Here is a 126,613-nt window from a genome sequence, read left to right as displayed (position 1 = left end):
ATGTAAAAAGAAATGACACAGAGATAATTAATTAAACTTTTTTCCCCCCTTAATGTGACCCATAACCTGCACAACACAATGGAAAAACAAATTGAAACCTTTAAAGGGGAAAAATTTTAAATAAAAAACTTAAAATAACCTGGTTGCATAAATATACAACCCTTAAACTAATACTGTGTTGCAGCACCTTTGGCTTGTATTAAGCAGCCAGTCTTGTTGCGTAGGAGTCTATCAGTGTGGCACATCTTGATAGAATAATCTGCTCCAAAGCTCACAGATTACTAGGGCATCTCCAGTGCACAGCCCTCTTCAGATCACCCCACAGATGATCGGTCGGATTCAGGTCTGGACTCTGGCTGGGCCATTCCAAAACCTCCATCTTATTCTGGTGAAGCCATTCTTTTGTTGGTTTGGTTGTGTGCTTTGGGTCATTGTCATGCTGAAAGATGAAGTTCCTCTTCATCTTCAGCTTTCTAACAGAAGCCCCAAGGTTTTGTGCCAACACTGACTGGTATCTGGAAATGTTCATAATTCCCTCCACCCTGACTAAGGCCCCAGTTCCAGGTGAAGAAAAACAGCCCCAAAGCATGATGCTGCCACCACCATGCTTCACTGTAGGTATGGTGTTCTTTTGGAATTATGGCCAAAAAGTTCAACCTTGGTTTCATCGGACCGTAACACTTTTCCCTACATGCGTTTGGGAGACTTCAAATGTCTTTCTGCACAGTTAGGCCGGGCTTGGATGTTTTTCTTTGTAAGACAAGGCTTCCGTCTTGCCACCCGACCCCATAGCCCCGACACATGAAGAAGACAGGAGATTGTGGTCACATGTGCTACACAGCCAGAAATTCCTGCAGCTCCTTCAGTGTTGCCGTCGGCCTCTTGGCAGCCTCCCTGACCAGTTTTCTTCTCGTCTCATCATCAATTTTGGACGGACGTCCTGTTCTTGGTAATGGCACTGTTGCGCCATATTTTCTCCACGTGATGATGACTGTCTTCACTGTGCTCCACGTTGTATTTAATTCCTCGGAAATTCTTTTGTACCCTTCACCTGACTGATATGTTTGAACGACGAGATCCCTCTGATGCTCTGGAAGCTCTCTGTGGACCGGGGCTTGTGCTGGAAGATGTGGCTGCAAAAATGTCAGGAAAAGCCGACTGGAACCGCTGAACTTAATTTGGGGTTAATCAGAGGCACTTTAAATGGTGGCAGGTGTGTGCTGACTCCAATTTAACACGAGTTTGAATGTAATTGGTTAAATGCGACATCACAGCCACATTCCTCGTCATAAGAGGGTGTGCACACTGGTACAACCTCATTATCTCAGTTGTTTATTTGTACTTCACCTCCCTGAAAGGTTTGTTTGTGTTTCAGTTGCATAGTACAGGTTATAGGTCACATTAAAGGTGGAAAAAGTTGTCCACTGTATATACGTATGTATATATGTGTGTGTGTGTGTGTGTGTGTGTGTGTGTGTACTTCATTGAAATACAGTCCGTTTATAAACCACATTACAAGGATTTTGCCATTATTAGATTGAGAGGCTCTCAGTGATGAAAATGATTGTACTTTTAAACAGCGAGTGAATAGAGCACTTATTAAGATGACTCTTTTAATAACATACTTATAAACACATGTTTCTGTAAAACGGATAAAAAATTTGCTGAATTTTCTCTGTTTGACATAAATTGAAGGAAAAATGGAATTTCCCATGTATTCAGATTTTTGTTTGATGCACCTGTAGATTAACTATAATTATTCAAAAGTTATAGATTATTTCCATGAGGATGTGACTTCACCTTCCTCCAAGGTACACACCATAGAGGAAGGCAGGGTAAAATTTTATATATTTAGTTAACCAAAAATATAAATGGATAAGAGCATAATTACTGTGAGGCAGAGCTTAAATGTTCAGGGAAAAGTTCACATTTATTATTTATTGCTCACTACAGTGATAGAAAAGTGTTGTGCTTCAGTCAGTAACACTACCATCACTTTCTTTCAATGAAGTATATTAAGAATCAGTCAAAATAGTCGAGAATGATAATAAGGGAAACATATTTGAGGCATGTGAAAGCAAAGGACTGACGAAGCAAGATGTTTGGATGACAATCTGCAGACTTCCTGTCGGGTTTATTTGCTCTGTTAGCACTTTGCGACACAGCTGAGGAGAAAAGTTCTGCATAAAACAGACGAATTATCACTGATGCTCGGCTTGATGTTTTCGGTTCTGTTTGATAGTTTAGTTAGGTTGTCCACAAAGGTTCCCACAGGTAAATGTTAACTCGAGAGGATTCACAGGGTCGAGATAAAATTATTCATCATTAGAAATAATTTAATGGGTCAGAAAATAATGCCTAACATTGTAAACAGACATAAAATCTATGATAAGCAGCCTCATAAATGCAGTGTCAGCAAAAAGTGAGCAAGAACTGACAAGAACTTAACGAGGTTTAGATTTAAATGCTAAATTATTTTTCTCTAAGATCAAAAGTAAATTATACCAGCGCTTCAATAATTTATCAACTATATGTAGTTTCTTTCAGACTATTTTCACACCTGCAGAATACTATATTTGAAACACAAACGGGTATATTTTGTTTTACAATTTTGGTTTTTACAGTTTTTCCTGGTCTCACGCAGCACCTATGAAAGCGCCATTTAAACAAACCTCACTGGAATAAATGCAGCACTCTATGAATTTACTTAAATTACTCATCCAGTGTAACCAGCACAACTAAAACACTGAGAACACCTCAAGTTAAGATTTTTTATTTACTTCACCAGCATTACAGACTATAACAAGAGGGAGAAGTAACTCATGAAATTCAAAAAAAATCATTTGAATTATATAAGAGAGGGTGTTGTGCAGCAAGCTCGTCGAAACTTGTCATGGTCATCGTGGAAATATATTTACATTCAGTACAGTCAAGCAGCACAAACGCAGCAGATTAGCCACAGCACGTGAGAAATCTAAAGCACATCACAGATATTCTGTAACGAAAACTGGACACTTAAAAACATTAGATCACACTGTGTGAAAGTGAAATATATCAATGAAAACTGCTGGATCAATCAAGGAGAGGCAGATCCAGCCTTTTATATTGAAAAACACACAATAATGTTTAAAAGTCAAGGCTAATCTGACTGGTTGTGCACATGGCAGAATTAAAGAGACACAAAGCTGCGTGGACATTAAATAATAAATCATCCATCAGACACCTGCGTCCAGCTCTTCTTCATACGGTCTCCATGACAGCTGCCATCTCCTTGAACTGCTTATGAAAGTTCTGCAGAGAAAAAGCATCAGTGATGAATACAACGATCTCGTCAACAATATGGTCACAGACACAAATACCAACCTGGAACTGAGGAATGGTCAACTCAAGAGACCTCTGGATAATCTGTCCGGAGGGCTTGGCGATCTTCAACAGGAGGGTTACGTACGGGGAGTTTAGAGAGCGACAAGTGTCTGAGCTCACGGCCATGCCCAGCTTCCACTGCATGTCCACCAACTGCAGCCGAAACAAAGAAAACAACCCATTGTCCGTGTTGAAGGAGCAGCGACTGTTGCATTGGAGGTAAACGTACCTGGCCGACGCTGAGCATAACCCGAGCTTCCTGCTGAGCATGAACTGAAGCACCATGTTCACTCCAGGACTTGTGCAACACCTGAAGGGAAGACTTGGACCACTTGGGATTTCCTTCTTCCAGCTTTGACACGAGTTCATCTGCGGAGACGTTGCTCTTTCCAGCCGACCTGTCAGAATGAGAAAAAAGAGGTAGAGTCTTCCTGTCGCTGACGAAAGAAAAAACTCTTTGACTTTTAAATGTCTGCTGTAATGTAACACCGCGTAACATCCCCGCCACAGCAGCTACAGAGCGGCTCACTGTCAGTGGAACAATAAATATCCGCAATACCGACCTTTCAGGAGTCGGAAGCATCAGAGCGTCATTCCACTAAAACCAGTTTGATATGACATTTAATAAGTGAACATGCAGCAGAGGTTCAGGTCCGAGTGCCGCGTGACAGCAAACCTAAACAAACCAGCTGCTGATGGAGCAGACTGAAGACGGGATCCAACAGCGGCTGGAGTTCGTCCAATCGTGACGACGGAATGCAGTGTGACGCCATGCAGACCAACCTGCTCATGTCACGAGGTCACGCCGTCATCCGATGATCAATGCAGAGTTTATTAACGCACAGCGAAATGCTGTGTTCAGTGAACGCCACGTGGTCAGGGCCTTTCGTTTTGAGATCAGGCGGTTTTAGGGCGGTATGGCTGTTATTGTTTTTGTTTGTTTTTTACTATTTCAGGTGCAGATGACAGGGGATAAATATACAGTCAGACGGGAGAGGTGGATTTATTTTTGGGTTGATATAGTGATGTACAAACCTGTTATTATAATCATTTAGTTTGTCTTTATTTCTATTATGTATTCATTTGTATCTATTATGATTGCTTTTATTGTAAGTTCAGATATTTGTGTACAGGATAGACAATTTTTTGGTGCTTTTCTTTTGTACTTTTTGTTTATTCATTTATTGACGTCAATTTACATATTTCACCTTTCGGTACTATTTCATTCAGTGTAAAGGACTGGTGGCAACACGTATAATCTGTGTTCTGGTTTTTCAAATAAAAAGTTAAATAACAGAAAAAGGGCCCACTATTGGTTTTTCTACAGACATCTGGAGCTTTGCATAAAGTTTCTGTTATAATTCATGTCATTTTGTATACCATGAAACCACTTTGCAGTTGAATACACAAAGAAAATGGACATTTCTGATTGTGAAATCCCTGTTTAGTTGAGTTTTTCTGCAGAATGCCTCCGGCTTTGAGTTCCTTTTAAATCAAGACTGATGAGATCATCATTTTAACTAAAACTGCACACTTAACTGTGGTATTTTTTTTTTTGCCAATATGTTTTGTTTTATCTCAGCTTTATTCAATAACACTGTGACAAATGCTGTATAGGAAACATGATTTAGAATAGCAAAGCGTTTATTGTTGTTGTGAAGCTCTTTGTTGCCTCATTGTGTTCCACAAATAAACTCGTCTTGTTTTTTTTCTCTCGCCTTGATTAACACATCTGATAGATTCAAAAAAAATAAATAAATAAATAAATGGAATAAGATGTGTGCAAAAAAAACGAGAACTCATGCCCAATAAATACATTTGGATAGGACACGCGAGTGTAAAACATACCTGAATGTTAACAACAGAAATCTGATCATGTCCTGGAGAGAATCATGACCAAGCCTGACTCCAGCTCTCAGAAATCTCTGCACATTAAAAACAACAAAAAAAACAAAGAAGTCACGAAAGAGGAACTCACGAAGATGGGTTCCGATAAGTTAAAAATGAAGTTCTAGGGAAAACACTGACTCACGTCAGAAATTTCTGCAGAATCTACTCCGCTGGTCTGGCCCTGAAGAGAACTCAGGATGTGCTGACACTGTGGAGATGAGAAGATCAGTTACCAGAATTGAATTCAAAACCTCTAAAGCAACTGCACGCTGCATCCTGTGGGGTTTGTGCACAAAGATAATTGTTTCGTGAATATAACCCACAGTCAGTACATGAAAACCTAAATATTTCAAGCATTCAGAAAATTCTTCATGTGAGAAATTAAATCAAGTTAAAAAAAAAAAGAAAGAAAAAAAAGAAGTGAAAACTAACTAAAAATTTGTGAAATATAATGTTTTAAGATACTGTACTGTTGATTTCCATACCTTATAATGAAAAAAAGCTTGACAAATTCAATGATATAAGTTATCAGTAATATATTGGGGAAGAAAATTGGACGTTTGATGATTGAATTCAAATATGGGGAGAAAACTTCTAACATTTTGAGGTAAACCTTGTTACTGTTTCAAATACAAAATGATTCCTGGAGTGGAAAATATAAAATAGGTCATTTAAAGAAAAAAAAAAAAAGAAGCTATAAATGACTTTGAAATAATAAATTCATTATAGTACTGTGAGTAAAAGAGGGTATTAATAGCCAACATTGTGATCCATGTCACAAACCTTAATATTATTGAAGGTGTACGCTGTACATTGATGCGTCTTTTTCTAATGATCTGAGTTACAAACACAGATGAGTAATGTTAAGATTTTATATAAATGCATTTCTAAAGGTGTACAAACATTTGAAATTGGCCTTTTACTCACCGCTTCAGCGAGCAGATCTGAGGACAGCCGACAGATGTTGTCCACAACATTGATGTCTGAAATACAAAAGACAGGAAAAGGTTTTAAATATATTTCATGATGCGAAATAGTGGTGTCATCATGCAAGCATGGTTGTGGCAATTATATTATTATTTCTCAAAGTTTGGGGAATCACAACAGGTCATTTTAATTCTGTACATAATGCAACATGACTCCAGATGTGAGCAAATAAGTAACAAGCAGTGGTTCAATTAATATCTGAAACATGTAAAGAAACATGCTTTACAAATAACTGTTTTTTTCAGTCCTTCTTCTATGGAGCCTTTAAGGTTTCTTTCAGAAAATCAGCAGATCCCCATGTTTATCTGTGATTGAACTAATAGATTTCAGTGAATTTACCACTGGTGCACACACTCAGCCTCACTAACATACAAAGCATAAGTCTTAGAAATAAAACCAATGATTCATTTCAGGTCTACAGTAATTCTGGAAATATCCTATTGTGATTTTGGATCCGACGCCCCCTCCAAGGGGGGGACCAAAACATAGGCTGATAAAAGGAGCACAAATAAATGCCCAAACAACAAAAAAAGAAAAGGTTTTGTTGCTTTGTGGTTTCACGTGTTCAAAAGTAGGAAGAACTTTAAACTTATCAAGTCATAACCCTTAACTCTTAAAAATATTAACTAATATTCATACTGGTATATTATATATTCTTATTTTGTCCCAAACTGTAATAGTATTAATAAAAATTAAATGTAACAATTTATTACAAGTATAATATCACAAGTATTGACGAGCAGTTTTATATTAAGAAATCATATCAGTTTCTAGGAAATGATTGGTACATTGACTATGAGCCAATAATAGGTACTATATACAATAACATGGATAGATATAGGCTGAATATAAACCTATAGACACATACATGCATACAGTAGGTCACAAAAGTGAGTACACCCCTCACATATTCACTTCTGTTGCCAACAGTTTAGACATTAATGGCTGTGTATTGAGTTATTATACAAGCTGTACATTGACTACTTTACAGTGCAGCAAAGTCTCATTTCTTCAGTGTTGTCCAATGAAAAGATATAATAAAATATTTGCAGAAATGTGAGGCCTGTACTAACTTTTATGACATACATGCATACATACATACATGTTGAGAGACAATAATGACTAATTTAACGATATTGATCATTTTCTATGGGGGTTAAAATGAGACGAGGTCTTCTGGGGGCTTTTCACAAAGCTGTCAGGTTAGTTTGATACGACAATAAATTAAAGAAAATGTTGCTATGGACATATGCTACAACAGCTAAACTCCCTCAATGACTGACGGAAGCTTTTTCAGTGACCAAATGTTTTCTTCAGTGTATCCTAACGTGAAAACAGTTTCATAAAACAAACCACATGACTCCTCCGGAGCGGGCATCTTCCTCCTCAGACAGGCTGCTCCGCCGCAGCTGCGTGCCTGTGGGATCCAGTAAAACCGTGTTTCTTTCAGAGAGCAGTTTAACCTGAAAAAGGTCTGTTTTGTTGTGAAAACAGACAGATTTTCCTAAAAATTAAGTCAACGTTTCTCTTTTAAAAAGAGAGTTCCTGGTATTTCTTCTTCGTGTATAGTGACGTACAATACACACAGCGCCGCACACTGCACCGGAGAGTCTGCTCTTTTTCTTCCTCTTCTTCTTCTTCTTCTTTTGATTGGGCAGACCAGGCACAACACCGGCGTATTGCTGCCATCTGCTGGTTATTAGACAAATTCCATTGCGAGTCCTCTATATTTTACCGTCCACCTAGAGTGCGTACTGCGGGGGGAACGGGGGGATTTGTGAAATGTTTTTGTTTTTATTCACAATATTGGTGAAATGCTGTTGTGCATTTCCTTTTTGTTTTTTGTTTGTTTTCAGTTTTATCATGATCATGTGTCAAATTAGGCTTTATGTTTATTTATTTATATTTGTGCATGAGGGTGATTCTTCACTCTTTCACTTTAATAAAGTTGCATGCAGTTCTTGTCCTCACCATTGAAGTGTGGGGGCGCTAGTCTTAAACGTCAGTTTAAATGGCCTCAGACAAAGGACTGGTCTCTGTTCTGGTCCTGTTAGATCTCAGTGCTGCATTTGATACTATTGATCACAACATCCTATTACAGAAACGAGAACGCATCATCGGGCTTAAAGGTACAGCACTAAACTGGTTCCGATCATATTTATCAGACAGGTTCCACTTCATCCATGTTCACAATGACTCTTCAATCCAGACTGAAGTTAAACATGGAGTTCCACAGGGTTCTGTCTTAGGTCCTATACTTTTTACTTTATACATGCTTCCTGTAGGGAATATTATTAAAAAACACTCCATTAACTTCCATTGTTATGCAGACGACACACAAATCTATTTATCTATGAAACCAGACGATAATAACCAAATTTCTAAACTAGAAGCTTCTCTTGAAGACATAAAGGCTTCGATGAGCCGTAATTTCCTGCTTCAGAACTAGGATAAAACTGAAATTATTATATTTGGCCCAAAACATCTGAGAGAGAAATTATCCAAAGATATAGTAACACTAAATGGTATTACTTTGATCACCAGTACCGCTGTGAGGAACCTGGGACTTATTTTTATTATTTATTTAATTTTTTACCGGGATATATCCTTCAACTCCCACATTAAATAAATCTGCAGGACTGCCTTTTTTCACCTACGTAATATTTCCAAAATCAGGAACATGCTGACTCAGAGTGATGCGGAAAAACTAATCCATGCATTTGTTACTTCAAGAGTAGACTATTATAACTCCTTATTATCAGGGTGAAACAATAACTGCTTAAAAAGTCCTCAGTTGATTCAAAATGCTGCAGCGAGAGTCCTGACAAGAACCAGCATCAGAGATCACGTCACTCCAATATTAGCTTCTCTTCATTGGCTTCCTGTTAAATCTAGAATAGAATTTAAAATCCTCCTTCTAACTTATAAAGCTCTTAACAACCAGGCCCCATCATATCTTAAAGAACTGTTAGTCCCATATCTCCCCAGAAGAACACTTGGTTCTCAGAGCGCTGGCTTACTGGAGGTCCCGAGGTTTTCTAAAAGTAGAAGGGAGGCAGAGCTTTCAGGCTCCCCTCATGTTGAACCAGATCCCAGTTTCAGTTTGTGAAGCCGACACAGTCTCTACTTTTAAGGCTAAACTCAAGACTTTTCTATTGACTAAAGCTTACAGTTAGGGCTGTTTCAAACACCGCAGCCCTATGTTCTCCTAATTATTTTTCATATGCTATGATTTATTTATAATATAATCATGTATATATATGGACTATATGGATATTGGTTTAAGTATGTGATTGTACACATGAAAAGTGTCATGTCTGAAATGAATTAATAAAAAATAGAAAAACTACTAGATTGATTGATTCTGATTGATAACTTGTCTATTGTTGTATCTTATACGTATATGGGTTTATAATGTATTCATATCATTTTTCAACTTCCATGTGCGCGTGTGTGTGTGTGTGTGTGTGTGTGTGTGTGTGTGTGTGTGTGTGTGTGTGTGTGTGTGTGTGTGTGTGTGTGTGTGTGTGTGTGTGTGTGTGTGTGTTTTACATGTCATATATAACAAATCAGAACATTCTATTATTGTTTACTAAACAATAATAATAAAAAGCACCTACTAATGACAGTTTGGTGCCATATATATAAAGTTGAATTAACCTCTTAAGGCCCAAGCAGTTTTTTTACATGCATATGTTATTTCTCTTTGCTAATTGGGCTTGTTTGAACCCAATTAGAATAAAAATAAAGCATCATATTTTGAAGTTATGCACTTTTAGAGAAAAATGACGTCCTCATATGTGGACGCATGGTCCGAATTTCCATAAAACACATTTAAGACAACTTAAGAAATCGCTGAGAAAAAACTCTTTATTTCCACTTTGAACACAGCAGTTTTTTCCTGACTGCTTTAGCATGTATTAATAACACATATACAAATACTTTGACAAGTTATGATTATCAAAGAGTAAAAACAACATAAGAAATATTGCATTTTTGCCCGTTTTGAACAGTTACAACAACCAGGCCTTTTGCAGGATGACACTGTATGCCTGTAACAAAATTTAACACAAAACTTAGAAGCATTTTTAACTGTCACTGTTGAATCAGCCTACTACTGTAACGATCTTAGTGAATATAAGTAAACAAAAAGAAAAACGTTCTTCCACTTTTGGATATTCAGTTTCAGCGCTTGAAACAATGCGTGAGTAATGTAACAAAAATGATAAGTGAAAGGCTACAATCACTGTCGGAAGAAGTACACACCTGGAAATCACTGTCATCACCTATGAGTGAAAGGCTGAGTAACAGTTGCGCTCAGTTTGCATGCACAAGAACACTTTGCAGGTCACACAACGCACTCGGGTTCTTCCAGTACATCCTGGCTGTCTGCAGCGCATTGCGTTCTTCAGGCCGATCATCTCTGGGAGGTGGGCATTGGCTCTTCTGCGGACCGACACATGGGACAACTCCATTACATGACGTTTGACCCCATCTTCATCCTCTGAAGATTCTGAAAGGTCTGCATCTGCACCGTGATGCTGGGCCAAGAGGATCTTGCCCACTTCCATACGGAACTGAAGGAACTGGATGGGTTTTGTCTTTGGTCCAGCAGATATTGCATGGTCTTTGCGGTACAGTAGCCAGCTGTTGGCTAAAGCCAGATCTGTGAAGTGCATTACCATCCGTAATGTCCACTTCTTTGTACGTGTGCTCATGCGATAGTAACTTATCATTCTATCCATCAAATCCACTCCACCCATATTCATGTTGTACTGGCGTACAATGCTTGGTCGTGAGACAGTGATATGTTGTTTCAGTTTCTTGTCCCAGCGCTGGCAGGTGTCTTCTGGCTGTACACCATGAACAACAGACATCATCAGGACTGGTTTGTTGTCATACCACTTTACTACACACAACTTTCCATCATCAGCAGAAACTTCTGAAGAGGTTCCTCTTCCAGCATTTTTCATGGCTTTGTCAGTTGGTAACTTGTGGTTTGCTCCAGCTACTCTGTTCTTCATTACTGTACCAGTCATGTAGAACCCCTTCTCCATCATTCGTTGCGCACCCTTGATGGTGGTGAAGAACCGGTCACAGTACACTTTAGTGCCATGATGCAGAGTTTGACACAGGCGCTCAATGACTAAGCTTGCCAAACCCATGCCCTCTGGTTCCTCTACCTTCTCGATCAGCACATTTGTACCTTGATTAAGCTCAAAGTCAAGCACGATGCCATCTGCTGTAGCACAGACGAAGTTCTTTATGCCGACTGGATTTGGTTTCATTGGCAGATATTGTCTCCATGGACATGCTCCCGTGAAAGGAATCATCTGCTCATCTATGGATGCGCAATCAGGTCGACTCAGAGACTGGCAGCCTCGCAGAATATGATCCAGAAAAGGCCTCACCTTCCAGAATTTGTCCAGCCTTCTCAGTTCTTCTGGCACATCATCATCAATCACCACTTTTATCGCTCCCCTCAGTTTGAAGAATCTGGCACGCGTGAATTTGTCAGTGATGGCAGTGATTTTCAAGGCTTTGGACCAGTACATCCTAATGGTTGGGTATCGGATGCAGGACATCAAAATACAGGCTCCAAAAAAGTGGTAAACTTCATCAATTGTCATGTTAAGTGGGTCCCCACTCCTTGACAGAGACATAACATTAGAGCATTCTGAAATCATAGTCATCAAATCTCTATCTATATACTGCTTAAAAAACTCAAGTGGTGTCCAGCCATGTCTGTCTAGATCAGTTTCGTCTTGATGATGATACTCTGCTAGGTGATGGTTGGTAGTTTTCATTCAGGATTGGATCATCGTTTTCGGACAAGTCCAAATCTGACTTTTCTCCATCCATTGACCAAAATAGCTCCAATGCTTTTTGCACAGACAAACGCTCTGGAAATAAAAGATGGAAACAAAATAAAATAAAAATCACTGAAATGTTTCTATGGAGTTAGAATGCATCTGTGTATTATTTATTTATAATCTAATTCAATAGGACAATGTAGCCAACAGCCTTTTAGCTACATCAGAGTTAGCTGTAAGCTAACACACATACATGAATTTACTAGCATATTACATTTTTAATAACATGTTTAGTCCAACTAATATATGTATAAATTTGGCTATTTATTTAATATTTATCTGATTGGGTCAATGTTGAGACCAGAAATAGAGTTTTTCTTATTCTACATGTGTGTATACTTTCTAGAATATTAGCTGTTTCGAGGAGCTTCAGTCCCCATGTACACGTACGTGTACTTCATGTTTAGCATCATAATAACTTATTTTACTCACATTTTTTTCATCAAATTTGCATTTCGTAACAAAGGTACAACACTTTTATTACTCTCTAAATCAAAATCAACCAAAAAAAATTTCAGGACTTCTTACCTGGACGATGTTTGTGCTTGGAGCTGCCAGCAGCCTCTTGTGGTGTACTGGCTGCCATTTTCAAATTTGTTGATGGGGTGTAATACTCTTCTACCACCACCAAATGGCAGTGACGGTACTGACAAACAAATTTATAACACCCCCAGTTAAGCTGTCGACACGATTGTGGACATAGGAGTTAAAAAGTGCTGTCCACATATGTGGACACTAAGCCCCAAGAGTTTAAACACGTCATCGCTCGAGCGGGCGACCGGACCAAGATGGCGGCCCACCGCTCACCAGCGTCAATAGGGCGTAGTAGTCGATGCGGCGTCTATTCTTTATAATGTCTGTGGTGAGTTTCCCCATTTTCTAAAATGCTATGTACGTTTGTAACGAATCAGAGCTGGTTCCCGTCTTATTCTTCTTTATTTATTTATTTTTTATTTATTCACACATAATGCAAACTAAAAAGCCTGATCACATGTAGTCCTGCTTTAACAATGGAAGAAAGGCCGAGAAGGTTTTGTGTTTGTCTGCATGTATTTATTTATTTATTTATCGGTTTGCATGTATTTTACAAAAGTTGCGCAAAAACTACCCAAAGGACCGATCGATTCGATTTTGGGGCGTTAATGTTTGCATGTTTCGTCATCTCCTTTCATCTCGTCACAAAAACTCTCCTTGGACCTTCTAGCAATAACAGTACTACATCTCTCAGAAAGCTTCGCAGCCTGTTCGAAACCTGTTACCTCAGCAGTTTCCATAGAGAGTACCCCTTGTAGTTTTAAAATAGTCAGCACTTCTTCATTCATTTCATTTGTCTTTATTTACACAGGAGAGCCTTGTCGACATTAACAATCTCTTCTTGAATTGCTCTTTGCCAAAACATTACTTAGTTAAACCACTTCTTTACTTCACAAAAATAGATCAGCCCGGTGAGTAGTATACAAGAGTTAAATGAAGGATCGTTGTACATATAACACAGTGTAGTGGAACATTTTAATATAGTTGATGACGTGAATTATGGCGATACATCATCACATCCTGCAGAATCCTGATTCCTCGGTTGTGTATTGAAGCAGGAGGTGCACTGACATTTATTTGACACAAAAACATGCCAGTGTATTAAGGTTGACAATATTGTGTATTTTTTAGCTCCTTTGATTTGGCAAACAGAGGATTTGTTGGAGCATAATAATCAGCTTGATTTATGAGTCTAATAGCCTTACAATAGGATCAATGTTTATTTTCTTATTATTTCCCCATATTTCCACACCATAACTCAGATATGGAAGAATGAGGGAGCTATATTTTTGATCTAATAATAATCTGATTTTACACATTATGCCAATATTGTTTTTGCTCATTTTGACTTCAGGATATTTGTATGCAGCTTCCAACTGAGCTTTTAATCACAAGTAATTCCTAAAAATGTATTTAGATGTACTTGTTCAATTTGTTTACCATTATGAAAATGGTAAACAAAAGCTATATGATACTATACTAAATATATATGGACATATACTAGATATGTGGAAAATCTATACAATATTAATTAGAAATAACAATATGTAAAAGTACATTGTACAGGATACTCACTCACACACACACACACGCACACACCACCAACCCCAACTCCCAGTAACAAAATATAAAAAAACTGTCCCCGAAGAATGACCGGGCACTGATGAGCCAGTAGAGAAAACACCATTAAAGACAGAAAGACATTGAAGACAGTGCAACTAACAGTCCAGTTCATCCGTGGCCTTGTAACACTGCAGGAAACAAAACAGCCCATGTTCACGCTGTGCTTCTCTCCCCACAGGCAGCGTGATCAGAGTGGGAGAAGAAAACCAGGCTCAGCTCCCAGAGTTCAAGCCAGGTAAGCTGCGAGCCTGACAGCCTGGCACTGCAGATGACAATAAGATAACAATAAAGATTTTGATCACTAATGGGTGAACGCCTTCAGCATTCACACAATAAGAAGTATGAAAGAGAGAAATGATGGCCGACTATCATCTCAGTGTAGTGATGCACAGTTTAAAAACATAAAGATATTTGGGTTTCTCAGCGTTGACCGTTGTTTTCTCTCCCAGATGGCGCAGCCGGCCACACTGAGGAGGACCAGAGGAGCATGTTGGTGTGGCGTCCCAACCCTCAGCTCTCTGATGCCACATGGAATAATGTCTTTATATCACTATCTTACTGATCATCTTCTTTTCTGATCACCTTATATTGCCTACTTTTCCCCCCCTCGTCCTGACGGTTTGTGAATTTCTTTCTTACAGTGGACGAGTACATCCTTATAGCGAGAGAGAAGCATGGATACAACATGGAGCAGGTACGATGAGCCGCTAATTATTATTTAACCCACAGAGTGTTATCAGGGCGTATCGACAAACTTTTATTGTCTTTTTAACTTTTGATCTACAACAATATAAACTATTTAATATTATTTATTTAAATTGTTTGCTGCAAGATATCTATATATGGAATATATTTCTAACTACCTTTATAAAGGCTTTACAACACAACGTCTTTAACACTGCGGTGTCCTGTTGTTTTTACAATACTGTATATGTGTGTTGCACTTTAAAAGCACCTGACATACATTGAAATGCAAACGTCTCAGTCGAATATTTGCCAAAACAAAGAAGCAAAAAGCATGTGTGTGTTTTAATAATCTTATTGCCGTGACACACCGTACGATTTTCAGCTGTCCCAGTCGAATTCTGAAAATCGCGGCGATATCTTTGGCGACCGTTGTCATGACAACCTGCGATTAAAAATTTTAAATTTCTCCGTCCCCCGCCGTCTTCTGACCTGTGGCTGCCTCAGGTTCCCGACTCTCGTGCTCTTCAGGCTCTGGGCATGTTGCTGTGTCACAAACACGACGTGGAGCGCTCGCTGGCCGACCTCGCCAACTTCACCCCGGTGCAGGACGTGGCGTGGACGGTGGAGGACAAGGTACAGTTCGAGCAGGCCTTCATCTGCCACGGCAAGAGATTCCATCTCATCCACAAGATGGTACGCCGTCGTCGGAAACACGCACGGAAATGTTTCAGTGATGAGTGAAGCAGCAGCGTGTCACGTTGTTGTGTTGTGTTGTGTTGTGTTGTGTTGTGTTGTGTTGTGTTGTGTTGTGTTGTGTTGTGTTGTGTTGTGTTGTGTTGTGCTGTGCTGTGTTGTGCTGTGTTGTGTTGTGCTGTTTGTAGCTCCCAGACAAGCCAATCTCCAGTCTGGTGAAGTTTTACTACAGCTGGAAGAAGACCCGGAGCAAGACCCCCGTCATGACCCAACATGGCCGGAGGTGGGTGTGCCAACCTTCTGAGGTAATGGAACCTTTCATTTCTTTTCCTTCTTCACTCGACTCCCTCCAGTTATTCCCCTCTGTTGGGATTGAGATGAATCCTCATCCACTCATTGCTCTGCTGCTGTGGCCTGCTTCCCCCGCTGATCTCTCTGTCTCCCTCCCAGCCGGCCACAAAGAAGAACTCTCGCCGGACCATGGAGGAGCAGCTCCTGGGTGTGCAGGTTGAGGGAAAGGTTCCTCACATTGACTCCTCTTCCTCCTGCCACACGTTCATATTCCTGTTCTCTGCCTGTACAACATGTGTTATCCAAGTCATGCTTGCTGGTGTGGTTGGTTTGGATCTTCCACAAGAGAAAAAATGACTTTCCAACCAGTATTGATATGAATATATGGGAAAGTCTTAAGCACATTTCAAGTAAATGTGTTATTTTTAGAGAATGATCATTGTTTTCCGAGCGATTCATTGAAAAAAACAACAGATCAATCCGACGAGGAAACGCATCAGCAGTTCAGGAGTGACCGTCCACGTGTGCCTTTGAGAAACGAGACGGATTCCCTGAGTTCAGCTGCGTCTGCAGCGGCAGAGAGAGCACTTTGAATGTTTGCAGGATGATGGCATGAAGCAGGTCAACAGAGCAGCAAGTGCTCTGAGCAGAAACCTGCAGCAACAAGCACATCCTCCTGTAGCGTCATTAAACCTGCTGTTTCTTTTCCAGAGATTCGCCGCCACGGTAAAGACTTCACCGCCATCGCTGAAGTGATCGGGAGCAAAACACCTTCTCAGGTGTTTTGTCATCTTCATCATCACCTCAAGTTTAAATCTTCTTCATTAGTTTGTTTGTTTTTTGACATGAATCACAAGTCTGTGGTGGTTACATTTGCAACGAGTAATCCATTAGGAGTCGATTCCACACCTGAGGGACTACTTTCAGCTGCGGATGTGTTGCTGCTGACCTGGTGACGTTTTGGGACATCATGACGACTCTCGTAACGTCTGACTCTTCCTTCTCCTTCATATCAAAATGCAGTCATCACAATTCCCAGAATTTTCACACATTAGAAATGCGTACTTGCATACTGAACTTTGTAATATGCTCTTTAACAAAAACAGACATACGGTATGGCATATTAATGAATGAATAAATCAATAAATTTACATCTTAATTAAGAAACTGTAAGGCTCCTCAGCCAGGCTCAGCCAGCACCCTGAAGCCCACCATCCTTCCAGAGATAATTGAGACGAAGTTGGAGGAGGTTCATCGGGTGCTGAGTATAACCACGAGTTTGACAGATACGCTGTGCTGAAATCCAGCCAGGCGAAAGAAGATGTTGAGAAGTTCCTCAGTGAGCAGCACTCCTGAGTAGAACTCATGACTGAGGTGGAACGCTACCAGCAGCTTGCCAAACAGATTGAGTGCACATCACTCAAGGTATGAATACACCCAGATTATACAGGAAATCCAGGAAAGTCACATATTTGTCCAGTCCTCCAGCCTAAAACTTGGAACTTTTACACACATTTGTTCTGCTGAGTGAAACTGTGCAATGAGGTCAAACGTCTTGGGATGTTTGAGGTCCATTTCTCAAATCTCTGCTGGGGTGTGCTGAGGAGCTACAGCAAGAACTGATCACACAGATGCTACATGACCATCAGGAAATCAACAAGTCAGTTGGTTGATTTATATGTTTCACTCTCTCTAAATGTCATGTCAGATACACACAGCTGAAATGTGCACAAGGAGGATTCCAAGTTCAGGTCTCTGTCAGCTACTAAAGCCAGAAGAATGAATGTTACGCAGGTCTCAAGAAATTTACATGAATGCTATCGCTGTTTTTTCAGTTTGCATGTTCTCCCTGTGTGTGTGTGTGTGTGTGTGGGGGGGGGGGGGGGGGGGGGGGGGGGGGGGGGTACCTGAGCAAGACCCTCAAAGACTCCTAACAAAATATAGTACAAAATATAATCTAAACGCTTAACTAACCTTAAATAAATATGTGGTCCCTGAAGTAAATTAAATCTTATTTAATAATAATTTTCTATGCATCTTATATACATGTGTATATATGTATTTATATTGTATGCAACTTTATAATAGTTCCATTATTTGCTTTTAAATAATCATAACATATTTGGTGTTTGGTTCATTCAACATCAACTGGTCCTACAACTTGTCCTCGTGATCCATCCCTCGGAAGAGATGACACCTGTCTTCAGGGGACACTTGTCCTTGGATTTTAGGGTGTCTCGACAGCTGAGGTTTTACTGTATATCACTTTTTAGATTCTCTTTTGTATGTGTTTTAATACTCTCCAAATTTAATTGTTCCACCCTCATCTTTATTGCTCGATCCAATGGATATTAATCAACTACCAATTTTAATCCATATATTAAATCTTTTTAATCTCTAAATTGATTTTTTTTTGTTATTTTAATCAAATATATTTTTTTTTTCTTGTTGGTTTTTTGATTATCTATTGACGAACTTTGTATAAAAATTTTAGATGGTTACGTTTTAAAAAAAAATACACGTATGATGTTTATTTAACTTTTTTGGGGTTGGGTAATGCTATAAAATTGTGCTAAGGTGAGGGTTAGGGTTAGGGTCAAAGGTTAGGGTTAGGATTAGAAATAGGATTAGGATCAGGGTTAGGGTGAGGAAAGTAAACCGACCCCCAAAACCACGGAGTCTGGAGGTGCACGGTCCATCCCAAAGGTAGGGGTCCCTCCTCCAGCACCCGGAAAACCCACGATGATGTCTGTCGTCTGGGTATTGTGGTCGATTAAAATCAGTACGCGAGGGGACTCGACCACGGCGTCTCCCACAGCGTACAGTAGTCCAGTCTTCGTACGAAGACATTCTGAGGTTTTTTCTATTATCTGCGTGTAAATGTATATGTGTTTGTATTTTTTAAAAAATAAAAGGAAAGAACAAAAGAAAAAAATTTGTTTTGTTAAAAGTTTAAAAAAATATAAAAATGTGCCCTCGAGCAACGTTTCGACCTAAATAGGTCGTCTTCAGGCAAAACGGCACGCAAAAACATTGAAAAGCAACAAAAATAGCACTAAGCTGTGGCTTTCTGGCTGTCTGAGGTGTTCACTCTTGAGCAGTCAACCCAGAAATGAAACTGCAGGCTCAGAGCAGCTGGTACTGAACTAGAGAGAGACAGCCTGAGTAGGGGAGGGGCTGTCCACGTGAGGGTTTTTTTTTTTCTTTTCTGAAAGTTAAGAGAGCAAGTGTGTACAGAAGAGTATTAGGGCCACTAAAGATAAAACTAAATTTGGAAGATTCATTTTTTTTACCTCCGAAAAAAAAAAAATCTCGACTTTGATTTTTGACTTTTTCTGAAGTGCATGAAGGTTTGTTTGTTTTCTAGCCTACAAATTTTTATATTTCTTCAGTGGCCCTAACACTCTCCGATAAGCGTGTAAGGGAGGGGCTGACTTCTGGTAGTTTTTTTTCTTTTTTTGGAAGTTGAGAGTGTACGGAAGAATTTTAGGGCCACTGACGAAAAAAAAAAATTTGGAGGCTGAAAAAAAACCTTCATGCGCTTCAGAAAAAGTCGATAATCAAAGTTGAGATTTTTATTTCACGGTGGAAAAAAAGTCCGTCCAGCCACATGCGAGCGCGTGTGACTGCTTCCTCAAAATGCATATCAGGCGTTTTAATGAAGTGGAGAAAAGATGCTTCAGGACAGAATCTAGCTCATAAACACGGTGCAGTTATCATCAGTATCAGGACTAGAAGAGACAGAGCAGCCTGCTGCCTTGTTCTGTTGCGGAAGTTCGTCAAATACAAAGGACAAAGGCACGGGTCCGGGGCTGCTTATTTAAATGTGTTCTTATTAATCAAGGAAATCCTGTGTAAAATCACATGGCCATAAGCAGTAAGCAACCCTATATAGTCACAATTAAGTGATTTAATGTGATTTCACATCTATGGGCAAATGATGAGGGATGGATAGACGTCTCTCCGTGAAAAAAAAAAAATCTCGACTTTGATTTTCGACTTTTTCTGAAGGACACAAAGGTTTTGTTTTTTTAGCCTCCGAATTTTTTTTTTTCTTCAGTGACCCTAAACCTCTTCCGTAAGAGTGAGTGGGTAGATAGAGCTGCTCAGGCTGGTTAATCTAAGAAATCATTTTACTGTCTAGATAGAGCTGCTCAGGCTGGTTTAATCAAAAAACAGTTGGAAAGTATTTGGATCAGTGTGATAACTGCAACTAATATATGTAGCACAACAAGGATATTGTATGTTATCCCCCTCCCCCCTCCCCCCTCAAACTTTCTTCTCTCTTTCTCTTCTCTCTCTCTTTGAGCGTTCCCCCCCGGTCGTGTACGGCAGCCATGCCAACTTCTGACGGAGAAGGCAACAGGAGGAGACTCCAGGTCTCTCCCTGTTGCAAGACCAAAAACTGTTCTGACTCCAAAGGCTCTCAATCACATCATATTGTTGGCCCAAGCTGCCGAACAGGACAAGGGCGAAAAAAGAAAAAAAAAAAAAAATGAGTGAGTGGGTAGGCGAGGGGGCAGTTTAAAAATTGTATACCAGTTTTGTCAACTGGTTTTACATTAATATTAGATTAAACTTCCCTTAAATTTAACTTGAAAAACAATTTTTATTAAAATTACAAGACCTGTCTATTTCTACATCCCTTGCATATAAATTGAATCCATTGTTTACCCAACAATTTTCAGTGTATACTTTTTCGGCATCTTTGCCTTCATAAGTGAATGTTGTTGATGGAAATGTCATTCATTACGCATTATAAGACAGTTTAGAAAATGCCTGGGACTTCAAAATATATTCATTCACTCGCCTATTGTAAACAATCATAATTTCCAACCATCTTTACTTGATAAAGGCTTTCAAATTTGTTATGACATGGGTATACATAGTATTGAAGACCTATATATCGATAACACTTTTGCTAGCCTTGAACAACTATCCAGGGAATTTGTACTTACGAACAACAACGTTTTCTGCGACGTACAAATCAGAGATTTTGCACGGAAGAAAAATGTGAACTTCCCATCTATTTCCCCATTATCTTGCTTAGATTCTCTGTTGAAGGTCAACACACTAAATAAGGGTAGGATTTCAATGATATTTACACATGTCACAGATGAATATATTCCCCTGATATCTCATATCAAGCCTCGTTTCCACAGTGCCCCTTGGTGCCGGTGCAGGTCGGGTGGGAAATGGTTGTTGTGCGTTTCCACTAACTCAGAACAGTTACCAACCGGTACCATTGGTAACCATTTCTTTCTACCCCTCGCTACCCCTCCGCTTGGGATACCAGGCGCAACCTGCCGGATATGAGCGGGAGGAGCTTCAACACTCCCGTCTGCTCATTGGTCCATGACAACCACTATTCTCCCACATATTTCTATGGATCCATGGTCCACTCAGGAGGTACAGACGCTCCTCTCCATAATCGGAGAGGAAAACATTCAGAAAGAACTGGACGGGGCGGTGAGGAACGTAAAAACTTTCCGTGTGGTGTCGGAGCGGATGGTGTCCCACGGCTTCAGCAGGACCCCCGCTCAATGCCGTGCCAAACTGAAGAAACTGCGGAGTGACTACCGTAACGTGAAAGATCACAACTGCCGCAGTGGGGTCCAGAGGCGTTTGGAAAAAAAAAATTAAAATCAATAATAACTTTTTTGAAACAACACAACACCAAACAGGTTCTTGAAATACATGCAGCTCTATTTACAAACATTTCATGCATTTAGGTATTGCAGGAGTCCCTCTCTCACATCCCTGCCTTCCTCATCTGCACCCTGTCCCTGTGCCACCACAGGTTCAGATTCAGCTTCATCACTTGTCTGCACAGTGAGGCTCCATCCGTTGCTGCACTCCTCTCCATGTGTCTCACAAAGATTGTGCAGAGCACAACACGCCAGCACCATGGATTTTGCCAAGCTGATGAAGCCGGTGGAAGTCCTGTGGTGCCAAAATGGGAATATGTGACCCATCTATTGCACCAACACACACACCGACACACAGTGGTCTTACTGACACCAAATAGATGGCCAATGCTGCGATAGTCAGCATTAGTTGCAAGTTTCCATACAGCAATGGCAACTCTTTTGGTTAGAGGGACACATGCACGGAAGCTTGTGTCACGCCTCTCCATCGCTTGACACACTCTCACACAGGTAGCAAAAGGTCTCTTCAGACATCCGGAAGTTCAGACCCACTGTGTGCTTGTGAAGCCAGGCACAATCTTCTCCCACCAGTCGTTGCTTCAGGTGAAAGAACAACTTGTAGTCCTGTGGCGGTGTTGTTGCAGCACTGCCTGGATGACCTGGGAGATATAACAGCACATTTATACACATTTAAACATAATTAAAAGCCAGTGGGAAATTACGCTAAGAAAATTAGAAACACTTTTAAATTAATGAAAAAGCCTAGTATGAGGCTTCCCCTTTTTGGTAACACATAATCTGAAGAATTATGAATTACAAGTGAAATTTATCTCTTCACAATAACTCTTTATCTCTTCACAATAACTTCACAATAATAAACTAAAGTAAGTACAAATGGCTTCTGCAGCGGTAAAACAACTACTAGTAGTAACGATTGAAATAACTGAAGTAAAGTACTGTTACCCGGTTGTGTCGGCTCTTTCTTCTCCTCTCCCACAGTCGTCTCTCCTCTTCCCCATCTCTCCTCCTCGCGTCTCTCCTGCTCGCATCTGTCCTGCTCACGGCTGTCCTCCTCGGAGCTCTCCTCATCTAATGCCTGGAGCCTTCTCTGCAAAAGGTCAAAAGAAAGAACACAACAATCGCATAGTCCTCCATGTTTGTTCCTCGATTTCTCCCCCGCGTTGACCGCTGCGTAATGGCGTCTCATCCTGCGTGATTACGCAACTGTTCATAACCCCGCCTACATTTCAAACCGTTCCCCATGTAATGGAAACGCGGCACTGATATGGGTCTGGTTACGGATAGCCGACCCCCACCCGACCGGCACCGGCACCAAGGGGCACTGTGGAAACGAGGCTTTAGGGAGCAGTGGGAAACAGATTTTGGGGTCCCTCTGTCGGATGAAGAATGGAATTTGGCACTCGCACTCGGAGCTAGATCGCCTCGGGGCCACGCGCATAAAGGTGCGACGTCATCACGTCACAGCGAATATTCCAGCGCAAAAACAGTCAGACAAGAAGAAAACAGCAGGGCTCGACATTAAGGACTTTCCGAACGTCCGGGGCAAGTAAGAGCTTTTCTCGGGCAAGTGAATCATCTACCCACCTTGCCCGAAGGGGAAATTTCCGATCCAACCTGCAGAGATTTCTGATCCATGAAGCCTTATCTGTGCTTTATTAAATGACTCCACAAGTGTTTCCCTGCGGCTGCTCTGCTCGCTGGCTGCAAACTGTGGACTGGATTTCCTGAAGGGAGGCAGGTCTCAATGAGACGACAAGTAATGAGTCAGGAATTCCATTCCACAGTTTGCAGCCAGCGAGCAGGCTTGGGAAGTAGAACTGTGGCTATCCAACTTTTCATGACAACATGTCGCTGTTTGAACGTGTTTTACGCTCAGAATCCCGCAAAGCATCGACGTGGATGTTTGTACAGGTGGTCGCTCTGCCACCAGATGTCACCACCAGCTCCCCGAGGAGAACAGCACAGACCGTGGCATCAAAACAATGAACAGTAGCTCCTCCGCCTGAGCAGGCGATTCACACCTCCGTGAAACGGCATCCTACTCCGTGCAAAACTCCCTGAAAATAGTCCCAATGGTTGGAGCTACATTAGAGCTGGAAACATTCTGTTTGTGCTGCGTTGCTAAAGAATTTCTCCAGGGTTTAATAAAGTGATTCTGAGGTTTTAAAGCTAGAACTAGTTTATTATGAGATGATGACGTCACACAGACCCCCACATTGTCCAAATGGAACAAAAATAGTTTGTACTGCTTCCTTTTCTGTCCTTATACTAACCTCAAGTTGCCTTTTGAGGGAATACATGCATACATTAGTACATTTCATACTTACCTGTAGAGATGAGTTTATTACAGCCTCATATAAAGTCAACAATAATAATGATAATAATAATATTAACGCAAACAGAGCTCTGGCATCTGAATCGTATCGTAATCACAACTATTCTAAGGTAATTGAAATGACTGTTAATGTGTAAATAAATTAAATATGTAAATGAACTCTGATAGGCTAAATGTCTAAATATTTCAGTACTATGTCAGAATCTGCATGGATACTCTCAAGGAAAGAAGTGTAAATTGTAAAAATAATTTGGGAAATCCTATTATGTTTGTCTAGTCATTTTTAATTGGAGTCAAATATACCTCAAGTTAATTCAAAAAACAATTACAGAAACATATTACAATGTATTTATTGTTTGAATTCATACATTACCCAACCTTATAGATTTCCCCTTAAACTTTGGTCAAGTAAAAAGTTGAAAGCACTTGCCCGAAGTCCCATATGCAAGGTACTAGCCACAAGACTGCTGTTGGCAGCATCTTTCTGTGGTCCACCAGCAACATGACCACCTGGTAACGTGACAGGTGAGCTCGCCAACACAGCTACGACCGCGACCTCTTCATCGTCTGCTGACATCAGGGTGACTATGGGCGGCACACCAAATCTACATGCAGAGGTTACCTGGTGTCTCAACACAGCAGCAAATCACCACTCATTGAACTTAAACGAAGGTATTGCGGATGTTTTTAAGTCAATGTTTCCAGATTCGGACATTGCTAAGACGTTCAAAAGTGGCAAGGACAAAACTGGATACATCATAAGATTAGGGTTAGCACTGTACTTTAAGCAGCAGCTTGTTGACAGCGTCAACAAAGCTGGCCCCTTTGTGTTGATGTCAGACGAGTCTTGTAATAAGTTCTTGTTTTCCGCAAGTTGGCGTTGAATAACTGTTATTACTTGTGACTGAGGGGAATGTCAAACCCGCCTTTAGTTTAATTCATTGTTTTGAGTTTTATTGTCATGATTCCGGGGGGGCAGACCCAAGATGCAGAACACACGAGACAACGCTGGACAGATTTGAAGGCTAAAAAAATCTAAAGTTTATTGAAAACTGGGATCCTTCAGCTCCCAGTCAACCACCGCTGAGAAGCTTCTCCACGGCGCAGGGTGGGAGAAGATTGCGCGGACTGGGAGTCCGCAGGGGAACAGGAAATGCTGTGAAAGCAGAGGGGGGGGTTAACGAAGATTAACAAAAATCCAAAGGTACAAAAACCAGCATTGATTAGTCTTGGCTAAATACTACAACTTGCGAGCTCCGGGATCACCACTAGAGGAAAACTCTGAAGAGCGCTGGACCAAACAATTACCATAGCAGGAGTACGGACTGGCGACCACCAACTGGCAGCTCCAGGCTTTTAAGGGCGGAGCCGCTGATGAGCCACAGGTGAAACGAGTTGTCCTCTCGCACGGCTGCGCCTGCTTTGTTGTCAAAATGCAAGGGGGAGGAAGGAACACAACACACAGAACAGAAACACCACACCCACCAAAACAAACAACACAAAACATAAAACTGCCGGGACCGGACCCACCGAATCCTGACATTTATTCCTTCTCAGCTTACCTCATTTCTTTTAAATTGTAAACTACAACTACAACAACAACTTAAAGTGGCGATGAGATCTTAATTTCTTTTGAAAGGTCTTTTAAAAAGTCTTAAAAAGGAGTTGAAATTAACCTCAGGATTCCTGCATATCCCCTGAAAAAGTTATGTTTTTGGTCACAGATTTCTGCACCAATTACCTTTTAGAAAATTACACTAATTTGTAAACTTCTTTTGCCTATAAATGCCTTATTTGTTAGGATATCTGAATAATTTTGGTGTCATCTTTTTTGTTTTTTCTTACTCTTTCCAGTGGTAGTTGCATTCTATTTGGTTGACTTTTTATTTTTTCTTTACATAACTCTCCTATGGCGGCGGGGCCGCCTCTGTAACCGGCCTCCTGAGTGGTGCTGCCTCCCAACGTCCCACCCCACCCCTGGGGCAACAGGGTCCTCCTCCTCCTCCTCCTCCTCCTCCTCCTCCTCACTCTTCTCACCCGGTTCTGCATCCTCCTCCTCCTCCTCCTCGCTCCTCTCGCCCGGTTCAATGCTCATGAATCTGGTCAAATTGTCCCATTAGTAACGCTGTGTGAAAACTCCCTGATATGTTTTGGCAAAGTTTCTAGCCTTTCCCCATTTCTCACTTATCTCTCTGTCTATTCATTAAGCCGAGCTGTTTTCAGGCAGTTTGAGCCAATTATATTTACAACCTCCTCAAACATCGTCAAACATCTCCGTCCTACACAACCGAGACCTTGACAAATACCATTGTTTCTTTTCCCCTCATAAATTATGTCTTGTTTTTCCTTTTGGATTGTAAAGTCCTTGTTCAACCTTGGCTGTTTTTAAAATGTGCTATTTAAATAAAGTTGATTTGACTTGACATCCACACCCCCTGGAACTTCTCAGGAAGGCAGCGCATCTGCCTAAAACATTCTCCATCTGAGGGGTGACCAGGCGGCCCATACCGGGCGAGCAGTAGCGGAAAAGGCTGCGGAAAAGGCGGCGGCCCAGACTGGGCGGGTGACGGCAGCGAAGCCGGTGGCCCAGACCAGGGGGGCGGCGAAGGCGGCGGGGGCGAAGACCGCAGCAGGGGTGTGGAGAGGAGGAGCGGGCTTGGTGCATACAGCTTGGTCCATCCCCTCCCCCAGGGGATCCTATGGCGGTGGAGCCACTCCTGTAACCGGCCTCCTGAGTGGTGCTGCCTCCCAAAGTCCCACCCCACCCCTGGGGCAACAGGGTCCTCCTCCTCCTCCTCCTCCTCACTCTTCTCGCCCGGTTCTGCCTCCTCCTCCTCCTCCTCCTCCTCCTCCTCCTCCTCCTCCTCCTCCTCCTCCTCAGCTTCAGGGTCCATCATCTGGCCATAACAGCCATGACTGGTGTTCTAATTCTCCATTAACGTCGATGCGTTCTTGCGTACTTGCATTTCCGCACTTCCGAGGACGCCCTGCAAGTTGTTACTCATGATGTATGCGAGTACGCACTGGCGTTCTAAGACTTGAAAAACGGCCACGGTGTGACAGGCGGGAGACACAGACTGAAAAGCCTGTGTGCAGACAGTGCTGGGTGAGGTTTAAGTTTCTCAAAAGAATCATGGAGAACTGCAGTCCTGACTCCGTGCCTCTGTGGGGGAACCCGGCGGTGGCGTGCTCTACTGCCACAGTGAATAAAGGAGGAATAAAATCTTCTTCTTTTTTTATCTCTTAGAAGCTTGTTTCGCCTGACTATTTTGACTTTTTTTTTTGTGTGTTTTTGCTGTAAAGCACTTTGTGCAACAACTGTTATGAAAAGTGTTATATAAATAAAGTTATTATTATTATTATTATTATTATTATTATTATTATTATTATTATTATTAAATGTTATTAACTCCCTTGTCAATGCTCATGAATCTGGTCAAATTGTCCCATCAGTAACGCTGTGGGAAAACTCCCTGAAATGTTTTGACAAAGTTTCTAGCCTTTCCCCATTTTTCACTTACCTCTCTGTCTATTCATTAAGCCAAGCTTTTTTCTAGCAGTTTGAGCCAATTACATTTACAACCTCCTCAAACACAGTCAACCATCTCCGTCCTACACAACCGAAATGGTTTTTTTCCCCTCATAAATTATGTCTTGTTTTTCCTTTTGAATTGTAAAGGCCTTGTTCAACCTTGGCTGTTTTTAAAATGTGCTATTTAAATAAAGTTGATTTGACTTGACATCCACACCCCCTGGAACTCCTCAGGAAGGCAGCCCACTTCCCTAAAACCTTCTCCATCTGAGGGGTCCTCAGTTGCCTCTCCACAGCGCCGCGAAGAACCTGCTCAAGGCGTTCTTCTTCTTTTTTGGCTTTTTTAAGCAGGACACAATGTCTTGTACGACGGAGGTCTTCTGAACTGTCAGAGCTCCAAGGAGGCCCTCCACACCACCAAACTTTTGACAAAGTTCCTTGATGATGTCCTTGACATGGTGTTTGACTGACTTGACGGTGAAACCAAGATCCAGGTGCTCCACCTCCTTCCAGATTCCTTCTAGAAGCCAGACAATTACAATCTCCTGCCTGGTTCTGCAGTGAGACAGGCTCAAACCAGCTTTCTCAAACAACCTGGACACCAAAGCATGGACCATCAAGACAACACAAACTTTGTCTACTGCTGCTCGTTGGGCTGGTTGTTCTGCAGGCTCTTCTGGTTCTTCTGGTTCTGCAGGTTCTGCAGGTTCTACACATTCAATATCTTGGACCTCACTTCTAGGCAATGCTGCCTGTGGTCTGGCCTCAGTGTCTGTTAAGACCCGCAGCACCATGTCCTTGTGGGGGTCGCTCTGAATCTTGAACCACCATTTCATCAGTGTCAGGAAGCGATTCACTTTGTGCTGGACCTCCATTTGGATGTCAGTATGCGGTACAGGTGTGCCAGATGCTGTCATCCCGTCCTGCTTTCCAGACTGCACAATGACGTCTTCATTGTTCAGATAATCCAAGAATAACTTCCTCAGGCCGACAACAAAACGCAGATTTTTGCCTGTGGTGTTGTTCTTCAGCCTCCTGAACTCACTGACTTGTGTGCCATCTTCGTCCTCTTCTTCCAGCAGCTTGTCAATGCGATGAATCAGTTTTGGTGCCGACAGCCTGTTCTTGGAGGTCACCTCATGTTTGGCCTGCAGTTGTGCCACAGCCCGATGTATGGCCACTTTGGCAAACTGTTTAGCGAAGAAAGTCTTGGTCATCCTCCCTACATTATTACGTTGGCCCATTCTGCACTCAGGGCCCCTTGAGGAACGTCTAACAAGGTCCATTACTTTGCAGATTTCCTCCCCCATCACTTCAGTCTGCTCATCAAAGACAGCTTTGACACAATTATAGTCTGACTTTGTCAACTCCTTTGACAAAGGCTTTGTAAATTGATCAACTTCCGTTATCATGACATTCTGAATACGACTAGATGAAACAATGATAACATCTTGGCCCTGTTCTGAATCCTCTCTGTCTTCATATGTCCTCGCAGACACCATCCCACTCTCTTCCCCTGCTTTATCCCTTGCGAGTGGGGTATAGATTTCCTGGGACGAGATTGTGCTGTCTCCGTCCTTCCTCCATTGTTGACATGTGATCATCCCAATGAATGCTTTGATCATCTTGGTGGCATGACACATCATTGTGTGGAGTCTTTTAGGAGGGGGAGTTCGCGAACTGACGTCCTCTGCATCACTAGAGTGGGCAGAGTTCACTACTTCCATGACCTCCTTTGAAATTGAACTAACGATGTCAATGTAGCTGATGCTGGAAACAGTCTCCTCCACATCCAGCACTTCAACAAAAGCCTGGGGAACTGTAGCTTCTACAATGGAGCTAACCTCAGCCTCTGACATTTTGCCATCATTCAAAAGACCCACCAAAGCATTAGATAGCTTGGCAATGATGTCCACCAACAACTCTACTAACAAACTAGCTGTAGGAATGTCTGTTTTCCCTTGTTGCATCTCTTCCCACTGACCAGGATTCATCCTTTCAAAAAAGGCTTTGACCAATGGCTGCAAAGCAGCAACGAGCTTCTCAATTTTTACGTCCTGCATCTTCACTATGACTCCTTCAAAACCAAAAACTGAAAATATGAATTCTTTCCTCTACACCTCTTCGACACTGCTTGTAGAAACTTGAAGAAACTGTTCACTGTTTAGGAATCACGTAATGTGTGAATTACACCCTCATGCTATCAACACTTTCAATGATGAAATCAAAGCTTTGAAAACTTCAAAGTGATTCAGGACTTGAAAGAAATCAAACATCAAAGCAAAGTTTGCTCTCATGTGATTTGTTGCTTCTCCTCCCAACATCCTTTGATCTCAATCTCCATGGCAACTAGGAATGGGTACTTTTAACATTTGAACCGATACGATACTGATCCTCAATAATTTGGAATTGATACCAGTACTCAACAATATCAATTTGTAGTACTTTTGTATGTTCATGCCATATTATGCTGACTCAGAGAGATGCTGAAAAACTAATCCATGCATGTGTTACTTCAAGAGTAGACTATTGTAACTCCCTATTATCAGGGTGTCCAAATAACTGCTTAAAAGTCAATTGATTCAAAATGCTGCAGCGACAGTCCCGAGTAGAACCAGCATAAGAGATCACATCACCCCAATACTAGCCTCACTTCATTGGCTCCTATTAAATCCAGAATAGAATTTAAAATCCAACTTCTAACTTATAAATATCTTAACAACCAGGTCCCATCATATCTTAAAGAACTGGTCGTCCCATATCTCCCCAGAAGAACACTTCGTTCTCAGAGTGCTTCCTTACAGGAGGTTCCTAGGTTTTCTAAAAGTAGAATAGAAAGCAGAGCTTTCAGCTTTCCCGCCTCTCTCTCTGCCTCTCTCTCTGCCTCTCTCTCTGCCTCTCTCTCTGCCTCTCTCTCTGCCTCTCTGTCTACCTCTCTCTCTACCTCCGCCTACTCAAACTATCTGTCTGTCCTATCCTTTCCTCACTTCTTTCTAATCTCCCCCCCGCCACCACTGAGTCTGGTTTCTGCAAAGGCTTCTTCCGTTAGAGGGAGTTTTTTTCTTTCCACAGTCGCAAATAAATCTGCTTGCTCATGTGGATTCATTGGGTTTTTCTCTGTTAAAAGCACCTAGAAATGACTGTGTTGTATTTGGTGCTATATAAAAAAAGTTGAATTGATATGAATTGAATTAATAAACGTTAATTTGCTCAATTATAAAATCTCTAATGTTTTAACCCAACAGTTATTTCCTAATATGAAAACTTTAACAAATATATCAAAACAACATCCAACTGCTTGTATTGTAACGCAGCAGTTGTTTCATAAATTTCTTCAACATCAAAATCCCTAACTACAACTATGCAGTGTTTTTTTTTTCTTAATAATCTTGAGCTTTTACATTATTCATTGACCACAAGCAAATTTTATCTTGATTGGGCCGGACTGGTAAAGTAAAGCTTGACCTTTAAATTTACATAACATTTTCTTTGTTGTGGCACAAAGTGTATATTTTGAAAAAGAATATCAATACAGTAGAACCCGTCAGGAGGACTGTACAGCAGGACACCCTGTACTGGGCGGACACGTCACTGTGCAGGACACATATTTAACTGTTAACACAACTTAATGAGCGGACAACCTGCCCAATGCGGACAACGGACAGGTTTTCCTACCAAATTTCAACCTGAGCGGACACTAAAACGGCCAAAATAGTTGGGCTGGACGCGATTATTCAAATATTCAGATGTTGTGGTGGTGTCAGGAGATTAGTTTTGAGATCTGAATAATCGCCGCCTCCCCGCTGTGAAGCTTCTCTCCGTCAGCCCCTCCATGATCTCCGCATTACACGTCTGCAGACAGTGCATGGGCTGCGGGAGCGCACACGATTACATCCATACTACACTCTGGGCTCACTTCCATGCACGTTCCACCTAACGATCCCAAAGCTATCGCCACTTCTGCTGCCCGGCGTTGCCCACCTTTCCTAAAGTAGTTTATGTTCCACCCAGGAGTTCTGAGCCGTCTGGCTCTTCATTTGCGTTTTAATTGTGATTGTTCAGACGAGGAGACGGAGGATCTCCTCACACAAGCGGCCAGTCGGCTCTGATGCACAGTGATGCTGGTAACGTGTTACTTAGTAGTAGCGCTACTTAGTACTCAGTAGTCAGATTAAAGATACTTCTCCAAGTCAATGCGCGTCACTATTGCAGCGTCCAGCAGGACGAGTTTCTTCTCTGTGAAGCCGCTTTATTATTAAACAGAACCGGGCGCTGCTTCGTTCTCCTCTAAACGGTCTGGGAATTATTGTTCCTGTCATTTAACAATAGGAATCAGCCAACTGTAGACAAGATGCAGAATCAACTGACATTTTACTTTCACATTGTGATCATCAAACAACTGTTGATGATTAAATCCCCTTTGGGGAATGTAGTTATCTCATTTAAAGACATAGCATTCAACACAAAAGAGTGCAGAATAAATATGTCAGCCAAGTGGTCCAGTCATCGCTGCCATACTACCAGTGGCGGCTGGTGGAGTTTTCTCCAGGGGGGGCTATAACTCCGAAATAGACATTTACCAAAAAGCAAGCAAACATGTATTAAGGAATCACACCAGTGTATTTACATAAATTAAAACAACAAAAGCAACATTATAATGTCATGTACTGTTCTATTTTTGGTACATATATTTTATATAATAAAATCCTGAAGTTTGAAAAATTAGGCGGGGAAAGCAGAATAAAGCATGAGTTTCACTACATGCAGTTAGCCTAGCCTTGTTGCTAAACCAGGTCCTGGAAAAAGGCTGGGCTGGACTGTCTCCCTCTGTCTTTTGACTGCTGCTGGATTGCGATGCTCAACTGATCAGGTCCGCGCTCTTTGACGTCGATCTTGTCCTGATATGTTTTCCTCTCAAAAGGTGTTGTCTGAAGTGACTTTACTGAATGAGCTAATCTCTCTCTCTCCATTTTGCTTCTCCAACTCCCACGACTCGACCCATCAATCAGCCGCACTTTATGACAGACGGCTGTGACGTCAGCCCCAGCTGCATTCAGCTCTGGGCGCAGGAAAGGTGCGCCCAAACATCCCCATTTCACCTGCATTGGAGACGAGCTACTGCGCATGTATAACTTTCAATGAGAGTCTATGGCCAAAGATTTGTGCAAGCAGTCAGACAACACAGATGAATGAAACACCTTTACTCATATTTAACTATATAATCATTATTTTGCTCATCTAAATATGTATACATAGGGCTCAAAATGATATTTCATTATTTATTTATTTTTAATATCTTATTAAAGGTCCCAAATGCCCTCTATTAGCCAGCTGCAGCTGCATACTACACACATCTATTGAACTATTGCGCCAACTATTGTTGTAGTACCTTGTGCTCTCATTCCTGCTGTTACAGCCACAGCTAAATGACTCATTCTAATGTTTGTGGGATTTTCTAGCCCTATCAACATTTGAAATTTATTTATTTGAGGAAAACCACTTGAGATGTAGCATCTCGTTTTCGAGGGGGACCCAAAAAAACAAAAACAAAAAGAAAAAAAACACAACAATTCACAGACAGCACAATACGAAAGTAAGACAACTAATAAGGACAAATAACACAGTTTTGCTCAAAACCTACGATCTCCCACAACCCCACATCTCAGGAGAAACATATACATAGATATACAACTACATTTACATTATACAGATCCACATTCATAATATATCCAAATAGAGCAGACATGTACATACACAGCAAAGCAGCATGTAGCCAGCCTTTGCAAAGTTTGCACTGCACCTGTTGCAGTGATTTCGCGTCTGGATTTAAAATCCTGCAACACAAAAAAGTATTCACATTATTTCTGTTTGCTTATTTCATTTATAACATCTGACAAAGCACAAACGGTAAAGGAAATAAAATTTGACGGCGCCCATAAACGCCGCCGTATTGGATTCCCCAGCGGCAGCGTCTCTGTTTCGATGTACATTGTGACGTCACGTAACGCCGCGCCCACTATTTTGGAATAGTTCACTTTAGCAACAAACAGGAGTACGATTAACACACAACTTTCATTTTATGTGAGTTTACTTCGAGTAAAACTACTCTGAGTCAAACACGGTACACTACAATAAGTATTCCGTGTAAAGAATCATTTGAATACACAAATACTTGTGTATTGTGGTTTGCTTTCGTATATGAAGAAAAGTCCTCCCCCTGCGTTTGAAGACTTGTTGGAGTGAACTTTCAGACGCGGAAGCGCTTCCCAGCTGTCAAACTGTTTTGCTGGGGATTTTTAAAGTTTTTTATAAAACAAGTCTGGCTCGACTTTCTTCTGACATAACAACTTAGACTTACTTCAAAATGGACTCTCCGTGCTGGCTGCCCCTGGAGTCCAACCCAGAAGTACGTGCGGTTTAGTTTTCTCCAGAATGAGTAGTTTTTTCGAAGCCATTCATTCCCAGCATGTGAGGGGAGCTAACTTGTAGCTAGCATGGAGAACAAAAGCTGAAGCCGGTGAAAATGTGTTTTTTCCAACTCACCAGCATTGTTATTGACATTTCTATTCTTGTCTTTTCATTTCAGGTCATGACAAAGGTGAGTAATTTCTTCTGTCTGCGGATAGAAGTCGTCAAACGAGAATAATTAGTAGCAGATCGATGTGGGGAGGCTAAAGGCCTACCGAGCAGGGACGAACACAGCGTAATGTTTCTGTTGCCGGTGGAAAAGCAACACATTTATACATCTAGACGATGCTTCTGAAACCTTAGTCATCACATCTATTAATACACAATCTACAAGAGTCTGTTATTGAGGAGAAAGGGCGCAATGTAAGTTCGTTTAGTAGTCACAAGACATAATAAAAGTTCATAGCTTTGAAGTAAATGGTGTATAATCTTTGGTTGGTCTTTAATGTTACAAAAAGTAAAAAAAGCAAAACAACAACATTGTTTCAGAGCAATCAACTAGTCCAAAGCAGGTAGTTTCTAATACACATGTCCCTCAAGATGTGTGGAAAACAAGGCTAGATTGTCTTCTGAGTTTAATTAAAGCCACATTTCATCACTGCAACGATAGTGTGGTTAATAGTTTGGTTTGTGCAGTTTTCATGTCTTCTCTGGGCCTCCTTTTCTAGTTTTGGATTTGGACAGGTCGTTCTGTACGTGACATTACTTCACTGTCATGAATGCATTAAAAAAAAAATCCAGACACTCCTGCCATGGTCTTTAAAATGTCTTTTAGGGTAACACTGTACATTGTAGTGTAACACTGAGACTTGAATTTTAAATTAGTCTCCCCCTAAAATACACAAAAAATGATTATTTTTATGTACATCAATATCTATTTTGTAATGATGGTCCTGGGGCGTCATTGCTGTCTCTTATGAGTAATAGTGCGCTTCCCAAGCTCTGCAAAACCACCTTCATTTTGAAGTATTCTTTTGTGTTTTGTATTATCACAAATTAAGAGTCATCTATTGTTCACCGCCAATGTTTAATGTTGGAATCTCTCTTGTTGAGGAAACCAGCTTGAAAGCACTTGCCCGAAGTCCCATATGCAAGGTACTAGCCACAAGACTGCTGTTGGCAGCATCTTTCTGTGGTCCACCAGCAACATGACCACCTGGTAACGTGACAGGTGAGCTCGCCAACACAGCTACGACCGCGACCTCTTCATCGTCTGCTGACATCAGGGTGACTATGGGCGGCACACCAAATCTACATGCAGAGGTTACCTGGTGTCTCAACACAGCAGCAAATCACCACTCATTGAACTTAAACGAAGGTATTGCGGATGTTTTTAAGTCAATGTTTCCAGATTCGGACATTGCTAAGACGTTCAAAAGTGGCAAGGACAAAACTGGATACATCATAAGATTAGGGTTAGCACTGTACTTTAAGCAGCAGCTTGTTGACAGCGTCAACAAAGCTGGCCCCTTTGTGTTGATGTCAGACGAGTCTTGTAATAAGTTCTTGTTTTCCGCAAGTTGGCGTTGAATAACTGTTATTACTTGTGACTGAGGGGAATGTCAAACCCGCCTTTAGTTTAATTCATTGTTTTGAGTTTTATTGTCATGATTCCGGGGGGGCAGACCCAAGATGCAGAACACACGAGACAACGCTGGACAGATTTGAAGGCTAAAAAAATCTAAAGTTTATTGAAAACTGGGATCCTTCAGCTCCCAGTCAACCACCGCTGAGAAGCTTCTCCACGGCGCAGGGTGGGAGAAGATTGCGCGGACTGGGAGTCCGCAGGGGAACAGGAAATGCTGTGAAAGCAGAGGAGGGGGGGGGGGTTAACGAAGATTAACAAAAATCCAAAGGTACAAAAACCAGCATTGATTAGTCTTGGTTAAATACTACAACTTGCGAGCTCCGGGATCACCACTAGAGGAAAACTCTGAAGAGCGCTGGACCAAACAATTACCATAGCAGGAGTACGGACTGGCGACCACCAACTGGCAGCTCCAGGCTTTTAAGGGCGGAGCCGCTGATGAGCCTCAGGTGAAACGAGTTGTCCTCTCGCACGGCTGCGCCTGCTTTGTTGTCAAAATGCAAGGGGGAGGAAGGAACACAACACACAGAACAGAAACACCACACCCACCAAAACAAACAACACAAAACATAAAACTGCCGGGACCGGACCCACCGAATCCTGACATTTATTCCTTCTCAGCTTACCTCATTTCTTTTAAATTGTAAACTACAACTACAACAACAACTTAAAGTGGCGATGAGATCTTAATTTCTTTTGAAAGGTCTTTTAAAAAGTCTTAAAAAGGAGTTGAAATTAACCTCAGGATTCCTGCATATCCCCTGAAAAAGTTATGTTTTTGGTCACAGATTTCTGCACCAATTACCTTTTAGAAAATTACACTAATTTGTAAACTTCTTTTGCCTATAAATGCCTTATTTGTTAGGATATCTGAATAATTTTGGTGTCATCTTTTTTGTTTTTTCTTACTCTTTCCAGTGGTAGTTGCATTCTATTTGGTTGACTTTTTATTTTTTCTTTACATACCTCTCCTATGGCGGCGGGGCCGCCTCTGTAACCGGCCTCCTGAGTGGTGCTGCCTCCCAACGTCCCACCCCACCCCTGGGGCAACAGGGTCCTCCTCCTCCTCCTCCTCCTCCTCCTCACTCTTCTCACCCGGTTCTGCATCCTCCTCCTCCTCCTCCTCGCTCCTCTCGCCCGGTTCAATGCTCATGAATCTGGTCAAATTGTCCCATTAGTAACGCTGTGTGAAAACTCCCTGATATGTTTTGGCAAAGTTTCTAGCCTTTCCCCATTTCTCACTTATCTCTCTGTCTATTCATTAAGCCGAGCTGTTTTCAGGCAGTTTGAGCCAATTATATTTACAACCTCCTCAAACATCGTCAAACATCTCCGTCCTACACAACCGAGACCTTGACAAATACCATTGTTTCTTTTCCCCTCATAAATTATGTCTTGTTTTTCCTTTTGGATTGTAAAGTCCTTGTTCAACCTTGGCTGTTTTTAAAATGTGCTATTTAAATAAAGTTGATTTGACTTGACATCCACACCCCCTGGAACTTCTCAGGAAGGCAGCGCATCTGCCTAAAACATTCTCCATCTGAGGGGTGACCAGGCGGCCCATACCGGGCGAGCAGTAGCGGAAAAGGCTGCGGAAAAGGCGGCGGCCCAGACTGGGCGGGTGACGGCAGCGAAGCCGGCGGCCCAGACCAGGGGGGCGGCGAAGGCGGCGGGGGCGAAGACCGCAGCAGGGGTGTGGAGAGGAGGAGCGGGCTTGGTGCATACAGCTTGGTCCATCCCCTCCCCCAGGGGATCCTATGGCGGTGGAGCCACTCCTGTAACCGGCCTCCTGAGTGGTGCTGCCTCCCAAAGTCCCACCCCACCCCTGGGGCAACAGGGTCCTCCTCCTCCTCCTCCTCCTCACTCTTCTCGCCCGGTTCTGCCTCCTCCTCCTCCTCCTCCTCCTCCTCCTCCTCAGCTTCAGGGTCCATCATCTGGCCATAACAGCCATGACTGGTGTTCTAATTCTCCATTAACGTCGATGCGTTCTTGCGTACTTGCATTTCCGCACTTCCGAGGACGCCCTGCAAGTTGTTACTCATGATGTATGCGAGTACGCACTGGCGTTCTAAGACTTGAAAAACGGCCACGGTGTGACAGGCGGGAGACACAGACTGAAAAGCCTGTGTGCAGACAGTGCTGGGTGAGGTTTAAGTTTCTCAAAAGAATCATGGAGAACTGCAGTCCTGACTCCGTGCCTCTGTGGGGGAACCCGGCGGTGGCGTGCTCTACTGCCACAGTGAATAAAGGAGGAATAAAATCTTCTTCTTTTTTTATCTCTTAGAAGCTTGTTTCGCCTGACTATTTTGACTTTTTTTTTTGTGTGTTTTTGCTGTAAAGCACTTTGTGCAACAACTGTTATGAAAAGTGTTATATAAATAAAGTTATTATTATTATTATTATTATTATTATTATTATTATTATTATTATTATTAAATGTTATTAACTCCCTTGTCAATGCTCATGAATCTGGTCAAATTGTCCCATCAGTAACGCTGTGGGAAAACTCCCTGAAATGTTTTGACAAAGTTTCTAGCCTTTCCCCATTTTTCACTTACCTCTCTGTCTATTCATTAAGCCAAGCTTTTTTCTAGCAGTTTGAGCCAATTACATTTACAACCTCCTCAAACACAGTCAACCATCTCCGTCCTACACAACCGAAATGGTTTTTTTCCCCCTCATAAATTATGTCTTGTTTTTCCTTTTGAATTGTAAAGGCCTTGTTCAACCTTGGCTGTTTTTAAAATGTGCTATTTAAATAAAGTTGATTTGACTTGACATCCACACCCCCTGGAACTCCTCAGGAAGGCAGCCCACTTCCCTAAAACCTTCTCCATCTGAGGGGTCTTCAGTTGCCTCTCCACAGCGCCGCGAAGAACCTGCTCAAGGCGTTCTTCTTCTTTCTTGGCTTTTTTAAGCAGGACACAATGTCTTGTACGACGGAGGTCTTCTGAACTGTCAGAGCTCCAAGGAGGCCCTCCACACCACCAAACTTTTGACAAAGTTCCTTGATGATGTCCTTGACATGGTGTTTGACTGACTTGAGGGTGAAACCAAGATCCAGGTGCTCCACCTCCTTCCAGATTCCTTCTAGAAGCCAGACAATTACAATCTCCTGCCTGGTTCTGCAGTGAGGCAGGCTCAAACCAGCTTTCTCAAACAACCTGGACACCAAAGCATGGACCATCAAGACAACACAAACTTTGTCTACTGCTGCTCGTTGGGCTGGTTGTTCTGCAGGTTCTTCTGGTTCTTCTGGTTCTGCAGGTTCTGCAGGTTCTACACATTCAATATCTTGGACCTCACTTCTAGGCAATGCTGCCTGTGGTCTGGCCTCAGTGTCTGTTAAGACCCGCAGCACCATGTCCTTGTGGGGGTCGCTCTGAATCTTGAACCACCATTTCATCAGTGTCAGGAAGCGATTCACTTTGTGCTGGACCTCCATTTGGATGTCAGTATGCGGTACAGGTGTGCCAGATGCTGTCATCCCGTCCTGCTTTCCAGACTGCACAATGACTTCTTCATTGTTCAGATAATCCAAGAATAACTTCCTCAGGCCGACAACAAAACGCAGATTTTTGCCTGTGGTGTTGTTCTTCAGCCTCCTGAACTCACTGACTTGTGTGCCATCTTCGTCCTCTTCTTCCAGCAGCTTGTCAATGCGATGAATCAGTTTTGGTGCCGACAGCCTGTTCTTGGAGGTCACCTCATGTTTGGCCTGCAGTTGTGCCACAGCCCGATGTATGGCCACTTTGGCAAACTGTTTAGCGAAGAAAGTCTTGGTCATCCTCCCTACATTATTACGTTGGCCCATTCTGCACTCAGGGCCCCTTGAGGAACGTCTAACAAGGTCCATTACTTTGCAGATTTCCTCCCCCATCACTTCAGTCTGCTCATCAAAGACAGCTTTGACACAATTATAGTCTGACTTTGTCAACTCCTTTGACAAAGGCTTTGTAAATTGATCAACTTCCGTTATCATGACATTCTGAATACGACTAGATGAAACAATGATAACATCTTGGCCCTGTTCTGAATCCTCTCTGTCTTCATATGTCCTCGCAGACACCATCCCACTCTCTTCCCCTGCTTTATCCCTTGCGAGTGGGGTATAGATTTCCTGGGACGAGATTGTGCTGTCTCCGTCCTTCCTCCATTGTTGACATGTGATCATCCCAATGAATGCTTTGATCATCTTGGTGGCATGACACATCATTGTGTGGAGTCTTTTGGGAGGGGGAGTTCGCGAACTGACGTCCTCTGCATCACTAGAGTGGGCAGAGTTCACTACTTCCATGACCTCCTTTGAAATTGAACTAACGATGTCAATGTAGCTGATGCTGGAAACAGTCTCCTCCACATCCAGCACTTCAACAAAAGCCTGGGGAACTGTAGCTTCTACAATGGAGCTAACCTCAGCCTCTGACATTTTGCCATCATTCAAAAGACCCACCAAAGCATTAGATAGCTTGGCAATGATGTCCACCAACAACTCTGCTAACAAACTAGCTGTAGGAATGTCTGTTTTCCCTTGTTGCATCTCTTCCCACTGACCAGGATTCATCCTTTCAAAAAAGGCTTTGACCAATGGCTGCAAAGCAGCAACGAGCTTCTCAATTTTTACGTCCTGCATCTTCACTATGACTCCTTCAAAACCAAAAACTGAAAATATGAATTCTTTCCTCTACACCTCTTCGACACTGCTTGTAGAAACTTGAAGAAACTGTTCACTGTTTAGGAATCACGTAATGTGTGAATTACACCCTCATGCTATCAACACTTTCAATGATGAAATCAAAGCTTTGAAAACTTCAAAGTGATTCAGGACTTGAAAGAAATCAAACATCAAAGCAAAGTTTGCTCTCATGTGATTTGTTGCTTCTCCTCCCAACATCCTTTGATCTCAATCTCCATGGCAACTAGGAATGGGTACTTTTAACATTTGAACCGATACGATACTGATCCTCAATAATTTGGAATTGATACCAGTACTCAACAGTATCAATTTGTAGTACTTTTGTATGTTCATGCCATATTATGCTGACTCAGAGAGATGCTGAAAAACGAATCCATGCATGTGTTACTTCAAGAGTAGACTATTGTAACTCCCTATTATCAGGGTGTCCAAATAACTGCTTAAAAGTCAATTGATTCAAAATGCTGCAGCGACAGTCCCGAGTAGAACCAGCATAAGAGATCACATCACCCCAATACTAGCCTCACTTCATTGGCTCCCTATTAAATCCAGAATATAATTTAAAATCCAACTTCTAACTTATAAATATCTTAACAACCAGGTCCCATCATATCTTAAAGAACTGGTCGTCCCATATCTCCCCAGAAGAACACTTCGTTCTCAGAGTGCTTCCTTACAGGAGGTTCCTAGGTTTTCTAAAAGTAGAATAGAAAGCAGAGCTTTCAGCTTTCCCGCCTCTCTCTCTGCCTCTCTCTCTGCCTCTCTCTCTGCCTCTCTCTCTGCCTCTCTCTCTGCCTCTCTCTCTGCCTCTCTCTCTACCTCCGCCTACTCAAACTATCTGTCTGTCCTATCCTTTCCTCTCTTCTTTCTAATCTCCCCCCCGCCACCACTGAGTCTGGTTTCTGCAAAGGCTTCTTCCGTTAGAGGGAGTTTTTTTCTTTCCACAGTCGCAAATAAATCTGCTTGCTCATGTGGATTCATTGGGTTTTTCTCTGTTAAAAGCACCTAGAAATGACTGTGTTGTATTTGGTGCTATATAAAAAAAGTTGAATTGATATGAATTGAATTAATAAACGTTAATTTGCTCAATTATAAAATCTCTAATGTTTTAACCCAACAGTTATTTCCTAATATGAAAACTTTAACAAATATATCAAAACAACATCCAACTGCTTGTATTGTAATGCAGCAGTTGTTTCATAAATTTCTTCAACTTCAAAATCCCTAACTACAACTATGCAGTGTTTTTTTTTTCTTAATAATCTTGAGCTTTTACATTATTCATTGACCACAAGCAAATTTTATCTTGATTGGGCCGGACTGGTAAAGTAAAGCTTGACCTTTAAATTTACATAACATTTTCTTTGTTGTGGCACAAAGTGTATATTTTGAAAAAGAATATCAATACAGTAGAACCCGTCAGGAGGACTGTACAGCAGGACACCCTGTACTGGGCGGACACGTCACTGTGCAGGACACATATTTAACTGTTAACACAACTTAATGAGCGGACAACCTGCCCAACGCGGACAACGGACAGGTTTTCCTACCAAATTTCAACCTGAGCGGACACTAAAACGGCCAAAATAGTTGGGCTGGACGCGATTATTCAAATATTCAGATGTTGTGGTGGTGTCAGGAGATTAGTTTTGAGATCTGAATAATCGCCGCCTCCCCGCTGTGAAGCTTCTCTCCGTCAGCCCCTCCATGATCTCCGCATTACACGTCTGCAGACAGTGCATGGGCTGCGGGAGCGCACACGATTACATCCATACTACACTCTGGGCTCACTTCCATGCACGTTCCACCTAACGATCCCGAAGCTATCGCCACTTCTGCTGCCCGGCGTTGCCCACCTTTCCTAAAGTAGTTTATGTTCCACCCAGGAGTTCTGAGCCGTCTGGCTCTTCATTTGCGTTTTAATTGTGATTGTTCACACGAGGAGACGGAGGATCTCCTCACACAAGCGGCCAGTCGGCTCTGATGCACAGTGATGCTGGTAACGTGTTACTTAGTAGTAGCGCTACTTAGTACTCAGTAGTCAGATTAAAGATACTTCTCCAAGTCAATGTGCGTCACTATTGCAGCGTCCAGCAGGACGAGTTTCTTCTCTGTGAAGCCGCTTTATTATTAAACAGAACCGGGCGCTGCTTCGTTCTCCTCTAAACGGTCTGGGAATTATTGTTCCTGTCATTTAACAATAGGAATCAGCCAACTGTAGACAAGATGCAGAATCAACTGACATTTTACTTTCACATTGTGATCATCAAACAACTGTTGATGATTAAATCCCCTTTGGGGAATGTAGTTATCTCATTTAAAGACATAGCATTCAACACAAAAGAGTGCAGAATAAATATGTCAGCCAAGTGGTCCAGTCATCGCTGCCATACTACCAGTGGCGGCTGGTGGAGTTTTCTCCAGGGGGGGCTATAACTCCGAAATAGACATTTACCAAAAAGCAAGCAAACATGTATTAAGGAATCACACCAGTGTATTTACATAAATTAAAACAACAAAAGCAACATTATAATGTCATGTACTGTTCTATTTTTGGTACATATATTTTATATAATAAAATCCTGAAGTTTGAAAAATTAGGCGGGGAAAGCAGAATAAAGCATGAGTTTCACTACATGCAGTTAGCCTAGCCTTGTTGCTAAACCAGGTCCTGGAAAAAGGCTGGGCTGGACTGTCTCCCTCTGTCTTTTGACTGCTGCTGGATTGCGATGCTCAACTGATCAGGTCCGCGCTCTTTGACGTCGATCTTGTCCTGATATGTTTTCCTCTCAAAAGGTGTTGTCTGAAGTGACTTTACTGAATGAGCTAATCTCTCTCTCTCCATTTTGCTTCTCCAACTCCCACGACTCGACCCATCAATCAGCCGCACTTTATGACAGACGGCTGTGACGTCAGCCCCAGCTGCATTCAGCTCTGGGCGCAGGAAAGGTGCGCCCAAACATCCCCATTTCACCTGCATTGGAGACGAGCTACTGCGCATGTATAACTTTCAACGAGAGTCTATGGCCAAAGATTTGTGCAAGCAGTCAGACAACACAGATGAATGAAACACCTTTACTCATATTTAACTATATAATCATTATTTTGCTCATCTAAATATGTATACATAGGGCTCAAAATGATATTTCATTATTTATTTATTTTTAATATCTTATTAAAGGTCCCAAATGCCCTCTATTAGCCAGCTGAAGCTGCATACTACACACATCTATTGAACTATTGCGCCAACTATTGTTGTAGTACCTTGTGCTCTCATTCCTGCTGTTACAGCCACAGCTAAATGACTCATTCTGATGTTTGTGGGATTTTCTAGCCCTATCAACATTTGAAATTTATTTATTTGAGGAAAACCACTTGAGATGTAGCATCTCGTTTTCGAGGGGGACCCAAAAAAACAAAAACAAAAAGAAAAAAAACACAACAATTCACAGACAGCACAATACGAAAGTAAGACAACTAATAAGGACAAATAACACCGTTTTGCTCAAAACCCACGATCTCCCACAACCCCACATCTCAGGAGAAACATATACATAGATATACAACTACATTTACATTATACAGATCCACATTCATAATATATCCAAATAGAGCAGACATGTACATACACAGCAAAGCAGCATGTAGCCAGCCTTTGCAAAGTTTGCACTGCACCTGTTGCAGTGATTTCGCGTCTGGATTTAAAATCCTGCAACACAAAAAAGTATTCACATTATTTCTGTTTGCTTATTTCATTTATAACATCTGACAAAGCACAAACGGTAAAGGAAATAAAATTTGACGGCGCCCATAAACGCCGCCGTATTGGATTCCCCAGCGGCAGCGTCTCTGTTTCGACGTACATTGTGACGTCACGTAACGCCGCGCCCACTATTTTGGAATAGTTCACTTTAGCAACAAACAGGAGTACGATTAACACACAACTCTCATTTTATGTGAGTTTACTTCGAGTAAAACTACTCTGAGTCAAACACGGTACACTACAATAAGTATTCCGTGTAAAGAATCATTTGAATACACAAATACTTGTGTATTGTGGTTTGCTTTCGTATATGAAGAAAAGTCCTCCCCCTGCGTTTGAAGACTTGTTGGAGTGAACTTTCAGACGCGGAAGCGCTTCCCAGCTGTCAAACTGTTTTGCTGGGGATTTTTAAAAATTTTTATAAAACAAGTCTGGCTCGACTTTCTTCTGACATAACAACTTAGACTTACTTCAAAATGGACTCTCCGTGCTGGCTGCCCCTGGAGTCCAACCCAGAAGTACGTGCGGTTTAGTTTTCTCCAGAATGAGTAGTTTTTTCGAAGCCATTCATTCCCAGCATGTTAGGGGAGCTAACTTGTAGCTAGCATGGAGAACAAAAGCTGAAGCCGGTGAAAATGTGTTTTTTCCAACTCACCAGCATTGTTATTGACATTTCTATTCTTGTCTTTTCATTTCAGGTCATGACAAAGGTGAGTAATTTCTTCTGTCTGCGGATAGAAGTCGTCAAACGAGAATAATTAGTAGCAGATCGATGTGGGGAGGCTAAAGGCCTACCGAGCAGGGACGAACACAGCGTAATGTTTCCGTTGCCGGTGGAAAAGCAACACATTTATACATCTAGACGATGCTTCTGAAACCTTAGTCATCACATCTATTAATACACAATCTACAAGAGTCTGTTATTGAGGAGAAAGGGCGCAATGTAAGTTCGTTTAGTAGTCACAAGACATAATAAAAGTTCATAGCTTTGAAGTAAATGGTGTATAATCTTTGGTTGGTCTTTAATGTTACAAAAAGTAAAAAAAGCAAAACAACAACATTGTTTCAGAGCAATCAACTAGTCCAAAGCAGGTAGTTTCTAATACACATGTCCCTCAAGATGTGTGGAAAACAAGGCTAGATTGTCTTCTGAGTTTAATTAAAGCCACATTTCATCACTGCAACGATAGTGTGGTTAATAGTTTGGTTTGTGCAGTTTTCATGTCTTCTCTGGGCCTCCTTTTCTAGTTTTGGATTTGGACAGGTCGTTCTGTATGTGACATTACTTCACTGTCATGAATGCATTAAAAAAAAAATCCAGACACTCCTGCCATGGTCTTTAAAATGTCTTTTAGGGTAACACTGTACATTGTAGTGTAACACTGAGACTTGAATTTTAAATTAGTCTCCCCCTAAAATACACAAAAAATGATTATTTTTATGTACATCAATATCTATTTTGTAATGATGGTCCTGGGGCGTCATTACTGTCTCTTATGAGTAATAGTGCGCTTCCCAAGCTCTGCAAAACCACCTTCATTTTGAAGTATTCTTTTGTGTTTTGTATTATCACAAATTAAGAGTCATCTATTGTTCACCGCCAATGTTTAATGTTGGAATCTCTCTTGTTGAGGAAACCAGCTTGAAAGCACTTGCCCGAAGTCCCATATGCAAGGTACTAGCCACAAGACTGCTGTTGGCAGCATCTTTCTGTGGTCCACCAGCAACATGACCACCTGGTAACGTGACAGGTGAGCTCGCCAACACAGCTACGACCGCGACCTCTTCATCGTCTGCTGACATCAGGGTGACTATGGGCGGCACACCAAATCTACATGCAGAGGTTACCTGGTGTCTCAACACAGCAGCAAATCACCACTCATTGAACTTAAACGAAGGTATTGCGGATGTTTTTAAGTCAATGTTTCCAGATTCGGACATTGCTAAGACGTTCAAAAGTGGCAAGGACAAAACTGGATACATCATAAGATTAGGGTTAGCACTGTACTTTAAGCAGCAGCTTGTTGACATCGTCAACAAAGCTGGCCCCTTTGTGTTGATGTCAGACGAGTCTTGTAATAAGTTCTTGTTTTCCGCAAGTTGGCGTTGAATAACTGTTATTACTTGTGACTGAGGGGAATGTCAAACCCGCCTTTAGTTTAATTCATTGTTTTGAGTTTTATTGTCATGATTCCGGGGGGGCAGACCCAAGATGCAGAACACACGAGACAACGCTGGACAGATTTGAAGGCTAAAAAAATCTAAAGTTTATTGAAAACTGGGATCCTTCAGCTCCCAGTCAACCACCGCTGAGAAGCTTCTCCACGGCGCAGGGTGGGAGAAGATTGCGCGGACTGGGAGTCCGCAGGGGAACAGGAAATGCTGTGAAAGCAGAGGAGGGGGGGGGGGGTTAACGAAGATTAACAAAAATCCAAAGGTACAAAAACCAGCATTGATTAGTCTTGGTTAAATACTACAACTTGCGAGCTCCGGGATCACCACTAGAGGAAAACTCTGAAGAGCGCTGGACCAAACAATTACCATAGCAGGAGTACGGACTGGCGACCACCAACTGGCAGCTCCAGGCTTTTAAGGGCGGAGCCGCTGATGAGCCTCAGGTGAAACGAGTTGTCCTCTCGCACGGCTGCGCCTGCTTTGTTGTCAAAATGCAAGGGGGAGGAAGGAACACAACACACAGAACAGAAACACCACACCCACCAAAACAAACAACACAAAACATAAAACTGCCGGGACCGGACCCACCGAATCCTGACATTTATTCCTTCTCAGCTTACCTCATTTCTTTTAAATTGTAAACTACAACTACAACAACAACTTAAAGTGGCGATGAGATCTTAATTTCTTTTGAAAGGTCTTTTAAAAAGTCTTAAAAAGGAGTTGAAATTAACCTCAGGATTCCTGCATATACCCTGAAAAAGTTATGTTTTTGGTCACAGATTTCTGCACCAATTACCTTTTAGAAAATTACACTAATTTGTAAACTTCTTTTGCCTAAAAATGCCTTATTTGTTAGGATATCTGAATAATTTTGGTGTCATCTTTTTTGTTTTTTCTTACTCTTTCCAGTGGTAGTTGCATTCTATTTGGTTGACTTTTTATTTTTTCTTTACATACCTCTCCTATGGCGGCGGGGCCGCCTCTGTAACCGGCCTCCTGAGTGGTGCTGCCTCCCAACGTCCCACCCCACCCCTGGGGCAACAGGGTCCTCCTCCTCCTCCTCCTCCTCCTCCTCACTCTTCTCACCCGGTTCTGCATCCTCCTCCTCCTCCTCCTCCTCCTCGTTCCTCTCGCCCGGTTCAATGCTCATGAATCTGGTCAAATTGTCCCATTAGTAACGCTGTGTGAAAACTCCCTGATATGTTTTGGCAAAGTTTCTAGCCTTTCCCCATTTCTCACTTATCTCTCTGTCTATTCATTAAGCCGAGCTGTTTTCAGGCAGTTTGAGCCAATTATATTTACAACCTCCTCAAACATCGTCAAACATCTCCGTCCTACACAATCGAGACCTTGACAAATACCATTGTTTCTTTTCCCCTCATAAATTATGTCTTGTTTTTCCTTTTGGATTGTAAAGTCCTTGTTCAACCTTGGCTGTTTTTAAAATGTGCTATTTAAATAAAGTTGATTTGACTTGACATCCACACCCCCTGGAACTTCTCAGGAAGGCAGCGCATCTGCCTAAAACATTCTCCATCTGAGGGGTGACCAGGCGGCCCATACCGGGCGAGCAGTAGCGGAAAAGGCAGCGGAAAAGGCGGCGGCCCAGACTGGGCGGGTGACGGCAGCGAAGCCGGCGGCCCAGACCAGGGGGGCGGCGAAGGCGGCGGGGGCGAAGACCGCAGCAGGGGTGTGGAGAGGAGGAGCGGGCTTGGTGCATACAGCTTGGTCCATCCCCTCCCCCAGGGGATCCTATGGCGGTGGAGCCACTCCTGTAACCGGCCTCCTGAGTGGTGCTGCCTCCCAAAGTCCCACCCCACCCCTGGGGCAACAGGGTCCTCCTCCTCCTCCTCCTCCTCACTCTTCTCGCCCGGTTCTGCCTCCTCCTCCTCCTCCTCCTCCTCCTCCTCCTCCTCCTCCTCCTCAGCTTCAGGGTCCATCATCTGGCCATAACAGCCATGACTGGTGTTCTAATTCTCCATTAACGTCGATGCGTTCTTGCGTACTTGCATTTCCGCACTTCCGAGGACGCCCTGCAAGTTGTTACTCATGATGTATGCGAGTACGCACTGGCGTTCTAAGACTTGAAAAACGGCCACGGTGTGACAGGCGGGAGACACAGACTGAAAAGCCTGTGTGCAGACAGTGCTGGGTGAGGTTTAAGTTTCTCAAAAGAATCATGGAGAACTGCAGTCCTGACTCCGTGCCTCTGTGGGGGAACCCGGCGGTGGCGTGCTCTACTGCCACAGTGAATAAAGGAGGAATAAAATCTTCTTCTTTTTTTATCTCTTAGAAGCTTGTTTCGCCTGACTATTTTGACTTTTTTTTGTGTGTGTGTTTTTGCTGTAAAGCACTTTGTGCAACAACTGTTATGAAAAGTGTTATATAAATAAAGTTATTATTATTATTATTATTATTATTATTATTATTATTATTAGTATTATTATTATTAAATGTTATTAACTCCCTTGTCAATGCTCATGAATCTGGTCAAATATTCCCATCAGTAACGCTGTGGGAAAACTCCCTGAAATGTTTTGACAAAGTTTCTAGCCTTTCCCCATTTTTCACTTACCTCTCTGTCTATTCATTAAGCCAAGCTTTTTTCTAGCAGTTTGAGCCAATTACATTTACAACCTCCTCAAACACAGTCAACCATCTCCGTCCTACACAACCGAAATGGTTTTTTTCCCCTCATAAATTATGTCTTGTTTTTCCTTTTGAATTGTAAAGGCCTTGTTCAACCTTGGCTGTTTTTAAAATGTGCTATTTAAATAAAGTTGATTTGACTTGACATCCACACCCCCTGGAACTCCTCAGGAAGGCAGCCCACTTCCCTAAAACCTTCTCCATCTGAGGGGTCTTCAGTTGCCTCTCCACAGCGCCACGAAGAACCTGCTCAAGGCGTTCTTCTTCTTTCTTGGCTTTTTTAAGCAGGACACAATGTCTTGTACGACGGAGGTCTTCTGAACTGTCAGAGCTCCAAGGAGGCCCTCCACACCACCAAACTTTTGACAAAGTTCCTGGATGATGTCCTTGACATGGTGTTTGACTGACTTGACGGTGAAACCAAGATCCAGGTGCTCCACCTCCTTCCAGATTTCTTCTAGGAGCCAGACAATTACAATCTCCTGCCTGGTTCTGCAGTGAGGCAGGCTCAAACCAGCTTTCTCAAACAACCTGGACACCAAAGCATGGACCATCAAGACAACACAAACTTTGTCTACTGCTGCTCGTTGGGCTGGTTGTTCTGCAGGTTCTGCAGGCTCTTCTGGTTCTTCTGGTTCTGCAGGTTCTACACATTCAATATCTTGGACCTCACTTCTAGGCAATGCTGCCTGTGGTCTGGCCTCAGTGTCTGTTAAGACCCGCAGCACCATGTCCTTGTGGGGGTCGCTCTGAATCTTGAACCACCATTTCATCAGTGTCAGGAAGCGATTCACTTTGTGCTGGACCTCCATTTGGATGTCAGTATGCGGTACAGGTGTGCCAGATGCTGTCATCCCGTCCTGCTTTCCAGACTGCACAATGACTTCTTCATTGTTCAGATAATCCAAGAATAACTTCCTCAGGCCGACAACAAAACGCAGATTTTTGCCTGTGGTGTTGTTCTTCAGCCTCCTGAACTCACTGACTTGTGTGCCATCTTCGTCCTCTTCTTCCAGCAGCTTGTCAATGCGATGAATCAGTTTTGGTGCCGACAGCCTGTTCTTGGAGGTCACCTCATGTTTGGCCTGCAGTTGTGCCACAGCCCGATGTATGGCCACTTTGGCAAACTGTTTAGCGAAGAAAGTCTTGGTCATCCTCCCTACATTATTACGTTGGCCCATTCTGCACTCAGGGCCCCTTGAGGAACGTCTAACAAGGTCCATTACTTTGCAGATTTCCTCCCCCATCACTTCAGTCTGCTCATCAAAGACAGCTTTGACACAATTATAGTCTGACTTTGTCAACTCCTTTGACAAAGGCTTTGTAAATTGATCAACTTCCGTTATCATGACATTCTGAATACGACTAGATGAAACAATGATAACATCTTGGCCCTGTTCTGAATCCTCTCTGTCTTCATATGTCCTCGCAGACACCATCCCACTCTCTTCCCCTGCTTTATCCCTTGCGAGTGGGGTATAGATTTCCTGGGACGAGATTGTGCTGTCTCCGTCCTTCCTCCATTGTTGACATGTGATCATCCCAATGAATGCTTTGATCATCTTGGTGGCATGACACATCATTGTGTGGAGTCTTTTAGGAGGGGGAGTTCGCGAACTGACGTCCTCTGCATCACTAGAGTGGGCAGAGTTCACTACTTCCATGACCTCCTTTGAAATTGAACTAACGATGTCAATGTAGCTGATGCTGGAAACAGTCTCCTCCACATCCAGCACTTCAACAAAAGCCTGGGGAACTGTAGCTTCTACAATGGAGCTAACCTCAGCCTCTGACATTTTGCCATCATTCAAAAGACCCACCAAAGCATTAGATAGCTTGGCAATGATGTCCACCAACAACTCTGCTAACAAACTAGCTGTAGGAATGTCTGTTTTCCCTTGTTGCATCTCTTCCCACTGACCAGGATTCATCCTTTCAAAAAAGGCTTTGACCAATGGCTGCAAAGCAGCAACGAGCTTCTCAATTTTTACGTCCTGCATCTTCACTATGACTCCTTCAAAACCAAAAACTGAAAATATGAATTCTTTCCTCTACACCTCTTCGACACTGCTTGTAGAAACTTGAAGAAACTGTTCACTGTTTAGGAATCACGTAATGTGTGAATTACATCCTCATGCTATCAACACTTTCAATGATGAAATCAAAGCTTTGAAAACTTCAAAGTGATTCAGGACTTGAAAGAAATCAAACATCAAAGCAAAGTTTGCTCTCATGTGATTTGTTGCTTCTCCTCCCAACATCCTTTGATCTCAATCTCCATGGCAACTAGGAATGGGTACTTTTAACATTTGAACCGATACGATACTGATCCTCAATAATTTGGAATTGATACCAGTACTCAACAGTATCAATTTGTAGTACTTTTGTATGTTCATGCCATATTATGCTGACTCAGAGAGATGCTGAAAAACTAATCCATGCATGTGTTACTTCAAGAGTAGACTATTGTAACTCCCTATTATCAGGGTGTCCAAATAACTGCTTAAAAGTCAATTGATTCAAAATGCTGCAGCGACAGTCCCGAGTAGAACCAGCATAAGAGATCACATCACCCCAATACTAGCCTCACTTCATTGGCTCCCTATTAAATCCAGAATAGAATTTAAAATCCAACTTCTAACTTATAAATATCTTAACAACCAGGTCCCATCATATCTTAAAGAACTGGTCGTCCCATATCTCCCCAGAAGAACACTTCGTTCTCAGAGTGCTTCCTTACAGGAGGTTCCTAGGTTTTCTAAAAGTAGAATAGAAAGCAGAGCTTTCAGCTTTCCCGCCTCTCTCTCTGCCTCTCTCTCTGCCTCTCTCTCTGCCTCTCTCTCTGCCTCTCTCTCTGCCTCTCTCTCTGCCTCTCTGTCTACCTCTCTCTCTACCTCCGCCTACTCAAACTATCTGTCTGTCCTATCCTTTCCTCTCTTCTTTCTAATCTCCCCCCGCCACCACTGAGTCTGGTTTCTGCAAAGGCTTCTTCCGTTAGAGGGAGTTTTTTTCTTTCCACAGTCGCAAATAAATCTGCTTGCTCATGTGGATTCATTGGGTTTTTCTCTGTTAAAAGCACCTAGAAATGACTGTGTTGTATTTGGTGCTATATAAAAAAAGTTGAATTGATATGAATTGAATTAATAAACGTTAATTTGCTCAATTATAAAATCTCTAATGTTTTAACCCAACAGTTATTTCCTAATATGAAAACTTTAACAAATATATCAAAACAACATCCAACTGCTTGTATTGTAATGCAGCAGTTGTTTCATAAATTTCTTCAACATCAAAATCCCTAACTACAACTATGCAGTGTTTTTTTTTCTTAATAATCTTGAGCTTTTACATTATTCATTGACCACAAGCAAATTTTATCTTGATTGGGCCGGACTGGTAAAGTAAAGCTTGACCTTTAAATTTACATAACATTTTCTTTGTTGTGGCACAAAGTGTATATTTTGAAAAAGAATATCAATACAGTAGAACCCGTCAGGAGGACTGTACAGCAGGACACCCTGTACTGGGCGGACACGTCACTGTGCAGGACACATATTTAACTGTTAACACAACTTAATGAGCGGACAACCTGCCCAACGCGGACAACGGACAGGTTTTCCTACCAAATTTCAACCTGAGCGGACACTAAAACGGCCAAAATAGTTGGGCTGGACGCGATTATTCAAATATTCAGATGTTGTGGTGGTGTCAGGAGATTAGTTTTGAGATCTGAATAATCGCCGCCTCCCCGCTGTGAAGCTTCTCTCCGTCAGCCCCTCCATGATCTCCGCATTACACGTCTGCAGACAGTGCATGGGCTGCGGGAGCGCACACGATTACATCCATACTACACTCTGGGCTCACTTCCATGCACGTTCCACCTAACGATCCCGAAGCTATCGCCACTTCTGCTGCCCGGCGTTGCCCACCTTTCCTAAAGTAGTTTATGTTCCACCCAGGAGTTCTGAGCCGTCTGGCTCTTCATTTGCGTTTTAATTGTGATTGTTCAGACGAGGAGACGGAGGATCTCCTCACACAAGCGGCCAGTCGGCTCTGATGCACAGTGATGCTGGTAACGTGTTACTTAGTAGTAGCGCTACTTAGTACTCAGTAGTCAGATTAAAGATACTTCTCCAAGTCAATGTGCGTCACTATTGCAGCATCCAGCAGGACGAGTTTCTTCTCTGTGAAGCCGCTTTATTATTAAACAGAACCGGGCGCTGCTTCGTTCTCCTCTAAACGGTCTGGGAATTATTGTTCCTGTCATTTAACAATAGGAATCAGCCAACTGTAGACAAGATGCAGAATCAACTGACATTTTACTTTCACATTGTGATCATCAAACAACTGTTGATGATTAAATCCCCTTTGGGGAATGTAGTTATCTCATTTAAAGACATAGCATTCAACACAAAAGAGTGCAGAATAAATATGTCAGCCAAGTGGTCCAGTCATCGCTGCCATACTACCAGTGGCGGCTGGTGGAGTTTTCTCCAGGGGGGGCTATAACTCCGAAATAGACATTTACCAAAAAGCAAGCAAACATGTATTAAGGAATCACACCAGTGTATTTACATAAATTAAAACAACAAAAGCAACATTATAATGTCATGTACTGTTCTATTTTTGGTACATATATTTTATATAATAAAATCCTGAAGTTTGAAAAATTAGGCGGGGAAAGCAGAATAAAGCATGAGTTTCACTACATGCAGTTAGCCTAGCCTTGTTGCTAAACCAGGTCCTGGAAAAAGGCTGGGCTGGACTGTCTCCCTCTGTCTTTTGACTGCTGCTGGATTGCGATGCTCAACTGATCAGGTCCGCGCTCTTTGACGTCGATCTTGTCCTGATATGTTTTCCTCTCAAAAGGTGTTGTCTGAAGTGACTTTACTGAATGAGCTAATCTCTCTCTCTCCATTTTGCTTCTCCAACTCCCACGACTCGACCCATCAATCAGCCGCACTTTATGACAGACGGCTGTGACGTCAGCCCCAGCTGCATTCAGCTCTGGGCGCAGGAAAGGTGCGCCCAAACATCCCCATTTCACCTGCATTGGAGACGAGCTACTGCGCATGTATAACTTTCAACGAGAGTCTATGGCCAAAGATTTGTGCAAGCAGTCAGACAACACAGATGAATGAAACACCTTTACTCATATTTAACTATATAATCATTATTTTGCTCATCTAAATATGTATACATAGGGCTCAAAATGATATTTCATTATTTATTTATTTTTAATATCTTATTAAAGGTCCCAAATGCCCTCTATTAGCCAGCTGAAGCTGCATACTACACACATCTATTGAACTATTGCGCCAACTATTGTTGTAGTACCTTGTGCTCTCATTCCTGCTGTTACAGCCACAGCTAAATGACTCATTCTGATGTTTGTGGGATTTTCTAGCCCTATCAACATTTGAAATTTATTTATTTGAGGAAAACCACTTGAGATGTAGCATCTCGTTTTCGAGGGGGACCCAAAAAAACAAAAACAAAAAGAAAAAAAACACAACAATTCACAGACAGCACAATACGAAAGTAAGACAACTAATAAGGACAAATAACACCGTTTTGCTCAAAACCCACGATCTCCCACAACCCCACATCTCAGGAGAAACATATACATAGATATACAACTACATTTACATTATACAGATCCACATTCATAATATATCCAAATAGAGCAGACATGTACATACACAGCAAAGCAGCATGTAGCCAGCCTTTGCAAAGTTTGCACTGCACCTGTTGCAGTGATTTCGCGTCTGGATTTAAAATCCTGCAACACAAAAAAGTATTCACATTATTTCTGTTTGCTTATTTCATTTATAACATCTGACAAAGCACAAACGGTAAAGGAAATAAAATTTGACGGCGCCCATAAACGCCGCCGTATTGGATTCCCCAGCGGCAGCGTCTCTGTTTCGACGTACATTGTGACGTCACGTAACGCCGCCCCCACTATTTTGGAATAGTTCACTTTAGCAACAAACAGGAGTACGATTAACACACAACTTTCATTTTATGTGAGTTTACTTCGAGTAAAACTACTCTGAGTCAAACACGGTACACTACAATAAGTATTCCGTGTAAAGAATCATTTGAATACACAAATACTTGTGTATTGTGGTTTGCTTTCGTATATGAAGAAAAGTCCTCCCCCTGCGTTTGAAGACTTGTTGGAGTGAACTTTCAGACGCGGAAGCGCTTCCCAGCTGTCAAACTGTTTTGCTGGGGATTTTTAAAATTTTTTATAAAACAAGTCTGGCTCGACTTTCTTCTGACATAACAACTTAGACTTACTTCAAAATGGACTCTCCGTGCTGGCTGCCCCTGGAGTCCAACCCAGAAGTACGTGCGGTTTAGTTTTCTCCAGAATGAGTAGTTTTTTCGAAGCCATTCATTCCCAGCATGGGAGGGGAGCTAACTTGTAGCTAGCATGGAGAACAAAAGCTGAAGCCGGTGAAAATGTGTTTTTTCCAACTCACCAGCATTGTTATTGACATTTCTATTCTTGTCTTTTCATTTCAGGTCATGACAAAGGTGAGTAATTTCTTCTGTCTGCGGATAGAAGTCGTCAAACGAGAATAATTAGTAGCAGATCGATGTGGGGAGGCTAAAGGCCTACCGAGCAGGGACGAACACAGCGTAATGTTTCCGTTGCCGGTGGAAAAGCAACAGATTTATACATCTAGACGATGCTTCTGAAACCTTAGTCATCACATCTATTAATACACAATCTACAAGAGTCTGTTATTGAGGAGAAAGGGTGCAATGTAAGTTCGTTTAGTAGTCACAAGACATAATAAAAGTTCATAGCTTTGAAGTAAATGGTGTATAATCTTTGGTTGGTCTTTAATGTTACAAAAAGTAAAAAAAGCAAAACAACAACATTGTTTCAGAGCAATCAACTAGTCCAAAGCAGGTAGTTTCTAATACACATGTCCCTCAAGATGTGTGGAAAACAAGGCTAGATTGTCTTCTGAGTTTAATTAAAGCCACATTTCATCACTGCAACGATAGTGTGGTTAATAGTTTGGTTTGTGCAGTTTTCATGTGGACAGGTCGTTCTGTATGTGACATTACTTCACTGTCATGAATGCATTAAAAAAAAAATCCAGACACTCCTGCCATGGTCTTTAAAATGTCTTTTAGGGTAACACTGTACATTGTAGTGTAACACTGAGACTTGAATTTTAAATTAGTCTCCCCCTAAAATACACAAAAAATGATTATTTTTATGTACATCAATATCTATTTTGTAATGATGGTCCTGGGGCGTCATTACTGTCTCTTATGAGTAATAGTGCGCTTCCCAAGCTCTGCAAAACCACCTTCATTTTGAAGTATTCTTTTGTGTTTTGTATTATCACAAATTAAGAGTCATCTATTGTTCACCGCCAATGTTTAATGTTGGAATCTCTCTTGTTGAGTAAACCAGCTTACTCTGGGCTTGTGTGTAGTTTGTCACTTGTTTGGGTATGAGGCCAACCTGGCAGTTTGGAGACGTGTATGGACTGGACCCAGTGCTCCTGAGCATGGTACCAAGACCCGTGTGTGCAGTACTGCTCCTTTTCCCAGTGACAGAGAAGGTAATTCAAGTAACATCTTTTATATTTCATGTATTATTCACAATGGCTGTCATACATTCTTATATTTTCTATTTTGGGATGTTGTCATGTAGGTTTACATCTCACTGATTTAAAAAATAAATGTTTTCTTCAGTACGAAGCTTTCAAGCAGGAAGAGGAGGAAAAACTCAAAGTTCAGCAACAGGAGGTTTCTCCTGATGTCTACTTCATTAAGCAAACCATTGGGAACGCTTGTGGAACTATTGGATTAATTCATGCAGTGGCCAACAACCAGGCACACCTGGAATTTGGTGAATATTCTACTATTCCCACATTATATGAAACCAAGCAGCTGAAGTCCAGCTCTGCTTTTGATTGCTACTAATTTTACAAGATCGTTCTTAATGTTCTGTCTCCAGAGGCTGATTCTCCACTCAAAAAGTTTCTTGGACAGACTACTAAAATGACCCCAGACGAGCGAGCCGTCTTCCTGGAAAAAGATGAGGTGGGGAAAAAGCTTCAGTTGCAGATCTGTTGACTCCTGAGGGGCCACAGTGCTGCAAGTATTCAACATCTGGCTGCTCCTACACATGTGTTTGTCAGGAGAGGCTCATTTTCAGGCTTTGTCCACAGCTTCATGACGACACATTCATTACATCAAGGTGTGTTTGAGCAGACAGTCAATGGAAACATAAAGTCCTGTGGCACTTCAGGCCAAGAATCAACACTCTTGGCATTTTAGTTCAGGTTTGGGGTAACGGTAATAAATGAGCAACTCTCTAACTTATTTAGTTTTTAATTGGCTGGAAAAGACATTCAAGTTATTTATCTTTCCAGCAGAATTTTTTTTTAATCTGAAAAACATTTGCACAACACAATCATTAGAAGCTCCATAACTCACAGGGAGCATTTTCTTGGTTACTTTTTAACAGCATAATGACGGAAACATTCAGAGACGTCAGAGCAACAACGGTCATGTGTGAACATGTGAGCAGAAGGATTTGAGATGGAACCTTTTTGTTTTTCAGAGCATAAGGGTCACACATGAATCCAGTGCACAGGAGGGACAGACCGAGGTTCGTAACAAGTTTTAATCTGTGTCCGATGACAACAAAACAATCACGTTATGTTTGGAGGCTGTTTCCACATTTGAGTGAGTTGAACTTGTTTGGCCTGTTTTTCATTTGTTTTCTTCTCTCTAGGCTCCAAGTTTAGATGAGAAAGTTAATCTGCACTTTATAGCCTTCGTGAGTCACGGAGGACACTTATATGAACTGGGTGAGTTAACCACAAAGACGGTGGAACAATCTTTAGTAACCGTTGTCGTCATGGCGGGATAGAAATGTTCTCACTCATAACTACTGAATGGAGAAATTCTTTCCGAAGAAATGCAAACCAACAAATGTTATAATATTTATTAACAGTAACCCAGAGGAAATTATTGCCATGGATGTTTTTATCCCTTTAAAATTCCCTCCTGAATATGCTCAACATTTAGTATTCCCATGACTTTAACCAATAAAACAAAGCCAACAAACAGTGGAAATATGAGGAAAGAAAGACATGAAATTGTTTTCATGTGAGTCGATGGAATCCAATGAGGAACGTTTCCACTCCGATCAGCTGTTCACTCACCACCACTGTCCCTTGACGTGTATTAAACAAATGATGCAATCTAAAGCTTATCAATAGGGTTTTTACTCCAAATCAAGCAGCAAGAGCCAAACCACAAATCTGTGAGGCTTGAACTATTTGAAAATGTGTGCAAGAATGAAATCTGTAACTTATTGTTAACAGATCACAATGAAATTGGTAGAATCAACTCCCAGACGGACATAAGATGAACAAATTAGTGTGTGTGTGAGGTGTGGTCACAAAGTGTGGAAAGGTTTCACTCGCTTTTCTTTTTTATATATATCCATCCATTTTCTCACGCTTGTCCGTTTCCGGGTCGCGGGGGTGGCAGTCTGAGCACTGTCACCCAGATCACATTGCACTGATTTTTATATATATATATATATATATATACACGTTTTCTTTTCATATAACAGAGTAAATTAAATATTTAGATTATTGGGGAAAAAATACATTTATTTTTCTTCTGAATGTGTAAATCGTGACAGACAAAACAACAAACAAGCCCACAAAGCGAGTGAAGAAAGAAAAGGAAGGAAGAACTAAATAAAAAAACGCATCCGAAGCTGAACAAGAAAGTCATTTGGACTCTGTGTTTCCATTTGCCTAAAAAGGAGTTTCAACTTAACACTTCAACCCTCGATAGATAGATTCTAATTCTAGACAGAGAAATGAAGAAGGCCAGGAGTGATGACTGCACATATTGAGCTCCCCTGTTTGTTTTTGTGACCCAGATGGACGAAAGCCTCAACCTGTCGTCCACGGAAAAACCTCAGAAGAAACTTTCCTTGAGGTAAGCTGTGTCCCTGAGTAAAACCGACACGTCGTTATCATTTAAAAACGACGAACTGCAGTTCATCGTTTCACTCCTGTGTTTCAGGATGCTGTAGAAGTTTGTAAGACCTTCATGGCTCGTGACCCCCAAGAAGTCCGCTTCACCATCATCGCCCTGTCCAAAGACTCCTAATGGGGAAGCTCCTGCTTGATTCCAGTCAACAACAAAACATTACTGCCAAATGTTTCGAAAGTGCTGACCACGACGGAAAATGCTTCACTTTGTTTTTCTGCTATTGGAAGTGAAAATGTTAGAATGCGAGGGATATCGTTCAAAAGTAATGTTTCACTCGTGTAAAAAAAAAAAAAAAAAGTTGAATAAATTTATGGGAGTTTAGTGCTGCTGTCAAACTTGAAAGTATTTCTCAGTACGATCAAAATCTTCCACTGCTGATCTCGGCTGTCTGGCCTTCGCTCTGCACGGTGGCGTCTCTCCTGGCTAGTTCAAGGTGTTTTCCACGCCACGGAGCCGACCCAAATTATTATCGAGTTTGACGCAGCCACATGTAGTAATTTGTTTTTGATGAATTGTCTTAACTACACAATCAAAATGAGTTGAAGAACTGCGTTGTGAGGCTTTAATTTTATTCACCACTTTTGGAAGAGGACTGATGGGCCTAATTGTTTTTTTTCTTGCAGTGATGGTGTTAAAAAGTTCTGTGAAGCTAACAAAACATGCTGACTGTGCGCTGGTGTGGAAGGTGCCTACTTTCTTTTTTTTTTTTGTAACCTTTAGAAATTCTGTCAAATTAAAGGCAAGTTTATTACACTTTTTTTCTTCTGTGCTCGTTTCCTGGAACACAAACCTGATTGTTTTTAATTCCCGTAATAATTATTGCAACAGACGCATTTTGATCAGCCCTGACATGGAAGGTGGTGCAGCGGTTAGACCTGTTACTTCACAGCACTTTGTTTTGGGACATTTGGGCCTTTCTTTGTAGGATGTTTTCTTTCTTAGTGCACGGGTTTGTCGGGTTTCTCAGAATCTATCCCCACAGTTTCATTGGATTGATCGAAAATACTAAATTTGCCAATTGTGCTTTTTTCTGTGTGAGCTGTTGATGGACTGAGCGACTCCAGCTTCCTATCAGCTTCATCTGAATAAACTGAGAAAAAGCAACCATAAATGGAAAAAGAACAACATTTTGCCGGTCTTTTCATTGTGACACTTCAACATTACAAAATGGAAAAATATGAAGTGAACTGCCCATAGTGTAATCCTTAGTATGTGTAACTAAGAAGACACAGTTTTGATATAGTATTTCCTCTTAACATACGATTTATGTAAATAAGTCATCTTTATGGTCAGTCTTTACCACCAGGGTGTTATTCAGAGGTATAATTTCGAACTCTCCATAACCCTGACTCTAAGATAATCAGGTATACAGAAAGGATGTGTTGTCTTCAATTCGTGAACGTCAAGTAACAAGGTTTTTATTTAAATCAGGAGGGCTGGAGACGTCTAAAACAGACACATAAAACTACGATGAACCACATAAGCTCCATTATCGAGAGGAAGATAAGACAAAAATCCATCTTCTATAGAGTTTTATGCAGTTTAGCAGGGACTGGAGTCAATCCCCGCTGTCTATAGATGGCACCTGGGTATTGGACCGGCAACCAGTTCATCACTGGGCAAACACACAGAAACAGGCAATTTTGAACTAATTTTAACGTTCCAACTATTTTAAAGGGATGGACCACAGTGGATCCGAATTAGGCCCATTAAAGGTACATGTAGATTTTCTCATTATACCTGCAGGACTTGATTGATGCTAAATCTTTTTTATTTGCATGAGAACAAAACTGTTCTTTTCTTAGTAAACAGAGAAAAGAACGTTTTTCCTCAGTTTAAACTGCGAGGTGCCTGATTGACTACAAATGCATCAGAAAACACTCACTTTATTTTCACCCATAGAAAAAAAGACCATTTCTTCTTTTCAGTATAGCTGACGGCCATACCACCCTGAACACTCCCCATCTCGTCTGAGCAAAGCAGGGTCGTGTCCGTAACTAACAACTGGCCACAATCATCCTGCTCAGCAACTTCAAAACAACACCGTACAACCCCGTCATGGGATGATCGGTCACTTCCTTTAAACTGATTGGAGATCGGGAAATGTACAAAGAAGTGTCACTAAATTAAATGTACCTAATCTGTGATTGACCGCTGTCTTTTCTTTCAGTTTTTTGTTGTCGACAAGCACAATAAAGGTTGATATTGAGAATGACCACCATAGTACAAGTTGTATCTGATGAGGCGCTTAACCTTGAACATGCACTATTCGATTGCTCCTCTGAGTATTAGCGCCACTTGCTCTGTTGCGTTGCTGATATGAGACGTGTCATCACAGCGCAGTACCAGCCTCGCTGCGAGGAACAGCTGCACCGTCATACGAATGGCGGAGTGTTTCCAGTCTCACGGGAGCAGCAGTCACTTTTCATCTCATTTTAAATGTGCTTGCATTCATAAATTCCCATCAATTCAATATCTATATTGTGAGATTAATTAGAGTGAATACAGTTGTGGAGAAGAAGAAGACTTTATTCTTCCCATTGGGGAAATATCTTTGCTGAACTGACAGCCACACAGCACGGTGCTCAGGGAGAGCTGGTGGGGAAACCTCAGACAGAAAGAGTTCTTTCGGGATTTGAACCAGGACCTTCTCAGCATGAGTCGAGCGTGCTAACCAATGTGCAACAGTAGGGATCTGTTGAGGCAGTCTTTCGCCCGGGACACAGTGACATTCTTCTCAGAGCTTGTCGCTCGAACGTTGAAGTAGAAGAAGCACTCGCCATCGTGGCTGTACTCTTTGCAGTGTGAGGTGTAGCTTTGACCGTCACGCAGGTGATCTGCAGTGTCCACCATCGTCATGGAGAAGTAGTTACACTCTTTATCACACCTGCAGAGGGAGGAGAAAACACAGACAGGCATGAAGGCGGCAGATGAAAGAGAGACTAACTCCCTAATAGCCTTATTATTATTGTGACATTCATCTTTGGAGAAAGTGATACCAAAGAGAATTGTTAGGCAAAATTCAACATTCAACACAATTTAAAATCAGAATTTGCCTTCTGTTTCTCCATTCCTCATTCCTCATTCCCCATACTATTAAATTAAGATGAATACACTGAATCTGAGAGACAACCACACACAAACACTCACTTTCACACAAACGGGCAACTTGGAGTCACAGTTTAAACCCAAACATATATTTATGGAGTGTGTTTTAAAAAAAAAAAAAAAAAACAAGCACAGGGAGAAGCTTCCATATCCCTGACCATGCTTGAAGTTCAATGATCACTGAAGATAATTTACACCTCAGTGACCAATCCTTACAAGTTCAAAAGCATTTGTTGCAAACCAAACTTTGCTTTTTATAAATAAAAAAAAAACCGCTCAACGTTGACACCCTCATCCAAAACACAATATTTGCTGTTGTTGCTTCACAAAAGCCTCTGATTGATTCGTTAATGAAACGTTTTTCATGCGTTAATGTGACTTAGACACTATGTGCGATTCCTCTAAGTTTTGTTATTTGTTTTATAAACAGCATAAACACGTTTTTCTATGCTTTATCGGAACAATATATTGAATTTCATTCTTTTTCTGCAGACGTATTCTAACCCTGAGTTTGAACTAACTCAATACTTTAATGATTCCGTAAACAGGGACCGCCATTTCTGTTCGTGTGCAATCAGGTTTAGTGTTCCAGAAGCAATATATTAATTAGAATGCGGTCCAATTATTTAATCGGTTCAACAAATTATTCAGTACTTCAATGTTTTTAAGTCATTACATGTGTAACGAGATGGATATCTCACCTGCTGGCCATCTCTCCCGTCCCGAATGCACGGCACTCCACACAGGCCTTGTACTCGTCACAGATGCCCGTACACAACGGACAGTCTTCACAGGTGGGGCCCATGAAACCTGGTGAACACTGACAGACTCCACAGACACAGTTGCCTCTGCCGTTACACACCTGCCCATTTTTTGCCATACAGGGAGTCGAATCCATGGAGCAGTGGCAGGCTTTATCGGTCCAGCCCGCATCGCAGATGCAGCGGCCGCACATACACCTCCCGTTGCCTCCACACACTCTGTTGGATTGTAGAATGTGTTGCTATTTAAAATATAAGTGTTCATAATTAAGTGGGACTAAAAAGGGAGGCCATACCTGTCGCCGTGGTACGGACAGTTGAAGTTGCTGCACTCGCAGTATCGCCCGGTGTATTTTTCACGTGGATGCATTCGGGAGTCGCACCAACAGTCGCCCTGCACACACGTCCCCCTGCCACTGCACAGCGGCGCCTTTGAGTTCGGCTTACAGGAAGCGTCGCCGACTGAGAAGTAGGTATCGTCCTCCGTCTGGCAGCTTTCTCCAATGTAGTTGTCGTAGCACTGGCAGTGGCCACACACACGAGCCCCTCTGCTGCTGCAGGCAGCACTTTGCTCCTCACGGTTTAGTGAACAGCCACAGTGACCTGTGGAAGCACCTTTCATGTTATTTCTACCCAGCCGCTGTCACACTGAAAGCACTTTTTTCCTCTCGATACGGACGAGTGGGCTTACACTCCAGGTGTATTGCTAACTTCACTCTTTGTGGAGAGTCTTTGGCTACAACATAGACAAACCAGGGTCCAGTCATGTTCTGGTTCCTGCTGGGACACTGGGCAGCGTCTAGAGAAACCTGCCAAAGAAAAGCGAACTATTGTCGTAATATATGATTTTGTTTGGTCAGAAATGAGAACAATTATCTTGATGAGAAGGGTTTTTTTTCTGGCGTTGTGAACACCACGTCAGAACATCTTTTTTGTACCTCTATGAGCCCAGAGTTTCCGCTTATGTTGCTGGTGAGTGCAAAGTTCATTCCTGATGGTGTGTTGATGGCTTCCAGATCCACTTGTGTGGTTTGCTGGTCTGCTGGCATGAAGACATTCAGCTGAATGTTCTGGGTCCTATCCGGCCTCAGACGGATGGAGAGCTCCTGTGGCTGCAGGAACACAGTTGTGATCTGTGCTGGGCTGAAAAAGTAAAGAAGGTTTATACACAAGCCACAGTGAACCACTGAATCTTCAGCCTGTTTCCTGGGACAGAAAACCGAAAGGATGCGTGTCGAACGACTCTTCATCAAATTTTGTGTTCAGCTAGAGCAAGGGTGCCAAACTACGCCTGAAGGTCCCAATCCAGACGGTAAGATGTGTAAAACTTATGATGAAAACATAAAGTTGAAGTTGTTCACTTCATTCAGTGGCACTGCGTTGATTCACTAAGAGTGGTGGACTTCATAAAACAATGAGACCTGAGCTCAGAGAGCAGCTGCAGCAGTGGAAACTAAATACCTTATAATCAAAGTCATACTGTGAAGGTAAGGTTTTGAGAAGGTGCATCAAAAGCTTCTGCCAAAATGATTCTGAACAGGAACTGCAGTAGATATTATGTAATGTCTCTTTCTGCCTTTTCTGTAGAAAACTCGGTTCTGTCATTTGTTGCAAATATGAACTGCAAACAAGGTTTTGGGTTATTTGACTGTATTTATCTCCTTTGCTGTTGGAACACAATTCCACATCGTTCAAAGTTCTTCCTTTTGAATATCAACTATTCAAGCTTTGTGAAAATATATTTGATCAAATGTAGACTTGTATTTTTTTTAAGTGTTGGGGAATGTTACTTTTAAGAAGTAATTAGTTATAGTTACAAGTTAATTCTCCCAAAAAGTAATTGAGTTAGTAACTGAATTTCTCATGATTTTTTTTCTGAGGCAGTTTCAGGAGCCAGTTCTATAGAATAGAGCAACATAGACACTGAACTTTGAAAATGTATTGCACCTCGTCAGACTACAACTGGTAGGCATAAGCTTGTTTTCACTGCGGGTACGGTACGGTACGGCACGGTACGGTGCGGTACGGTACGGCACGGTACGGTACGGTGCAGTACGGTACAGTACGGCACAGTACAGTATACTACGGTACGGTACAGTACAGTACGGTACGGTACGGTACGGTACGGTACGGTGCAGTATGGTACAGTACGATACGGTATGGCAAGGTACGGAAAAGCGTACCCAGACCCAAATCTGTTGTGCGTTTCCACTGCAGAGAATACGATTAAAATGTGGGCGGGTTTGTGAACGACTGCATAACGATACAGGTATGTGACATCATTAAGCGACAGTAAGCGTGGAACCAGCGCTGAACACAGTGGAGGACGTTCTCTTCATAGCGTTCCTTCTTTTCACTTAGGTTGTCATTTCAAAACCAAGACAATTTGTAGAGAGAGATAGGTGACTACAGCCTTTTCCCAGCATGCACATGAAACACAGGTATAGGGAGAATACTGCGGATTACATCTTGGGAGACTCTACCTATCCTTTGCAGAAATGGCTTCTGAATCTGAAGGCCCTCCCTGACGATGGGAGTCTGGTGGTTGAAAACTGCATATTTTTCTGAGAGAGTCAGGTCGTGGAGTAGAACAACAAAAGGGACAGACGTATAGAGGCAGAACCTGTGGCAGCACTGACCCAGGGTGCAGACTGCAGACAAGGAATATATCAAGGTGTCAGCATTCAACAAGAATTAAAAGCCAGAGAGTACATATGTGTCTTCAGATGGCCCTGGAAGGTAACAAGAACCCGAGCGGTTCTAATTCAAACAGGTAAGTGGTTCCACAGACTGGGTGCCGCTGCAGAATCAGAATGGTCGCCTTTATTTCCGAGTCTGGATCTGGGAACTTTAACGACCACCTGATTCGCCGGCCTCAACGATAAAACTGAAGTATGGACATGTAAAAACTCAGATAAATAAGAAAGTGATGACCCATTCAATACCTTAAAAACAAGCAATACAATCTTTAAAACAATTCTGAAGTGGGCAGGAAGCCAGTGGAGGGAGGCTGAAACTGGAGTGATGTGCCCTTGTTTCTTTGTCCCTGTTGGATAAAGGCATGTACAACTCTCTCAAAGGTGTTGTTGGAGAGATGCGACTTTACTTTGCCCAACAGCCTCAACTGAAAGAATCCGGTTGTGACAACAGAACTGATTTGCGGAATTCAGGATTAATTCCTGCCACCCTAATTTGGATTTTCCTGCCCTGGCCTTGGATCGGTTTGAGATTATTTGAAGCATGTTTAGTTATTTTGATAAGATGTGAAGGACTTTCATAAGATACAGTCGCACTTTCAGTCAGAAGTTTTAAAACAATACTGAGGCCTGAAAATCAAGTTGAATGCAGAAGAGAATCGTTATTAAATCAGTGTAGAAACTGATTTAGATGCAAGACATGAAACACAAAATCCACATATGTGGTTCTATGCAAAATGTTGATAATATTTTATACAAACCAGGAACAATTACTGTGATAATCATTAGTTTAAGGCCAAACTGTGATGCTTACCTGGACTCATTCCTGAGAATCTCTACAGACGACTGAGGGCTAAACACATCAGTACAGCCAGCTTTCTGCACCTCCTCCAGTGTGTGACAGCGGACTGCTGCGTTCGGGGAGCTGCACCAAGCGCACTCGGGGCCGGCCTCGATACACTTGTCGCAGCTGTAGTCGGACTGCTGACAACGGAGTCCCTGAGCCCAGCAGAGGTTGAGCGGCAGCAGCAGCAGCAGCAGCAGCAGCAGCAGCAGCAGGAGGCAGAGACCAGGCAGCTTCACGGCCATCCTGCAGTCTGAGGAAGCACCGCGATGGTGGTCAAGACACTTTCACCAACACCAGAGATGACGGGAACGTGTTACTCTCACATGATCACAACGACTAATCTAACACGTTACTATTCCCAAACCAGTAATCAGATTAAAGTTACTTATTCAAGTCACTGTGCGTTACTATTGTAGCGTCCTGCAGGACGAGATTCTTGTCTGTAAAGCCGCTTTATTATTAAACAGAACTGGGTGCTTCTTCCTCCAAATGGACACACACACACACACACACACACACACACACACACACACACACACACACACACACACACACACACACACACACACACACACACACACACACACACACACACACACACACACACAGTGCATGTAGTCTCTGCAAGCTCACCTGACTTCACTCTCAGCCAATCACAAGCCAACTCGATCTAACGGTGCGTTCAGGTGACACAAAACAATCAGAAGCAACAAACATAATCATTAAACCATATCATTGCAACAAGAACACAGCTGCAGAGATGTTACACTATTTTTGTAATTTTCCAGAGTAAAATATGTATTGACAGGAAGCCCCGCTACGTTTTTCAATCAATCAATCAATCAATCAATGAAAGAATTTATTTGTACCACAAAGAGCAGGTAGTGCAAATAAATAAACACATAGATAAATAGTGAAACAACAGACTACAACTACATCACCAGGTAAATAAATACCAGTAATAGTAAAATGATGATAATAAAACTGTGAGTCAGATATAAAAACAACAAAGAATGAAGGTCAAAGGTCAAATATGTATCAGCAAGAGGTCAGGAAGTGACCAGCAGAGTTTATAGAAAAAACGGTTGTCATTGTTATGTTGGGACGGTGGGGGGTGTTGTTGGCAGTTGCTGAAAGTAACTAAAAAGTAACTTTTAATCTAACTTAGTTAGTTTTAAAAACAAGTTATCAATAAAGTAGCTAATTTGGTTTTTAAGGAGTAACTAGTAATCAGCAATCACATTACTTTTTCAAGGTAACTGTGACAACACTGACCAGCAAAAAAATTTCTTGATCAAAACAAACAAATGAATGAGAACTTTTTTTTTTTTTTTACTCTCATGAGCAAACTTGCACCTAAAAAGACTGAAATAGAAATCCATGAAGGTGCCGATGCCTTACCTACAACAATGAAAACTTTCTTTGCTGTCGCTGTTTCGTAGGAGCTCCTTTTGCGCACCGACGGGCTGAAGGCTTTCAGTCAGCTATAAATGCTGCTGAATCAGGAATCTGAGCGCTAATCCTGATTGGTGCGCCTGTTTGGAGTATCGAACTGCTTTAAACAAAAATAAAAGTATATTTGCATGCGGCCCAGTTCGTTGATCAGGCCACTCACTGTAAATATTTACACATTTCTGGATCAGAGTTCATGTTTTCCTACTCTTGTCACCTCTTGACCCTGTGTTTGTTCTGTTTTCCCCTCCCGTCTCTAAAAGCCATCTTGACTCCTCAGTCCCTCGTGGTGCTGGACTTCAGAGGACTCCAGGGGGTCTGGGATCAGAGCGCCGGCTGGTGCTGGAGCTCGCTCCTCAGCAGAGCAACTCTCTGCTCGTTGAATTCAGTCCTGCAGCACAAGGTGAAACACATCCGAGAGGAAACACTGTTGAATCTGTTTCAACACAACATGAACTGTGTTTGCACGGGTCCTTCTGCGGCTCTGCCAACAGACAAACACTCTATTAATCCAGCTGATTGATGTTAAAATAGTAATATTGGGCCCTGGAGTCTGTCGTGGCTCCGAAAATCCTTTCTGCTGACAGAAGTAAACTGCAGATACTGCTGCAGAACAGCAAGCACACAATTATACATGTGAAACAGGCTGTAAATGAGAACACAATCAAGCATTACAGTGTTCCTTCATGTCGTCTTGTTTTTAACCACATATTTGGTTTTGTTCTTCTTTCTCGTGTCTCTTACAGTTTGTCAGAGTTGGAAACCGACATCAAAGTTGTTAAGAACTCCTTCTTGAAGATTTTGAATGAGGATGATGCACTCACACACACACACACACACACACACACACACACACACACACACACACACACACACACACACACACACACACACACACACACACACACACACACACACACATTACATTTAAAATGTGATTAACCTGATAAAAACTTTTGAAAAAAGGTGAGGTTATAAATATAACTGCTCCCACATAGTTTAGAGTCTGTTATAACTATCTCGTTACTACGTGTTATTATTGGGGTTTTTCTCTTTTTCTGTGGCCACTCAGGGTCTCCAAACATTTCTTTCACATTTCTTTACTAGTCTCTGGAGGGTTTAATCACGTCATCCGCACCTGCTTACTGCTATTCCTGATTCTGCCACAAGGGGTCAGTCGCGGGACACAGGTATCAAATTAAATATTCTGTTAAATCAAATAACAAATAGTATCGAGAAAATAAAAAACATCTTGCTGCGACAGCTACAATCGACATGTTAAACTCAATCTGTTTGTTTTCATGCTCGATCATACTTGAGTTGAATGTACTGACTACATACTGACAGTATATCTCATCAAGCTCAATCATTTATAGTAAAGAGAGGGATGCATTATGCAGCAGGGCAGAGTTTGGAGCTGAAAAAGAATGATTGTGGTCTGCATCATTTGATCTCAACATGCATGTCGGTATGTGTTTTGCGTGCAGTGGCACAGAGGGATTTAATAGCAGACAACTTCTAATAGAAGCTTGTAATGGGACAAACATATTTGAACCCCAAATTGTTTTTATCTGAGACTCAGTAGTATTCAGTTTAGTTCAAGAAATTGTTGTGAAATAAATACATTATGCCAAGCAAGTCAGCAGACATGTTTTTTTTTAAGTCCACAGTTAACGCACTCACCAGGGAGTTTTAAAGCACGTCAAGCTTCCCTCTGCTGACAAGCTTTAAAATGACCATAGTGTTCACACGTTGAGATTTTCTGTGTCCGAATAATAAATATTTGAAACTATTTTGTGTAGCACTACTCGTGGGGTTTGCATGTTCCTCCTGTGTGTACATGGGTCTTCTCCAGTTTTCCTTCCACAACCCAAAAACATGTGTTGGAGGTTAATTGGTCACTACAAATTAATGAAAACATGCAACTGTTATTGTGTGTCCAGGTTTCTGCCCCTCTGTTTTGTCCTGTGATGGATAATATCACACTACATCTCTGTTCCCTACCATGTATTTAAAAAAAAAAGATTTGAAATGTGTTCCAATGAAAGGCAAATCAATATAAAGTAACTAACTCCTGTTTAAAAACAGGACATTTAGGCATATCACTCTGAAATATCTTCTCTACAGTCAAAAAATGCACAGCTTTCAACTTCAGTATGTGTATTAATACATTTTCACCGCACCTGGAATATAATCTGCAGGGAAATAGATTATAGTTCCATATACTGCAATGCTCCCAAACTACCACAGGGTGGCGGTGTAGGAAAGAAATTGATCCATACGGGGAGATAAAAATCTTTTACTAAACTTTACTGTTTTGGAGCAAAACACTCAGCAGTACCAGTGTTTTCCTCTCTTTACTTTAAGTTTAAGTCTGGAATAGATTCTGAATCACTGCCTGTTCTTGCTTATTCCTCTGTGAGATTGCACCAGCGAGCAAAACAAACATTTAGTCACCTGAGGGTCTCACCTCAGGGGGCCCGTGGCAGGTCCCCGGACCTCATGTTGAGAACCCTCCTGCTGGAGTTTGGCACAGGTTGTTTTTTTTTTTCTCCCCCTCCTGCTGCTGAGGTGAGCTCAGGTTCACACAGAGAACTGGGAAGGTTGAAGGTGGCTCGTGCAGGCGGATCTCAGGTGTGTCGGACGGTGATGCGCCACTGTTACACCTCACCTCACCTTCATGCGCGGATGAAAAGAACAATAGGAGGCATTTTTGATGAGTGACTGTGCGACTTTTAGGTTCACCTGCAGTCTGTCCGCTTTGACGGGTTTTTTAGTTTGGTGAAGTGATCTCGGATTAATGTGACCGACTTGAGGAGTTGGACCATTAGGAACCGATCGGACGTTTGTGCGATGGAGTGGCGCGAGCAGTCCGCCGTCAGCTGCGATCAGGCTTACTTGGAGGCGCAGAGATGGATCGAGGTGAGTTCAAACTTCTTTTTTCTTTTCCAGTTTCTGTCACGGACTCACATACTAGTAATAACGCGCCAGGTGTCACGCAGGGTGAACAGACCTGTGACGCTTTTGTGACGGTTTACTGTTATATTTCAAGATCATTCAGGATTCATTTTCAGGAACCGGAGAAAACACGAGAGTCCATAAGAAAGGTGATGAGTTTTGTTTTAATTTAAATCTCTTCAAGTTCTCTATAGCCTGGAAGACAACACGAATTGAAGGCTCGTCACTTCAGGTCTCACCTTGAAATAAAAAACCTGTAAAGAAATAAAACAAATGGAAAATTACATTAAAAAATCCTTTGTCGTACCTTTTCCCTTCTATCTATCTATCTATCTATCTATCTATCTATCTATCTATCTATATCCATTATTGAATTTTTTGTAGTTACTTGTTACATTGCAGATATTGTACTCAAGTACACGTAAAAGTACTGGTGTTAAATACTCAAGCACAATGTAATCTTCTCAAAACATCAATTACTTTAATTGTTTTGTCAAAAGTGATCATTTGACTCCTTTTAAAGGCATATCTCTTTTTTTAAAGTTGCACTGTGTTAGTTTGTTTTTGATAGTTGTTGTTTTTTTTCTTGACTTGTTTGCTACAAGAATGCAGATAAAACTGCGTAAAAACATCCTGAGATTGTGGTAGAGGTGATTTTAAACATAGATTTTATGTTATACTTAAATATGAGTACAAATGCATTCTTGGAAAAAAAAAAACCCAAATCACCCAAAAATGCTATTGATTAGGTGTAATGTGAGTAATTCTTCCACGGGTGCAAGATACCACAAGAATGTAGATTGTACGACTGACACTAAAACAACAGTCATGTATTATGGCATATGGTCGACATGCTTGACAGACTCTGGAAAATATGGTTTCAGAAAGAGAGTTCTGGTGGAAAGAAAGCCTTTCTGGTTGCCATGATGTGTCCCTCTTCCTATGGCACGCAGCAAAATTTGAAGCAGCTTCCAACACACACAAAAAGCTCCACAAGTGGTCTGATTTCATTTCTAAAATGTCCTGTTATGTAAAGTTTCCATCCCACCCTGGTTCAAAGACTCTTTTTCTTTCAACTCACAAGTATGCAGAGTTGCTACCTGTTATTGTTCAATCCTCCTCCCTGTGGGGGGCCACGGAGCTACTGCATGACTGTAACTAAACAAATATTGTTCTAATTTCATGAGGGGTGAATCTGAATGCCTTCGATGTGACATCAGTGTCTCCCACACTCGCACACTGGCCCATTGTCGTAGCTTAGCTCATGTACTGGGGAGGGGGCTTGGTCTCAGCCAGGGGCCGGCAGATTAAGGAGAAGTGTGATGAAAGCTGAACAAACAGGTGACGGCAAAGGCCACAAAGCTGTTGTTTAATAATAGTATGTATGCGGAGGTTAGCGGGGAGGAAATACGAGAGCAATCGGAGGCCAAGTTCTGGCGTGAGGGGAACGGTTCCCCTTCAAAGAGAAAGTTTTGTGGCTATTGGATTCTGCCACTGAATGATTAACAAGCTGCTTGGCTTCACGGCACTTTAAACAGAGGCATGTGTTCGTGGCGAGGTCGGTGGTGTTGTTAAAAACTGGACTAAATGGTCTGGAGCCCATCACATGGACACATTCCTGCATTAGCTGCCATGGCTGTGAACATAGCCCCCTCAGAGCTGGAGGCTGTCAGCACGGGGCGCTGCGTCCGACAACCAGCCGGCCTGCTGGAAGAATAGAGCTCCTTGTTAATTGAACATAAAGGCCCCAAGTTATGACAATTACCAACGAATGGCAGTGTTTATGCAACTTGCCCATCAGAAGGTGGGGCGTGTGGCTTGCCATTAAGACAAACTGTTATGAAGAAGATCCTCACAATCAGAAAATATAATTAGAGCTTAAGTATATTTGATTTTGATTGGTCTGTTGTAGTGGTTATAACTGTGTCACTCCTGGTTTTGTTGGACGTATGGAAACAGTGTGAGCCACAACTTGACAGTCTCCTGCCATCGTCATCCAGTGGAGGGACAGAATGTAGTTTGCTCTGAGAGCCTGCACCAGGTTTCTGCTGGAGCTTCACTGTGGTCATTGGTCTGGTTGGAAGTCATGTCACTCCTCTGGCAACCTTCTGCTCTCGGATCCCAATCCACATTGTTATGCTCATCTATGGTGGCCTAGTGGACTTTGCTCTCGCTCATAGTGAGAATATCCCCAGTTTACGTCTTGGTTTCCTTCCACATTCCCCAAAACTACATGTAAGGTTATTTTCTGACTCGAAATCTGCCTGTAGTTGTAAATGTGAGTGTGTGTGGTTGTTTGTCTTTCTGTCTTCGCCCTGTGATGAACTGCCCCGTCCGCATGACTTCATCCAGGGGCAACTGGGATTCTGTCCTCGCTCCCTAAAGCTCCAACATGGTTAAAGCTGATATAGATACGTGGTAAAAACACAGGAAATGAACACTTTCTTTCAGAAGCTACAACAAAGGAAATATTTCAGTAAAATTATTGCAATAGAGCATCATCTTGTTTGTCCAGGCAGACATCATTTAACTGTAAACCCACTAAATTAGAGGTTAAAATAACAATAACAACAAAACAACATACGTGATTTTAAGTCCGGTTGGTAGTTTGAAGATTTTTAAACTTTTAGTTTTGATCAATATAAATTGAGGGAAGTGGAGGTTTTTGTGGTGATAGCAGCAGTTACAAAGCACAATATAGAGATTTAACATCATGTTGAGGAAGCTGTGTCATCAACAGAACCTAGAATGATTGGCTTTCCTTTTGAAATTCCTCAGTTAATAGTTTTCTTTATTAAAGTAAAGATCTGTCTTATTTCCTAAACAAACCTTTTGTTTTTCAATTTTAGAAAAATATACACACACATTCACGTTCACTCCTTCCGTCTCCTCTTGCCTATGTTTCCTTGCCACCACGTTGGCTCTCCTCCAACCAGCTTTCATGAATTTCCTTCCATGACTTGTGCTGTCGTATTGTTTGTGAAACCAGAAGCTGTGTGGCAGGGCAGATCATTAGTCACCTCACTGTCGCGCCACTCCAGATTTTCTGACTGTTTTGACAGAAAGCAATTAGAGGCTACATGCATTCAGACGTACTCACATGAAACAGGCTCTCTCACAAGGGGCCATTCACTCCCATTCACATCTTGACGTAGTTTTATTATTCTAATATGTTGGTGGTGTCGAACTAATGGCTTTTCACTCAGTCGTATATTTTTCTTGAGTCGAAAGCATGAAATATTTGGATAATATCCCAGTTGCCCTCTGGTGACCTGTGCCCATTTCCTCCTGTACAAAAAGAACAAAGAATTTCAGAAACAACAATTAGTGGCGGTTGAGGGAGGGGCTTCATCTCAACAAACCTTGAATACAGATTTGCCTCAGTGGGTTGCATGAATAAACAATAACAAGTAATAGACGCAGTAACTCCGAATGCTCCGCTGAGACTTGGTCTTGGTCACTCCAATAATAATAAGAATTAATTTCATGGGAGACTCACAATTCCTGTGTATCAAATAACAAAGTCAGAGATTTCTGCCTTTAACTGGGACCTAATTTGACCGTGTTGAGCTGCACATTCTTGAGGGGAGCGAAGGTGGGCTTCACGGGGAGGGGAGCTGGTTTTGAAATCTCACCTCCTTCTTTTTATAAATCTCCCTGTTAGATTAGAGCAGCACTGTGTTGTTGCAGATTAGACTTGTTAGCCCACATGGCAGGTTCAACAGACGAGGGAAGGCACAGCGGGCTGGATCTAAGAGCACTTAATGCCTCTAATGATGACGATAGAGAAGGAAAGTATTCTGTTACATCCAGATTAGTGCCCGTGTCTGAGCTCAGACAGATAATATCTTAACTGCTGCATTCATTCCTTTGTTTGCCTGATGTGACTTTGATAAGAAAGTGGGAATAAAAAACCCAAAAAAACAAAACGGTTATTGAAAGATAGAATCGTACTTTGTTTTCTGTTTCCTTCTGTTTTGTTTACATGCGTGTGAGTTCAAGCTGCTGTCCCCACATTGACAGAACAGTAGGGGTCAGGATTTCATCTGCCAACGGTGCCGGTCTGATCACTCTTAGCTGTAAAGCCTGTCTGGTGTGTGTGTGTGTGTGTGTGTGTGTGTGTGTGTGTGTGTGTGTGTGTGTGTGTGTGTGTGTGTGTGTGTGTGTGTGTGTGTGTGTGTGTGTGTGTGTGTGTGTGTGTGTGTGTGTGTGTGTGTGTGTGTGTGTGTGTGTGTGTGTGTGTCTGGTCATGTTTGTAATTTTGTCAATGAAAAAGGGAGCAGGCCTGGTTCTTAATGTGTTTTGTAAACAAGGCAAGAATTTGGCAACAATAGCTCGATCACAATACGCGGATCTGCAAAGCGTGACTGTGAATGAGTATTTGAGAAGTTTAGTTTTATTCAAAATTCTCAGCACGGTCTGATTCTCTTGAAATGATGGGTATTTGAGGACTGAGGCATCTCAGGTTACCCAGGCTGTGTACTGAGGTGTGACATGACTTGTTTGAAGATGATGATAGTGGCTCTTAATCAGTCTTTCCGATTGTTCTGGTTTCTCCCGGCCACCTCAGTTTGACCTGCTGTTACAGTTTCTGTCTCTTTTCCTTGGACAAAAGAAAATTTGAGTAAGTGGTCGAAACATGCCACGTCATATTATTTGGAATTGTGAGACCTGTTCAACTCGTTTAGCTGTCTGTGTGTGTGTGTGTGTGCGTGTGTGTGTGTGTGTGTGTGTGTGTGTGTGTGTGTGTGTGTGTGTGTGTGTTTTGGTTTCACCTACCTGCTAATGTAATGTACTTGTGCCGATGATGAAAAAGCTATGAAAGTTCAACTTTTACACATTTGTAACAATCTCACATCACGAGAGCTGGGTTGGAATCTTATTTGTGCGCTCAGGAATCATCCTCACTTTCATATTGTTTTTTTCTAATTCTGATAGGAAGGATGTACGAGCTTCAGCTACCAGGTGTACCTGACATTGTGACCATTGAATGTGAATTTTTCCTGTGACACTGATATTTGTTTCATGTTAGATGAATAAGTTAAACATGTGTTTATTCATGTGTCTGCCTCAGTGGCAAGTCGCAAAAGCTTCTATCCCAGGAGCCCGTTAAATTCCTTTCCTTTCAAAATCTTTTTATAATAGTTTCCACCAATGCCAGGTGGTTAAGATACATGTCACCTGTCACACCCTTAGGTTTGACAGAGTGATCCATCCACCCACCAGAATCTTACATTAAACCGTCTTCGCTCATGGCGGTTTATTAAAAGGTTGAAACTGACTGCAAGCAAGTGTGGATATTGTGTTTTCCTCTTTTCTTTTTCTAACACTCATTTATCTTCTGTGCAAATGGCACTTTCTTCTAAACGTCATACAAAATAAAACTATACATGGATGAACAGCCATTCTATAACTTCCTCTTTTGCAAAACATACAGCTTCCTGTGTGGTCATCCGTCTTCTCCAGAGCTTTATCCCTGTATAGGCAACAATGGGACCTACAGGAAATTTCAAATCACCAATCAACCTCAAATGCATGTTTTTGGACTTTAAGAGGAAAACTGATAAACTAAACACATAAACGTGGACTTGAATCAGGGAGGTTGTTGTTGTGAGGTGACGGTGCAAACCGCTGCTCCACTGACTGGATTTATTGACCTGAAATGTCCTATAAACTAACGGCAAAGAAAGACGTCATGAAACAAAGCCGCTGACTGATTGTGTAATAAATGACGAGTGTTTTGAAAGAATGTTGTCAAAAGTCATCCAAACACTGCATTATGGGAGTGTTTTTGAGCAAGTTGACATTAACATGAACACTCTTCCATCCTTGCACGAATGCCTAAAGATTACACTTTCTGTTGCACAGCCAAATCGAGATGAAAAACATGTTCTGAAAAAAAGAAGGGACATTTTGGACCGAAATAAGGGAACACTCTATTTTCCCCGGTAAGCATTTGTGTTGGATTTGGTGGCTCAGGTACCGATTGGCCGAATAGTTGCTGGAGAAATAAACAGAGGAGGTTACTCAGTTACGAAGTGAATTTGATCTCCAGTAACAAACATGCAGTCCAACTTGAAATAATGAGGGAAGATGGAGGAAATGTTTCTTTTGCGAAAAAACAATGTGGACATAAAAATGAACAGACAAACGTTGTGATTAAAATCAAGGGGGTTTAGTTTGTTTCCATTTGTCTGCTGTATATGTACACGTTTAAGTGTGTAAGGCTGCATGTCATGCATGCAGTGTGTGTGTGTGTGTGTGTGTGTGTGTGTGTGTGTGTGTGTGTGTGTGTGTGTGTGTGTGTGTGTGTGTGTGTGTGTGTGTGTTTGCCTACATAATGGCTCATGGTGTTTCAGCAGTGGTGGTTTGAGATCATGGGAAAGGCATGAGGCTGTAACGCAGCGCTGTGTTCCTCCAGATGCTCCCAGAGCCTTGCGGCTTTGGCAGTCTGGCTCCAGCGTAGTTCCAGCGCCGCTTTCCCGCTTCCCAGCAGCTTTTAGCATTTGAGTGAGTTGACCCGAGCCTTCTGAGAGTTCCTGAGGAATACCTGGAGAACGGTGCCCACCCCTGTCCCGCAGAGACAGAGTAGAACCAGGAACTCAGGAGGAAATACCTCTGACTTCCTCTGCTACTGTTCTCAACATCCTACCTTTCTTCTCAAGCCTCCCCGCCCCTCCTCGCACACAGCCCTCCCCACCTCTTCTCCTCACCCAACCCTTCTTGCCATTTTGCTCACTATTTCTGTATCACTGTATATTTTTTTTTTTCCAGGCAGTAACCAAGAAAACATTTGGGAGCAGCGACTTCCGATCAGAGCTGGAGAATGGCGTTCGGTTGTGTGAGTAAGTACTCTGCTTTTCTCTGGCACCTCTCTCAAGGCACTCATTCATAAGGAATCCCTCTGCGCTCCTTAGGGTCTGCACTGCCGCGTAAGTGTTACTGCTATTTCCCAGGCAGACCCCCTACCGGGTCACTGTTTGTTTGTCACATCAAGTGAGCCAGTGTTAAAAGACTGCACAATAGTGACTGTGTTATGTACTTATTAGATGTTTTCAGTGTGAGATCTGCCTCCTGTGGTCTTGTTTGAGGATATCCAATGCAATCTGCTCCTGGAGAAGTTGTGTTGTCTGTTTGACAGATGTTACAGATCTGTGGCTCGGGCAGAGTGCCATCCCTGCTTTAATGAAAGCTGTGAGGAGCAGTGTAGTGAATGGAAAACCTCCGGCTCAAACCACATCGGATACTCCGGGCACCCCTGCTTTCTGTTTAGCATCAGGAGTTGTGAGTTTGGGGAACATATTCATGTGAGCAAGAGCGGCATATGCATTGATTTACTTAAATGCCCCCTTATAAGAGTTTTGGATTTGCAGCTTTCCTCATGTCCGACGTGTGCATTTGTGAGTGTTTAGCATCGTGTCCATTTATGTGCATGTGGGCAACGGTGGTGGATGGACAGTGATGTGATTTGCATGAATCAGCAGGAAGCTGTAATTACCAGCAACCCATGCAGGAGCGATTGGTTCTGCTGATTGGAGCCTGACTCCACTGTTTGCTCAGTCTCAGACAACAACATAGACACTTTGATTCAGTGTTGAGCTGTGCGTGTTTTAACAGCACGGGGAAGAGGAAGACAGATTAAATCACCTTCACCTCGAAACACAGCCTTCACTCCCATTGTGTTTTGGTTATCACAGCTTCTTGCTCCAAAAGGAATGTTTATTGTCGGTCACACACATGATTATATCCTACTCAGCTTAAGTGTGTGTTATCATTAAGAAGTTCTATTGTTTCACTGCTGAGCGACTGACATGAACCCGAATGCCCCTCGCATACTTTCTTCACATCTATTGTCAGTCCATGCAAAGTATGAAACTGTCCCTTCCGCTCCCAGCCTGCAGGTCTGACAAATTATTTTACCTCAAGTCGAGTTTGCAGGGTGTGTAGAAAATAGCTGTCAATTGTAATAATTAAAAAAAATTTGTAAATGCAATTTGTGTGCAGTTTTAATGCAGCCAAACTAATAAGAATGGAATAAAAGGTAAGAATTGAGTTGATTACAAGTCTGACATATAACGATTATTATACTCTTCTCATGCCTTTGACCTCTCCAGCTTTTCAGATACGAAATGTGCTGATTCATACCGTTTCAACAGTTGCATGAGTTGTGACTTTTGAGACCTTTTATTGACTGCACCTTCTTTCAACATTTTCAGGAAATAATCAGCTGATTATTTCATAATTGAAAGAAAACTTACTTCCTGCTCCTTTGAAAGTATTGTGCTTCACATATATTGTGTATATTGTGCAATTTTAATTGTGAAAGAAAGACTTCTAATTGTCCAAAGCAGCTTTGAACAACCTTCAAAAAATTTTTTTTTAACTCTCGAGAATAAATGATGTTTCTTGTCATCATTGAATCTCTCTGGCACAGTGTTATCAAACTAATATTGCTTAAATTTATCAATGAAAAACTTTACTTTGATTCAGTGTTTCCACTTAGACTGTGAGTCGGCATCAAAACCCTCTGAAGTACGTTAATAAATCTCGGCTGTCTGGTATCTAAATCCATCACTGGTTGTCTGAGTTGAGATGTGCTTTTTCAGGGTTTGTTTGGGGTCGTTACAGTAGTAGAGGGTGTGTTTCAGGAGCAGAGGGCTTGTTTACATCATTGTGCAGCACTGGCGATTGACTTAACTGAGTCCAGGTGGCCGCCATTAAATAAAGTCGTAAACACTGAGACTGAGCAACATGTTGTGTTCATGCCTTCATGCTGGACCCGTCCAGCCAATGACCAAGACGTTTCACTTACCTGCTGCCTTCCACTCCTCTCATCACAGTCTGATCAACAAGATCAAGCCGGGTCTTATCAAGAGGGTTAACAGGCTGCCCACACCGATTGCTGGACTGGTAAGTCTCTTGTTCTTTGTTTTCTTATTCTGTTGAGTGAATGTAACCGCTCATCCTGGTTTTTATTCCGTGTAGTTTTGTCTCTCTGTGACGCCATTCCTCTCGTGTTTTGGTGATGTCTTCTGTCTGAGTGTGTCTGAGATGTTTAAAGGAGCATGTTGATGTGCGGCCGACAGCGGCAGCCGAGCTGACTGGTGACAGCTCTGATACTTGGAAAGTCTTTGCCTCAGTGGCTTGTCACTCCACATTTTTATCCTCACTAATTAGTTCAGTGAACGAGGAGCTGCTTGAAAGGCCTTTATTGCTTCCTAAAAATGACATCTGCCCTGCTTGAGGCTTCGCTCAATCAAACCCATTGACTCAAAAAAACAACATAGTCAAATGGTGGATTTTTGGTTGATGTAATGCCAAGTGATTAAATCCGTGTTTTTTCATTACAACACCTCCGATTGAAACATCCTTCCTTTGAGGCCACAGTGGCTCAGTCGACAAAGTTTTGGGAGTGTCTGGAAACCGATCCTTGGAAAGTAGAGGTTTGGTGAAGAACCTACCTTAAACCCATCCCTCATCACGGCTCCGGTTTTGTGGGAGTAATTGAGCCCATCTGTCTGGAGGAATTACAGAGAGCCCCGACTCTAACCCAAGCAGTGGGACTGCATGTCTGTCAGTGTGGGCTCCTTATTACTCATCTTGTTTTGTAAAACAATGGGACGCTCAACGGAGAATAGACCGAACACAAACATACATTTGCAATGGCAAAGTCGTGCAGATGGACTTCAGTAACGTTGCACATTATCACTGCTTCAGCCACATTCACCCGTTTCACACACACACTCCCACGACAGCGGTGGCCATGCAAAGTGCTGGGAATCTATCGGGATGAACTTGGAGTTCAAAACATGAGCCACCAACATACTGAGCCACATGCGTCATGATATATGTCCTCCAACTTTAATCACATTTCCTGCCAGTTTGTTTTGGACGGAGCAGAATTGGCTGGCACCTGCTGAGGTAATGAGTATCTCTGCCATCGGTAGCACTTGTGTGGTATTTCTGAGACTTGGACGCAGACCTGAAACCTCCTGATCATAAATTTTCACAAAATTGTTAAAAGGCTCCTGTTGGCCTGAGGCTGTTACTTACTGCCAACCACATGGAGAAAAGTGGAGGGCTCCAAACAAACGTTACTCACTCTCACTGTGCTGTGAGAAAAGCTTTTCCCTCGAACATGTGAAGCAGTCTCGCCCTGGACTCTAAACCCTCCGTGTCGTCAGCCATAGTCATTATCGTGACAAGCATGTGCTGGGACTGAGGTACGTTGAACTGCGTTTCAAAATGTTGATTAAGGTTTGTAGCTGAAGTATGACTTTAATCACTGCTCTGCGCACACGCCTCATTAACACTCGGATACGAACATTTTCTACCGTTTCAGTCATAAGTGTTTTTTTGCTATCTTAAAGGTTTTCAGGGCTCTAAATCGATACCAGCCTCCAGCTCTGGCAGGGTGAAAACCTTGGAAGGAACGAAGGGGGGAAAAAAAACGTAAATCTCTGGTTTTGTGGAATATTTAGCAACATTGGCTTTGGAGCCAGGCCTTTTCCTCGGTTTTGCTCGCGTCCAAGAGAATGTTTCACATGTCAGCACAGCTCCCTGCCAGCTGCAGGACTCGCTGGGAGCTGTGGGTTTGGGCCACAGGACCTGAGTTTCAGGCCCGGTTCTTGGTTTCCTGGTTGTTGCCGCTGCTGGTTTAGCGAGGAAGAAGTCGTGCGGTTGGACAGCGAGCTGCATGGGTCCACCTGGATTTGAGACTCACTGGGGTGAAACCACATCGAGCGGGTTAAAGATGACTCCATCAGCCTCTGCCCACTATAAATACATCGTAATTGACGTGGTGTTAGATGTCCCTGCATACACAAAGTGTTTGGTGAGTCGACATTGAAAGGGGAGGAGATAAACAGACAGCCGCATTGGCCCAGAGGGTGTCTTTACTCATTGAAGTGTCTGCTTAATCATCTGTGCACAGGCATACATTTCACCATGTCTTGTTACAGTTTGTTATTCGGGCGCTTGTTATAACTGGATCAGACTTTATCGGGCCAGTTTGAGGAAAGGCAGAGTTTCAACTATTCCATCTTTTCTCAGTTTATTGTTACGAGTTTCAAAAAAAAAATTGTAGCCTGATATTTTAACCATAGCTTTCCTTTTAGTTTGAGGCACAGGCAGGGGTCACTTGAGGGTAATTGTAGAGTGCCTATCTTAGACTGCAGTGAACGAAACACACTGACCAAAATGTGACCATTTGGGAAGGAGATCCTTTTTATACCATATCAGACACATTAAGCAACAAGTCTTCATGTGTTCTCGGTGTGAAGTGCTTAAATCGGGGACCTCGAGTCTGCCTGAGAGGATTAGAGGCTGCTGGATGGGTACAGCATATTTAGCAGGATTATGTGCAGGCACAAGTCAGCATAACATTCCTCCAACATCATTATCTCTGCATGTTCTGGGACTCAGTGGTAAGGGTGGGTGGGTTGGGGGATTTCAGTTTGCTCATAATACCCTTGCAGTTGAGTTAAATTCATGCCTCATGATGGCGGTTACCTTTTAATACATTCTTTGATATCACCATCCTGAGCCTAACGCCTATATCTTATAGTTAATATATTGAATTGGGTTTTTATGCTCATCCTGCACCGTTTTAATCGAACACAAAAAGCCTCTTTAATTATATATTTGAAATTTGTGAAGATAATTATACGGCTTATTGACTTCTTTTTTTTTTTAGAAATAGTGTTTTCACCCTTTTGTGTTGTTAAAGATAATATCAAGACTTACTCTTCCGTAACATTTTTAAATTCACTTTAAATAAACATCCATGCATGCCATCAGAGACAATATAATCTCCTGGAAGGTGCAAAATGACAGTACTTAACAACTCATAGTTGAGAAAAGAAAAAAAAATCTTGGGATGGAGTTCTCTCTGCATGTCTTACACAATCCACTTTCTGCTTTCGCAATACAGCAATTTCATGGTAATAGTGTTTTGTAAGTATTTGTTATTTTTAGAAACATGTATTCTGTAATTTGTATAACTTTATAACAGCAAATGTACGTGTGGGAATTACCACACACACACACACACACACACACACACACACACACACACACACACACACACATATATATATATATATATATATATATATATAGAGAGAGAATTTTTTTGGAGAAAGGGTTAAATTAACATAATAATTTCATAAACCAAACTTCAGTTCAGTGAAGCATGCTGATGGCTCATTGTTCTGATTTTTGTGTTGCAGGATTGAGTATTTTGCATTGAAAACAAAGTAAATATGCTTTGGCAAACTTTTTTTTTTTAAATCTCACTGGATATGTCATTATCATCTTAACATTATTTTAATGAAGACAAAAAAAAAAAAAGAAACGCAGTCCAACCAACATTATGCGTCGTTTATTCATTGAAATTAAATTCCAAAAATATGATTGAAATGTTCCAGACATTATTATTTATTTTCAGTCATTGCACTGAAATGTGAATGCTGTTTCTCCTGTTTTGTTAGTTCGCAAAATAAGCAAGGTGTCATGTAATCACTCTGTGACTTTGTACACGCTGTACTCACTGCATGACAGCTTTAAATTTAGTCTCACTGAGAAGTGCATGAGAACCACGAGACAAGGAAAATTAATTCCAGGGATAAAAGCTATTCGCTGTTTAAGAAAGTTAACACTAATCCTATTTATTATTGAAATGAAGAATAACGTCACGTATTTGATTCCCAACAAGGGGTAGAATAACGTGATGTTACTTAATCAATGAATCATCTGATGTTTATGTATTTAGCAGCATTTAGACTGTAAAGTTAAACTAAAAGCACATTAGAAGTGATTGTCAAAAATGTAAAAAGGAACAATATTTACATACATACTACATGAGGAGTGACACCATAATCCCAAACAGTGAAGGTGGGACTGATCCATGGCACTAAGGGGGCCACAGTGCCGGACAGAGTCCAGTCAAGTGCCGCTAAGGGACAAGCAAAGCTGTTAGCTGTTAGGATGGCTGCATGAAAAGGTCAGCGCTCTCCTACCGTTTGCTAATAACCATGTTTGCGATTTAAATTTAGAACCAGCAACCCCTAATTATTTCCGCCCATGTTGAAACCATGTGTGATGACATGAAAACCCTCTTAAGCGGGGCTGTCCCAACGGGAAGTACAGACTTACGAACGAGACAGTTTGGATTAAGACGGGGGGGAAGCCATAACACCGGAAAAGAAATGTTGATTTTGTGGTCGGAGAGTTGTGTGAAACTCATGAGGTTTGTGTATATTTGGAGAGCAAAATGAATTTCTTGTTGTCTTGCGTTACAATTCGCACATCTGTGCAAATGATGTGCTCATACATAAACTTCATGTCATGTGCACGACTGACTCGGTGTGGGAGGAGAAACTGGCCTTCCACTCCCAGGTCCTCTGGAAATGCTTCAGGGAAATATTTGTCAGTTTCTGTCACCCAACCTCTTGTTGCATAGCAACCGCGTCTCCAAAATACTCCACCACCCCGCGGATTCCACAGGTATTTCTCGAGTAAAGGGCTCGGCTGGGAGGGGAGGGGACAGTTTCAGGGTGTGTGAGTGTGTGTGTGTGTGTGTGTGTGTGTGTGTGTGTGTGTGTGTGTGTGTGTGTGTGTGTGTGTGTGTGTGTGTGTGTGTGTGTGTGTGTGTGTGTGTGTGTGTGTGTGTGTGTGTGTGTGTTTTGCACCCGCATGGCTGGTTGGGTGGGACCTCTGCAGGACTCTGATGTCATACTTCCTGGTTTGGTTTTGTCTCCACCCTAACCCGGCCCACAGGTAGAGTTGCTGCTGTCACTCAGCTCCTGTCAGGCAGCCTCCTCCCTCTTCACTTGCATGTGTGTGTGTGTGTGTGTGTGTGGGTGGGTGTGTATGTGTGTGTGCGTGTGTGTGTTATGCACCGGGTCACTTCTTATTTGCTACACACATGCTCCTCCCTGTCCTCGCCTGTTCCCTCTACTGATATGAACTTTGGAAGCAATCATTTGTAGGCTGTTTCCCCCAACAGAGAATTCTTGACTGATTAGTCTTGTGGTTCAGAAGGTTGGGCAGCCCTCATCTCTGCTTTGTTCTACATCCAGGACAACCTGAACGTCTTCCTCAAGGCCTGCGGGAAGCTCGGACTAAAGGAAGCGCAGCTCTTTGATCCTGGGGATCTTCAAGACTTGTCTTCGAGAGTTACAGTCAAGTAAGTCGTGACTTTGTGCGCCTTGTAAAACAAACACTTTGATATCCATCCGTCCCATTCGGTCTTGTAATCTGACACCAGCTCAAGGTTTTAGATTCATTCCAACTTCAAGGTGCTTCAGTTTCTGTGTACAGAAGTGATGAATGCTCCAAGGAAATGTCCACTCTTGACTGTGCTGTAGAGCGCATGTCGTCTCATGTGAGACATGATTCAAGCTGCCGTTATAAAAAGGTCAGAGCTATTTACAGTGTGCATGTATTCCTCTGTTGTTACACACAAGCTGAGGTGGAGTACTGTGTTTTTCCTTTGAGTATGATGTAACTGATGCAAATACAGTAGCTGCCTCACGAAGCTTAGCAAAGGGCGCGCAGCATGTCGGATTTAACTGAAAAATATGAGACAACGAATTTGGTTTTGGCACCGAGCAAAACGCCTCTCATACAATATGAGTCAACAAAGAAATATTGTACATAGATTGTGCTGACTGCTGACGGGACAGGTTGCTTATTCTCAATTATCGAATGTGGTATGATGACAAAAACTCCCAGTGTAATTTGACCCGGACTTTGTGATTAAATTATGTCGTTCAGGCTTTAAACAGATGTTTGTACTACTTTGCGAGTTAATTTGAAAAGCGTGCGGTATGTTGAACAACCTGTTCACTTTTTTTTTTTTTTTTTTTTTACACAGGCAGGTGCGCCTGTATGAGCGAGCGAAACGGAGCTCACTGTACAGTCCATCCGCTGCGACACACTCCCTGTGCTGTGCCAGCACAAAGAAAGAAAAATGCTTTAGCAGCGATACCTGCAGCTTGAATCTGAGGTGGATTAGTTAACAGGAAATACTTTAGTTCGGGCGAAACATAAGCCGACGACATTTTAAGGTGTCGACCTAAAAAAGCTACGTACCTGTGATCCCCCTGTTCTTTGTGTCAACATCTGATATTGGCACCAAGTTGTGTAGTTTGGCTTAACTTTAGTCATAGTTTAAGACGCTGCTCCAATCCGTTGAGAATTTTTACCCTCAAAACTGGCAGGATTTTTAACCAAAACCGACAGTTCAGAAACCACATCACCTATATATGAAATGTCAAGTGAAAAAAAAATGACTTTAAATAAGCAAATCTGCCATTCATTCATGGAGACACACCCTCTTCCCTCTGAAAAACAAATGCAATTTTAAGGTAGGGCTCACTAAATGTCTCATTTAGAGTCATAGATATAAAGATATCTCCTTGTTGGCCTTTATTCCCTCTGTATTACCGGATATTTCCCCTCCTGCAAAACCTATTCCCATGATCCTGCGGGTGAAGGATTTGTTTCTATATGGCTGCAACCAAAAGAGAAAGGATACTCATGGCAATGTTTCGACATAAAAAAGAAAAAAAAAAAAAAAAAGATATTACCCAACTCAAGTCCATTACATCCGTCTGACAGCGGGGGCCCGTTCGAGGTGATCCTGTTGTCCTATCTTTAGTGCAAAGGCTCATGTTGAGCAGCAGGATTGATTGGAATGGTATCAGGACGCATGGCAGAGGAGCTTTTTATAGTTAGTAGTCTTCTCCCAGCTCATAGGGTTAGGGTATGGGTTGTGGTCTATAAAGTCCACCTGTGTGTGTGCTTGTCTGAGTTTGGTTTGTTCTCCTGTTTATATTCGGATGTTTCAACGCAGGAGTCAGTTAATTCAAACGGTCTGTGTCTTCAGATGTTGCGGCTTCCCATCAACACACAGGTCAATAACTAAACCTGCCACACATATTGGACTTCGAAATCATCCCGGTAGATAGAATCAGTGTGTTTTATTTAGAGCAAGATTTGTCAGTACTGTACCATTAATTCAACGTAGATATCGTGTGTGAGGATTTGACTCGGTGGGCTTTGTTTTATTTGCCCAGCGGCAGAATACACAAAGAGAAACACGATCAGAAAATCTCACACAAGGCTGCCAATGGCTTTATTACACTGTTGCTTATCAGAGTCTAAGCAAATGAGCCACACAGAGAGCCCTGAGAGAGAAAGAATGGGAGAGAGGGAAAGTCTCTATCAGCTGTCTTTGCCCCTGGTGTTTGTCCAACTTCCACTCCCTCTAACCCTGTCTGACAGGTGCTGCGCTCAGCTTCGCCGCTCTCTGCCTCAGCAGCACTGTGGCCATTTTTCTCCGCGGTTGCTTGAGATTTTTCTTTTCACAAGCGGAAACCCCGATGTTTGAAACGGCCCGTCTGTCAGCTTTGAGAACGTAATGTTCACTTTTACCGGTAAAGCACCGGCTAGTTTCTTTTTTTAAGTTTCTCAGTTTTGTGGCCGTTCATGAAACAGGATTGCCATTAGAAATGAAACATCAGACGTGGTCATACGAACCTCTAATGTTTTGTTGGTTTCATGTGAAGTTAGACCAGATGCTTTTCTGAGACGGCGTGTAGCGTTTGGCTCGAGAAGTGAGAATCAGCATTGTTGGTACCGAGAGTTTACATGAGTGCAGTCTGGGTTTGTTAAGTGGGCAGTGGTTGTTGAGCAGCATTACAGGACAGGCTCTGCTACATCACAGATCTCTGTCCACACTCCTGGAGGTGTCGTGGGACCGACGAGACGAAACACACATGAAAGGAGGTTCCCACCCGATGAGCCCAGAAATGTGTTGTTAGTAATTAAAGTTAAGCTTTGAGCTCTTTTGTTGGAGCTCTTTTAATGTGCTTGTTTGATTTTCTAACTTATTACAGATCAAACAACGCGTCAGGGGGAGAAATAGAGAAACAAACCAAAAGAAAACTGACATGTTGCTCACTAATATGTGAACCAATAGTTGCATTTTTGCATTTTGCAAAACACATCAAGTATTATTGCAATGAATAGAAAGTCTCATAAACCTTGATTTAATGGTCTCGCTGAAGAATGAAGCTGTTAGGACTGACAGTGTGTCTCATATTCATATTGAATGGCGTTGTGACCATCATAAAAGCTTATTGAATGGGTTATCTGACCTTTGAGCTGTGCGATTGTTGTAGTATTGCCCTCGCCACCATCGCCTGTCCTGATTGGCCTTGTGTTGTGAAACCTTCTCTCTGATAAAGCCCTTTATCAGCTGCAAGCTCATTCAGTCTCAAAATTGCAATATAGCATGACAAACTGTTGTGACAGGGATTCAGGCTGATAAGTGGAGACCGTGCCGGTGATGTGCTCCTCTCGTTGTGCACGTGTTCAACTGTGGCCAAGCGCAACCTCACTTTGAACACGTCTGGCTGTAACACTGACCACACCGGACCTGATTCATCGCCGGAGACTGTGATTCACAATTAGGACCAACTCTGCCAGTATCTTAACAGCTGCCAAGGATATGAGGGCACTCGAGAGCAGCAGATGACTCACTGAATCATCAAAGTGTGTGGGAGTCAACCCAGTCACTTACTCTGGACCTTTAGCCGCTCTTTAGAAATTAATGTGCCTGGACTGGCTGGTTTCAGACCTCAGGTCTGAGCCAACATGAGGGGAAAGGTGCAGAAGGCGTCAGGTTTTTCCAGATGGCAACGGACGTGAGGTGAAAGCTTCACACTCGACCTCTCCGAATGTTTTTTACAAGTGCTATTTGTAAAAAAGAGCAAACTCTCAAACAGAACATCTGGTGCAGTCACAGCGTGGGCCGGCGCGGCCATTTTACTGTAACGTGATGCTTGGTGCTGCTCCACTGTCGGTGCAGAGGAACTCGCTCACATCAATGATTCGGCTTCAGGAACTTCTAGCTTATCTTGTGCATACCTCAGCTTATCACATTTTAAGAGGTAATGTGGCATATCTGATCTGGCAGTGGATGAAATCCAAGGAATTTACACCTATCCTGAGTAGATTGATCTGATCCCTCGTTTTGCACCTTTCCCCTCGCGTCGGAGGTGACCTGTGGCAGCCATCTCAACTGGAGTGTGTCTCATAGTGTCAGTCACTGGAGGAACTCAGTGGATCGTGTAATGCACATTAAGAATGGCACAAACCAAGTTGATAAATAAGAGTTTCTTAGCTCCACAGCTCACTTTTTACCATTTTACCGGAACTGCAAGCAGCCATGCTTTTATTTTGCACAACCAACTAAATTCCGAGTCCGAATGACCTGAGCTGAACGAAACATATTAAATTTCATCAGATAAATAGAAGCGCAGTTATAATAATGCTTGTGAATAAGGAACGTTTTCCCAACGAAACGTAGTGATGTTAACTTAGCGTAGTGACTAAAACAATTGAGCCAAAGCAATTTTAAGCAAGAGGATAATTTACTTTGTCCCATCTTATTTGTGAAATAACAATTCAACACTTGGTGAGTTCGACTTCCCAATCATGTTTTATCAATGACACTCTTATACTTGTACATATGTAACATCTTCCGTAGTCGACCCTGTGGAAAGTTTTCAAATGCAAACACAGTGGTGAACCTAATCTGAGCCACTGATGAAAGTAATTTATGGAAAAACGAGGCGAGCTCATCAGTGTCAATGCTCCTAAGTACACAATTATAACATTATCATTTCCGCATGGCCTATGTTCACCTCTAGACTAAAGTTACCATCAGTCAGCCTCAATTATTTTACCATGAAGTTGGCGTTTTTAATGCTTTTCCTTGCGTAAACGTCAGCTATTCTATTAAACGTGTTGACACTGTAGTATTACTCGTACTGAGGTAAGCCATGCCTGGCTATTAGTCCAGCTTTTACACAGTGACCTCCAGTAGCTGACGGAACAAATCCCCCACAGAGAGGGGTCCAAAGTCTCTCTTGTGTCTGATTGAGCAAATTATTGACACGGTCTGACGTTTCTCCTGTCACCAAAAAAAGAAAAGAAAAAGGAAACAGTGCGAGGCACAATTGGCAAGTTCGTTATGATTGTCCTTCAAAGAATGTCGATGGCATGTTCCAAACAATGGAAAAGAGGAGTGGCTGCTTCGTGTGACATGATTATGCAATGGCGTCCCTGGCTGTAGATCAAACCACACGTTTGATGTACCTGAAGGAATGTTTTTTTTTTAGTTTTTTTTTTTTTTTTTTCCCAGACTGGTGTGCGAGGTCACACAGCTTGTTATCACCATTGATCCTACATCAGTGTATATTGTACCTCATCCTGTGTGTGTACTGTTAACGTAACCTGCTTAAAATTGACCCTGAGAAGTGTGAGTCTTGATAGGTCGAGACAAATGCAGTGTGCCGTGTGTTAACATTTCGGGTGTGGTTTAGTGAGCCGGCACTCCCGTTTCATAGTTTAATATAAGGCACTAACATCCATTCTTGTGGCAGCAACGTGTGAACTGTGAGCCGATTGTGAAACCAGACGAGTGGTGATGCAGAGCGGCCAATAAAGTTTCCACACCACGGACACAGCCCTGGATTGTAAAAAGGGCAACACAAGGGTTATATTTGTGCTCTGCAGTTGACTTGGTGAGAGAAATGCCAGCCTCACCCTGTTTCCACACTCACAGAGGCCGCACTGTCTCGGATAAAAAATCTGACACAATGATGTCCGCCACCGTCATTCCCACAGCTGATTGGTCTCTTCTCACTCTCTGAATTTCTCAGAGCTGCTCGGGTCTGTCTGCCCGCTTAAATCCAGATCATGAGAGCACATAGATGAAGCGTTGCACACGTGGTGTGATGGATTGTTGCAGGGCGAGTGATCTGTGTTCCAGAGGTATGCTTCAGATTGTAAGTGCACACACATTCGTTTGAGGCTTTGTGAGTTGGTTCGTTGTATTTATTTCTGAGGTTATGGCGTGGAAGAAGCTGAGGTGAGTTGGTGTTGTTGATGGCAGTGGCCTTCAGCTCACTTCATGGATGTCATTCATCTGTCAATCTGGCTGGAGAGCTCATCTACCTGAAGTTATGAAACTGGGAAGTGATTGACGATACTGACCAGCTTTTGTGCATGTTACTTTTTTTTACTGTTGCCGCTCGCTTTTATTTTACCGAGGGTACATCTTTATACATTTAAATCTAAGTAATTAAATTAATGTGTGCAGTTTAAAAGCCGATATTTTGAAGCATGCTGGTTGTAACTTCTCTGTCATAATTGTGTAATGAAGCTATTTCTTAGTGATCCAGAATGTTTGCTAAATTGCTCAATTAAAGTCTTCATCATCTTTATATTTCCAGTGGAAGTTTAAAGGCGTCTCAGGCTGATGTGGATCTGGTCATTTCTCACCTTTTGACCCTGGTGGTGTGAAGGTCTGTGTTAACCTCACAGAGGTCAAGATAGGAATTAATAGCTTTAGGACATTATGAGAACATCTTGAACAGTTTCCTCCTGTCAGAATTATCTGTTTATTAAAGACAGCATGAGTACATTGTATTGAAGATCACGCGCTCTCTCTCTCTCTCTCTCTCTCTCTACATCCTGAACAGTCTTTGCTGTGCTGGAAAACAACCGTAAGGTGACGTGAATAAATCCTCACAAGGCTAAAACGCGACATGAAGGCATCTGTTGTCAATTATATACTGGTGCTCTTCAAAGAATTAGAATACAACGAAATTATTTGTTTCTTCAAATTGAGAAACTTTCATATATTTTAAATTTGTCACACAAAACTACCGTATCTTAAAATATTAGAAGGTTTCATTAGATTGAAAGTTTTTTCCTTTTTTCTTAACTGGTGCCTGCACTTATTAAAAGTGATCTTGTTTTTTGAAGAGTGGCGATAGAACAGATTAAACGATGCTGTTTTCAATAATCCACAAATTCTTTGAGATGCACCTGCAAAACGCTGAATGTGCCTTTATTTCTCAAACACAGAGAAATAACGTCCGCCTGCGTCGACCCTGACGTGATCGTTTAAACTGATACTGCAGCTTGAGGGAAGTTTAGAGAGTTTGCGGGTTTCAGACTGTGCGTGTTCAATCATATGAGCTCTCAGCTGATACCAGCAGGCTACAGCAGAGTCCCGAGGCTTTAGAGGCCTGAAAATAGCGCTTTTTCCCTTCTCCTCTGTTGAACTGTTACCACAAGTCATAAACGAGCATTACATGAAGCGGGGCTCTGGTCGTGTTTGTATACAGCTCCTTTTTTTTCTCTGGCCCTGACTACCACTGTTATAATCTTAGACTTTGGGACTATGTTCCAAGCCACACAAGGAAGGGCTCTTTTTTTTTTTTTTTTACACCCATCGTTTTTATTGGGCCCATAAAATCACAATATGGTACACTGGTAAAGGTCCAGGGCAGTTTTCTGTGCTGTTGTAAACCCCTGGAGTGAAATGATGACGTAGACAAGAAACGGTGGGAAAGCTTGATTTGTTTCACGAACACTAAATGCTCATAGCGGAGGAAGAATTGTTTAAATGTGCTTAAATGTGAAAGGAGCAGCGCAGCAATGGAACAACACCCCACAAGTACTCAAACATACCTCAATCCGGATTTTAATAAGAGCACTTATGAAATAACAGCTTATTATTGGGTGATAAGGCCCACAGCTTTGGTATGTTCAACTACACTTACATATTGTTCAAACAAAACACAGTTTGCTTTACTTATTTCTGTTAGCAACAAACTGAATACAAAGGTCTGTACAATATTAAACTGTGAAATTTCAATAGGATCTTTGACATGTATTTGCTATATTGTTGAAATATTGCATTTTTAATTGGGGCATAGGATATTCTTGAATTTGATGTTATTCAAGGGTCCCCCTTTGAGATGTGAGATCTCATTCACAGAGGGGGCGTATAAAACACTATGATGATAAATGGAATCGTTTCATGAATAACACATTCACTCTCATACTTTCAGATGCTCCTCTGCCTCTCTCAGTTCCACCCATATCTCCTCATATATACTTTATGGGACAGACATCTTTTAAATGTTTGCTTATGGACTCTGTAATACACTCCTGCAGCAAATCCTGACACAAACATCTCTGTTTATCTTCAACTCACGTCTTAAACTGCCCCGGTTCAGACTGTTGCCCCTCATTATCTCTATTTCGCTCACTTTTTACAGTCTAGATGACATTTACTGTGATGGCCTCCTTTGGCTGTTTCTTTTTCTATTTGTACATAGTGTCATGTATTTTTTTGGACGGTGAAGTTTGTCTTGTTAAGAGTGTGATTATGTAGGATTAATGAAAGCAGGATATCTGGTGATTCAGAAGCATTGATGACATTTGTGTGACTGCTAGAGGCTTTGAAAGGAGAAATTACAGAAAGTCTCAACAACAACCAGACCTGATGTGTCTGATGATGTGACCTTAGGAGGTTTGATAATGGCCTATAAACAAAATGTGTTTATTGCAGTGTTGTTATCATCAATCTACTGGATATTTATCTTTCTATAAGGCTGCCTTAGACATATTTGATCTTAATATTAGCCACTGTTGTTAGAATCATGTAAATATTTGTTTATATAGAAAAAAAGTCAGAAATATTCATGTGAAGTTTAAGCACCTCATAAAAAAGTGGATTTATTAGCTCTTGACACTCACTGCTGTTCTGGATGGGGCATTTGTCCTTTGTTTTGTCCTCGTACTTAAAGAATGAAGACCGTGTGTTTAATTATACCGCCTTCCTCCTGTATCCCCCCCCGAACCCAAACAGCCCATAGGAACCTGAACTTGTTTGACATGCGGTGATCTGAGCCCTCGCCGCCATACAGGCATCACAGTTTCGGCAGGTTTATTGCTTACAGTGCACATTAGGAGCAAGCTTCTCAGAAACCCGAGTGCTCGTGCGCACGGAGAAGCATGCGAGGCTATTGTGTTACCGCATGATAGCAGGAATGTGGAGCATGCATGAAGGATGTAAAGAAGACTGTAAATCTCCTCCGGTGACTGTTGGGGTTACTGTACGTTGCTGCTGCGTTTTGTCTGTTATTACTGACACTGCAGCCGTCTTACGTGACAAGTACGTGATGTAACAGGAGGGGAGTGTTAAGGGTTGCAGGTTTAGGATGTGAGGTTTTTTTTGGCTTCAGACCAAAACAGCGCAAATTATTTGAAAATCTGGAATATGACAGCAAGATGTTATTTGTTTCTCCCGCAGCAGGGTCAAATCAGAAACAAGAACCTCTTTACATCCCTGACGATGAACTCAATGTTTATGCATAAATTTGATTGTATAATAATTTTTTTTTTGTTGGCTTGTTAGGATTCTTTTTGTTGTTCTTCCAAATTTGTGTTTGTTTTTCTCACAGGCTTTGTGTTGCTGTGTGAGGGTGAGAGAAGGGCTGGCTGGATTGTACTCTCAGCTTCCAGCTCTTTCACCGCTCAACACACAGACCAACAGTGATGCCCTCTGTTCTTTTATTGTCATTTTCTCTCATACACTCACGCCTCTATCTTTTTGCTCTCTTTCTTACAGGGACGAAGAGACCAGCAGGAGACTGAAAAATGTGAGTATTCACAGAGATATCGATTTATTGGGGAAAGTGACATATTTTCACTCTCAGCTTTTTCAAGTGTCTATAAAATCCACTAAGTACAGTGCAAAACAAGAAAGATATAGACAAAGATAACTTTTTTTGTTAAACATAAATTGGGAATTTTCACCTATTTAAACTGTATGTTGTTAAAAACATTTTCACTTTGCTCAGATTATTATTTATTTCTGTGTTTTATAATGACTGTAAACAAACTCACAACTGTGTTATGGTCAACTGTGACTTAATAGAAATCATTGTATTAACTTTATGGGATGCAAACAGAACTAAGTAATTTCCCTATAATAGACTTAACTCTTAACTTTGTGCATCATCCTGCACAACTTTGAAATATTTATCAACTAAATTCATAATTCATAATTCATTCATCTTTAGTGTTTATCCTCACAAATATTCTGGGGATGTTTGCAACTAAATTACACAGAGAAACTGAGAGAATAAAATAAAATATCTGAATCCTTGCTTTATATTATTGTAAAATTTAGGATTTTCCCATAAGAAAATGTGAAACAAACTCAATTAAAGTCCAGAAGGTGAACTCATCCCCAGAAAGCTGCTCCCCTAAATTGGAAACCATAAAAATGGCATTTCCTTTTAAAAAGCCTCTTAAATGCCATATTAACTATAAATGCAGATGTGACTTTCAAAACTCGTTTCCTCTAGGTGTTACCCTGCATTAGCAGCAGGTTTCTAACTATTCTGACATAAAACCAAAGCACAGACAGTTTAAAACAAATCATGTATAATAGGGGTGCTGCATTGATGTGTACTTGCTTCAGTGCACTTTATTTACCTGTGGAGCTTCATAATACACACACTGACAGCAGCAGAGTTTTCTGGATCAGGCTGGAAACATAAGCACGGGTGATATGACCCTCAGTCGGAGCAGAGCCATTACTGACAATCGCCTGCTCTGCAAACATAATGTGGATCCGCCACTGGGGGTAAAGGTGCAGCAGTAACCTGATAATAAATGTTCTCTCCTGGGCAGGCATGATGACTGTTGTTTTTCTCTCCAGGTGTTGATCACCATTTACTGGCTGGGTAGAAGAGCTCAGAGTGAACGTTCCTATGATGGACCTTACCTAGATCTCAAGGCTTTCGAGGGACTATTGGGCACAGCACTCTACAAGGTAAAGTCTTCTGAACGGCCAATAATCTTGTTAAGCTGTGTGAGCTGCCTTATTAATGCTCTCATGAAGCAAATGCTTCATTTTCTTGTGGAAACTAGAAGCGGCATGTTTCAAATCCTCTTTTACAGCCAGTGCGCAGTACATTTCTGTATCCTGCCTGGTATGCAGACTATGTGTGGAAGAAATGACTGCAACAGGCCAAGGGGGCCGCAGGTTGCTGGCCACTAAAACCAAAGCTACGTTAAGTCATAAATGACCTGATCCCTTGACTCAACTATTTTAATCTTGTTTACAGAACGGCGTACAGTTCACAAAGTCCACATGCTAAAATAGACACTTTCTTTCCAGAAGAAGCCTGTTCGCACTCCCCCGCTTTTGAAAGTGTTAAATTTGGCACATTGTTCCTCACATAAATTAATAGTTGGTGTTTAAAACCTCTATAATTCATGGGAGTACACAGCATTTCAGTAGAAGCAGCTGGATACAGGTTTAGCTATGATAATCCTAAATTCACTGGTGTGGGGTTGGGCTGGGCTTTGTTTGTGGACTTGTATTGTCTGGTAGGACTCAACTGATTACAGAGCTGAAAATCATTTTCTTTTCAAAGTGCTTGGCAGGTTTTTCCTCGTTGGGATTAACGTGTCTCCCGGGACTTCCTTGTATATTTGTGTACAGTGACATTTCTTTAAAGCAGTAAACACAGTCGTCAAGTGTGCGCAGATCACGGTACTGTTTGTTTTGACAAAGAAGGGAAAACATGAGCTTCTTCCTTTTAAACTGTACTGTGCATTGTCCCCTATGGATGGTATAGGAGAGTGTGTTTACACTCCCCCAGTCTGCAGGGATGAGAGGCCACACAGCATAGACTTCACAGTCTACCTGGGCGATCTCACCTCACACACAGTGGAGCTAAATATTGTAATTGCCCCCCCGGTTATCCAGACGTGTGACTGTTTGTGTCTCCATGAAAGGCTCTGCAGGAGTCATCCAGTCAGCGAGCCAGCAGCGTCAGAGACAGCGGCTTCAGTGACAGTTGGTACTCGGAGAGAGAGGAGCTCAACCATCTGAGAGGAGGAGGAGGAGGAGGAGGTGGAGGAGGAGGAGGAGGCGGACACAGGAGAGACAACTCCCTGGACAGCTTGGACTCTTTCGGCTCCCGACCCCACAGCATCTCATCCGAGGCCACTCTCAAAGGCAGCAGCGAGGGTAGGATGTTGTTTTAAACTGATTTGAACCATTTGTTGAATTATTTAACTTTGTGACTGTTTATGTGATGAGATTGACTCTCACAGACTTGTGAATTGTGCCGTTTCATTAATATTTACTGTCCACTTCATCTCTATTGAACTTTGAATAGTTTAGAACAGGGAACACACGCAGAACAGGAGGAAACTGGTTGAGTCTGTGAAAACAAATGTGCGTTGCCATCTAGTGGTATACTTTGGAAAATGAATATTTCTCAATGTGCTATCAAATCTGAGTCTACAACAATAACAGTGCTTATCTATATTACGGCAGATTTTTTAGTATTTTAATGGAGAGAAGACTGCCTTACAGTGATCTCAGAGCATGTCTTCCCTTTGTGATAGAGGACTGTCAGACATTCCTCAGTTGTCCACACCAGCTTGTAAATGAGGAGGCCTCCCTGCACCCCTCTGTTACTCCTCTGAAGTCACACCAGAACACACAACACACACCTCTTATTCTTTGCTCTGCTCTCACTCTGTTTCTCCATTTTTCCGCTCGACTCTGTGGCTCCATGCCCCCATTCTGTAACACCTGTCCATCCTTCCGTCTCTCTTCACCTCGCAGGTTGTGGCAGTGACACCGAGGCAGACTCCGTCTATAAGATGGCTGAGAACAAGGACTCTACCGGCTACCGCCGGTCTTTAGTCATCACACCTAAAGCCACCAGTCAGTTTAACCAGTTCCTACCCTCTAAAGACAAGGCGCCAAGCTATGTGCCTGCTCCACTACGGAAGAAAAGGGCAGAGCGCAATGAGGACAGCCGGCGCAGCTGGAGCAGCTCCACCTACGCAGAGGATGAGGGCCCTCTCACCAGGTAACACAACAATCACAACACATTTCCATCTGTTTGGAGATGCTGTGCCAGTTAACTACTGACAAGTTATCATTCCAGTCATTTCTTCTTTGATGGTAATGCAACAAGAAGTGATTAAGGGTTTAAAGGTGTCAAGGTTTCATACCTGCATGTCTGGTTTGTGTCACAGATGACTGAAGTGGTTGTTTTTGCCTGTCTCTTCTCCATTCACTGTGTTGTCTTTGAATGGTCGGTGGTGTCGTGTGTTCACTGTTCATTGTTGTGGAATGACCACAGTGGAATCAGGGTTTCCCCTGGACTCTACGACAACAGTCAAGGTTCCCAGAGTGCATTGCCCGCATCCAATCTCCAGTGGGCCTACGAGTATGAGAGCGGCAGTGAGTCGGATGTAGACCGACCAGACCCCGACCTTGTTCTGGACGACCTGGCCAGCAGACGCTTCCACAGCCCCGCCCCAGCTGCTCCCACCAACTTCGCCATACCCATCAGCCCCTCGGCAGGCGGGAGGGCGGCTGGAGGTAGAGGGGGCCCCTGGCCCAAGGTCACTATGACTCCCAATGTTGACACCCAACAAAATGTGACCTGCACCAGGTCAGAGAACATGAAGCTGAAGTGTGACTTGAATGTAGCTGCCTGATGAGAGCAAACACAAATGCTTCTCTTGCTATTAGTTTGCATGGTTAATTGTAACCTTGAGCAACATATTTGAACAGAGTGTGCTGCTCTTAACATTGCTTCATACTTCTACATTTGTTGGTTTTCGTTTGAATTGAGCTTGAGATTTTTGCTGCAGCACCTTCTTCTTTGCTCCCTCTGAATCTTATAAGCAAGGATCACTGATTTGAGTTGACACGAGTCCTCAAATCAATTTGAACTCCTTCAGGGTTTGGTTTTTGAGCTTGCACTGGTTTGCTAATCCTTGCATCATTTCAAGTGAGGTTGCTGTGCTTGAGGAACATGCTGTTTGGTTGGATGGTGTGCTGCAAGTGTTGTGTGGGGGAAAAAAAAGAAAATTGACACTTGTGGTTGGCTGTCTCTCTTGAGCAGCGGCGGCATCAACAGACTGGAAACGCAGCCCCCGCAGCACGGCTCCGTGAGAGTGGACCACGGTCGGGTTGTGTCCACCGACAGCCTGTTCAGGGAATTATACGGTGACTCTGAGGATGAGGATGATGAGGTGGGCTATGCTGATCCCGTCCAAGATGATCTATATGCCCGCAAAGTGGGCGTAAAACCCCAGCTCCCAAACAAGGCGTCTTACGACAAGTTCCTACCGAAGTTCTGGACACCCGAAGAGGACGTACACTTACAGAAGATCAAACTGGGCTCTCAGAGGAGACCCTGGTACAAGAAGATGCAAGGCTTCAGGTGTGTGAGGGCATTAATACACAGCATGAGATGCTCCATAGACATACACGTATCGCTTCATGGTTTGCATGAGTGTAGTTGAGAATTATTATAGAGCATTAACACTTTTAGATTCATTTTGCTCTTGTACATGGGTTTCTTACTATCACACACACACACACTTGATTTCCCCGTCCTTAAAGACTTGCATGCCACATTAACCTTTCAGAGTATAAATTTGAGATTCTTTGGTTCACTGCAATATCCGCTTGATGCAAATTCCTCCTACTTATGTTTTTCTCCCCTCCTCCTACCATTGCTTCTCTCTTTTCTCTTTCACCCGTGTTCTGTCTCTCTTCATTCCTCTTCATCCACCCTGCTGTCCTCGGCTGTAGCCATAAGAAGTCGGGTTCTTCGTCAGACGACTCGGACTGTGACATCAGTCCATGGCTGTCCTCTGCCCCTTCCTCTTCTGGCCCATCTCCCGCTCACTCCCATACACCCAAGAGCCCGGCTCAAACCACCCTTATTGTTGGGAAAAGGTCGATACAGCTGCATGATTGTGACGATGCAGGAATGTTTTAAAGCCAATGGATTTAATGAGGAAAATTGTGATTTACTCCTGCTGAGGCTTATCTCTTGAAGCTTTTTAATATACTAATGATGAACTATGCTGTTAAACTGCTGGACCTGTCCTAACATGCTTCATAAAGCAATATTCTTGCACTGACTTTAGAGGAAAATAGCATCTCGGGTTTATCCCTTTTTTTTTATTTATTTTTTTTTATTTTGTAGCCTTTTCTAAACCAGACTTTAAAGTATTTTGCATTTGTTGTATTTTACAACAATATGATTGTAAAATTCTTGTTTGATCAACATTTGTTTGAATCAAATGTCACTTCAGTAGCTGCTTGTTGTATCGTTTCCTCCTTTTCTTGCTCTTTAATCTAGTTCACATGCATGCACTCATCACCTCTGTCCTTTTCTCTCCTTTTGCCCACACTGCAGTCCTCATGTCCAACCACACACTCCCCTACAGCTTCCCAAGATAGAGCCCCCCTTGTTACTGACCCCCCCACTGGTGTTTGCCCCCGTGGACCCTTCCTCAGGTCCCAGATTGGTGAAATGCAAGCAGTGGCCTCTCCTAGGGCGCCAAGACCCCCGGGAACCCCCCGACCCCATTGATTATGAAAGCATCTTCCCTGACTTGGAGAATGACGACATGTTTGCCAGGCGAACCCTCGCCTTCCAGTCCAACTGTGACCTGGTTACGATGAAGACTCCACTGTTGGGCGTCCGCCAACGCTACACATCTGAGCCACAACTGAACATTATCACCCAGCCTCACAGCCACGACGGCACAGAAGAAGAGGAATTCCCCGACATTGAGGAGGACGATGTGGTGTTCCGTAAGGAGAAAAGCCAGCAGGCTCAACAACAGCGGCCGCTCTCTGGAGCCCCTGACAACTACACCCCCATGCCCATCCCAGAGCCGTGGTCCCTGCCTCCCGAACTCAAGGCCAGACTCCTCTGCCCCCCATGTCCTCTGTCTCTTAAAACAGCAACAACCAACCAGAATCAAGTCAAGATGGAAACGCGTCCTAAAACGGATGACATGTTGGTCAGGAAGCTGGGGATCTGTTGTGATCAGGATCAGGGCCCACTGAGAGCCAGTAACATGGCGCCGTCTGTGCCTTCCTCCTGCAGTGAGGGGGACCTGCAGAAGTGGCAGGAAATCAGGGCAGCGAGTCAATTAAAACACAGGAAGAAGCTGTTGATCGAGAGGCTAGCTGCTCTGAAGCCGTAGAACCAGATGGAGACCTTTTCACACTGTTTTGTTTTCTTTTTGTTGCTCTCTGATACCATCTTTGAATATTTTCTGTTTGATATTGAACTGCATCTGACTGGCTGAGGTTCGGATTAACTCTCACCGATGGGAGTTTTATCCAGTTAAGCTCCTGATTCAAATAAAGAATTGGTGCCTTCCACTTTCACTGGATCAGTCATGAGTATTGCGACATAAAACAGACTTAGGTGTAAAGGGATTAAATAAAGCTCGACAACCTGTTTTTGGTTTCAGATCTTTATTGTCACCTCAGAATTAAGGGAAAATACTCAAGTTAACACATGAGTCATTTCTATGTACAATGAGAATATTATATATTTTAAATAGCAAAAACACATGGCATGCATGCACACTACGTACACCCACTTCCACAGTGATTCGACTGCTGTTGTGTATTCTGAAGTGTGATTTAAAAACAGTTTTGACCAAATGATATGGTACGTGGGGTGCAGAACAGACCCAAAATCTATTATTTGTCTTTGGATTTGCCCTATAAGACCAAGTTTGCCTGTGAATGAAAAAAAGATTTAAGCTGAATAAAGGATAAGAAGCGACCGTATCTACTTGTAATGGATTGTGTTGCATCCGTTGTTTGTTGACCTCACCTGACAGCCACAGTGACATGGATATGACCTGAGCACAGTGTTGAGTTCTTAGCAAAAGGAATCTTTCACTCACATATTAAAACTCAAAGTGAAGCAGTATGATGGTGTAGAAAGGTTTGAGCCTGAGGAAAATACAAACATAACATCTCCAACACTTTGGCTGGAACGAGCAGTGCAAATACATGTCGTCTTGTCTGTTGTGCTCATACGAAAGACTGTAGAAATTCCTCACGGCTCTGAAAGAAGATGTAACGTTTGGACTCCATAGTAACTTGCACACAAATCTGCTGGGCCGTGTTTACACACGAACACACTCACAGGAGGACACACAAGGCAGCCATTTAACCTGAGTCAATCCCGCCTGGATTTACTTCAGTCCCATATGTAAAGTCATGTTTCCTGTGACATCATATAGGAGTTAATGGAAAGGCTGCATTGTTTAGGAAACATACACGTCTACACACCTCCTCAGCTAAATGTCAGGGTGCAAGGCCATTTATGAGAGGCATTACTCTCTCGGGAGTAGAGGGAGAAGAGTCTCGCACTCTCTGGGTTAACATCCAGTTTATCTATTGGTGCACTTTTGAAAGCATCTCTGACTGGCCTCCGGCTGTTCACCAGGGCACTGGACTCACTTTGAAAGACCAAACCCTCAGAAATGTGACTTTGTTGTCTATGATTCTCTCTGGTTCCCCAGACAGGAGCCCATGGAGGAGGTTGACGACGGGTGAGTTGATATGGGCTCCCAGGAATGTGGCACGTTTGCATTTGCTCTGGCCTCTTACAGCTACACCCTGCTGCCTCCTGCTTTTGTGCTACTGTTCTCACTCGCTAACTGCTAAATGCTGACACACAACATTGAGTATTGTATGGCACTGGGCCAAGTTCAGGGTGGGATGGGGCAGGGGTCTTTGCGCCACAAAGCTCTATTGACAAAGCAACAGAGTAAAACAACCCATACAATAGCTGAATGCTGGGTCATCTAACCAAACCCCAGTGAGAGTTATGACTGGGCAGCAGTAAGCACTGATAGAAATATGAGGCACATGTAAATCTTTGCAGGTAAGTGAGAGCAAAATATTTTCATCCAAGCTGTGGGCTTTAAAAACTCTGGGCTGTTTGGCATGACGGTAGGATTGTGATATATGTTACTAACCTTCCGAGCTTTGGTTATTCCACAGTTTTGTTTGTTTGCCACTGACAGGTGTGCTGTGTGTGCACACTAACTCTTCTTTACAGAATAAAGAGCTAATCCAGTTTATTTCCAGCACGTCAGCACACGTGTCAAATATATTGAAGGGTGTTGCACAGAGGAGTGAGGTGTTTGGTGTGCAGCTAACAAATGGTGCATGCATAACAGGAGGCAACTTATTGTTGTTGTTGGGTTTTTTTTGGGTTTTTTTAAGTCTTTCTGTTTTTATCCTTTGGGAACTTTCTGGCACAAGTCAAACATTTCCTCTACTTGTCAGCTGTGCTGCTGATGGTTTCGGAAGTTTCAAGATTAAAATAGCTTCTCCTGATCTTTGCGCCCTTTGTCATCCACAGGAGTAAATCAACCAGTGATATCCTGGGCGGCCCCGCAGTCACCCGGCAGCAACACTATGAGGAGCTGCAGAAGTTCCGTGAGCAAGTTAAGGAGAGCGAGGATAAGTGGCAGGATGTGAGTATGACTGATTGTCACACCGCTTGAAGACATCTGTCCGTTCTGCACCATTCCTGCTTCATAAGTCACGGCAAGCCAACTTTGACAGAGAGACATTTGATTAGTTTGAAGTGAAGAGTGAGCACATGATTTGTGGGATCATTATGTGCCGTTATAGACGTTCACAGGGTGAAAAAAAACCTGTTTAGATTGAAGGAGGAGACACGTTGATAGTCGCAGTGCTGCCCTCTGGACATTGATTTTCTATAGACTGTCCTCATATCTACATATTAACAACTGTAAATCATATTAGAATTAATATAATGTGACATCATGATGTAATATGATGTAATACTTCACTAATATGAATGTGTGTAAAATAAACCCTGCAAATGAGTGTGTTACTCAGAAATGGGTCGTGGGCCATTGTTTTACTTTACATTTTTGCAGGACAAAAGAATCACAAGTGTTGAATAGTTGTCCACATGAACACTGCCGATGCCTGTCAGCAACCTGACTGATGTCATGGCAAAATAATAGTCCTAAAGCAGCATTTAGGTCACTCAGTCCCAAATACACAGGGGAAGTGAGCCGGGAGGAGCCTAAAGGACACAAATAGAACACCTTCAAATGGAGCCTCTTTTCTCTTTTTTTGACTTTCTGTCTCCTTCCCAACTTCACTACTATTAGCTAGACACCATGCATCACAGCCAAGCTCTTTTCATCCAGCATCGGATCAGAGTAGCAGAGTACTTGATGCACGAGTTGATCTGGGCTTGCTTTCACTGCAGGACCTGAGCAAATGGAAAAACCGACGCCGCAGTGTCAACTCTGACATTGTGAAGAAGAAAGAGGAGCGAGAGAAGGTAGAGCAGGTTGCGTTTGGCAGCAACAGAAGGTCCAAGACCTTCAAGGAGATGCAAGAGGAGAGGTAAGAAAAGAACAAAAGCACCTCATCAGGTGCTTTTGCTGCATTATCCTAAATGTAGACAGCAATAAAATTTCAGTTTTTATTTTTTAACCCTGATATTCACCAGAAAGTAGCACACACTAAATCTGTTTCGCCTTGTACACCCTTTATAACCCTCAGAAGAGGATCTTTTGCGAAGGTAATAACTTAAAAACATGTGTGAAATAACATTTAAACAGTGCAGAGCTGTTTGTTTTGGAGTGAGTGAAGAGACTAACTGTGTCTTCAGTCAGTGTGAAAGTGTAATTCAATCATGGCGCACAACCTGCCTCCCATTTGTTCTCTTGTCTTCCTCTTCTCAACCTCCTGTCGGCTTTTTTTTGTCTTCTTTGTTAATCCATCCGCAGAAACCATCCATCGGAGTCTTTGATATCGTCTCTGCTCAGTTTGCATCTGTTTTTACCTCCATCCACTTTTACCTCCTGTTTCATCCACAGGGACGGTAAAGGAGGTCGTCTTGGCTCACTGTCTTACTTAAACGACGACGAGGACGTATTTGAGAAGCCGGCCATTTCTCCACGAACCCGAACCCTTCCTGCCCGAAGCTACACTATTGACACTCCGTACTATTCTTCAGAGTCATCTGTGACCTCTCTGAAAGAGGAAGAGCCCCCCGCTGCCTCCACAGCCATCGGCAGGGCTGCATTTCCTCCCTCCACACGCAAAATCGACCAGGTAGACAGTCCTGCAGGCCGCAGCTTCACAAAAACCACCGCCCCCACTCCTACCATCACTCCGTACAGCCACAGCTCTCTGAACCGCTCCCAGTCTCCAGCGGCAAAGCCTCCCCAGAGGAGTCCGGTTTTACAACGCACCACCACAGCCGAGCCCGAGGAGCCCAAGAGGACCGTCTCCTCCTTTGGTTCTCGACAAACAGTGCTGGAGCCAAGGCGCCCATTCTCGGGCACGCAGCCTCGGGTCGAGCCCCCCTCCTCTAGCTCTTTGTACAAACAACAACCGCAGCCCAGCTCAATGGAACCCAACCCTCCCGCGGTGTCTCGGGTTTCTGCCTCCCTCCCTAGAAGCTACCAGAAATCGGATAGCGCACGTCTGACCTCAGTTGTCGCGCCAAGGCCCTTCGGGTCTCAGTCTTCTCGCATCGCCTCTCTTCCCCGACCTTATACAGTGAGTACTAAATAGTTTTAGAACTGAAAACAAACTACCAGGCACAAATATCTGCAGAACAGCAAGAACTGCTGATCAGGTTATTTGTTTTCAGCACATAAATGTTAATCAATGACCCATTACTGTGTGAATACTGAATGAAGCTAGTATAAATCCTTCAGGTTCATTACTTTTACAATAAAGATGTGAAGCAGTTTTCCACACTTGCTAGTTGTAAATCTTGTAGACACTGAAATAGATCATGTGATTGTAATCATCTGCTCCAGCTTCCTTGAGTTTATCTTCCATGATGTGCTCCTCTCCCTACATCTCAAACAGATGGACAACTCACACAAACGTGTCAATGGCGATGCGGATGCTTCTAAGAGGTTGTCAATGCCGAGCCGGTATCACCAGGTCATGACGCCTGAGGAAAAAGCTGAATCCAGCAGCTCATCACCGAGCAGTGAAGAAGAAGAGGAGGAGGAGGAGGACGAGAAGGTCACCACCACAAAGAGCATCACTTCCACTCAGATCACCACCTCGAATCGGAGCCTGTCTTCCATCTCGTCTCTGGTCAGTCCTGCTCCGGCCAAAGAAACCAGCCAGGTACTTCAGTTTCCTCCTGTTGTCAAAACAAAGAAGCTTTACCTGTCAGCTCCACTGAAGAAACATGAATTCCTCATGATATTTCTGTTTATAAAGCACAATCTAAACTGATCAGGCAAGTTTTTCTGTAGCTTTTGTTATAACATTGAGTTGGACATAATCCAGTGCAGCAGATTTTATCTTCACCGCCTTCTGATATTCATCCAGATGAGATGATTTGACAACTATATAAAGTACAGCAACAGGCTGGTGTTTAATCAGTCGTGAGTCGTTAACAATAGGCTTTCTCTCCTAAGCAATACACACGAGCTGACGTACTGATGAGTCTCCAGGGTGATGGAAAGCAAACCCATATTTCACTGCACTCACCTGCGTCGCCTTGTTTCCAGGAGAACTGCTGTGAGATGCGGATCAGCCTCAACCAGAATCCCGGCAGCAGCAGAGACTTTGGCTTCCAGGCAGCCTGGGACTCAACAGGAGCTCGGGTCAAGTCCGTCCAGCCAGGTAACAGCAACAACGCTCAAGTGCTGAGCTTTATTCACCTTGCAGACACGAAGTGTGCAAGAGAGCCACGCTCCACAGCTAAACTGCTAAAACCCCTGGTGGGAACCTTTTTTTTGTATCCCAAGCAAAACAGTAGTGAGTTTAGAAACTCTCACTTTGGCTGGGTTCTGTTTCATTTTCACACACTGCTGGTTAGTTAACGGCAGGTTTTTCAGTTCATTGCAGTGGCGTTGCCAGGCCTATGTAGGGCAGCTTCTATATGGGTCAGATCTGCTGGGCCTGAGCCTCCCTTTCTGCTGAGATTCCCCACCTGCACATCACAGCATGCTCCGCATTTCACTATTGCACAAGTAGTACTTGTAATACTCACAGCGATACTGGAAATCCAGCTTTTTATAGTCACATCAGTTTCACCTCCACTCTCCTGTGCAGATAAGACTGACTTATTATTGGTCCTCATGAAGTCACATATTTTGTTTTCAGCCGTGTGCATCTAAAAAAAATGTAATTGGAAAAGTTATTTCTATCTATAAATAAAGTCAAACAATAAACTAGATTCATTAACCATCTGAGATATTTCATTTCTTTTATATTTGTAATGTTATGACTCATGAACACAGTGGTTGCTTTATGACTGGAGGAGATTTGCAAAAATCAAGAAATATTATATGCAGACAAATTACTGAAAGGCAATTATATTGCAGCTATTGAAACAATAAACTCGGCATATACAGATTGTTTCTCACAAGGAAAGCATGAAGAAATACAACGACGCAAGATGAAAGCAAAACACTAACGCGACATAACAATGACGGCCTCTACGTTTTTTCTACTGTACACTCATGCAGATTAATATCGGGCCAAGCTTCTCGCTGTCATTTTTTGGGTTAAATTTTTGACTTTGTGATATTTCTTATATATATGGAATATTATTTTTGTAATGGCTGTTGGCCTCTATAGATAATACAAAGCATACGTCTTTAAGTCTTAGTCCCATGCTCTTAATTTGAAACAGTACATATACCTGTCATACCTGCCACACGTGTAATTTTGCACTAAAACTTCCGTAGAGACTCATTAATAATAAAATATTGGTAGAGTAACTCTGATCTTATGGGAAAACATCGCTTTCTCGGCCATGGATATCGTGGGGGATCAACCATGTTACCACACCCTTTGAATGGAGTAAAGTTTTCTACTCGTATAACCTTCTTGACCTCTTCGTCCTGCAGGCAGTCCGGCCCAGATGTGCCAGCTGCAGGTCGGGGACGAGGTGCTGACGGTGAACGGGCACAAGGTGGCAGAAATGAGCTACATGGGGTGGAAGTCTCGCATGGAGGAGGCTTTGCAGGAGGGCAGTCTGGTCATGGATATACGCCGTCATGGCCAAAACAGTGAGTCATCTCACTAAAGAGTGTGTGTGAGAGTGTGTTTCCATTACAGATTGAAAATGAATGAAACATTATAAGGAGCTTTTTTTTCTTCCCCTCCCTGAACTGACAGTGCTGCTCACGCTGCCTGCGTTGCTAAACAGTTTTGACATTCTAAATTGGTCCGTAAACTATTGTGAACTCATCCATAAATGATTCTGTGACAGCTAAATGATGAAGGACCTGTACATTTTCCGCTCCTGCTGAGGGAAAACTGTTGTTTTGACCTCTGTGGCTTTTTGTATCTTAATTTATTTTTCCTTGTGTAAGTTTTCTCTCCTCATATCCCCCTTTTTATCTTCCCATTCATTTCTTATGAGTGGTTCTTCTTCTTTTTCTGCCTCATCAGCATTTCTCTCTCTCTCTCTCTCTCTCTCTCTCTCTCTCTACCCACACAGAGTTTTCCTTCAGGAGAACTAACCATGCTCTTTTCACTGGGCTATTTTTTACAGTGTTAATATTGCAGACCTTCTTGTTCCAACAACACAAGCGTCATGTTAGGAAATAATAAATCACCAGCATAGCTCTAGTGAACTAACACACAGCAATAGTTGGAATATTTGAGTGAAGCTTGGTGGCTGATAGACTGACAGAAACAGAATGTTTTGGGTGAATGATGGCTTTAAAGGGTTGCATGGTTGGGGAAGGTGGTTTCTCTGTCATCCCCTGCTGCTCTCCATAACCCCACAATGGCATCCTTGTCCCCTGCTTTATGGTGTCTTTTATGTAGATCCTCTTCTAAGTGTTGGGGTTCACATGCAAAGAAGTCTATGACAAGCACAAAACATATGGTTTTATGTGCAAACGTACCTTCTATTTTTTTTTTTTGCCATTGCATTGTCTGCATGCAGACTGGGACAGAGATCAACCTTCCCTGCCATTTAAAAGCCATAAGACCATCAATCTGACCAGTATGGATCATCCGACAATTCTAGGTTCCTCCGAATCAAACGTCGTCAGCCCCAGCCTGGATTTCACCACACGTATACCCCCGGACACGGTGCTTTCCAAAGAGTTCTCCAGTCGTCCGTTTATCGTAAGTAACCTCGAATCACCTCTTGTCGGTTCAGGGTTGATCGATTTTCATACCTGCATTGTTCCTGGCATGGGGACTCTCTAATGAGTGCACGCCCTGCTTCGTCTCTCTGCAGGATGTGGCTTCAAACGGCGTTAATGGAGGTTTCCGAGAGGAGTCTGTGACGATGAGGAACAAAGGTAAAGAGCAGAGCACACAATCAGAAAGGTTACGGAATTGATTCCACGATTATTTCTGGAATGAATACAAAAACAACTCGGTCGGGGGGTGTCAGCTTGTTGACTTAGTTTTGGGAGAGAAAAAATCATTGCAACAACTTAACATTTACTTTGACAAGGACGTCCTTAATGTGTTATTCATGATGATATCAGGCGGAGATTAAACTTGTTGTACTCTTCTGTTGTGCCTCACTGTATCCTGTTTTCTATTTCTCATGTAGAGACAGAACCCATATCTTTGAAAAACTTAAAACGGAGGTCAGAGTTTTTTGAAACAGGTAAAAGTTCAAATAAAGGGTGCATCTTAAGTAGTGGCAATTATAACTTCTGTCAATCTGGTGGCTGGATCCTCTCTGCTTTCGTCTCTGTGAGTTCCTCAAACGTCCCACGACTTTTTGCATGTTTTCTTACTCACCACAGCCACACGTTCATTTGATAAGCTACCCATACCAACTGATCGTGAGCTGTGAGGGTTTAGATGGGGCACTCCATGGCTCTCCTTCTTTCCTTCTGTCTCTGGTGTCTGGTGTCAAGGCTTAACTGTGCTGTGCCCCTTCCCTCCTTCAGGTGGCTCAGGGTCCAGTGTCAGTGCGCTGGTCTACCTTTGTGGTAAACAGGGTTGAGTGTGCAGTGACCTCTTCAACTTTATTTGGTACGAACTGGATGCTGACATGCTTTGTCAACCCATGGGGTTAAATCTCAAATCTCAGCAAACCGACTAAGCCACTGTTACTCAGGCAATCAGGAAAGTGAAGAGAATATTCAAAAGATCGGTGCATTCTCGCAGCGACTGGACTCGGCAGCATGTCAGACACTGTCCAGCGTACCAACCACAAACACATATCTTTGACTTATGCTGTGTTTGAGGCATTTTTGAATGGTGTTTAGGCTTAACACATGGTTGCACTTTTCACTTTGCTGCACGTGAGGTTAAAAGCATTCCTGGCATGCACTCATTGAGGCATCTGTTAGCCTTTTAGACTGCCTGTGCTTGTGTGGCGCTTGTAAGCATGCTGCTGTTGTTTGATCCTGCCGTCACAATAAGTTTATTGATTTTCCCTTTCAAAATTATCGAGGTGGCATCTAATATGAATGTCAACAAGTGGGTGATTTTGATTTGAGAGAATCAATAAGTCCAAGCAGGTGAAATGTGACCTTTGTTTGCTCGAGGCATCAATTACTGTTGTGCTTGGAAATGTCATTTTCAGTGATCGGTACCTGACTTATCAATCAATTTGTGACTTAATAAGCCAGTAAACCCTGTGTTGGTGTGATTTAATGCTTCAGGGTTAATTCATGGTCCTGCTTGGGCATGTTAGGAGACTAAATTGTTTTCTTTGTTTTCTAGGAGGACCTGAATCTGCAATGCCAGATGTGAGTAAAGTCTGAACCAATGAAAGCCAGTGGGCTTGATCCTCTAGTTTGACCAGATTTTATACAGAAGTTACCACCATACTCAGTATTAGGGACGGGTTTTAGAAGTAGCACACACTTAAACTAAAAGAGTTTTTGAAGTAGGCCTTTTTAAGAGGTTATTATACTTCACTTCACTCCAGATACCTGTTCCCTCGATCACGCCGTCTTCCAGCCGCTGGTCTTGGGACCCGGAAGAGGAACGCAAACGACAGGAGAAATGGCAAAAGGAACAGGAGCGTCTCCTACAGGTACTTACTTGTGCATCAGTTATCAACCATCCTCTTTCTTTTTTTTTTCCTTCTTCATCCAGAGTTTTGTCACATACAACTGGAGCTGATCCCAGCTGACGACAGACAGGGTAGCTGTAGACCAAGGACAGGTCAAAAGTGAACACAGAAGCACTGACACGCTTTCAAATGTCCTGGTCCTGTCCTGGTTACATAAAACATAATTTATTCTTGTAAGCTCTTTTTTAAGGACCTATTTTCTGAAACGTCAGGTTCTGGCATTCAATACCTCAAGTTCTGCAGGTTTAAAATGACCAATTGTGACTATCTGCTGCTTTAATCTTTTTATTATAACTCTGAATTGTTCTCATATAGGTTAAAATAGGAGATGATCCATTTTAAGAATAAAAGAAATCGCAGATACACGAAAGATCTTGTACGGAACAGTAAGCGAGTACAAATATTGCATTGCTTCCGACTGATCCACATACATATTCACACCTACAGCTGATGTAGATTCACCAATTGAAGTATTTGGAGGAAGCATGCAAACTCTACATACAATGTCTTGAATACGTATATCTTTAATATAACCACAAACTCAATGGCCAGTTTATTAGCTGACACTTATATAGTTTGAACATAAAGTATCCTGTTTATGACAGTGAAAACCTTTCATAAACATTGTGCAATACATTATGCTGTGAATCACAAAAAAGATGATAAGAACCTTATGACAGAAAAAACTAATCCAGTGTGAAAAAATCTTCTTTTTGCTTGCCTCTACATTTTATATGACTTCATAGGTTTCAGAAAGAAGTCTCTACAACATATAGGCTGCAGAAGATGTTTGCACATGAGGCAAAAAAACAAACAAAACCTGAATAAAAATTCTAATTCATCTGACATTGACAAGAGATAAAGAACCTGACAGTGTGGTCTGTTCCTCAATGGCACCTAACAGCAAAGTGTAGAAGGCGCCCAGGCAGCGGAAAGTGAAGTATGTGTCGAGTATCCAGCTTAAATGTAGTACAATCCTGTCAAAACACATTTCTGAGGGTCTATTTCTGGACGCAGATCAAAGGTTGTTGAGCCGAGTGCTGATGTAGCCAGGCTTGTTAACTCCTCCGATCTTGCTCCCTCTTGGATAAACAGCCTGATTTCTTGATCTGCCAGGGAGAATTCCTGCCCTGGGCAGGCTGCACCAGGCCGGTTAGATAACATGTAGGTGAGCTCAAAATGATCAGAGAAAGATTTTACAGCAATGGTATCCGTTAAATCTTTAACTCATTGTATGTTCTTCTCACTGCCCCATTGAACATGGCTTTGCGATTTACTAAAGCTGATTTTGCACTGTGCTTCCTGATAAAGCTGGCCTTGGTTGTCTGCATTCAATGAAATGACCCTGGACCTTTTCTTGCCTTTTCAGGAGAAATATAAACGCGATCAGGAGAAACTGCAGGAGGAATGGACCAAGGCTCAGCAGGAGATTGCTATAAATGTGGACCAGCAAGAGGTAGATCTTGATTTGTGTTAATTATACCGTAATAACTGATATGAATTTTTAAATTAACAAAATATGGCAGTAACTTATCCCCCATGACAGTGTTTTGCATAAATGTATTAAACAAAATGCATTTCTGTGTCTAACTTCTAAAAACATAGACCTACTATAGAGCAAAACTGAGCAAAAGCACAAGCCGAACATGTCTGGGCCTCGTGCAAGAAGCACCCGTATGAGGAGATTTGTTTTTGGGGTGTTAAGAGTGGGGTTGAAAACGTCCTTCACTTTACGAACTTTCACTTTTGTTTTTCTCTCCATCAGCTGAGGAGCCTGGAGGTGAACAGCCACTCCTTCGGCCCACGCTCGCCACTATCTTCCCTCACACAGCCTGCATCTTTTCTGTGGGAAGAAGAGGAGAGGCAGAGGAAGGAGGAGCAGGAGCGCCAGAGGCAGGCGGAGGAGAGGAGGAAGAGGGAGGAGGAGGAGCGGGAGCTGCAGCGTCTCCAGGAGGAGAGGAAAAAAAGAGAAAGAGAGGAGGAGGAGGAGAGGAAGAGGAGGGAGGAGGAACAGCTGAAATGGCAGCAGAGGAGGGATGAGGAGGAGCGGGAGAGGAAGAGGAGGGAGGAGGAACAGCTGAGATGGCAGCAGAGGAGGGATGAGGAGGAGCGGGAGAGGAAGAGGGGGGAGGAGGAACAGCTGAGATGGCAGCAGAGGAGGGATGAGGAGGAGCAGGAGAGGAAGAGGAGGGAGGAGGAACAGTTGAGATGGCAGAAGAGGAGAGAAGAGGAGGAGCAGGAGAGGAAGAGGAAGGAGGAGCAGGAGAGGAGGCGGCAGGAGTTTGCGGAGCAGCAGCGGCGGGAGAGGGAGCGAGTCCTGGAGCAGCAGCAGCAGCAGCAGCAGCAGCAATGGTCAGTGGAGCCACTGCTCCTCCTGCAGCACCTCCAAGTCTTAAACTCACATGTCTGTGTTTCAACAACTCGCCGAACCTGCTTCGCTCTCATTCTGCATTAACATGAGTGCAACTAATGTGTTTTGCATGTGCTTCATCGTCCCACATCACTGTACTCACTTCCCTTCACCACCATAGGGCCGCTGGCTCCTATGACTTTACCAGTGTCCAGCCATCATTGTCCTTTACCGACAGGTTAGTGAAGGAGGTGTGTGCATGTGTGTGTGTGTGTGTGTGTGCGTTTATGCAAACTCATCTGTTTAGAGGTTAGTGAAGCAACCTTGGGACCGGAAGTTCATAGGTGTGAATCTCACATCTGACTTGTCACCACTGTGGGTCCCTAAGGAAGACCCTTGACCCCCATCAGCTCCCTGGAGCAGCGTGATGTGGCCTTACCGCATCCTAGAAATAGGATTGGTCAATGCAGAAAAAAAGGGGGGATTAATAAAGTATGATTAATTTAGTTTATTAGTACAGCTCCCTCTAATCAAAGCAATAACCTCTTCTTGCATCACAGGTGCTTTTTATGCAGCACGTGTCTGCCTCGTAACCTATTATCAACGCCTTTCAGAGAATTGAGTTGATATTAATCATTTCAGAATATTTTGATAAAATACATTTTAATTGGTATGTATAATCAGCATGTGTAATTTCCTGAATGTTAGATAACCTGCAAGGTATGCAGATATAGTCATTTATGTATTTTTTAATCCCTCCAAACAATAGAGTTTGACTTATGCATAGAAATTATATGGAATTCATAAATGTGTTTGCATAACAGGACATAATATTTCTGCAGCATAATAATTAACCTTTAACTCAGAACAATTAATCGAATGATGCTTATAACTACACTAACACATTTCTTCCTTATTAATGCTAAAAGTGATGATATAATTAACTTTTATTGACACTGTGAATAGTCCCTGAATTATGTTAATTTTATCAATATTATTAAACGTATTTTATAGTTTCTTTTTTACAGACAAGTGAAACATGTCAGCAAGGTACAAACATCCTGCTTCACATGTCGGTAAAAAGAAACTATGGCATAACTGAATAATGCATCGAATGACATCAGTAAGAAACATCGTAATCTTTCACATGTTCGGCTTTGAATTCCTTGTTTTTGAATCTTCAGACGTAACGTCACTCCAGATGTGACACGTTCCCATCAAGCAGCATCACTGTCAGTGAAACACATAACAGTTTCTTTTTCCCACATGTTTGATTCAATTTTTTATAACAGAACAACTCCGACACACAATTAATAAATTATACACATAAAACATGGTTCAGTGGAAATTATTCAAAATGTTTCCACCAATCTTTTATATCCTTCTTCAGCTAGGGTTGCATTAATCAAATTAGAATATGTAAAAGTCCCCAAGTCACATTTCTAAAAGACAATGCATACAATATGCGACACCCTCGTGTTCATCTGACTTGAAAACATAACATTGAATGATTTAATATCAGATATGTTCCATTAGCGCTCTGATTTTCCTTTGTTAATTTTTCAACAGATTGATAGAGAAGAACAAAGCTGACACAGTTTCACTGTCTAACTGTTTGCAGTTATTTCTTTCTCTCGCTCTCTGGATCTGTTTGAATCAGGCTTTCCCAGAAAATACTAAATCCTACTAAATGTGAAATAATTGCAGAACAACCAGCACATTTAGCTGGGATTAGAATTCCCCCTTATTGGTCTGCAACCAGCATTTTCATTCTACACATTTCACAAGTATAATTAGATTTATTTACTGTGGTATCTGGTATATAAAAATACTTTTAATTGAAAAGCGAAATGATCTCAAAACTAAAGGGGAAAAAAGACCTAAATCACTCTTTATTAATCAAAATCACAGCTTTCCTCTCGGGTTGGTAATAGTTCAAAATGCTTCACAGAAACACTGACAGAGACAATGAAGGACATAAAAACAGTTAATACAACATTAATGTGAAGGTTGACAGTGGAGGGGGAACAGAGAGTGACGGGATAAAAAAGACCTTCAAGACGTTTAATAAGTGAGATAAAATATGAAAATGGCAAAAACAAGATGAAATTGTTAACCGTATAAGAAATACAATTAAAATAGATATTAAAAAATATAACAATGTAATGGTAATAGATCAAAAGAAAGGTAAAACTGGTGTTGAAAAATAGATAAATCAAAAATAAAATCATAGTTTAGAAAAAAGTGTCGGGCTGCATGTGGGGTGGTGGTTAAGACGCCCATGAAAACTCTGTGAGGTTCCCATGTTCTCCCTCTGCATGCATGGAGGTTCTCCTGGTATTCCAGTCTGACATCACTAATTATCCACATGGATAATTAATTGCCTTTAGGTGTGTGTATGAGTGTGTTTGACTGTCGTTGTGTTTGTTGTGTGACTGCTGGGCGATGTTTCCACTTTGCATCCTGCCTTCGCCCAGAGACAGCTCGGTTCAGCACCGGCGACCTTGAACTGGAGAAATGGTTATAGACGGATGGGTGGATGGATAGAAATAAAAGTAGTTTGTAAGAAATCAATGACAAAATAGCAAGTAAAATAACACAAGATACAGCGAAACATCATACTACTGTACTTTTGTATTTTCTGTCTGTCCTTTAATGTGACGTTTATGTAATGTAAGTTTGCGTATGTATTTAAATAGATCTCGCTTGAAAATGAAACCGTGTCTCAACAAGATTACCTGTTTAAATAAAGGTCAAATTAAAAAAGAAAAATAACTAGATAGAATATAATCCTTTAATATAAACTTCATAAACTCAATGAGCTTTCATGTGCTGCGGTCATACGTATCTCATAATCCAGCAGTGTTGAATGTTGAAACTTGCACATGGAGATTAACGATTGACTCCCATTTATATTATTTTCTGCTCGACAGGACAAAATCCAAATCATCTCCCCAGCTCGATGAAGCGGACACACCTCCGCCCAGAGGTCAGTATTTTATGCACTTGGTTGCACCAATGTTTTACCTGCTGAAGCCATGCCAGCAGCAGCCTGAGTGTGTTTCATAACGACTCCATGACATACCTGTGGGACGCTGCAGGAGCGTATGTGCAGCCGGGGGGGCTGGCTCACTGGCTGCTGGAGGAGCAGTCGAGGAGCGCTCACTACAAGCAGGCCCGCAGTGAGAGGGCCGCGTCGGAGCTGGAGCTGGAGCGCAGAGACATCCTCAATGCCATGAGATACAGAGAGCCAGAGAGAGGTGGGCTTCGCCTCTGAAGCGCCGCCCCTCTGCTTTGGACCGCTCCCCGTTTTGATCAGCTGATCAGTCAATGGGGACGTCTCACTTAATCCAAACTTACGGCTGTTTGATTTGAGGTCGGCCTGCCAAATGGCAAATCAATCGGCCAGCTAGGTGGAAAATTACACGCTGCACAATGATTAATTCTTTGATTACAGAGTTGGTTCTTCCAGGTTGATGAATGTTCGCCCTCAGAAAATTGATTGCAGTTTGTCTAATCCACTGAGAAAACAATACACCATCCAGATCTTAATCACCCTCTCCTATTTTTTCACTGCTTCCTCAACTGTCATTCTCGAGAATCAGTTTTTAACCTCTGCACGACCTTTGATTTTCTTGTTTGTGATATTCCTGTTCTCCCCCCCCCCCCCCCCCCCCCCCCCCCCCCCCCCCCTCCCCGGGTGCAGTGACAGGAGGTGGATTCGGGGACAGGAAGGGCCAGCTTCCCTCGTCGCAGGCGGAGCTGGAGCGCCAGCAGATCCTGAACGAGATGAAAAAGAAGACCTCGCTTCTCGGGGACAACAGCTGGATCCGTCAGCGCTCCTCCAGCTCCGTCACCAGTGGCCTGGAGACGGACATACCGCCCATGCGCAGGTACAATTATTGTGTGATGGCAGTGATGATTTGCTTTTTTACACCGACTAACATCTTTTTACCTCAAGTTTTGTGCAAAAGCTAAAAGATTTACTGTAAATTAGTGAGGCTACAACTTTTCATTCGTGGCATTAAAGACCCCCCGTGAAACCATCAGAGTGATGTTTGAGGCGTCACTTCAAAGTAGAGTGGGGCAAGTTCCAGATTCATATAACTTTTTCAGTATCCAACCAGACAGAAAAACGCACCGATCTGGAGATCAATGAACAAAGCAGCCCAAAGACGGGGGGGTCTTGAAAACAAAAAAACAGGTTGTAGCCACACTAATTTCTCTCACTAACCCGCTAACATGGGTGTGGCGTGGGTTGGCTTTGCAGAGGCGAGTCTCTGGATAATTTGGACACCTCCTACAACTTATGGCGCTCATCATGGACACCCCGAGCCAACTCGTATGTCCAAAGCCAGGCTCGGCCTCACTCTGCGCTTTCTGGCAGCACTCCCTTTTACGGTGGTGGGACGGGGGCCCAGCGGCCCGGGTCCTCCACCCTGCCGTCTTCCTATTCAATGGGTTCCCTTCGAGGTGGGGCAGGAACTCCCTCGTCTCTGTGGTCTCAGCAGTCGCTTTCCCCCTCATCTTCCTCTCCATCACCCGCCACCTCTCCAGAGCCGGCGTCCGAGGCGGGCGCCACTCCGCAGCGGAGCAGGTAAAAACGCTGCTTTGCTTCAGGCCGGCTTTCACTGCTCACTGGTGTACTGGGTCCCACAATTCATACCTGCTGCAAGAATGTTACACAGACTCCAAGGTTTGGGTCGTGTTTTGCACAATACTCACTTGACATTTGCACGACACAAAACATTTGTTTGATAAAATCACACCTTTTTGGTAACAACCGTACAATAGACGCAGTCAACAGTCTATTCAAAGTGAAAAACGATTATAAGTTGTTGCACACTTGAGGTAACATTAATTCTTACAATACGTTTGTAAGCCTGTCACGTATATATGACAAGTTAACAAAGTATTGTGTGAATGGTCCATGGTCTGATTCAAGGTGGAGGCACTATCTTCTTTTGTTTCTATTGCATTGACGTTCATATGACGTCCAGACAAGACATCCAAACAATGTCCAGGAAAGATGTTCAGTAAAGTTTTATTCTGGCTTCCCTGAAGACGTCTTCTGGAGGTATAGAGATGATGTCTTAAAAACCACTCTTTGCTCAGTGGGTAGATAAAACAAGAGCTTTATGAGGCAACTCGTGTGAGGAAATAGCAAACTCTTGCATATGATTAAAGATGTTTTGGAAACTCCTTCATGAATTCCAACTTGTTTCAGCCTAGTGAGATAAGGGCTCCAGACCATATGTCAGGATAGGGACCGGTGGTGACGAGCTCATCTTTTTCTTTTCATACTTGGTTAAACATAAGAAAGTCTACTATTTCTATTTAGATTGTGTATGACAAATTATTTACCTATATATTGTAGTTTGGTTCATTTTAGTTGTGCATTGAGTTTCCTCTTCCTCACTTCATGTTTCATGTCAGTGTTATGAAGCTACAGCCTGGCACTGATACTTTCCTACAAACACTGATTCCATCATTCGATTAACTGTAATCATCCTTAAAGCTCCACTTGGTCCATATCCAAGCAAAATATTAAACATGCCAATATTTATCGGATGTAGCAGTAGACTTACGTTTAACCCCGGTGTATATCAGTGTCGTGTGTGTGTGTGTGTGTGTGTGTGTGTGTGTGTGTGTGTGTGTGTGTGTGTGTGTGTGTGTGTGTGTGTGTGTGTGTGTGTGTGTGTGTGTGTGTGTGTGTGTGTGTGTGTGTGCGTGCATTCGTACATGCCTCATGTATGCCTGGATCTCACATCACAGCTGTGCGTTCTGTAATCCAGGTCAGTCAGTGGCAAGAAAATCTGTACGTTCTGTGAGAACCCGCTGGGAAAGGGAGCAGCCATGATCATCGAGTCCCTCGGGCTCTGTTATCATTTGAGCTGTTTTAAGGTGAGCGTCGGACTCCCGTCGACCCCGGAGCACACTGCCAGCACTCGTCGACCCATCCTCAGAAACTAACCCGTCCTCTCCGGGGGTCTTGTTCTCTGTTTCACTAACCTTGTGATTCCTGCAGGATCTAGATTTTTCTCTTCCAAAACCTGTGAACTGATAACGAATCACTTTCTTTCTTTTTCCACCACCTTGCTGATTGTTGAATCTCCCTGGAACTCTTGCTCTTGGTTTGATTGAATCCTGATGCTGTGCCAGTCTTTTGCTTTCTCTCTCAGTTTTCTTCTCTGATAAACTTCTCTGTTTCTCTTCTGACGGTCAAGGTTTGTTTGTCCTCGTCACTCTCTCACGCTTCTGATGCTTCAGTATAACTTTATCAAGTAGAGAAGCTCCATCATTTTTTTTCCTTTTGTACCTTTTCTTCAGTGTTTCGACTGCAAGGCTGACCTCGGAGGATCGGAAGCTGGTGCTGAAGTCAGAATACGAAGCAAACAGCTTTACTGCAACAACTGCTACATGCGATTCAAAAGTGAGTCCCCGCACCAGCCCAACCCCACGGGAGGGTGTTTATCTTTTCCTTTAATTGTTTCATTTGTAAAGAATAACGTGACAATCGATTTTTCTCGCAGCTGGCCAGCCAACATCCATGTGATGTGACCGTGCTGCAGCAGATTGATGAAGAGACTACTTGTGACAACAACCCGTGAACTTTAAAGTGGAAACCTTTGAGAGTAACAGGGACACTTGGTTTGGTGATACTTCTCGACATTCTTGTTTTTACAGTGTGTGATTGAGGGAGCAAGCTTTGCGGAGAAGTCCTTTACTTTTATGTCTATATCGTACGAAGTATTACAGCTGTACAGAGTTTAAGGGTTCTGCATGCACCAGAGTTTTTAAACATTCTAGCCATGAAACTAGTCAAGCAAAAATTACAATTATCCAGAGGAAAATCATTCTTCTGATCTTTAGATTTGATAGAAATCAAGAGAGAGCCCTGCTGGATCATCACCTCTTTCTTTTCATGCTTCTGTTTTAACCGAGTCCAGTGGTATTAACGTGTCTGTCCTCAGAGGTATCCTTATCGTGTCTGTGTGCCTTTTCGTTCAAAACAGGGAGGAGAAATTAAGATTATTGGAATTCTCTTATAATGTATTTAAAAGCATTTTCTTGGATAGCACTTATAACTGGAGTTTTTAATGATGGAGGACCGTACACATACAGCAGATTTCTGTTTGAAGACTATACGTCATAAGAAATGGCATTGATGCAAACATAACAATGTAAATAAAATGGCTTAAAGCAAACATTTTGGAAGCGTTTTTATTTTCTTTCAGCACTAAAAACAAAACAAAACACACAATTCTGTCCAATAATATTCCAGTGTATGATGCAAGGCTCTTCCTTCTTCTCTAATCAGAAATCATTATACTCATCTTTCTCTGTCTGTCCCCCTCGTGCCCTGTTTCTCTGTAGTGCCACGGTAATGATGAAAGGAATTTCAATGAGCTTTTGTGCTAAGGTTCAGAGGACCTGCCTGCTCTGTGTTCTCCAAAGCCAATTTGTCATGCATATTTTATTCAGCGTGCATGCATTATATTTGATTATACTTTGATAGGCTATTTTCTTAATTCAGTCTGTCGCCGGGGCTGTTTCACCAAGTCATATCTGCATAAATATGTCCTGAATATTCATACGAGGAGGAACACTCCCGATTGTTCACTTTGCAGGTTTGTCAATTGCAAGGTAAGAAAATGTCCCCAATTCCCGCAAATGGAAATGAGCTCAATTCAAGCAATGCACTGCATGGAAATGAGTTGGACCAAGCATAAATTGGCTCCGTATTCTTGAGGTGAAGCACAAACTGCCCCTGGAGGCAGACATATCCCATGCTTAGATCCCTTTTTTGATTTTTCTTGGCGCTCTAGTGGCGGAGAGATTTTAATCCTAATGCTTGGAAAACATGCACGGCCTGTATGGCGCCAAGCAACTGAGGAATATAAAACCTTCCAGAATAAGTACCCCATCCTTTCCCTTCAGAGCCAAGGCCACAACCAGTGTTTATGGAACGCTTTGGCATGAAAAATCAAATCACTCGTCTATAAGTGTGTGTAGCGGAGCTCGCAGAGAAACAGAATGCTTGAATACTCAGAAGGACATGGTCAGTAAAACCAGGGAACACAGATGGAAGAGCTTAGATTGGCCCGCTCCACTCTCCATCAAAGTCATCCCGAACTCCAGCCGCTCACGTTCTGCCTCTCCTCAGCGCCCTCCCACTGAGAGGAAACTATTTACATGTGTCAAGATTTCCAGGAAAGACCTTGACAAGGTTTCTTTCACCATCGACACATGAGTGATTCCAATAATCATGCTTCAGTTCAATGCCACAGTCTCTTTTTTGAGGAGGTTCAGTTTTAGTTTTTTTTGTTGTTTTTTCCCCGGTTTAGCTGTAACTCAAACTGACCTGAAGGGGGCACTGTAATATAAGATTTTTACCAATAAAACACTGCCATGACCTTACATCTGCAGCTACATGACTGTGTTCTCTCTTTGCTCCTACTGTTGAGGATGTCACCTGAACACACTTAAAATGCTACAGATATTTAATACCCGACTTGAAACTGTTTGTCATCAGATTTTGTTTCCAAGATTATAAATGAAACCTAATTCAAACTCCATCTAACTTGGCAGTCATAAAACACATCTATCTTCTCTATCACTTTATCCAAACGATGGTTGCAGCTTGGTTAAAGCCAGACTTCAACCTGGACACGACAGAGCAAACACAGAGGCACAATCCCTCACATTCACCCCTAAGGATTATCTGGAGTCATCGATTGGCCTCAAAGAGTCTTCTACAAACGTCACCTCCTGCCATTTGCTGTTCAGAGGTGAAGTTTCCACACTTTACAGAAGCCATCAGGCACTAAATCACCTGCAGCTTGAACCGATACTATAATTAGTCATGTAATTGCAGACACCGTCTCACCAGACCTGTTGCCATGGCTTGCAGGCACCGTGCGCTGGGATCAGAGTGCAGTCACATGTTCACTTAACTGCAGAGACTAAAAGAAAATTGCACTTTTAAGTAAATCTGTACATTCTCAGCACATAGGGGTGAACCTATGAGGCTATTTATTCAATGTAAGCATGGTTTATAATTCTCAGTGGAGTGTCTTGAACCTGAAGAAGGATGCAGAAGATTAATGGACTGCTGAAACAACAAGCAATGATTTCACAAGCACCATCAAATATAGAGCAGAGGAGCACCCGGTACAGTAAATGCATTTATGTAAGTGGTGAAAAATTGGCAATTACAGCATACAGACTGAATAATAGCTGTACTGGACTGGTATAATTACAGCTTGTTTGCACCTATTAGAAATAATGTGGAAACGTATTACCATATGAATAATATTTAAATGTGATGAGGCCCAAACTTTGAGGACACTGTGGCTGTTTGACAATATATACATTTTGGATCAGCTCCATGGATACATGCAATTTCATTGTGAGGGAATTCAGTTTAATTCTTTATTTCTAATGGTTTTCAGAGAGTGACATTGATGTATTTAAGCTTTAGCTGCACAGCACAGTGCTGCCAGGAACAACAGCTGCTTCTCCAAACACCACCTGTAAATATATTGAAATAAGTGTGAAGTAAGTTGCACATTTCTTTGGTTAAGTTGCCTCCGTGAGCCGCACAGGTGGCTCGTTAGTTAATTGACAACAGATTATCGCCTCTCTTCCGCAAACAAGAACAGAATTCGTTTTAAACTTGTGCAGAGATTATTGATCTGTGACCTTTTCTTCAATGAGGGAATGATCAGCTTAGATCCCTACTTGTCTTCATTACTCTAATCCCTGACTCACAAAAGGGCAACGCTCAGTCAAAAGGGACTCCCGTCTCAGGGAAGGGCTTTGTTTCTTCTCTTTGACTAAGAAGAGGCAGATTTGTTTCACGAGTTAAAGCATTAAAGTGTTCTGAAGTAAATATGACACGTCCAACCAAAGCAGATGAGTTTTCTGTATGTGATTGTTAAACGTGACTCACCATGAGCAATGTTGTCCTTTCTCTACTCTGCTATTAGTGTTTTGACAAAGGAGGGCATTTTTCTCTAAAGGACTGTGTTTCTGTGTGGAAGCAGTCCAGCAGCCAAGAAAATTATTCGTCCAAGTGAAAGGAAAATAAAAAATAAATATCAAAGAAATCCTTTCTTTTTCTTTCTTCCCGGCTCACAAAATCCCTCCGTGCAGCTCTGTTACAATCAGGAACAAAAACATCTGTGACTTCTCAGTGTGACCTCAAAAGAACACACCGGTTTGGCTTTCTTCCTCGTGGTGGTTTTCAGGAAGGAGACATTTCACTGGTGACAAGACGCATTTGAGTTCCCTTCTTCAGTCAGCGGGGAAGAGAAAAGAGGGCTAGAAATGTAACACGGCTGTAAAATGTTCTAACTTCATGGTCACAGCTGGGGCACCCTGATACGCTTGAGACTGCATTACGCCCCGGGGGGTGACATGGGACCAAGTTTTCTGTCCTTGTATTGATTCATCCTGCTTCAGTATTCCAGCTCCGGCTCATAGGCTGAGTGTAAGCTGGAATACTGATTCCAAGTAATTCTTTTTTAAAGTCTTCATCAGGTATTTTTTCAGTAATTTTTTTTTTGGGGGGGGGGGGGGGGGGGGGGGGGGGTGGCAAAGGAAAAACAGATGAAGAAGAGAGGTGACTTTCCAAGACGGAATTCTATCAAATTGGTAATACATGTAAGACAGAGCTGCCCACTCTCGTCTTCTATTTGGAGTCTGCTGGGTGCTGCAGAACTATGCATCAAAGCAGCTCTGCCTCGCGGTTCTGCTGTATCTGCTCCAGCATTATCCTGACAGGAAGACAGATGTGTGACAGAAGCCGCTGCAGTACATTTGGTTTGCGTGACACCTTTCTCCTTCCCCCGGCTCCGCTCCCTCGCCTTATCCCCAGTTGTCACCCGGGGAGAAGTTAATTAGAAATTTATCAGAAGAAAACTTAAAAGACAAGATGGCACACTCTCAGATCTGACCTTTATTTGATGTGAGGAGATTCACTTTGACGTCTGGACCGCGCGCGCTGCTGAAATAAACAGACGGTGACATGCAGGTTGCGTTTGCACCGGCCACCCACAGCATCCAGCCCGCCGTCACGCTGACGTTCGCTGATGCAGGAAGGTCTTTCTCCACTGAAAGGGCGTGATCATTTCATCAGCTCGTGATGTTACACCTGACTTTACACCGAACCCTAAAAATAAATGAAAAGATTAGGACGCTGCTTCAACCTGATTTCTAAACCGTCACACTCCATAACCTTCGTAATATATTTTGATGGTGTTGTTTGACGTCAGCTACACACAGTCAAAACTCAATAACATAGCTCCGTTTATGACCGGCCTGCTGCAGTATCTCCAACTCAGTGACTTGAACAATACTGCACCTAACCATGACAAAGACAGGTTAAATAATATAATATTAGAACTAACTAACCCTGCACTGCAATTCAAGAACTATTTACCACTTTTGGCTCAATAAAATGACAGCATCCGAGCCCCAGCTTCTGCCTATTTGTTCTTTTTTTAGTCATTACAAAAGTTGGGTGGCGCGTTATCCTACCTGTAGTCATTAAATGTAATTTTCAGACCCTTTTTGCAGGTTTCTCATTTAGATATGTCAGCTTGAAACCTCAAAAAGTCAGGAGAGTTTTCCACCGTTTCAGGGAGTTCCAGTTAATTAGCTGCTGATAAAGTCTGCCATTGACATTTCTCCATTGAATTGAAATGCCTGCCTTGTTGTCACCTTCTGTCTGAAAGCTAAAAAATTCATTCTGTGTTGAGTTTTCTTCACAGTCTCATCTATATTAAAGGAGCAGTTTGACATTTTGGGAAATGACTTTAGCGCGAGAGCATAACAAGTTTAATGCTGAGCATCACCTCTTGCTTGACTCAACAGCTTCGGTTTACCCAAACAGGTTTGTCCTTCTGAAGCTCATGTTTGATAAGACAAACAACCTCACAGCGGTTCACATTCAATTCTTCTTTCTCTGCAGGGAGCAGCTGCAGCCGCACACTTGTTTATAATCTTTGGTTTTCAAGGAAATTAATCACACGAACTGGACATGTTAATTACAGAGCATGAAAGGTGCTGATAGCCAGCTTATATAAGCATGGGACAGAGCCAGACTAATTGATTATCTCTCCGGTCTTTATGCCAAGCCATGCTAACCTGCCTCTGGCTGCAGCCTCTTATTAAACTGTCAAATCAATATTGTCATGAAACTCCTGACATGAAAGTGATTATTTCCCCCCAAAATAATTGCCGTAAAGACACTCCTTGGCAATGGCAGTGTTTTGTTTTTAACGTCACCTCTTCGGGAAGCTCAGCAGCTCATAGTGAGATACGACAACGATTCACGTGACAACGCCTTATCAGTTAAAACAAAAAAGGAGTGCGTTTACACTGCAGCAGCGGACACACTGACAACGATGTAGTTAGCATGCCAAGCCACAGGAGGGTGCTGTTGCTTGATTTTATAATGAAACCACACAGACGTGCAGAGAACAATACACTATAAACATGAACAAAATTGAGAAAACCTGACATTCGTATGGACAGACGACCAATCGGATGCTATCAGGTCTCAACTATTACAATACAGATATGGACCATGAGACTAGATTACAGACCACAAGTCATACCAAGAAAGGGGCCGCCATGTTTGTTTACTGGCGCATGAGCAGAAGGAACTATTTACCACGGAGGGGTAAATGATGCGCATGTGCAGTAAAAGCTCTCATAGGGTTAGGGTTAGGGTTAGGGTTAGAGTTAGGGTTAGGGTTAGGGTCTCTGCAGGAGGGAATTGCGCCAGTGAAATGAAAGTTCCATCTTGTGAGCCGGAATAGAAAAAGTGGATATGAACACCAGTGTCGCATAAATGGACTCTGAGTGAGACCCAAAACTTTGACTGAAGAATCCAATGACACAGTTTTCAAAAGACCATAGAGCATCCGAGCCGTGCATTCCTCCAGCAAACAAGAATTTTGTGAAATAGTAACTGTCAGCCTGTGAAGCAGGAGAGACTCTGCCGCCCTTTAATTGTATTAATTTACAAAACAAGTGTCACGCTTGCTGACCTTTGATTAATGACGCTTCATCACCAAAACCCTTGGCGTTGTTCCTCGATCCACTCGTCGTCGTAAATCGAAAGAAAACCACATTTATGAAGTCCAAGAAAATCTACAGACTAATGCTAATGATAGCCAGACATCGGCTCCAAACCGAAGCTCCACATTGGTTTATCATGATACACATGCACACACAAAACGATGCAATCATTACAGTCATCCAAGTGTTTAACGAATGTTAGTTTATCATCCAAAATCATTTTTGATTGTGAGCTACGTCTGAGATAATAAGAGGAAGAGAAGCAGCAGACTGGTATTTCCCAGCATGCCTTGCTCCTCGTAACAAATTTACATTTTCTATGGTGGCTGTGGCTGAGTTGGTAGAGCAGGTTGTTTTGTATTCACAAGGTTGTAGTTTAGATCCTCCATCTCACATTGTTTGTACTGTCAAGCACCTGGATCCTCAAAATTAAAACTTCTTATTTGTACATATTAATTCCTCAGCTGTAATGCTGCAGATTTGCCCAGTCAAATATATAAATGAAAACATCTCCTGTTGATGTGAAACAGGAGATTCAGTTGTCAGCTGATAACTGCTGCTGCATGTGAGACAAGACATGTTTGTCATGAGAAGGTTATTGGACAAGCAACGTTCATTATTGTGAGGACAACAAATATTCATGTTCACTAGATCTGCCGTTCCTGAGCCTTTTCTCGAAG

General features: G+C 42.4%; 4 protein-coding genes across 17 annotated transcripts; 2 read left to right on the top strand and 2 right to left on the bottom strand.

Annotated features, from left to right (window-relative positions):
- Nucleotides 1-2,757: 2,757 nt before the first annotated feature.
- On the bottom strand, nucleotides 2,758-7,878 carry commd6 (COMM domain containing 6). The gene is made up of 7 exons (XM_080478013.1): nucleotides 7,594-7,878; nucleotides 6,181-6,236; nucleotides 5,396-5,461; nucleotides 5,212-5,288; nucleotides 3,593-3,761; nucleotides 3,364-3,516; nucleotides 2,758-3,291 (listed from the first exon to the last, which is right to left on the bottom strand). Exons 1-7 carry the CDS (start codon nucleotides 7,616-7,618, stop codon nucleotides 3,241-3,243), a joined length of 597 nt encoding a protein of 198 aa, XP_080334139.1. The 5' UTR covers nucleotides 7,619-7,878; the 3' UTR covers nucleotides 2,758-3,240.
- A 36,475-nt stretch (nucleotides 7,879-44,353) lies between these two features.
- uchl3 (ubiquitin carboxyl-terminal esterase L3 (ubiquitin thiolesterase)) lies at nucleotides 44,354-61,094 on the top strand. Of its 3 annotated transcripts, none has more exons than XM_080478516.1 (9): nucleotides 44,354-44,510; nucleotides 44,691-45,632; nucleotides 56,264-56,414; nucleotides 56,548-56,704; nucleotides 56,813-56,898; nucleotides 57,422-57,469; nucleotides 57,596-57,671; nucleotides 58,763-58,821; nucleotides 58,909-61,094. In XM_080478516.1, the coding sequence occupies exons 3-9, from the start codon at nucleotides 56,304-56,306 to the stop codon at nucleotides 58,993-58,995; spliced, it is 624 nt and encodes a 207-aa protein (XP_080334642.1). In that variant the 5' UTR covers nucleotides 44,354-44,510; nucleotides 44,691-45,632; nucleotides 56,264-56,303; the 3' UTR covers nucleotides 58,996-61,094. The 3 variants fall into 3 exon arrangements, with proteins under 3 accessions (XP_080334642.1, XP_080334641.1, XP_080334643.1); XM_080478517.1 differs by lacking the exons at nucleotides 44,354-44,510; nucleotides 44,691-45,632 and adding exons at nucleotides 55,031-55,173; nucleotides 55,354-55,365 and having other exon boundaries at nucleotides 56,286-56,414; XM_080478515.1 differs by lacking the exons at nucleotides 44,354-44,510; nucleotides 44,691-45,632 and adding an exon at nucleotides 54,786-55,177 and having other exon boundaries at nucleotides 56,286-56,414.
- A 294-nt stretch (nucleotides 61,095-61,388) lies between these two features.
- Nucleotides 61,389-68,133, bottom strand: LOC308118917 (integrin beta-1-like). 2 transcript variants are annotated; one of them, XM_080478630.1, is made up of 8 exons: nucleotides 67,692-67,750; nucleotides 66,924-66,960; nucleotides 66,258-66,540; nucleotides 63,686-63,890; nucleotides 63,439-63,556; nucleotides 63,044-63,350; nucleotides 62,688-62,966; nucleotides 61,389-61,765 (listed from the first exon to the last, which is right to left on the bottom strand). In XM_080478630.1, exons 3-8 carry the CDS (start codon nucleotides 66,530-66,532, stop codon nucleotides 61,549-61,551), a joined length of 1,401 nt encoding a protein of 466 aa, XP_080334756.1. In that variant the 5' UTR covers nucleotides 66,533-66,540; nucleotides 66,924-66,960; nucleotides 67,692-67,750; the 3' UTR covers nucleotides 61,389-61,548. The 2 variants fall into 2 exon arrangements, with proteins under 2 accessions (XP_080334756.1, XP_080334755.1); XM_080478629.1 differs by lacking the exon at nucleotides 66,924-66,960 and having other exon boundaries at nucleotides 67,692-68,133.
- Nucleotides 68,134-70,327: 2,194 nt separating this feature from the next.
- On the top strand, nucleotides 70,328-120,047 carry lmo7a (LIM domain 7a). 11 transcript variants are annotated; one of them, XM_080478616.1, is made up of 30 exons: nucleotides 70,328-70,664; nucleotides 77,475-77,545; nucleotides 79,541-79,610; nucleotides 84,782-84,888; nucleotides 94,204-94,234; nucleotides 95,302-95,415; nucleotides 96,387-96,621; nucleotides 97,228-97,477; nucleotides 101,973-102,002; nucleotides 102,821-102,935; nucleotides 103,709-103,848; nucleotides 104,325-105,012; nucleotides 105,331-105,600; nucleotides 105,990-106,104; nucleotides 107,337-107,498; nucleotides 108,386-108,570; nucleotides 108,686-108,749; nucleotides 109,010-109,066; nucleotides 110,137-110,162; nucleotides 110,345-110,452; nucleotides 111,861-111,947; nucleotides 112,257-112,843; nucleotides 113,023-113,079; nucleotides 115,775-115,830; nucleotides 115,943-116,101; nucleotides 116,548-116,734; nucleotides 117,112-117,438; nucleotides 118,637-118,745; nucleotides 119,172-119,274; nucleotides 119,375-120,047. In XM_080478616.1, exons 1-30 carry the CDS (start codon nucleotides 70,596-70,598, stop codon nucleotides 119,395-119,397), a joined length of 4,602 nt encoding a protein of 1,533 aa, XP_080334742.1. In that variant the 5' UTR covers nucleotides 70,328-70,595; the 3' UTR covers nucleotides 119,398-120,047. The 11 variants fall into 11 exon arrangements, with proteins under 11 accessions (XP_080334742.1, XP_080334748.1, XP_080334746.1 ...); XM_080478622.1 differs by lacking the exon at nucleotides 115,943-116,101 and having other exon boundaries at nucleotides 108,470-108,570; XM_080478620.1 differs by lacking the exon at nucleotides 115,943-116,101 and having other exon boundaries at nucleotides 116,554-116,734.
- The last annotated feature ends 6,566 nt before the right edge of the window (nucleotides 120,048-126,613 follow it).

The sequence above is a fragment of the Lipophrys pholis genome (genome assembly GCF_963383615.2).
Source record: "Lipophrys pholis genome assembly, chromosome: 13".
Taxonomy (NCBI): Eukaryota; Metazoa; Chordata; class Actinopteri; order Blenniiformes; family Blenniidae; genus Lipophrys; species Lipophrys pholis.
Note: the sequence above shows the minus strand (reverse complement) of the source record. Positions and strands in the feature narration are given on the sequence as shown.

Bases quoted from the DNA above. Each gene is read 5' to 3' on its own strand.
- commd6 (XM_080478013.1), bottom strand. From the start codon at position 7,618: ATGCCCGCTCCGGAGGAGTCATGTG. The intron at 3,762-5,211 runs GTATGTTTTACA...TCATTCTGACAG, and splicing joins TTTCTGTTGTTAACATTCAG to GTCGGCTGGAAAGAGCAACG. The intron at 3,292-3,363 runs GTTGGTATTTGT...TTTTCTCTGCAG, and splicing joins TGACCATTCCTCAGTTCCAG to AACTTTCATAAGCAGTTCAA.
- LOC308118917 (XM_080478629.1), bottom strand. From the start codon at position 66,532: ATGGCCGTGAAGCTGCCTGGTCTCTGCCTCCTGCTGCTGCTGCTGCTG. The intron at 63,891-66,257 runs GTAAGCATCACA...TTACTTTTTCAG, and splicing joins ATTCTCAGGAATGAGTCCAG to CCCAGCACAGATCACAACTG. The intron at 62,967-63,043 runs GTATGGCCTCCC...ACAATCCAACAG, and splicing joins TGTCCGTACCACGGCGACAG to AGTGTGTGGAGGCAACGGGA.
- lmo7a (XM_080478616.1), top strand. From the start codon at position 70,596: ATGGAGTGGCGCGAGCAGTCCGCCGTCAGCTGCGATCAGGCTTACTTG. The intron at 113,080-115,774 runs GTTAGTGAAGGA...TCTGCTCGACAG, and splicing joins TCATTGTCCTTTACCGACAG to GACAAAATCCAAATCATCTC. The intron at 119,275-119,374 runs GTGAGTCCCCGC...TTTTTCTCGCAG, and splicing joins CTGCTACATGCGATTCAAAA to CTGGCCAGCCAACATCCATG.
- uchl3 (XM_080478517.1), top strand. From the start codon at position 55,132: ATGGACTCTCCGTGCTGGCTGCCCCTGGAGTCCAACCCAGAA. The intron at 57,470-57,595 runs GTTCGTAACAAG...TCTTCTCTCTAG, and splicing joins CACAGGAGGGACAGACCGAG to GCTCCAAGTTTAGATGAGAA. The intron at 58,822-58,908 runs GTAAGCTGTGTC...CCTGTGTTTCAG, and splicing joins CAGAAGAAACTTTCCTTGAG to GATGCTGTAGAAGTTTGTAA.